The following is a 125882-nucleotide window of genomic DNA, read 5'->3' as shown; positions in this document are numbered from 1 at the left end:
GACCATGATTTAGAATTCTCACAAAATTGAAATCTCGAGGCTGATAGCAACACGAGCTCCAAAACCAGCCTTACTTCCTGTTAGACGTGGTGCAGAGAGAGGTGGGGATGTTGTGGTATCCCGCAAGGAGTTTGCCCCCAATGAAAACCTTTGTTGTTGGAAGATGAAGATTATAGGTTTGTTGAAGAACTCCCCTTGCTCTTCCCAAACCTTGTCTTCCAGTGAAAGGAAGATTTGACAACAATCTAATATTTGCAAAGGACAAACATAGTGTCCTTATGTCGCGGATCACTGTGGCGCTGGAGTCCATGTTTTAAAAATCTGGGAAAGAAAAACCATTGTAATGTCGACACTGGGGAGATTGTAATAATGGATTTGTAAGGCTTGGTCAGGCAGAGGGAGTGCCCAAAGGTGGGGAGAGCACTGAATCAGAGATGAAACAGGAGAAGAGGGAGGCTCTGATTAGTTCTTGAGTTTGAAAGAAGAACAAGATAGAATTAAATGATAATCACAAGATTCCAACTTCTTTTAGGTTACATTGAGATTACTTTTTAATGATAAATGAACCTCAATGACATAATTATCAACTATGACCATAAACTATAGGAGCATAATCAGGCCATTAGGCCCATCAACCCTGCTCTGCCATTTCATCATGGCTGATCCATTTCCCTCTCAGGCCCAATTTCTTCAAATTCCTTAATGCCATAATCAAGAATCATTCAAATTCTTCAATAAATATACATAAAGGCTTGGCTTCCACAGTTGCCTGTGGCAAAGAATTCTACAGATTCACTACTCCCTGGCTAAAGAAATTCCTCCTCATCTCCGCTCTAAAAGGATGCCCCTCTATTCCAAGGCAGTGCCCTCTGGTCTTATAACCATATAACAATTACAGCATGGAAACAGGCAATCTCGGCCATTCTAGTCCATGCCGAACGCTTACTCTCACCTAGTCCCACTGACCCACACTCAGCCCATAACCCTCCATTCCTTTCCTGTCCACATACCTACCCAATTTTACTTTAAATGACAATACTGAACCTGACTCTACCACTTCTACTGGAAGCTTGTTCCACAGAGCAACCACTCTCTGAATAAAGAAATTCCCTCTTGTGTTACCCTTAAACTTTTGCCCCCTAACTTTCAACTCATGTCCTCTTGTATGAATCTCCCCTACGCTCAGTGGAAAAAGCCTATCCACGTCAACTCTATCTATCCCCCTCATAATTTTAAATACCTCTATCAAGTCCCCCCTCAACCTTCTACACTCCAAAGAATAAAGACCTAACTTGTTCAACCTTTCCCTGTGGTGCACCATCTATAACTCTCCGAGACGTGAGGCAAAATATCGGCTTTTATTGACTGGAAGAAAGAACAAGCAGTAGTTGACCACCATACTACATCCTGGAGACTGAGGGCAGGGCTCAGGCCTCAATTGCCTTTATACTGGGGTCTGTGGGAGGAGCCACGGTCAGTGGTCAGCGGGGTGGGGGGGGGAGGCGTGTCCAGACAGGTATATGTAGTTCACCACACCCTGTAACTTAGGTGCTGAAACCCAGGTAACATTCTAGTAAATCTTCTCTGTACTCTCTCTATTTTGTTGACATATTTCCTATAATTCAGTGACCAGAACTGTACACAATACTCCAAATTCAGACTTACCAATGCCTTGTACAATTTTAACATTACATCCCAGTCTTAGACTCTCCCTCCACTGGAAACATCCTCTCTAATTCCGCTCTATCAAAGACTTTCACCATTCAATAGTTTTCAATGAGGTCACTCCTCATTTTTCTGAATTTTAGTGAATACAGGCACAAAGCCCTCAAACACTCTTCAAATGACAAGCCATTCAATCCTGAAATCATTTTTGTGAACCCCCTTTAAACTATCTCCAGTTTCAGCACATCCTTTCTAGATAAGGGGTCTAAATCTGCTCACAATTACTCCAAATGAGGCCTCTCCAGTGCTTTATAAAGTTTCAACATCACATCCTTGCTTTTATATTCTAGTCCTCTTGAAAGGAATGCTAACACTGCATTTGCCTTCCTCACCACTGACTCAACTTGCAAATTAACCTTTAGGGAATCCTGCACAATGACTCCCAAGTTCCTTTATACCACAGTTTTTTGAATATTTTCTCCATTTGGAAAGTCATCATCCCTTTCATTTTTCCTTCCAATGTACATGACTGTACAGTTTTATATCTATATTACATCTGCCATTTCTTTGCCCATTCTTCTAATCTGTCTAAATCCTTCTGTAGCCTCTCTACTTCCTCAAAACTACCTGTCCCTCCACCTATCTTCATATCATATGCAAACTTTGCAACCAAGCCATCAATTCCATCATTCAAATCATTGACATGTAATGTAAAAAGAATTAGTCCCAACACAGACCTCTGTGGAACACCACTAGTCACTGGGAGCCAATCAGAAAAGGCTCCCTTTATTCCCACTCTTTGCCTTTTACCAATCAGCCACTGCGTTATCTATGCTAGAATCTTTCCGGTAATACCACGGGCTCGTAGCTTGTTAAACAGTCTTGTGTGTGGCACCTTGTCAAAGGTCTGCTGAAAATCCAAATAAACAACATCAACTGAAACCACATCCTTAACAATCAACTCCAACATCTTCCCAACCACTAAGGTCAGCTTAACTGATCTATGGTTTCCTTTCTTTTGCCTGTCTCCCTTCTTGAAGAGTGAAGTGGTATTTGCAATTTTCCAGTCTTCAGGAACCATTCCAGAATCTAGTGAATCTTGAAAGTTCATTAGAAATGTCTCCACGATCTCTTCAGCCACCTCTTTCAGAACCCTGGGGTGTTCTAGGTGACTTACCTATCTTGAGACCTTTCAGTTTCCTAAGAGCCTTCTCTCTAGTAACAGTAACTTCACACACTTCATGCCACCTGACAGCTGAAATTTCCACCATACTGTTAGGGTCTTCAACAGTGAAGAATGATGCAGAATACTTATTCAGTTTGTCCATCATCTCATTGTCCCCCATTACTGCTGCTCCAGCATTGCTTTCCAGTGGTCTGGTATCCATTTAGACTTTGTGTATAGAAATACGGAAAACCTACAGCACAATACTGGCTCTTTGGCCCACAAAGCTGTGCCGAACACATCCCTACCTTAGAATCACCTAGGCTTACCCATAGCCCTCTATTTTTCTAAGCTCCATGTACCTATCCAAAAGTATTTAAAAAAACCCTATCATATCCGCCTCCACTACCTTTGCCAGCAGCCCATCTTATACACCTCTATCAGGTCACCTCTCATCCTCCATCGCTCCAAGGAAAAAAGGCCGAGTTTACTCAACCTATTCTCATAAGGCATGCTCCCCAATCCAGGCAACATCCTTGTAAATCTCCTGCACCCTTTCTATGGTTTCCCCATCCTTCCTGTAGTGAGGCAACCGGAACTGAGCACAGTATCTGAAGAAACTTTTGATATGCTCTTTAGTATTATTGACTAGCTTAATTTTACATTCCCTTTACTGTCTTAATGTCTTTTTTTAGTTGCCTTCTGTAATTTTTAAAGTCCTGTAATTTCTCACTGAGTTTTGCGATAACGTATGCCTTCTCTTTGGCTTTTTCTGTTAACTTCTCTTGTTAGCGACGGTTTTGTCATCATTCCTTGAGAATACTTCTTCCTCTTTGCAACGCATTGTTTCAAGAAATTCCAACTATTGCTACTGTCATCTCTGACAGTATTCTTTTCCAGTCAATTTTCACCAACTTTTCTCTCTCTCGTGCCTCTGCAATTCCCTGTAATACTGATACCTCTGACTTTAGCTTCCCTTTCTAAATTTAAGGGTGAATTTAATCATTTTATGATCACTTTCACCTCAGTGTTCTTTTACCTTAAGCAGTCTAATCAATTCTGATTCATTGCTCAACACCCAATCCAGAATAGCTGATCCCCAGGTGGGCTCAATGACAAGCTGCTCTAAAAAGCCATCTCATTGGCATCCTAGAAAATCCCCGCTCCTGTAATCCAGCACCAACATGATTTTCCCGATCTACCTGCATATTGAACATTGCCCTTTTGACTTGCATTGTAATTTGTATGCTACATCCTTACGACTTTGGGGGTCTGTATACAACTCTCATCAGGGTCTTTTTACCCTTGCAGTTCCTAAGCTCTATCCACAACGATTCAATACCTTCTGACCCTATGTCACCTCTTTCTAATGATTTGATATCATTTTTTTACCAACAGAGCCAAACCACCCTCTGCCTTCCTGCCTATTGATTCAATACAGTGGACATTAGAATCACTAGTGGACAGTATCCTTGGACATTTAGCTCCTAGCTATAATCTTTTGGCCATGATTCAGTGAAGCCCACAACATCATACCTGCCAATCTGTAACTGTGCTGCAAGTTCATCTGCTTTATTCCGTATACTGCTCACATTCAGATAGAATGCTTTCAGCCCTGTATTCACCCTTGCAATTTTGTCATACCAGGCTCAATCCGTTGATCTCTAACTTTGTCTGAGATCTTACCAACGTCTGCCTCCACAGCCTCTCCACTAACTTTTCTGGCACTCTGGTTCCCATCCCGCTGAAAGTCTAGTTTAAACCCCACCATGCAACATTAAGTAACATTCCTGTTAGGATTTTAGTCCCTCTCCAGTTCAGGTGCAAATTGCCCCTTCTGTACAGGTCCCACCTTCCCTGGAAGAGAGCCCAATAATCCAAAAATTTTATGCCCTCCCTCCCACACCTACTCCTTAGCCTCATATTAATCTGTATAGTCTTCATAGTTCTAGCCTCAGTTGCATGTGGCATTCTGTCTTTACAATACTTTTTCTTTGGATATACTGTATCTATCCTGCATCTTCTGAATTGCTCCCAGACACTCCAGCCATTGCTGCTGTCACCCCTGCTAATTAATTTAGCCAGCTCCTCCCTCAAGCCTTTACTCCACTGTAATACTGATACATCTGACTTTAACACAGAAACATAGGAAACCTACAGCACAATACAGGCCCTTTGGCCCACAACGCTGTGCCGAACATGTCCTTACCTGAGAAATTACCTAGGGTTACCCATAGCCCTCTATTTTTCTAAGCTCCTATCCAGGAGTATCTTAAAAGTCCCTATTGTTTCCGCCTCCACTACCGTCGCTGGCAGCCCATTCCATGCACTCACCACTCTCTGCATAAAAAACTTATACCTAACATCCCCTCTGTACCTACTTCCAAGCACCATAACACTGTGCCTTCTTGAGCTAGCCATTTCAGCCCTCGGAAAAAGCCTCTGACTATCCACACGATCAATGCCTCTCATCATCTTATACACCTCTGACAGGTCACCTCTCCTCCTCCATCACTCCAAGGAGAAAAGGCCAAGTTCACTCAACCTATTCTCATAAGGCATGCTCCGCAATCCAGGCAACATCCTTGTAAATCTCCCATGCACCCTTTCTATGCTTTCCACTTTAGCTCCTTCTTCTCAAATTGCAGGGTGAATTCTATCATATTATGATATCTTGTCCCTTAAGCTCTCTAATTAATTGCAATTCATTGCACAACACCCAATCCAGAATAACTGATCCCCTAGGAGGCTCAAGCACAAGCTGTTGTAAGAAGCCACCTTGTACGCATTCTACAAATTCCCCCCTTGGGATCCAGCACTGACCTGATTTTTGACCTTTTGATGTTGCTCCTTTAACATTTCAACTCATCGTGTTGACTGCAATTTTGCCCTATCATCATCACTCCGGTTCCTACCTCGGCCAGATGAGTTTAATCCCTCCTAAACAGCTCTTGCAAACCTCCCTGCAAGGTCCCCCACATCTTTCCTACCTATGACATTGGTGCCAAAATGTACCAAAACTTCTGGCTGACACCCTCCCCCATCCTCTCTTCCATCCTCTGCTGTCATTTCTTACTCTTTTGCTAAACCAGACAGCATAGTCAAAGACCCCACCCACCCCACACATCCTCTCTATTCTCACCCACCCCCACAATGGGCAGAAGGTACAAGAGCCAGAAAACATGTGCCAGGAGGCTCAAGGACAGCTTCTACCCCAGTGTTGTATGGCTATTAACTCTCAAACTCTCAACCCCATAATTTTTCCATCCTAGTGCCTTGCTCCTTATTGTCAACCTGCATGCAAAACATTATTCTGCATTCTGTCATTTTACCTTTTACTACCTCTATGCACTGCTGTTTGTCACTATACTTCAGTACATGTTACAATAATAAACCATCTTAAAAAAATCCCAGATGCCTAGGCTTCAGAACAGCTACTTCACCTCTGAGCCAATCAAATCATTCACTCCCCCTTCCCGGTTGTGCTGCCGAGTGTTATATTTTTAATTGCAGCTTTTAGTTATTCCGTTACTGTTGCTTTAGCATTTATTTTTGTGCTATCTCAGTAGCAGAATCTTTGCACATTTATTGCGCCAATCACTGTATTTATTGTTGCTATATTACCATTTACACTGTGAGCTTTGACCGCACAAGAAATGTCATTGCACCCTGGCATATATAATAATGAGCTAATCTAGTCTAATCAGTGAAACCTAAGATCCAAGTCCATACTTGCCTGAAGTGGCAACCCAGTTTGATAGGTGGTGAGAAAGGCACAAGGAACGCTTCATAAAAGTTGGAAGGTTATATCTCCACTTTACAAAATACTGGTCAGGCCACCCACTCAAAGCATTGCATGCTGCTCGGACACCCACACTACAGGAGAGTGCACAGGACATTGCTCGGATTGGACAGCTTTAGTTATAGGAATAGGTTGGATAGGTTGGGCTTGTTTTCCATCAAGCAAAAGAGTCTGAGAGGTAACTCAATGAAATTAATATCTGTTTCCATTTGACCTATCACTCATAATTTTGTATATCTTTATTAAATCACCGCTCATTCTCCAACACTCCAGAGGAGAAAAGATCCTCATCTGCTCAACCTTTCTATATAACTCACATCCTCAAGTACCAGCAACATCCTTGCACGACAAATGTTCTCTGTACTCTTTCACATTATTGATATCTTTTCTGCAAATAGGTGACCAGAAACACGCACAACTCTCTAAATTAGGCCTTACAAATTTCCTATCAATTTCAACATAACATCCCAACTGGTATATACAATACGAGTATTTATGAAGGTCAATGTGCCAAAGCTCCCTTTAGACCCTATCTCGCTGGGACACCATTTTCAAAGAATTACGTCTCTGTATTTCCAGACCCCTCTTTTCTACTGCACTCATCGGTGTCCTGTAATTGCACTGTGCTACTTCAGCCTGCCAAGTCTGTGTAAGATTTACTTCTCAAATTGCAAGACTTCACACTTGTCTGCACTAAATTACATCTGCCATTCTTCCAGCTGGTCCACTTTCCACTATAAGTTTTGATAGGCTTATCCACTGTCCACAAAACCTCCAACCTTTGTATCATCAGCAAATTTGCTGATCCAATTTACCACATTATCATCCAGATCATTGATACAGATGACAAACAACAATGGACCCAGCACCGATCCCTGCAGCACTCCACTAGTCACAGGCCTCCGGTCACCGAGGCAACCCATTTACTACCACTCTGGCATGTTGAATCTAGTTTACTACCTCATCCTGAATGCCAAATGACTGGATCATCTTGACCAGTCTCCCATGCTGGAATTTGTTAAATGCCTTGCTAAATTCCCTGTAGACAGCACCTACTGCTTTTCCTTCAACTTTGCTGGTAATCTCCTTGAAAACTCCATAAGATTGGCTAGACATAATCTACCATGCAACTCACCCATAGCTCAGGACATTTTAAGTGTCTCTGCCAGGGTCTCTGTAATTCTGCATTAGCCTCCCACGCGGTCCAAGGGGCCACCTTGTCAGGCCCTGGGGACTGATCCACCCTAATTTACCTCAAGAAAATAAGCATGTCCTCTTCTGTAATTTGTATATAGACCATGAACTCACAGCTGTTTTGCCTCAGATCTATAAACTCTACGGCTTTCTCCCATGTAAATACAGAAGCAAAAACTCCATTGAAGATCCCTCCCGCCCCATATCCCTTTTGGCTACCTACACAGATGATCGCACAGTCAGCCAATTTTGCCTATTGCTATCCTTTTCCTCTTAATAAATCTGTAGAGGTCCTTGGGATTCTCCTTTATACTGTCTAACCATGCCTTCTTTTAGCTTTCCTGATTTCCCTCTTAAGTGTTCTGATACTCCTCAAGTGCCTCATATTTTCCTCGCTGCCTATACCTGCTACACATCTTCTTCTTAACCAGAGCCTCAATATCTTTTCAAAACCAAGGTTCCCTAAACCTGTTCTCCTTTCCTATTACTCTGACGGGGACACATAAGCTCTGTATTCTCAAAATGTCACTCTTGGAGGCCTCCCATATACCAAGTATTCCTTTGCCAGAAAACAACCTATCCCAATCCACACCTTCCAGCTAATTTCCAATGCCATCAAACTGGGCTTTCTCTGAGGATGAGTCCTCATCTCCATAATTATCTTGAAAATAATAGAATGATGATAACCGGATCCAAAGTGTTCCCCTGCACACACATCAGTCAAATACCCCATCTTGATCCCTAATAGGAGATCCAATATCACACCCTTTTGAGTTGGGACCTCAATATATTGCTGAAGGAAACTTTCCTGAATACATGTGACAAACTCTATCCCATCAAGTCCTTTCACAGTATAGGAGTCCCAGTCACTATGTGGAAAACTCCAAGATGGTGCTGGTGAGACACAATGGCATTTTGCAGGCTTCAAACAAAGCTACTTACTATTCTATTAATTACACCCTTTCTGAAATACCATTGCTGTAATCTGTAGTCTATAATTTCCCTTTGGGAGTTGTGCTTTTTAGCTAGATGAACAATCTGGCGTTTTGAAGTACCCTGAAACATTTGGTGAACTGGGCCTTCAAGAATGCAGGTATGGCCACATCGGCCATTTATGGAGCGGACTTGGGTCTGGATTGAAACGTTGGGCTGGATTGATGCAGTGGGGCTCAGGCCCGAGAGCAAAAATGAACCAATGTTTAGCTGATTTGAGCACCAAGCCAGATTAAAAGGATCAAAGTGTTGAGGCCAAGGGTGAAGGACAAACCAGTGTCCAGTTCACTACTTTGTGAGGCTTCATTCACCTCAGTGCTGAACTGACTCTGCAGCTGTGGCCTGAAGCCATCGGGCTCCTGGACCAACTGCAGCACTGTACTTGCTTGTGTCTGTGGACTCTGGCTCATGTCCTGTGTGTTATTTGTTTACTTTTTTATTGTCTGCGCAATTTGTTCTCTTTGTTTTGCACATTGGGTGTTTGACAGTCTTTGTTGTGTGGGGTTTTCTTTAATGAATTCTGCCATGTTTCTTTGTTTTGTAGCTGTCTGCAAGAAGATGAATCTCAAGGTTGTATATTGTATGCATATTTGATAATAGGTGTACTTTGAATTTTGAAAATCATCTATCATTACTTTTCCTGCAACTGCATGCTATCTCTCTTTGCTCCCTAAATCCCACGGACTACTGGATGGTCTGTAATATAATCCCATTAATGTGGTCATCCCTTTCTTATTCATCTGTTTCACCCATATAGCCTCTATAAATGTGCTCTCCAATCTGTCCTGCCTGGGCACTGCCATAACATTTTCCCTGAGTAGTAATGTCACCCCTCCCACTCTATTCAGTCTGAAACAATGGAAAATCAGAACATTCAGCTGCCACTCCTGTAACCAAATATCACTAATTTCTACAATGTCATAATTGCATGTGCTCATCCGCCATATCTACAATACTCTATGCGTCGAAATTAACACAACAGAACATTATTCCCACAATATTCAACCTTTTGATTCCGGTCTCTGTATGTAGGCTTAACATCATCTTTCTTCATAGCCAAACCACTATCTGCCTTGGCACTCTGGTCTCCATCCCCTTGTAACTCTAGTTTAAAACTTTCCTCCGGTTCAGGTGCAAACCTACCCATCTGCATAGGTCCAACTTTCTTTGGAAGAGAGTGTAATAGCCCAAAAAACTGAAGCACTGCCTATTGCACCATCTCCTTGCCATGTGTTAGGCTACTTTATATTCCCATTTCTGGCCTCACTAACACAAGGCATAGGGAGCAGTCCTGAAATCATCTCACAGGAGGTCCTAGCCTTTAACTTAACTCTCTGAATTCACTTTGAAGGGCTTTGTCATCCTTCTTGCCTATGTCATTGGTCCTGATGTGGACCATGACCTCAGTCTGCTCATTCTCCCTTTAAGAATGCTATGGACTGGATCCAAGATGTCCCTGATCCTGGCAGATGGGAGCTAACATACTATTCAGCAATCAAATTCTCATGCACAAAACCTCTAACCTGATCCCATAACAAATGGTTGCCCTGTTGCTACAGCTTGCCTTTTCTCCCTCCTTCTCTTCTGAGTCACAAAGCCAAACTCAGTGCTGGAGGTCTAGCTGCTGTATCGTCCTCCCTCCCAAACAGTATCCATGCCAAAATGCTTGTTTTGTTGGGTATAACAATAGGGTACCTTGCACTGACTCCTTACCCTGTTTCCCTCTCCTGACAGTCCACCATTTACCTGTTACCTGCACCTTAGGTGTAACTACCTTCTTGTATCAATTGTCAAGCCTCCCAAATGATCTGGAGTTCATCCATCTCCATCTCCAGCTCCCTCTTGCACTCAGACACCACAAGCAATGGCTTGTGCAGTCTCAAGCCTGCTGATCATCCTGACTCACCCTACGTGGTTTTTAGATCGGTTAGGCTGTAGATGGAATACTGTGTGCACTTCTGGCCACCCCTTTACGGAGAGGACGTAGAGGCTTTGGAAAGAGTACAAAAGAATACACCAGGATGCTATCTGGACTCAATTAGAGTTTGGATAAAATTGTGTTGTTTTCTCTGAAGCATCAGAGATTGAATGAAGATTTGATTAAAAAAATATAAAATTATAAGAAGCAAAGACTGAGTAGATAATCAAAATCTTTTTCCCAGGGTAAAAATGTCATAGAGGACACGATGTTGAGAGGGGGAAAGGTTTTCCACACAGTGTCTTGGAGGTGCCTGGAATGGGCTATTGGGGCTAGTGGTGGAAGTATTGGAGGATGTGGATCATATACAGGTAGAAAAGATTTAGTTTGATTCAGCATGGTGTTTAGCACAGACATCATATTCTGAAGAAACTGTTCCTATGCTGTACTGTTCTATTTTTTGTGTTCTAAGATCAGGTGAGAGTAGATAATCAAAGTCATTTACCCAGGGTAGGGGTATTAAAAACAAGAAGGCATGGGTTTAAGGGGAGAGGAAGGAGTTTTCAGGTGGAACAAAGGGTAAATTCCACTCTTTCAAAGGAGGTGGTGGAATCAAATGCATTTACTGTGTGTAAGAGGCATTTAGGCAGATACTTGTAGGCAAGGCATACACTGCTTTTATGGGGCAAATAAGAATAGTGTAGAAGGGTTAAAAGGATGGTGGATGTGATGGAATGAAGGGTTTGTTTCTATGCTGTATTCTCATCATCATCCTCAGCGATCACTTGTAGTTGACTATGATTCTTCTCCTGGTGGTTGCTCTGGTCACTTGTGGGCCTTGAGATGACTGCAGAGGCTGATCCGTGACCCACAAGTCCTATTACAGTGTTGGCGGGGTAGGCCATTGAGATGGAGGTGGATGTAGCTGGTTCGGCCTTTCCCAGTCCCCCCTTACGTTGAAGATGTTCAGTCTCAGCAGCATGCTGGAGGCATTCTTTGAGCTGTGCAGTTCCCTCATACAGTGTCCTCCTCCAGCTTTTCCTATCCAGTGCTAATTTCTCCCATCTATACAGGTTCATGTGGCACTTCCTCAGGTGGGTCTTGATATTGTCTTTGAACCACTTTTTCTGCCTTCCAGGAGTGCACATTGCATTCCTGAGTTGGCCGAAGAGGAGTTGTTTTGGGTAATGGGAGTCAAGCATAGGGGTGATGTGGACAACCCATCGCCATTGGTATTGAGCCATGATTGTAGCTATGGAGTTAATGTTAGCTTCCTCCAGGATGGTGGAGTTAGTACACTTGTTCTTCCAGCCAATTCTCAAAATCTTTCACAGGCATCTTACATTGAAGTTCCTAGGGATTTTATGTGCCTGCTGTCCATGACTCTGTTCCATGTAGCAAGGAGGGGAGGAAAAATACCTTTATAGACCAGAAGTTTAGTGTCCGTCCTGATATCCCAATCTTCAGAAACCCTCTTTCTCAGCCTGGCAAAAGCTCCACTCACACGGCCTATTCTGCAACTTATTTCAAGGTCAATGTTGGCTCTTGAGAAAAGAAGGCTACCAAGATATGGGAAATGATCTGTGGTCTCCAGAGGGATGTTGTTAACTTGGATGGTTGGAGGTTTAGGAGCTTGATCTGGAGGAGGTTGGTGCAGGATTTGTTTTTTTTTAATGTTTAGATCAAGTCCCAGGAGCTTGTATGCTCTGGCAAAAGCATCCAGTATGCACTGCAGAACCTCCTCAGAGTGAGCTACGATGGTGTTGTCGTCTGCATACTGGAGCTCCATGATGGAAGTAGTTGACACCTCGCACTTTGCCTTGAAACTGTTAAGGTTAAAGAGCCCCCCCCCCCCAATCAGTCTGATAGAGAATCTGGACTCCTTGTGGGGGGTCTTGGCCTGTGTGATGAAGAATGGTTGCAATGAAAGCAGTTTGGGTAATGACGCACCCCTGTTTGACCCTGGTCTCAACTTTAAAAGATGCTGTTTCGAAGCTGCTGTTGCTAATGACCGCTTCACTCATATCATTGTGTAAGAGCTGCAGGATCTTGAGGTATTTCTGCAGGGACCTGGTTTGGACAATACCTGCCAAAGGCAGGACGATTTACAGAGTCAAATGCTTTTATAAGGTCTGTGAAGGCCATATAAAGTGGGAGATTTTGTGTCACCCCTTTTGAAGAGTGACAATCAAGGCATCCCTGAGTTCAGCTGGAATCTTCTACCGGTCCCGGATGCTGACAAGCAGATCACGAATATGATTTAAACATTCTGTTCCACTTTTCTTGAGGACTTCTGCTGGAATATCATCAGCTGAGTGTTGTTCCTCAATTTCTTGCAAGCCCTTGACACCTCTTTAATACTAGGAGGTTCACTCATGTCCTCCTTCATGGGTCATTGTGGGGGCTGGTTGATGACTTCAATGTAAACAGTGGTGTCACGATTTGTAGCTCCTGAAAGTGTAGATGGCATCATTGTCCAGTAGCAGCCTTTGTACATCTTTGGAGGGGATTTAAACATGGAAACATAGAAAACCTACAGCACAATACAGGCCCTTCGGCCCACAATGCACTGCCAAACATGTATTTACTTTAGAAATTACCTAGGGTTACCCATAGCCCTCTATTTTTCTAAACTCCTTGTAACTGTCCAGGCGTTTTTTGAAAGACCTTATTATTTCCGCCTCCACCACCCTCGCCGGCAGCCCATTCCACACACTCACCACTCTCTGCATAAAAAAACTTAACTCTGACATCCCCTATGTACCTGCTTCCAAGCACTTTAAACTGTGCCCTTTTAAGAAAACCATTTCAACCCTGGGAAAAAAGCATCTGACTATCCATACAATCAATGCCTCTCATCATCTTGTACACCTCGAACAGGTCACCTCTCATCCTCCATTGCTCCAAGGAGAAAAGGCCGAGTTTACTCAACCTATTCTCATAAGGCATGCTCCCCAATCCAGGCAACATCCTTGTAAATCTTCTGCACCCTTTCTATGGTTTCTACATCCTTCCTGTAGTGAGGCAACCAGAACTGAGCACAGTACTCCATGTGGGGTCTGACCATGGTCCTATATAGCTGTAACATTACCTCTCAGCTCCTAAACACAATCCCATGGTTGATGAAGGCCAATGTACCGGATGCCTTCTTAATCACAGATTCAACCTGCGCAGCAGCTTTGAGTGTCCTATGGACTAGGACCCCAAGATTCCTCTGATCTTCCACATTGCCAAGAGTCTTACCGTTAATACTATATTCTGCCATCATATTTGACTTATCAAAATGAACCAGCTCACACTTACCTGAGTTGAACTTCATCTGCCACTTCTCAGTCCAGTTTTGCATCCTATCGATGTCCCACTGTAACCTCTGACAGCCCTCCACACTATCCACAACACCCCCAACCATTGTGTCATCAGCAAATTTACTAACCTGTCCCTCCACTTTTTCATCCAGGTCATTTATAAAAATCACAAAGAGAAGGGGTCCCAGAACAGATCCCTGAGGCACACCACTGGTGACCGACCTCCATGCAGAATGTGACCCGTCAACAACCACTCTTTGCCTTCTGTGGGCAAGCCAGTTCTGGATCCACAAAGCAATGTCCCCTTGTATCCCATGCCTCCTTACTTTCTCAATAAGCCTTGAATGAGATACCTTATCAAATGCCTTGCTGAAATCCATATACACTACATCTACTGCTCTACCTTCATCAATATGTTTAGTCACATCCTCAAATAATTCAATCAAGCTCATAAGGCATGATCACAAAGCCATGCTGACTATTCCTAATCATATTATGCCTCTCCAAATGTTCATAAATTCTGGCTCTCAGGATCTTCTCCATCAACTTACCAACCACTGAAGTAAGACTCACTGGTCTATAATTTCCTGGGCTATCTCTACTCCCTTTATGAATAAAGGAACAACTTCGCAAACCTCCAATATTTCTGAACCTCTTCCATCCCCATTGATGATGCAAAGATCATTGCCAGAGGCTCAGCAATCTCCTCCTTTGCCTCCCACAGTAGCCTGGGGTACATCTCATCCGGTCCTGGAGACTTATCCAACTTGATGCTTTCCAAAAGCTCCAGCATGTCCTCTCTCTTAATATCTATGTGCTCAAGCTTTTCAGTCTGTTGCAGGTCATCCCTACAATTGCTAATATCCTGTTCTGTAGTGAATACTTAAGCAAAGTACTCATTAAGTACCTCTGCTATCTCCTTTGGTTCCATACACATCGTTCCACTGTCACACTTGATTGGTCCTATTCTCTCACATCTTATTCTCTTGCTCTTCACATACTTGTAGAATGCCTTGGGGTTTTCCTTAATCCTGTCCACCAAGGCCTTCTCATGGCCCCTTCTGGCTCTCCTAATTTCATTCTTAAACTCCTTCCTGCCAGCCTTATAATATTATAGATCTCTTTCATTACCTAGTTTTTTGAACCTTTTGTAAGCTTTTCTTGTCTTCTTGACCAGATTAACAACAGCCTTTGTACACCACAGTTCTTATACCCTACCATCCTTTCCCTGTCTCATTGGAATGTACCTATGCAAAACTCCACGCAAAAATTCCCTGAACGTTTGCCACATTTCTGCTGTACATTTCCCTGAGAATATCTGTTCCGAGCTTTTGCTTCCAAGTTCCTGCCTGATAGCCTCATATTTCCCCTTACTCCAATTAAACACTTTCCCAATTTGTCTGTTCCCATCCCTCTCCAATGATATGGTAAAGGAAATAGAAGTGTGATCACTATCTCTGAAATGCTCCCTCACTGAGAGATCTGACACCTGACCAGGTTCATTTCCCAATACATCATCAAGTACAGCCTCTCCTCTTGTAGGCTTATCTACATATTGTGTCAAGGAACCTTCCTGAACACACCTAACAAACTCCATCCCTTCTGAACCCCTTGCTCTTGGGAGATGCCAATCAATATTTGGGAAATTAAAATCTTCCACCACGACAACCCTGTTACTTACACCATGATGGTTTGGGCCTTACACTGCATTGGTGCCAATAAAGAAGCACCTGATGTCACCAGAGTCAGCAAGCTGCTGATTTTCTACGGCCCTCACTGAAAGACCACAAACTGTGATGATCGGAAACAAATCTCCACCTAGCTGACAATCAACACTGATGCACCTCAGGGATGTGTGCTTGGTTCACTGCTCTACTCTCTCTATACCCATAACTATGTGGCTAGACACAGCTCAAATGCCATCTATAAATTTGCTGATAACATAACCATCGTTGGAAGAACTTCAGATGGTGAAGAGATGGTGTCCAGGAGTGAGATATACCAGCTAGTTGAGTGGTGTCGCAGCAATGACCAACCTCAGAATGACCAAAAAACTGATTGTGGACTTTGTTAAGATAAGGAAACATACATCTGTCCTCATAGAGGGATCAGAAATGAAAAGAATGAGCAACTTCAAGTTGCTGGCTCTCAATATCTCCAAAGATTTTACCTGGACTCAACATATCAAAGCAGTTACAAAGAAAGTATGTCATCGATTAGGAGTTAATTTCATTAGGCGTTTGAGGAGATTTGGTTTGTCACCAAAAACACTCAAGAATTTCTACAGATGTACCACAGAGAGCATTCTAACTGGCTGTGTCATCACTGGTGGGGGTGGGGTGGGGGGGGGGGGTGTTGTTACTGCACAGGATCGAAGTAAACTCCATCAAAATCATAATCATAATCATAATCTCACTCCATGAGATTATCCAGGACATCTTCAGAGAGCAATCCCCCAAAAAGGTGACATCCATCATTAAGGACCCCCATCACCCAGGACATGCCTTGTTCTCATTGCTACCATCAGGAAGGAGGTATAGAAGCCTGATGCATACACTCAATGATTCAGAAACAGATCTTCCCCTTTACCATCTGATTTCTGAATGGACAGTGAACCCATGAACGCTACCTCATTTTTAAAATATATATTATTTCTGTATTTTGCACAATTTTGATCTATTCAGTATACATATACTGTAATTGATTTATTAATTATTATTATTATTGTATTTATTTATTTTCTTCTTCTATATTATGTATTGTATAGAACTGCTGTTGCTCAGTTAACAAATTACACGACACATGCCGGTGTTATTAAACTTGATTCTGATTCTGATTCTGATCCTGTCACAAGTGATGGGGTGAGAAGAGGTATTACTATACACCGTCAGGATAGATTTGTAGAGTCTCTCAAAAGCAGAATTGGAAGTGTATGCCTTATTATCAGCTCTTCTTGGTGCACGCATATATCAGTGCTGTCCCAATTCTGCTCACCAGACCTGGAATATCTAGCAGTTAAGTACCATCCTTTTTATTGTGGGAGATTTCCAGGATCATTTTGGTAACAGTACACGTTCCACCTTAGGCCTACATCAATACATTTTTATTGATTTTTTTGCACTATGTATTTTATATACATTTACTGTAATTCAGTGTTTTTTCTATTATTATGTGTTGCATTATACTGCTGCCACAAAGTCAACAAATTTCACAAGATATACCGGTGGTATTAAACCCGATTTGATTCTGATTGTGACGATGGGGAGGGCTGTGCCTATGATGGACTGGACTGTATCCAAAACATTTTGTAGAACTTTTTTTATTCCTGGGAATTGGAGTTTCCATACCAGGCTGTGATGCAACTAGTCAGGATACGCTCTGTGGTGCATCTATAGAAACTTGTCAAAGTTTTAGATGATGCGTTGAATCTATGCAAACTTTTAAGAAAGTAGAGGCACTATCATACCTTCTTTGTGATGGCATGTCCTAGGACAGACCCTCTGTTTTGATAATGCTCTGGAATTTAAAGTTACGGACCCTCTCCACCTCTGATCCCCTAATGAGGACTGGCTTGTGCATCTTTGGCTTCCCTGCTCTTTGGTTTTGCTGATATTGAGTGAGAAGTTGTTGTTGTGGCACCACTCAACCTGATTTTCAATCTCCCTCCTCTACGCCCTTCTGTCACTACTTTTGAATCAACCAACCACAATGGTGCCATCAGCAAACTTAAATATGGCATTGGAACTGTACTTAACCACAAAACTCCAATGCCATATTTAAGTTTGCAAATAATACCGTTGTTGTTAGCTGAATCAAAGATGGTGACCAAATCTGTGAGCTGAGGATTTCCACATGTCTTTCAAGCCACTTAAATGTGAGGTACTACATTTTGGGGTATCAAACCAGGGTAGAACATATAGTGAAAAGTAGGTTGTTGGTAAGTGTAATTAAACAGAGATCCCTTCAGTGCAAGTACATAACATAACACCATAAGACATAGGACCAGAATTAGGTCATTTGGCTCATTGAGTCTGCTCTGCCTTTCAATCATAGCTGATCTTTTATTCCCTTCCTCAGCCCCACTCCCCAGACTTCTTCCCGTAACCTGGATGCTGTGGCTAATCAAGAACCTATCAGTTTCTGCTTTAAATACTCCCAACGACGGCTTCCACAGCTGCCTGTGGTAACAAAAACCACAAATTCACTACCCTCTGGCTAAAGAAATTTCTCTGCATCTCAGTTTTAAATGGATACCCCCCTATCCTGCGGTGGTGCCCTCTTGTCCTAGACTCCCTCACCATGAGAAACATCCTTTCCACATCTACCCTGTCTAGGCATTTAAACATTCAAAAGGTTTCAATGAGATCCCCCCATCCTTCTAAACTCCAGTGAATACAGACCCACAGCCAAGACATGTTCCTTGTATAATAAACTTTTCATTCCCAGAATCATCCTTGTGAACCTCCTCTGAATCTTCTCCAATGCCTGCACATTTTTTCTTAGATGAGGAGCCCAAAACTGTTCACAATACTCAAGGCGAGGCCTCACCAGTGCCTTATAAAGCCTCAGCAACACATCCCTGCTCTTGTATTCTAGACCAGTGGTCCCCAACCACTGGGCCGCAAAGCATGTGCTACCGGGCCGTGAGGAAACAATATGATTTGGTGATATGAGTCAGCTGCACCTTTCCTCATTCCCTGTCACACCCACTGTTGAACTTGAACGCACACGAGGTCATCACCCATGTGAGGTCATCAGTCGCCTAAATGCAGTGATACCCTCACGCCAGGGATCACTGGTTGGCCTCGGGTAACCGGCTGCCTCATGCGGCTGGTGAGAAGTGCCGTTGGTACTGGTCTGGAGCGTAGACAGATGGGTGCTGCCTCTAAACCTGTTTACCACACCGAATGTACGTGGGGAACCCCGTGCTAAAATATTCACAGACGACCTAATTCAGGCTCAGGGTTTCATAAGTAGCAGAGCAGCTACCTCGCTGCGATCTACTGAAAGTCATCCCTCGAGACAAACTTTTGTCGGCTGATAGATCCTACAAGGGTGTGTGTCCTGTTGCACTTCCCCTCGCTCTCTGGACTGTGAGCACCCCGGCCCTGGTACGGGGACCTCCAGCCCTTACCTTGCCCTCTCACTGGTGTGTTGCAATGATTTTATATGTTCAAATGAGGAAAATACATGCTGCATGTTTAATATCCATATGTTACTTAAAATATTATGATGCTATTGACTTATAAGTGACTTATAATTGACTTATCACTATATTCATGCGAGAAAAATATGCGCTGTGTGTTTAATATTAAATTCGTTGGATAAACTTTTTTAGAAACGAAATTGAGTGTATTAGCCACTTATAAGTGACTTATAGTTGACTTATCACCTATATTCCGGTCGTGATTAACATCCCCTACCCCTGTCAGCCGGTCCACAAGAATATTGTCAATATTAAACCGGTTCGCGGAGCAAAAAAGGTTGGTGACCCCTGTTCTAGACCTTTTGAAATGACTGCTAACATGGCTTTTGCCATCCTCACCACTGACTCTACTTGCAAGTTCACCTTTAAGGGTGTTCTACGCAAGGATTCCCAAATCCCCTTGCATTTCAGAATTCTGGATTTTCTCCCCACTTAGAAAATAGTCTGCACATTTATTTCTGCTACTGAAGTGCATGACCATGCTCTTTCCAACATTATATTTCATTTACCATTTCCTTGCCCATTCACCTAATCTGTCAACACTGACCCCATGCGGACACCACCAACGAGAACTTTCCTATAGCCACTTTCCTATAATAGCATTTGGCAAGCACTTAGTCAAAGGCCTCAAGAAAGTCCAAATATACAATATCCACTACATCCCCTTTATCTATCCTACTTGTAATCTCCTCAAAGAATTCCAACAGGTTTGTCAGGTAGGATTTTCCCTCGAGGAAACCATGCTGACTTTGTCCTATCTTGTCCTGTGTTACCATATGCACCATAACCTCATCGTTAACAATTGACTCCAGCGTTTTCCCACCCACTGTGGTCAGGCTAAATGGTCTATAATTTCCTTTCTGCTGCCTTCCTTATTTCTTAAAGAGTGGAGTGACATTTGTAATTTTCCAGTCCTCTGGCACCATGCCCGAGTCCAATAATTTTTTGAAAGATCATTACTAATGTGCCACAACCTCTACTGCTACTTCTTTCAGAACCCTAGGGTGCAGTTCATCTCATCCAGGTGACTTATGTACCCTTAGGTCTTTCAGCTTTTTGAGCACCTTCTCCCTTGCCTCATCTTCTAACAGTCCTTTATCCACTCTCAGCTCTCTATTTTTTACATACTTGAACAAGCTTTCACTATTTACTTTGATATTGTTTGCTAGCATGTTTTCATATTTCAACTTTTTTCTCCTAATGATTCTTTTAGTTGCTCTCTGTAGGTTTTTAAAAGCTTCCCATTGTTCTGTTCTCCGCTCATTTTTGCTTTGTTGTATGCCCTCTATTTTGCTTTTACATTAGCTTTGACTTCCCTTGTCAGTCACATTTGTACTATTTTACCATTTGAGTATTTCTTTGTTTTTGAAATACGTCTGTCGTACACCTTCCTAATTTTTCCCAGAAACTCACACCATTGCTGATCTGCTGTCAACCCTGCCAGCATCTCCTTCCAATTTATTTTTGGCTAGCTCCTCTCACATACCACTATAATTTCCTTTACTCCACTGAAATACTGCCACGTCAGACCGTACTTTCTCCCCATCAAATTTCAAGTTGAACTCAATCATATTGTGATCACTGCCTCCTAAGGGTTCTTTACCTTAAGCTCCCTAATCACCTCCAGTTCATTACATAACACCCAATCCAGTATAGCTGATCCCCTAGTAGGTTCAATGACAAACTGCCCTAAAATGCCATTTCATAGGCATTCAACAAACTCACTCTCTTGAGATCCATTTCCAACTTTATTATCCTAATTGACCTGCATGTTGAAATCTCTCATGACTATCATACATCACTCTTTTGACATGCCTTTTCTAAATGCCATTGTAATCTGTGGTCCACATCCCAGCTACTGTTGGGAAGCCTGTATAGAGTATATCTTCCATCAGGGTGCTTTTACCCTTGCAGTTTCTTAACTCAACCCACAAGAATTCAACATCTTCTGATCCTATGTCACAGCTTTCTACTGATTTGATGCCATTCTTTACCAGCATGTCACACAAAGATAGGACAAAGTCAGCATGGTTTCCTTAAGGGAAAATCTTGCCTGGAGAACCTGTTGGAATTCTTTGAGGCGATTACAAGTAGGGTAGATAAAAGGGGGTGTAGTGGATTTTGTATATTTGGACTTCCAGAAGGCCTATGACAAGGTGCCACACATGGGCACTTCACTTGGTAAGCAGCCTCATGTGTGTCACCAGGTATTCCATAACCTTAGCCTTAACAATTTACTGCATCATCTTCTCAACCAGTGGGCTCAGGCTAATTGGGCTATAATTTCCTTTCTGCTGCCTTCCTCCTTTCTTACCAGCAGAGCCACGCTTAAAGAAAAGATGTTATTGAATTAGAAAGAGTACAAAAAAGATTTACCAGGATGTAGCAGGATTTAAGGGCCTGAATTACAAAGAAAGATTGCATAGTTCATTGAGCCCTTGGAGATAAATAAGATCATGAAGGGCCTAGACAGGATGTCTCTTTCCCAGGGAGATGGGGCTAAAAGCATGAGGGCATAAGTTTAAGATCTGAGATGAAGTTAAAAATGGACATCAAGAAAGCTTCTTCATGTAAAGGGTGATGTGTGTTTGAAATGAGCTGTCATAAATTGCAGTTGAGGAGAGCACAAATTGCTCTCCTCAACTGCCATCCCATCTGCTTGGCCCACTACATTCTAAAAGCCATCCAGGTAAGTACATGGCCGGGATATATTTAGAATGCAGTGGGTCGAGCAGATGGGGACCACAGTCAGCATGTTTGAGTTGAGCCAAAGAGTCTTTTTCAATGCTGTATGACTCTATGACAAGCTCACTAAAACTATTAATGTTGTCTTCAGCAGCCTGCATGATCTTAAGTGCATCCAGTTCCAGCTCCTTCAGGAGCTGCAGCTTGATATACTTCCCAAAGTTAGATCCTCGGGATCACTAAAGGTGTCTCTGGTCTCACACATCCTGCAGTCACTGAGTGTTCTGAGACTAAAAAGAAAATCTAAGGAGCCTTACCTTTCTTTTCCCAAAATGGAGCTGGTGGTATACAGTGATGTTTTGTGGGCATCTCACAGAACTACTTTATATTTTATCAGATATATTTTTTTCTGAATTACAGTCACTACAATGCACAGCCTTTAATAAATGTACTTTTGAACTGTTTCAACAAACTAGCTATTTTATGATCTCCGAATGACTTGGCGAACTGGACTTTTGGGAATTCAGGTATGGCACCTCGAAAAAGAAGGTCGGACATCTTTGGGATGGATTCAAGCTTAATTAAAGCATTGAGGGTCGAGAGCAGAAAATTAATCAATATTCAGCCCATTACTTTGTGCCATTTAAAGTGTTAAGCCAGATTAAAGTGTTGAGGCCTGAGAGGAGAAAATGAGCCAACATTCAGCCCCTCTACTCCATGCTAGCCAAATGCCCCATGCTGAGCCTGTCCTGTCCTGTCTGTCTGCATTCGACCTGTCTCCCTCTCTTCTCATTACTACCATCAGGCAAGACGTGCAGGAGTCCTGGGTCCCACTTCACCAGGTTTGGAAGTAGTTGTTGGCCTGCAACCATCAACAATGAGTGAAGCCTGGACTGGCTTCACTCGCCTCATCACGGAACTGACTCTGAGGCCTGTGGGCTCTCTTTTGGGGACTTGGCAGCTCATGTTCTGTATTACTCGTTCATCATTTGGACAGTTTGGCCATGTCTGCACATTGGATGTTGTCAGTCTTTGTTGTATGTAGTTTACCCTGAACTCTTCTGTGTTTGAAGGGTCTCAGCCCGAAACATCGACAGCGCTCCTCCCTGTAGATGCTGCTTGGCCTGCTGCATTTCACCAGTATTTTGTGTGTGTTGCTTGAATTTCCAGCATCTGCAGATTTCCTCGTGTTTTCTTTTGTGTTTTTTTTGTTTTGTGCCTGCCTGCAAGAAGATGCATCTCAAGGCTTTGATAATACTTTGATAATAAGTTCACTTGGAACTTTGAACCTCTGCTCACGGGAGCCAAAGCCTCTTTACTTAGCGCTCAAACGCAGGCCACTCCGATAGATCCTGCTTTCTTTTTGTTGGCTGATGTGTCTTTGAACACGTTGATTTGCTGCTGATAATTACGGTTTCTCATTCTGAGTTCAATTTAAATTAGAGTAAATGTCAGAAGCATTATGTAAAAATTAATAGTGTAAAGAATGTCCCAGATAGATTATAAAAATTGGAACAACTGAAACCTATTTAATGTAATTCTGAGTAAATTGGAACCTGAAGATATTTCTTGTATTCTGGGGAATCATGCGTATTTTGCAACCTTTTCTCAAGGTCAATGTTTTCAATATTGAGAGGTACTATGTGGTTTTTGGGAGTACTAAGGAGTTTGTGGGAGGCTAAGAGTTTCTGGGATGATACAGGATGTGGCTGCCCATAGGCAGAATGCCTTCAGGAGGCCAATGAATGACATTTAAAAAAAACTATAAGGGGGCAGGAAGCACATGAACCTTCAAGGTATGTGCCCCACTGAAAGTGGTAACTAGTGTTAGAGACTGCAGGAGTGACAGCATTTAGAAAGGAAAATCAACGTGTAGCAGAGCAATCATTATGGAAGGTTCCATAGTTAGAAGGGCAAACAGGTGTTTTTGTAACCAACATCATGAGCCCTATATGCAATCTTATTTCTCTGGTAAAGGATTCAGACTATTCCACAAGGGAAGAGGAGTGAGAAAGAAGAAATGGTACACAATGCCATTGTCACAAAGGATACACAAATTGAGGTACCTCAGAGAGAGTTTCATGAAATAGAGAGGAAGTTAAAAAGACAAAACTTCAATGCTCATGTTACTCCCAGTGCTGTGCGCCAGTGAAATAAATAAAATGGTTAAGATATGGCTGCAAGCACAGTGCAGAGGAACATCCTTGGTCAGTTCACTTTCACACCAGACAGGAAGGTGTTAAGTCTGGATCCAATAAAGGAAATGAAATTAATTTGTAAACCGAATAGGAATAAAAGTTGAGTATGATCATCATATCATAACTCTTAGATTCAATCTAGAGGACACCATGGTACAATCTAGAACATCTAAAGTGGAATTGGGCTAAGTTTAATGGAATGATAAGACTCACAAGCTCACCAGGGAATGTGTAACCTTCAGCACACTCTTTTGCACTATTTTGGGGTTGAGATTGACTTGCTTCAAGTTCATTTTAAAGAAATAGAAGGTCTCTATACTTTGCACATCAGAGCTTGCTAGGAGGAAGCTCGAGTGTAATGGCACAGTCCAAGATGATTGCAGATAGGCTTTGTTCCACAAACTTAGTGCCTGCATATGACTTGGTGCTGCACTTAATAAAAGCACAACCCCACCTCTTTTGCCCCTTTCTCAGGTCTCCCAACATAACACCTTCCTGCTGCAGTTCTTTGTGCTTTCTCTTGCCAACATTTGCACCCCCTCCCCCACTCCCAGCTCTCTACCCCTTCCTTTCCCTTCAAATCCCACCACTATGTTGGGCCACCTCCACCCACATGTGCATGAATCATAACAGGCATGATTTTTTTGGGGGGGTTCAGTGGCAAACCTAACAGATTACAAGATGGAGTTATGACAGGAGGGTATCACACAATGCCTCATGATATATCCCAATACATGATATAGATCAAGTGGGTGGGATTATCAGCATGAGTGTGCAGTTTTATGAATTACAGCTGTAGCATTCACACTGGTTTTAACACAGCAACCGAATGCTGTATGGAAGTTGTACTCACAGGAATTGGAAGAAGATAGCCAGTATTTGTAGGACAGGGAAAATATTGTGTAATTATTTATTCTGGCATGGAGGAAGGCAATGTTCTCTGAGCAATGGTACTCTGTGTAACATTCCTTCGAGCATACTGTTAAGAGGATATAGCTTTTAATGCTGAAAAAATTTGTCGATGAAAATTGAGACATATACAAAAATCAATTTTCCTACTTTATATCATCTTTAACCAAAGATTTAACAAAAAATTAAACAAGTACTGGGTTAGACCAGAGGTGTCACACCCTTTTGAAGCAGAAAAGTGAAAAAGCACAAGGCATGACCAGTACAAAGATTTGATTATATCAGATTAGAGGACAGAGGTACAAATGAAAGGATACATCCTTGAACAAGGGTTATATGCAATATATTTTTGATATTACAATTTATATTGGTATTTATCTTATCAATAAAGATGTATGTGCAGTGTAAAAGACAGATAATGGAAGTGTTCAAAGAACCAGCCAAGTATATAAGTTATTATATGTTACAAAATAAATTAATAGTGTAAGATGTAGATGGATAAGACCATAAGGTATAGGAGCTGAATTAGGCCATTTGGTCTACTAAGTCTGCTCCACCATTTCATCATGGCTAATCCATTTTCTTCTCAGCCACAATCTCCTGCCTTCTCCCCTATCCCTTCATGCCCTGACCAATCAAGAATCTATCAACCTCCACCTGAAATACACCCAATAATTTGGCCTCCACAGCTGCCTGTGGCAATGAATTCCACAGATTCACCACACTCTGGCTAAAAAAATTCCTCCTCGCCTCCACTCTGGAAGATGTCCCTCTATTCTGAGGCTGTGTCCTCTGGTCTTAGACTCCCCCACTATAGGAAACATCCTCTCTGCATCCACTCTATTTGATGGGTTTCAATGAAATCACTTTTCATTCTGCCACAATGTGTTGTCTGTTGGTGCACTGTCCTCCTCACATTAGATGTGATTAGTTAAACAATTTTATACACTAGTTATAGGTTTGTGGAGATAAAGACATTTAATGTAATCAAATGAAGGTAAAACAGCTTGCACTGATTTACAGATGACAGAAAAAGGACCTTGACTGGAATCATTGACTCCGTTACTCTCCCCACGGCTGTTGTTTGACCTGCTGAATGCTTCCAGTATTTTCTGCTTTTGTATTGAAAATCTTGTTTGGCATAAACTTTACCTAATAAGGCCTTCCAAAATTTCAAGACCCTCATTTTTCAGCAAAATAAAACGGAATGCAGATGGAAGAAAGAGTTCGTTCTTACTAGGCAATTGTTTTTTCTTGATTCATCTTTTAGTTTCAAATGGAAGCAATCTGAATAGTCTCAATATTGTGACTTGGAAAAGACTGGCATTTTACACAAGGTAGTTCAAGGCTGCAATAATGCCATGTCTCTTTTTGCAGTACTTAAGGTTATTGGGCAAAACACTCCTTGTTTGTCAATGTTTTTTATAGTTCCTTCCTAATAACAATGTATTAATTATGTCTGCAATTGTTTTTGGAATGGTATTTAATTATGATTTTTATTATCTTTCTGATAAAAACATGAGTTGCAAAGTTTGAACTAGAAGCAAGATATGTGTGCTGCCAGAACTGAATTGACACTTAACAATCAGACATTATATTTAGAAATAACATTTCTACCAACATGATCACTTATCCAATCGAAATAATGAGATACTTTTGTGTAAACACCGGGATGTCCGGCTTGACCACATTTTTCACCCCAGCTCACTACTCCCCACACATATGCTTCGTTTCTTTCATCAGTACAGACTAAAGGTCCTCCAGAATCTCCTTGGCAGGAATCAGCAGTTCCATCAAGTTTTCCTGGAAAAGAAGAATAACATTTATATATTTGTAATAAATTGAAATAAATACAAATGTTTGCCCATATTTAAATGATTCAAAACAACATTAACAATTTCATTTTAAGACTGAATTTTGAAATATCAATATCACTTTGAATGATTGAAAGTCTTGGTGTGATGAAAGCATTAAATCATTTGAAAAATATTCACAAAAACATATGTTTTGGGAAAAAGGACTAAGTAAAAATCTCTGAAAAAAATCAGTAATTGCTCAATTAGAAAAAATTGTCGCCTGCTTCTATTTTATAAAATTCCATGCCTCTGAAAGCTCTATATTTTCCATTTTCAATCCTGCTAATCAGAATCAGATTTACTATCACTGACATAACAAGTGTAATTTGATGTTTTGTAGCAATATAGTGCAGGGCATAAAAATTACTTAACAAAATAGTGAAAAAGACCAATAACAGGACAGATGGTGGAAGGGAAGGAGCTATTCTTAAAAATGGGTCTTGAAGTTCCTGTACTTTCTCCCTAGTGGGAGCTGATCCTATATGATGGATGCTGCATTCTTAAGGCAGTGCCTCTTGAAGATATTCTCAATGGAAAGGAGGATAGTGTCTATGATGGAACTGCTTGAGCCCACAATCCTCTGCACTGGAGGCTCCATAAGAGGCTGTGGTGCAGCCTGTCAGAACATTTCCACCATGAGCCTGTAGAAATCTGCATGACTTTGGTGATATACATATTTCTGCAAACTCCTAATGAAGTAGAGCCACTGGTGAGCTTTCTTTGTGATTGTATCACTTTCCTGGGCCTGGATAGATCCTCTGAGATGTTGACTAGGAACTTGAACCTGCTCACCCTTTCCACCAATGAATTCTCAGTGTGTGTTCTCCCTATTTTCCCTTCCTGAAGTCCATCATCATTCCTTGGTCTTTAGGATTCTAGCAATATTTGTTGCTTTCTTTTTACTGTCTCAGTGTTATGGTGAGAGGACAGGAAATATTGAATACTCCCAAAAGTTTGCACATTAATGATGTAGGTGAATGTGGCTAGAAGTTCATATGCTCCTCTTTCAGAATGTTTTGTAGCTTTGTAATGCTCCTAGGCTGCACCATAGCACCAGAACATTTCTGTCAGGAATCTCTTGCATGTGATTCAACCGGGAAGCAATCACCTGCTGACTGCAGTGCTTTAACTGCGAGGGACAGCCCTCACAGCAGCCTAATCCAAACACACGCTGCTTTTAAAGACATAACTTTGCAATAAACCACTATCTTCCCGCTTTATTTCAGTGAAAGCATATCAGTTGGTCATGGGAGAAGCAGAATCTCAAACTGAAGAGAGAACTGTTCTATCTGCGCACAACTACATGGTGATTAAATAAAAACACATGTGGCTTTAACTGGAGTAGTCACATTACAACGAGATTGAGAACAATGTGCATGTGCAGGGAACAGATCAATACATAGTGCTAAGGTGGGGGGAGGGGAAGGGGGAAGCTCTAAAAGAAATAGATCCATGCATTACAAGAACCTCTCTGGCAAGTATGTCTTGTGTTCTCTTCTTATCAAACAATCCTTTCTGAAACATCTAAAAAGTACACTTCCTCCTACATTTACCCTTTCCTCCAGAAGCACCCTGCACACTGCTCAGCCGTGAACATCTGTTGCGAGAAGAAACCATTTGCTCCCTAGAGCCCAACTAGCAGCACAGCAAGAGGAGCAAAAACAAGTTAATGATGCCAGGGACGACAATGATGTAGAACTCAACCAGAGGAGGATTACATCACCTTCCTGATTGCTGCCTCATACATAGTCGAAAAGCTTTGGTATGCAGCAGGTGAATGAAGCTAGAAGCCTTGAAAATAAAAATGATCATATCTGTTCCCCAAATACCAACACTCTGTGAGTTTCCTGTTTGCCTCAGCTACTCTTTGTGGAGATTACTTCTACATTCCAAACACTCTTTGAGTAAAGGCGATTCTGAACTCCCTATTTGGTTTCTTGGTGATTTTCCTGTCTGGAGGGAATCAATTATAAGATACTACTAACATCTGGAATCAGGAACTCAGGATGCACAAGCTTTCAGAGTCAACACTCCATAGGATGGAAGGCCTAGGGTTTTAAAAAAAAACTTTTTGCTCAGCATAACAAACTTCCAGATACATTTACATTTCTTCCCCTCACAGCTATCAGAACACTTCCATCAAAATATAGACACCACCACAACATCCTATACAAAAGCCTTTATTAGTATAGCAGACAAGTTGACATCTACATACTCCAGAAAAGGCTGCCAAGTTTTATGAAAACTATTTGTTTTTGAGTGTACCATACATGTCAAAAAGATCAAAGGAATGTATTCCATGATTAATTTACACCAACCAAAAAGTCCAGGGGCCTTATTGGATATCCAACAAAGTAAAATGTTTTCCCTCGCACAAAAAGTCAGAATGTTAAAAGGTTTTTTCTGATGTGCATTAATAATACGACTGCTGGGTAAGCCTAAGAGAAAAGACACTGGGTCCAGTTCAAGCTCCATCTTCAGAATCTTTTTCATTTCACCCAAAATATCAGTCCAGTATGCTTGAAGTTTGGGACAAGTCCAAAAACAGTGGGTGAAAGTTCCAGTATTTACTTTACATTTAGAACACATTGGAGAACCCCCCTCCCCCTGTCTTAAATTTCGAGAGACGATCTGGAGTCAGATGGGCTCTATGCAGAATTTTGGGTTGCAATGCTTTAGTTCTATTACAAACTGAAATCTTCTTTACATTCTCACAGATGTCTTCTCATGTTTCAGCTGTAATTTCTACTCCCAGCTCTTCCTCCCAGACCCTTCCCAGCTGCTCAGCCTCTCCACAAGAACATTCCCTCAGGATGCTGTAAAAAGTACTAATGGAGACTTAAATGGAGTACTAAAACACCCTCTTTTCTATGACAGAACTATAGAAATCAATTAGCAATGATGTTTTTTTCTGTATATAATCTTCTATCTGAAAGAAACAAAAAAGATCCTTGTGGGTATATTAAATTTCTGTACTTTTTGACTAAAAGACATCATCATTCCTTCATCCAACAAATCTCCTAGATGGAAAAAACCCTTAGAAATCCAGAGTTTAAATCCAGAATCCATTATGCCAGGCAGAAAATCTGGACTGCCGGTTATTGGAGGGAAGGGTGATACTTTCGTTACGTTGCCCTCAATTTGTCGCACCGCCCTCCAAGCCCCAACTGTAGTAATTGTTATTGGATTGCAACAATATTCCTTAACTAGTTTCATCTTATTGAGGAAAAGCCAATTAATAAGAGGGCATTTTGCTTGTGAAGCTTCAATGTCTAGCCAAATTGACTGCAAACCCAATCAACCACATAAGACAAAAAGGAACTTAATTGATATTTTTTGATGTCTGGAAAATCCAGACCCCCGACACTACTGGGAAGCTGTAACTTAGACATTTTAATACAGGGTCTTCTTTTGTTCCAGATGAAAGAAACAAACCATCTAGTGACTAGTGGATCTGTTCTGGGACCTCTACTTTTTGTGATTTTTATTAACGACCTGGATGTGGGGGTAGAAGAGTGGGTTGGCAAGTTTGCAGATGACACAAAGGTTAGTGGTGTTGTAGATAGTATAGAGGATTGTCAAAGATTGCAGAGAGACATTGATAGCATGCAGAAGTGGGCTGAGAAGTGGCAGATGGAGTTCAAACTGGAGAAGTGTGAGGTGGTACACTTTGGAAGGACAAACTCCAAGGCAGAGTACTAAGTAAATGGCAGGACACTTGGTAGTGTGGAGGAGCAGAGGGATCTGGGGGTACATGTCCACAGATCTCTGAAAGTTGCCTCACAGGTAGATAGGGTAGTTAAGAAAGCTTATGGGGTGTTAACTTTCATAAGTCGAGGGATAGAGTTTAAGAGATGCGATGTAATGACACAGCTCTATAAAACTCTAGTTAGGCCACACTTGGAGTACTGTGTCCAGTTCTGGTCGCCTCAGTATAGGAAGGATGTGGAAGCATTGTAAAGGGTACGGAGGAGATTTACCAGGATGCTGCCTAGTTATGGATTATGATCAGAGATTAAGGGAGCTAGGGCTTTACTCTTTGGAGAGAAGGAGGATGAAAGGAGACATGATAGAGGTATACAAGGTATTAAGAGGAATAGACAGAGTGGACAGCCAGTGCCTCTTCCCCAGGGCACCACTGCTCAATACAAGAGGAGTACTATTCTATGTTCTATCTATTTTTTAAAAGTATTTGTTGGGTAAAAATGACTGGAATCATTTGTATTGGGTAGAGCAGACGAGGAAGAATGTTCATTTTGAGCAACAATATTTGGCCAAGCCAAGAAATGGGAAGAGTGCTCCATCGCTTAAGATCCTGTTTGATTTTGTCAAATAACTGTGTAAAGTTAGCTTTGAACAATTGATCAAACGTAGGTGTGATGAATATGCCGAAGTAAACAAAACCTGTCTGTGACCATTTAAAGGGGAAAACACCCTGAGTGTCAGGTACCTGCTGCAGATTCCCCAGAGGCATAGCCTCTGATTTAGTAAAGTTGATTTTATAACCTGAAAAGGCGCTAAATGAATTGATGCATTATATAAGGTGGTGCACTGTTATAGCAGGGTTTGATAAGAAAATTAGAACATTATCCGCATACAGTGTAATTTTATGTGACTTTAGTCCTATGTCTGGAGCAGATATTTTGGGGTCTCGCTGAATAGCCTCAGCCAATGGCTCGATCACTAGTGTGAAAAGTAGTGGTGATAAAGGGCAGCCCTGCTGGCTGCCCCTCAGAATACTAAAATTATCCGACCTAATACCATTAGTGAGAATTGCAGCCAAAGGGTCGTTATAAAGAACCTTCACCCACTTAATAAAATTATTGCCCAAACTATATTGTTCTAAAGTGATAAAAAGATACAGCCATTCGACATGATCAAAGGCCTTTTCTGCATCTCAGGAAACCACCAAGCCATCCACTGCCTGTTGCTGACATACCTGAATCATGTTAAGTAATCTTCTGATATTGTTAGATGATCTACGGCCTTTTACAAAACCCATTTGATCCTCTTTTATGATAAAAGGTAACACAGTTTCTAATCGCAAAACTAAGATTTTGAATTCAACATTTAACAAAGAAATAAGCCTGTAGGAGGCACAATCTTCAGGGCTTTCCTTTCTTAGGAATTAGGAAGATATTAGCTTCTCTCAGTGATGGTGGGAGACCACAATTAAATGCATGATTGAACATGCTTAGCATGGGTTCTGATAATAACTGTGTGAACTCTTTATAGAATTCACTAGTGAGTCCATCAAGACCAGGGGCCTTCCCATTTTGGAGCTGTCTCACAGCTTCCTGTATCTCATGTATAGATAACGGAGCATTGATGAGGGACTCTTGTTCAGAAGAAATGCCTAGGAGATTGATGCACCATCAATAACTCTCGGAGATGTGAGTTAAGGTAGGCTTTTATTGGCTGGAAGAAAGAACAAGCAGCAAGTGACCATCACACCACATCCTGGAGGCTGAGGGAGGAGCAGTGCCTCCAATTGTCTTTATACTGGGGTCTGTGGGAGGAGCCACAGGAGCAATCAGCGGGGTGGGGGGTGTGTGTCCAGACAGGTATAAGTAGTTCACCACAGAGATCTAAATTCCTGAAAAAGGACTCCATCCTAGATTGTCCATCATTACGTTGCTCAGATTGATACAGTTTAGAATAAAAATTCTTAAACACAACATTAATCATTTTAGAATTACTAGTGAGGGCTCCTGTCCCATCACTAATTGAAGCAATACTCTGAGAGGCCTTTTTCTTTCTAGCTAAATAAGCCAAATACCTACCTGGTTTTTCACCATGTTCAAACAATCATTGTTTAGCAAATGTCAATTTTCTTTTGACTGCTCATGTAAGTGAAGAATTTAGTGTACAGCGTAGGTCTGTGATATTCTGTAACTTGGCTGCAGAATGCTTACCAATATAATCCTTTTCAGCAGCCACAAGCCTTGCTTCCACTAGGCACTGCTGTTCTGCAGCTTGTCTCTTCTTACTAGCAGAGTAGGAGATAATTAATCCCCTTGCATAGGCCTCAGCAGTTTGGCCTAGAATTTTTGAGTAACTGGAATTGGGCAAACTAGATGTGAGTAAGCCAACAATCTAGGATGATCATGCAGATTTTATTCTTTCTGCCACTTCAGCTCCTGCAGAATACAATCTCTAAATCAGAGTTATTGCCTGCAAATTAAGAAGTGCAGAAAACACATTTTGGGGAGGAAAGCATGTAATCATTTCAGGTTGGTTTTCTACCATTTATGGTATTACTTGAGAAGACTGAACTAATGTCAGGTCCAGTGAGACTTTCAACTATATAAGCCATATAAGTTTAGAATCTTTTGTTTCCTGAGAAATACATTTCTAATTTTTGATCGCAGTTAATTACTTTCCTGGTTCGAATCTTGTAACCAGCATGAAGCTTTCCCGTATGAAATGGAAGGTGCATCTCATTCATCTCCTTGTACTTGCTCTGCTGTTCAATAACATAATGGCTTATTAACCATAAAACCATAAGAGTTAGGAGCGGAATTAAGCCACTGTGGTGAACTATGTGCCTGTTGGGACACGCCCCTGCTGACTGCTCCTGTGGCTCCTCCCACAGGCCCCTGTATAAAGGAGATCTGCCGCCTGACGCTCGGCCTCAGTCTCCAAGACATTGTATGATAGACACTCACTCCTGGTTCCTTCTTCCAGTCAATAAAAGCCGATATCTCGCCTTTCGTCTCAGTGTGAGTTATTGATGGTGCATTAGCCACTCAACTCATCGAGTCTGTTCCACCATTTCATCATGGCTGATCCATTTCCTTCACAACCCCATTCTCCTGCATTCTCCCTTTAACCTTTCATGTCTTATCCAATCAAGAGGCTATCAACCTCCACCTTAAATATACCCAATGGCGGCTTTCACAGCTGTCTATGCAACGAAGTTCAAAACCCTCTGGCTAAAGAAATTCCTCCTCATTTCTGTTCTACATAGACACCCCTCTTTTCTGAGCAACACACGCAAAATGCTGGTGGAACACAGCAGGCCAGGCAGCATCTATAGGAGAAGACCTGTCAATGCTTCGGGCCGAGACCCTTCATCAGCCTGGCCTGCTGTGTTCCACCAGCATTTTGTGTGTGTTGCTTGAATTTTCAGCATCTGCAGATTTCCTCGTGTTTCCTTTTTTCTGAGGCTGTGATTCTCCCACCGTAGGAAACATCCTCTCCACATCCATTTTATTTAGGCCTTTCAACATTAGATAGGTTTCAATGAGATCCCCCCCACTATTCTTCTAAATTCCAGTGAGTTAAGGCCCAGATACCTCAATTACTCCTCATATGATAAGCCTTTCATTTGGATCTGCTCTGTTCTTTCTCCAATGGCAGCATATCATCCCAGAACTGCTCACAATACTCCATGAGGCCTCATCAGTAGCTTATAAAGCCTTAGCATTACATCCTTCCTTTTATATTTTAATCTTCTTGAAATGAATGACTACATCGCATTTGACTCCCTTACCACTGACTCAACCTACAAGTTAATCTTTAGGGAATTCTGTGCAAGGACTCCCAAGTCCCTTTGCACCTTGGATTTTTGATTTTTTTACCCCGTTTAGAAGATCTCTGCTTTTTATTCTTTCTACCAAAGTGCATGACCATACACTTCCCTACACTGTGTTCCAGTTGCCACTGCTTTGCCCATTCTCTGAATCTGTCTGGGTCCTTCTGTAGCCTTCCTGCTTCCTTAACGCTACCTTCCCCTCCACCTATCTTTGTATCATCAGCAAACTTGGCACAAAGCCGTCAGTTCTTTCATCTAAATCATTGGCATACAATGTATGTTAATGCACCTCAGCACCATTTTCCTAAAGTGACTTTATATTCCATAAGATCATAAGATATAGGAGCAGATTTAGGCTATTTGGCCCATCAAATAGTCTGCTCTGCTATTACATCATGACAGATCCATTTTCCCTCTCAGACCCAGTCTCCTGCCTTCTCTCCACATTTCTTCATGCTTTAACTAAGCAAAAATCTGTCAACTTCAGCCTTAAATATACCCAGTAATTAGGCTTCCATAGCAGCTTGTGGCAAAGAATTCCATAAATTCATGATTCTCTGGCTAAAGAAATTTTTCCTCATCTCCATTCTAAAAAGACGCCCCTCTATTCTGAGATTGTGTTTTCTGGTCTTAGACTTTCCCCTACCATCGGAAACATCCTCTCCACGTCCACTCTATTAAGGCCTTTCACCATTTGATAGGTTTTCCTTCATTCCAAAAAGAAATCTCACTTTTGAATATAGCCAGTGACTGAGTCTTCATAGTACTCATAAATAGGAAATTCCATTTTGCTCAGGGTAGAAATGAAGATCTAGAATTCTTTGTAGATAAGGCTATAAAGAGATGGTTTGGCACATTGGCCTTCATTAATCAAACCACTGAGTGCAGGAGTTGGGATGTTATATTGAAGTTGTATAAGACATTGGTGAGGCCTAATTTGGAGTGTTGCGTGCAGTTTTGGTCTCATACCTACAGGAAAGATATCAATAAAATTGAAAGAGTGCAGAGAAAATTTATAAGGATTTTGCCAGGATTTGAGGACCTGAATGTTAGGGAATGATTGAATAGGTTAGAACTTTACTTCCGAGAGCATAGGATAAGGAGAGGAGATTTGAAATAGGTATGCAAAATGATGAGGAGTGTAGCAGGCTTTTCCCACCAATGTTAGGTGAGACTACAACTAGAGGTCATGTGTTAAGGGGAACGTGTGAGGGAACTTCTTCACAGAGAGAGTTCAGAATGAATTGCCAGTTCAAGTGGTGGGTGTGGATTCAGTTTCAACATTTAAGAGAAATTTGGTACATGGATGGGAGTATATGTACATGTCAATAGTTTGACATGGACTAAATGGACCAAAGGCCTGTTTCTCTGCTGTAGTGTCCTATGACTCTACATAGAAGCTTTAGAAAGACTACAAGATACAGGTGCAGACATAGGCCATTCAAGTCTGCTCTGCCATTCAATCATGGCTGATCCAATTCTTCCAGTCATCCCCACTCCCCTGCCTTCTGTCCATACCCTTTGATGCCCTGGCTAATCAAGAACCTATCTGTCGCTGCCTTAAATACACCCAGTGATTTGGCCTCCACAGCTGCTCATGGCAACAAATTCCACAGATTTACCACCCTCTGACGAAAGACTTTAGATCTGTCTTCACTAGGGAAGACCAAGCAATCTCCCAGATGTCTGGATGGGCCAAGGACATAGGGTAACAGAGGAAATGAAACAGATTGACATTAGGAAGGAAACGGTGATGAATAGACTGTTGGGACTGAAAGCTGACAAATCCCCAGGTCCAGATGGTCTCCACCCTAGGGTACTAAAGGAGGTGGCTCTGGAAATTGCGGATGCATTGGTAATCATTTTCCAATGTTCCTTAGATTCAGGATCAGTTCCTGAGGATTGGAGAATGGCTAATGTTATCCCATTTTTTAAGAAAGGAGGGACGGAGAAAACAGAGAACTATCGTCCTGTCAGCCTAACATCGGTAGTGGGGAAGATGCTAGAGTCCATTATTAAAGATGAAATAGTGGCATATCTAGATAGCAGAGATAGGATTGGACCGAGCCAGCATGGATTTACCAAGGGCAAATCATGCTTGACTAATCTATTGGAGTTTTTCGAGGATGTAACCAGGAAGTTAGACAAGGGAGATCCAGTGGATGTAGTGTACCTTAATTTTCAGAAGGCATTTGATAAGGTCCCACATAGAAGACTGGTGGGTAAAATCAGAGCTCATGGCATTGGGGGGGGAGATATTGACACGGATAGAAAACTGGTTGGCAGATAGAAAGCAAAGGGTAACGGTGAATGGGTGTTTCTCGGAATGGCAGGTGGTGACCAGTGGGGTGCCACAGGGCTCGGTATTGGGACCACAGTTGTTTATGATTTATATCAACGATTTAGATGAAGGCATTGAAAATAACATCAGCAAGTTTGCTGATGATACTAAACTGGGTGGCAGTGTGACAAGTGATGAGGATGTTAGGAGAATTCAGGGTGACTTGGATAGGCTGCGTGAGTGGGCAGATACTTGGCAGATGATGTTTAATGTGAATAAGTGTGAGGTTATCCACTTTGGGAGTAAGAACAGGAAGGCAGATTATTATCTGACCAGTGTAAAGTTAGGTAAGGGAGTAATACAAAGAGTTCTAGGAGTCCTTGTTCATCAGTCACTGAAGGTGAATGAGCAAGTGCAGCAGGCAGTGAAGAAGGCTAATGAAATGTTGGCCTTTATTACAAAGGGAATTGAGTACAAGAGCAAGGAACTCCTTTTGCATTTGTACAGGGTCCCGGTGAGACCACACCTGGAGTATTGTGTACAGTTTTGGTCTCCAGGGTTAAGGAAGGACATGCTGGCTGTAGAGGAAGTGCAGCGTAGATTCACAAGGTTAATTCCTGGGATGTCTGGACTGTCTTATGCAGAGAGGTTAGAGAGACTGGGCTTGTACACGCTGGAATTAAGGAGATTGAGAGGGGATCTGATTGCAACATATAACATTTTTAAAGGATTGGACAAGATAGAGGCAGGAAGTATGTTCCAGATGCTGGGAGAGCCCAGTACCAGAGGGCATGATTTGAGAATAAGGGGTAGGTCATTTAGGACAGAGTTAAGGAAAAACTTCTCCTTGAGAGTTGTGGAGGTGTGGAATGCACTGCCTCGGAAGGCAGTGGAGGCCAATTCTCTGGATGCTTTCAAGAAGGAGCTGGATAGGTATCTTATGGATAGGGGAATCAAGGGATATGGGGACAAGGCAGGAACCGGGTATTGATAGTAGATGATCAGCCATGATCTCAGAATGGTGGTGCAGGCTCAATGGGCCGAATGGTCTACTTCTGCACCTATTGTCTATTGAAAGTAATTTCTCCACATCTCAGTTCTAAATGGACATCCTTCAATCCTACAGTCATGCCCTCTTGTCCTAGAATCCCCTACCATGGGAAATAACTTTGCTGTATCTGATCTGTTCAGGCCTTTTAACATTCAGAATGTTTCTGTGAGATCTCCTCTCATTCTCCTGAACTCCAGGGAATACAGCCCAAGAGCTGCCAGATGTTCCCCATATTGTAACTCTTTTACTCCTGCAATCATTCTTGTGAATCTTCTCTCTCTGATGTCAGTATATCCTTTATAAAATAAGGAGCCCAAAACTGCACACAATATTCCAAGTGTGGTCTCACAAGTGCCTTATAGAGCCTCAACATCACATCCCTACTCTTATATTCTATACCTCTAGAAATGAATGCCAACATTGCATTCACCTTCTTCACCACCAACTCAACCTGCAGGTTAACCTTTACAGTATCCTGCACAAGAACTTCCAAGTCCCTTTGCATCTTTGTATTTTGAATTCTCTCTCCATCTAAATAACAGTCTACCTATTTATTTCTTCCACTGAAGTGCAAACTTTCCAACATTGTATTTCATTTGCCACTTCTTTGCCCATTCTCTTAAACTATCTAAGTCTCTCTACAGGCTCTCTGTTTCCTCAACACTATCTGCTCCTCCACCTATCTTTGTACCATCAGCATATTATTCTGATATCAATTATCTATTAATTCCATAGTCCAAATCATTGACATACATCATAAAATGCAGGGGTCCCAACACCGACCCCTGTGGAAATCCACTGGTAGCCGGCAGCCAGCCAGGTAGGATGCCTTTACTCCCACTCTCTGTTTTCTGCCAATCGGCCAATGCCCCACCCATGCTAATAACTTCCCTGTAATTCCATGGGCTCTTATCTTGCTAAGCAGCCTCATATGCGGCACCTCGTCAAAGGCCTTCTGAAAATCCAAGTACACCACATACACTGCATCTCCTTTGTCTACCCTGCTTGTAATTTCCTCAAAAATTGCAGTAGGTTTGTCAAGCAGGATTTTCCTTTCAGGAAACCATGCTGGCTTTGCCCTATCTTGTCATGTTCCTCTAGGTACTCTGTAATCTCATCCTTAACTAGCAATTCCGACAACTTCCCAACCACTGATGTCAGGCTAACAGGTCTATAGTTTCTTTTCTGCTGCCTCCCACACTGCTTAAATAGCAGGGCAGAAGGGATTTATCAGGATACCACCCGAACTAGAGGGCATGTCATTTGATGTTAGGTTGAGCGAGCTGGAGCTTTTCTCTTTGGAGTGAAGGAAGATGATGAGGACTGGTGTGTGATCCCCTGACTTCCTGTTCCTGAAGTCCACCAACAATTCCTTTGTCTTACTGATGCTGAGTGCAAGGTTGTTACTAATATGAGATCAAGTATTGTAAACTCTCTCATTGGGTCCTCTAGGTACTAATTAAGGAAACTATCCCGCCCAGTCCTCTTACAGCATGGGAGTCCCAGTTAATAAGTGGAAAGTTAAAATCACTTACTATGGCATCTTTATGTTTCTTGCAACAGTCTGTGAACTCTCTACAAATTTACACCTTTAGATCCACCTGACTGTGGGTGGTCTATAATGTAATTCCATTAGCGTAGTCATCCTTTTCTTATTCCTCAGTTCCTTCCTATATGGAGGTGACCAGAACTGAACACAATACTCCAAGTGTGGTCTAACCGTGTTTTATAGGTCTTCAATGTTACCTTGTGATTAATGAACTTAATTCCCTTACTAATGAAGGCCCACACAGCATAGATCTTCTTAACAACCGAATCAACTTATGCACCAACTTTGAGAGATCTATGGACATAGACCCAAGATGCCTCTGTTCCTTTACATTGTCAAGAATCCTGCCATTAACCCTGTACTCTGCCTTCAAATCGCACATTGCATGCTTTTGTAGTTATCTAACCTACCACAACCAGCTTACATCGCATGCTTTTGTAGTTTGCATCACTTGGATTTAATACGCTAGTTTCAGATTCACTTTCAATCAGAATGTAATCTCATGATATCATTGTTTGTGAAAGGCTATAACTATAGATTAATAATTAGCCCTTTTCTTTATATGATTGCTTTGAAGTAACCTGTTTCCCAGTTGGTGGCATAAGATTTAAAGAGTTTAAAACTTGTTATATTTGTCACATATACAGTACATCAAAGCACACAGTGAATGTGTTGATTGTGTCAATGTCCAGCACAGTCCAAGTTGCGCTGTGGCAGTTTACAAGCATTAGACCAGCATAGCATGCCCAGAGCTTACCTACCCTAACCTGTACATCTTTAGAATGTGGGAGGAAACCAGAGCACTCTGAGGAAATCTACATGGTCATGGGCAGAACGTACTATGAGGTATTAATTCTTTAAATTTTGTACCCACAGTGGGAATTGAACCCCAGTCTTTTCTAACCGGCTATGCTACCATACTGCCCAATCTTGTATGCACTTCAGAAACTTGCTATCCATGCTGTTACTGATAAATTGGTTTCAGCAGCCCATATGTCGATTAGGTCCCCCATGATTACTTTATTATCTTTGGTATACATGCCTTGAATTTTCTGATTCATGTTACACTCTGAACTACCATCATTATTTAAAGGCCTACAGATAATCCCCCCACATTGTTTTGAGACCCTTATTGTCTTAGCCCTATCCAAACTGCTTTCACTTTGTAATTTTTCTCAGCTGAGATACTTTCACTCACCTGCCTTTCCCCTTTCTTTCCATTGCATTTTGTAAATTTCTCCTAAAATTTAAATATTGTGGAATATTTAGTTAACAACCTAGATAATTTTAACCAGATCTTTGGAATGAATATTTGATCATATCTATATATTTCTCTTTACAACATCAGTTTATCTATCTTAGAAGCTAGAACATGAAACAGTACAGCACAGGAACAACTTTCAGTCCTTTCTGTCTGCTTTGATAAATTAACAAATCCCTTCCTCCTGTACATGATCCATGTCACGTACACAGTATCCAGCACATGGCTAGCATAATGCTTTACAGTACCAGTGATCAGGGCTCAATTCCCACTGCTGCCTGTAAGGAGTTTGTACATTCTGTGACTGCGTGGGTTTCCTCCGGGTGCTCTGGACTCCTCCCACAGTTTAAAGATGTGACGGTTGATAGGTTGATCATCATAATAGATTGTCTCATGCTTAGGTGAGAGTTAAATTGGAGGGGGTTGCTGGGTGGTGAGGCTTGAAGGGCTGGAAGGGCCTTTTCTGCGCTGTATTTCAATAAATAATTTAAAAATTAAGAAAATATCCCTACTAGGCCAGATTGAAGAAGTGGCTGAACAACTAACATTAACATATCACTTGTGGAACCAACGGAGCCCACACACTTGACCACCGTTAAACGGCCATCAAGAACATTTACAGTGTCATCCCATGCCCACAGTTTGGGAGGTCCAGTCATTTGGCTGTACTCCTTGTCCCAGCATACAGACAAAGACTAAAGACTGCAACACCAGTGGTGAGGACCAAGAAGCTATGGTCAAGGGAGGTGGAGGAGCACTTGCAGGATTGCTTTGAGTCAGCGGACTGGATGATATTCAAAGATTCACTTTCAATTCAGAATGAAAATGCCACAGTTGTCACAGTATTCATCTGGAGCGGCTTGCAGGTCATCACTTCCTACAAAGCAAAACTAAAATCACGAATGGCTGTGATGCTTCAGTCCCAGATGAGCTCAATGCCTTTGAAAGGGAGAATAAAATGACATCTATGTGAATCCCTGCATGACCTGGTGACCTTGTGATCTCTGTCTGGGAGGCCGATGTCAGAACATCTCGTAAGGTGTCAGGTCCCATGGTGTACTTGGTGGGGCACTGAAAACCAGTACCAAACAACTAGTGGGAGTGTTGAAGGACATCTTCAGTCTCCTATTACTGCAGCCAGAGGTTCCCACCTGCATCAAAAGGGCGGCTATCATACCAGTGCCCAAGAAGAGAAGGGTGAGCTGCCTCAATGACTATCACCCAGTTGCACTCACATCTATAATGATGAAATGCTTTGAAAGGTTGACCATGGCTAGAATCAACTGCCTAAGTAAGGAACAAGACCTGCTGCAATTTCCCTAACGCCATAGTCTACAGCAGATGACATCTCACCAGCTCTCCACTCGGCCCTGGATCACCTGGACAGTAGTAATCTGGTGTTTATTGATTACAGCTCAACATTCAACACCATCATCCCCTCAGTACTAATCAACAAGCTCCAAAACCTGGGCCTCTGTACCTCCCTCTGCATCTGGATCTTTGTTTTCCTCAATGAGAGACCACAGTCTGTATGAATCAGAACTAACACCTCGCTGACAATCAACAATGGCACATGAGTTTTATATCTATGATAGGCACAGCTCAAACACCAACTATTGTTGGCAGAATTTCAGATGGAGACAAGGAGGCGTACAGGAGGAAGACAGATCAGCTGGTTGAGTGGTGTTGCAGCACTCAGCGTGTCTGACTGTGGGCTTCAGGAAGGGGGAGTCAAGGGAACACACACCAGTTCTCACGGGAAAGGATGAGCAATTTCAAGTTCCTGGGTGTCACATCTGTGAGGATCTATCATGGGCCCCACATACTGAAGGAATTACAAAGAAAGTATGACTGTGGCTATCTTTCATTAGGAGTGTGAGGAGAATTGGTATGTCACCAAAGACATTTGCAAATTTCTATATACTAGCCAGATGCATTACTCTCTGGTATGGGGGAGGGGCACTGCACAGGATTGAAATAAACTGCAGAAAGTTGTAAACACAGCCAGCTCCATCATGGGCACCCACATCCCCAGCATCAAAGATTTTCTTTCAAAGACTTCACATTCTTCCTGTAATGGGACAACCAGAATTGCACACAATATGTACTTCAAATATGGCCTGACCAAAGTTTTATATAGCTGCAACACGACTTCTTACTCCTATAATCAGTACCCTAATTAATGAAGGCAAGCATGCTTACATCATCTTTATATCTCAATCTACTGGTGTGGCCACTGTCAGGGTGCTATGGACTTGGGTCCCAAGGTTTCATATATTTGACCACCCAAAGTACAGTACTTCACACTTGTTGGATTTTTTTTTGTTCAGGGAGGGTGAGGGTTGAGCGTCAATGTTCTTTTGTGTTTTGTGTGGAGGAGGGGTTTAGGTGCTGATATCCTTGTTGGGTTTTTGTGCAGAGGGAGGGGCATTTGTGGGTTAATGATTGCGTTGCAGTGTTTTTTTTTGTGGAGGGTTGTGGGGTTTGCTGTTTCTCTTTGAACTTATTTCCATGGCTTTTCTTTGTTTTGTGGCTATCTGGAGAAGAATCTCAGAGTTCTGTATTGCATACATACTTTGATAATAAATACTCTGAATCTTTACACCTTGACTCATGTTCATTCATTCATTTTGTTATGAATAATGCATGCATTCAGATTTTGATTTTCCCTTATTTTAACTCAACCAACAGGTTTACCTTCATGTTTATAAACCGTCAGAGAGTCATAAAGTCATAGAAAAGTACAGGACAGATCTATCTAGTTCATGCTGAACCATTTAAACTGCCTATTTATTCCCTTTGACCTGCTGCAGGACCATAGCCCTCCATACCCTTGCCATCCATGTACCTATCCAAACTTCTCTTAAATGTTGAAGTTGAACTCACATGGATACTTGTGCTAGCACCTCATTTCACACTTTATGACCCTCTGAGTGAAGAAGTTTCCCCTCATGTTCCCCTTAAACTTTTCACTTTTCACCCTTAACCCCAACATCAGTGGAAAAATTCTGCTTGCATTTGCCTTATTTATACACCTCATAATTTTGTCTACCTCTATCAAATCTCCTCTCAATCTTCTATGTTGCAAGGAATAAAGTCCTAACCTATTCAATCTTTCCTTTATAACTCAGGCCCTCCAGATTTGGCAACATTCTTGTAAATTTTCTCTGTACTTTTTCAACCTTACTTACATCTTTCCTGTAGGTAGGTGACCAGATCTGCACACAATACTCCAAATTCAGCCTCACCAATGTCTTATACAACTTCAATATTACATTCAATCTTATTGAATTTTTTGAAGAGGTTATGAGGAAAGTTGACGATGGTAAAGCAGTGGATGTTGTCTATATGGACTTCAGTAAGGCCTTTGACAAGGTTCCGCACGGAAGGTTAGTTAGGAAGGTTCAATTGTTAGGTATTAATATTGAAGTAGTAAAATGGATTCAACAGTGGCTGGATGGGAGATGCCAGAGAGTAGTGGTGGATAACTGTCAGGTTGGAGGCCGGTGACTAGTGGTGTGCCTCAGGGATCTGTACTGGGTCCAATGTTGTTTGTCATATACATTAATGATCTGGATTTTGGGGTGATAAGTTGAATTAGTAAGTATGCAAATGATACTAAGATAGGTGGCGTTTTGGATAATGAAGTAGGTTTTCTATGCTTGTAGAGAGATTTAGGCCAGTTAGAAGAGTGGGCTGAAAGATGGCAGATGGAGTTTAATGCTGATAAGTGTGAGGTGCTACATTTTGGTAGGACTAATCAAAATAGGACTTACATGGTAAATGGTAGGGCATTGAAGAATGAAGTAGAACAGAGTGATCTAGGAATAATGGTGCATAGTTCCCTGAAGGTGGAATCTCATGTGGTGAAGAAAGCTTTTGGTATGCTGGCCTTTATAAATCAGTGCATTGAGTATAGGAGTTGGGATATAATGTTAAAATTGTACAAGGCATTGGTAAGGCCAAATTTGGAGTATTATGTACAGTTCTGTCACTGAATTATAGGAAAGATGTCAACAAAATAGAGAGAGTGCAGATAAGATTTACTGGAATGTCACCTGGGTTTCAGCACCTAAGTTACAGAGAAAGGTTGAACAAGTTAGGTCTTTATTCTTTGGTGCATAGAAGGTTGAGGGGGGACTTGATAGAGGTATTTAAAATGATGAGGGGGATAGATAGAATTGACATGGATGGACTTTTTCCATGGAGAGTAGGGGAGATTCAAACAAGAGGACATGAGTTGAGAATTAGGGGGCAAAAGTTTAGTGGTAACACAAGGGGGAACTTCTTTACTCAGAGAGTGGTAGCTGTGTGGGACAAGCTTCCAGTAGAAGTGGTAGAGGCAGGTTCGATATTGTCATTTAAAGTAAAATTGGATAGGTATATGGACAGGGAAGGAATGGAGGGTTATGGGCTGAGTGCAGGTAGGTGGGACTAGGTGAGAGTAAGCGTTTGGCATGGACTAGAAGGGCTGAGATGGCCTGTTTCCGTGCTGTAATTGTTATATGGTTATATATGGTTGTATGGATATCCCAACTCCTGTACTCAGTACTTTGACTTATGAAGGCCAATGTACCAAAAGCTCTCTTTATGACCCTATCTACCTGTGATGCTACTTTCAATGAATTATGGATCTGTATTCCCAGTGCCCTACTGTTCACTGTATAAGATCTACCCTGTTTGGTCCTACCGAAGTGTAATTCCTCCCACCCGGCTGTGTTAAATTCCATCTGCCATTTTTTAGCCCATTTTCCCAGCTGGTCCAGATCCTGCTGCAAGCCATGATAGTCTTCCTCACCATCCACTGCATCCAGTCTTGGTGTCATCCTCATGTCTGATGATACAGTTGACCAGATTATCATCCAGGTCATTGATATAGACGACAACCCTATTACTAAGGATGATTTAAATATCTCTGCTAGTACCTCAGCAATTTCTGCAGTTGCCTCCTGCAGGGTCCAAGGAAACTATGCTAGGCCCTGGGGGTTTATCTATCCTAATTCACCTCAGGACAGCAAACTTCTCCTCCTCTGTAATCTGGAGTCTCTATGGTTATCATTTCCCATTTTGCTACTCTGTATTGTTTATTCCTTAACTTCCTATATTTCCCCTTAAATGGACCTTCATCAATAAGATCAGTATTTATTTCCCATCCCTAATCCCTTCAACTGAGTTGTTTGCAGCCATTTCAGAGGGTAATTAAGTATAAAAAAATTGCTCTCAAAGGAATCAGCTGGATTAAGTGAGGCTGACACGTCATTTTATTCACCAGAAGTCATTTACTGTCTGACTCATTAGCAGCCCAGATCTGACAATAAAGACTCAAGTCTTCTGGGTCTGTACAGTAAAAGACCAACCCTGCTTTTCCTGAATGAGATCGAAGTTTTAATCTTACCTGCACATTCCATTCCTTCAAAAAATGCAGATTTGTAAATTGCCAAACAGTTTTCAATTATGTCAACCTCAGCCCAACGTAGAATGCTTACTCTGGTGTTTCCTATAATTGGAAATTGCAGCAAAATGACATCACAATTCAATCTTCCACAAGATGTTTAATATAATTTTGCAGATTGACAATTTAATACTTGAACAAAGCTAGTTAAATTGGCGTTAAAGGAATTTTAAAGAATTGTTCACTGGTTTACATAATTTAGTGTATAGTTCAGCGACCTTATAAATTTTTTGATAGGGATTGCAAATAATTACAGTCATCCAGGGTGAGTCCTGAAATCTTGTCCAAACTTTGGGCCTCTTAAAGCTTTTCTATATAAACTGGCATTGGAAGAATTTGAACAATGAGGCACGTTTTGATGACCACACAAGTTCATTGCAAGGGCACTCTCTGAGATTGGTTAAACTGTTCAGATCATGGCTGTCTCTGAGCTGATTATGTGACAGCTTATTTTCTTTGATACTGACACCCAGTTCTTCTCAGCTCATCAGCTGCCAAAAGTGACATTCATGCGTTTCGTAAGACCATAAGACATAGGAGCAGAATTTAGACACATGCTGAACCAATCTCCAAACTTCTACTCTTCGGTGAACCTGAGGACATCTAAACTTCTGTTGCCTGTATCTTAACTTCCTTTATTCCAGATATAACATTTTTGTCCTCGCTGCCCATTGTCTTACCCATCCTAACGCAGTAAACTCTTCCAGCCGTGCAAATCTCTAATACAGTGGATTCTGGTTAATTGGGACACATTAGGACCAATACATTTTTACTGAATTAAGCAGCTGCACCAATTAGCTGAAGTTTCATAGAACTGGGTAAAAAGATATAAAAAAACACAAACTACCAGTTAATTGAGTAACAAATTATGTATTTAAATAAAATACAAAACAAATTAGTACATTACCAATACTACTACAGTACTATAAAATTGTGTATTAGTTCCTAATTGTTATTGACAGAGAAATTCATCCAGTGTGCCTGTATGCTACCTCATTCCTTTGATTGACTGTAAATGAACAAACACATCGTAGCCAATGAACTGCCTTCACACAAAGCTGTGATTATTGCATCCTCCAAATCTTCATTTTCATTGGAACATTCAAGATAATTATTGATACCTTCAAATTCCTTGTAGTTTCTAACTTGTTGAAACATAGAAACCCTACAGCACAATACAGGCCCTTCGGCCCACAAAGTTGTGCCAAACATGACCCTACCTTAGAAATTACTAGACTTACCCACAGCCCTCTATTTTTCTAAGGTTCATGTACCTGTCCAAAAGTCTCTTAAAAGACCCTATCGTATCTGCCTCCACCACCATTGCTGGCAACCCATTCCACGCACTCACCACTCTCTGAGTAAAAAACTTACCCCTGACATCTCCTCTGTATCTACTCTCCAGCACCTTAAAACTGTGTCATCTTGTGGCAACCATTTCAGCCCTGGGAAAAAGCCTCTGACTATCCACACGATCAACGATTCTCATCATCTTATACACCTCTATCAGGTCACCTCTCATCCTCTTTTGCTCCAAGGAGAAAAGGACGAGTTCACTCAACCTGTTTTCATGAGGCACTGTTTGCCTTCTTAAGCACAGAGTCAACCTGCGCAGCTGCTTTGAGTGTCCTATGGACTCAGACCCCAAGATCCCTCTGATCCTCCACACAGTTAATAGTCTTACTATTAATACTATATTCTGCCATCATATTTGACTTACCAAAATGAACCATTTTACTGGGTTCAACTCCATCTGCCACTTCTCACAACACACACAAAATGCTGGTAGAACACAGCGGGCTAGGCAGCATCTATAGGGAGAAGCGCTGTCGACGTTTCAGGACGTTTTGGCGCGAAAAGTCGACAGCGCTTCTCCCTATAGATGCTGCCTAGCCTGCTGTGTTCTACCGGCATTTTGTGTGTGTTGTTTGAATTTCCAGCATCTGGAGATTTCCTCGTGTCTGCCACTTCTCAGCCCAGTTTTGCATCCTATCAATGTCTTGCTGTTACCTCTGACAGCCCTCCACACTATCCACAACACCTCCAACCTTTGTGTCATCAGCAAACTTACTAACCCATCCCTCCACTTCCTCATCCAGGTCATTTATAAAAATCACAAAGAGGAAGGGTCCCAGAACAGATCCCTGAGGCATACCACCGGTCACCAACCTCCATGCAGAATGTGACCCGTCTACAACCACTTTGCCTTCTGTGGACAAGCCAGTTCTGGATCCACAAAGCAAGGTCCCCTTGGATCCCATGCCTCCTTACTTTCTCAATAAGCCTTGCATGGGGTATCTTATCCAATGCCTTGCTGAAATCCATATACACTACATCTACTGCTTTTCCTTCATCAATGTGTTTAGTCACATCCTCAAAAATTCTATCAGGCTCATAAGGCAGGACCTGGCCTTGACAAAGACATATGACAATTCCTAATCATATTATACCTCTCCAAATGTTCATAAATCCTGCTTCTCAGGATCTTCTCCATCAACTTACCAACTACTAAAGTAAGACTCTCTGGTCTATAATTTCCTAGGCTATCTCTACTCCCTTTCTTGAACAAAGGAACAACATCCAGCAACCCTCCAATCCTCCAGAACCTCTCCCATCCCTAGTGATGATGCAGAGATCATTGTCAGAGGCTCAGCAATCTCCTCCCTCACCTCCCACGATAGCCTGGGGTACATCTCATGCGGTCCCAAAGGCTTATCCAACTTGATGCTTTCCAAAAGCTGCAGCACATTTGTGGTGAACTATGTGCCTGTCTGGACACGCCCCCTGCTGACTACTCCTGTGGCTCCTCCCACGGCCCCTGTATAAAGGTGATCTGAGGCCTGACGCTCGGCCTCAGTCTCCAGGACATAGTATGATGGACACTCCCTCCTGGTTCCTTCTTCCAGTCAATAAAAGCCGATATCTCGCCTTACGTCTCAGTGTGAGTTATTGATGGTGCATCAACATTCTCTTTCTTAATATCTACATGCTCAAGCTTGTCAGTCTGAAGTAGAGAAATAATTTTTTTATCACTCGTCGAAGAGATGGAGAGCAACAGAATCACAGGGGGTAGCTTATTTCTCACTATCAATTAGTGGCAAAATTCACTGCTTTTTGAGCACAAGCACACACATCTGACTCTATTTATTACTAATACATGCAAGGTGCTGCAGGGTGTCAGCAGGCCAGGCAGCGTCTATGGAAAACAGTAAACAGTCGATGTTTTGGACCAAGACCCTTCATCAGGACTGAAAGGGTCTCGGCCCAAAATGTCAACTGTTTATGCTTTTCCATAGATGCTGCCCGGCCTGCTGAGTTCCTCCAGCATTTTGTGTGCATTACTTTGATTTCCAGCATCTGCAGATATTCTTGTTTGCGATTTGACTATTTAGAAGCTGTTTGCTTTAAGCACGGTGTAGTGTTAACGGCCACACAAGTGCACCTGTCTGATGCTAGTTAAAAACTGTACGGAACCAGTCTTCTGCCCCAATTAAGTTGCACAGTATCTGAAATAAACAAACAATTATTTTCTCAGTTAGTGTTTGACCCTTAAGAGTTGTCCCAAATAGCTGGCTGCCCTAATTAACCAGAATCCACTGTAGAACAATCCTCTAATTGTTATCTCAAAACCATCTCTAAATTTAATCATCACAGCACCTTCACCCATACTTTTGCTTGCTTGGGACCTTAATCTGTGTGTCTTCTTGAACCCCACTCCTTCAGTTTCTCCCTTCCATCGTTTGAAACCTTTCCCTTTGCCCATACTTTTAACTCTCTGCCTTTGTACTTCCTGGAAGTATAGCACTTGACAATACTTTCTCACAAAGCACATAGCTTAATTACATTAAAAATGTCAGAGAATTCTGTTGTTGCAATGTTTCACCAAGCCATCCTACTAAGAATAAGTAGGGTTGGCTTCACCTTTCCCACCTCTGTTTAAACCAGAAGGTGCCAGCTTTGTGATAGGTTAGATTTGGATTTGTGATTTTCATAATTGCAGATGTCGATTTGTTTTATTTTGGGCTATTCTACAGCAAATTAAGACGTAAGACTGCTAAATCACTAAATCAGGTGGGCAGATGAGAAGGAGATAAAAGTGGGGGGAGTGTGGAGCAGAGAGAAAGACGGAAAGAGATGGGGTAGAGAAAGAAGAGGAGGGGGAAGGGAATGGGCAGCCAGTGCAGAGTACTCGTGTGGCCATTCCTCTCAATAATAAGTTTGCTACTTTGGATACTGTTGAGGGGGATGAGCGACTGGGGTGGAGCTGCAACAACTTGGGTCTCTGGCACTGAGTCTGGCGTTATGGCTCAGAAGGGAATGGGAGGATGGAGTACTGCAGTTGTGATAGGGGATTCCACTATTAGAGGAGTGGAAAAAGATACTGTGGACCTGAAAGAGAAACCAGGATGGTATGTGGCCTCCCCGCTGCCAGAGTTAGAGATGTCTAGGACTGGGTCCACCTCTTTCTAAAGGAGGAGGAGAGTGGCCAGAAGTTTTGGTGCTTATTGGCACCAATGGCATAGGTAGGAAAAGGGAGGAGGCCCTGAAGAGAGAATTAAGGAAGCTAGATAGAAAGCTGAAAAACATGGCCTCCAGAATAATAATCTCTTGATTGCTGCCTGTGCCACGTGCTGGTGAGGGTAAGAATTGGATGATGGGGCAGATGAATGCGTGGCTGAGGCACAGGTGCAGAGGGCTAGGATCTCTTCTGGGGAAAGTACCACCTGTACAAAAAGGATGGATTATAACTGAACCCGAGGGGGACCAATACCCTTACTGGCAGGTTTGCTAGAGCTTTTGGGGAGGGTTTAAACTAATTTGGCGGGGGGGGGCTGAAGACAGAACAGTTGATACACAACTAGGTGCAGTGTGTACTGAGCATGTCAGAAAGGACGGGCAGATGATAGGGCAAAACTATAATCAGTGGGATGAATTGCAGTGTAACATGGGGACAAAATCCAAAAGGATAATTAAATGAGGACTGAAGGTGTTATATTTGAATGTGCATGGTATGTGGAATAAGGTTAACAATCTTGTAGTGCAGTTAGGGATTAGTAGATATGACATTGTGGACATCACTGAATTGGCTGAAAGAAGAGTGGAGTTAGGAACTGAACATCTAAGGACACACATCCTTGGATGTTAAAGGATACACATGCTTGGATTGAAAGGCCGGGCAGGTAGGCAGAGGGGGACTCTTGGGAAAAAAAAATCAAATACTTAGAAAGAGGTGAAATAGACTGGAAGATGTAAAATCCTTGTGGGTAGAGTTAGGAAACTACAAGGGTGAAAAGACCCTGATGGGTGTTAAATCCAGGCCTCCGAACAGTAGCCAGGAAGCAAGTTACAAATTACAATGGGAAATAGAAAAGGTATATCAAAAGGACAATGTTGCGATAGTCATGGGGATTTCAATATACAGGTAGATTCAGAAAATCAGGTTAGTGCTGGATTCCAAGAGGGAAAATTTGTAGAATGCCTATGAGATAGCTTTTTAGAGCAACTTGTGGTTGAGCCCACAAGGGAAAATGCTATTCTGGATTAGGTGTTGTGTAATGAACTGGAATTGATTAGAGATCTTAAGGTAAAGGAATCCTTAGGAGCCAGTGAACATAATATGATAGATCTCACCCTGCAATTTGAGAGGGAGAAGCTAAAGTCAGATGTATTAGTATTATGAGTGGAGTAAAGGGAATTACAGAGTGAGAAAGGAGCTGGCCAAAATTGATTTTAAGGGAACACCAGCAGGGATGACAGTAAAATAACAATGGTTAAAGTTTCTGGGAGCAACTCAGAAGGCGAAGAAAAGTTATATCCCTAAGATAAAGAAGTATACTAAAGGGAGGGTGAGGCATCCATTGTTGACAAAGGAAGTCAAAGCATAAAAGCAAAAGAGAGGACATACTGTATAATAGAGCAAAGATAAGTAGGAAATTAGAGGATTGTGGAACTTTTAACAACCAACAGAGGGCAATTAAAAAAACCATAAGGAGGGAAAAGATGAAATATGAAGGTAAACTAGCCAATAATATCAAAGAGGATACAAAAGCTTTGTTCTTATCTATAAAGACTAAGAGAAAGGTGAGAGTAAAACCATAGGATCATAAGATATAGGAGCAGAAGTAGGCCATTCAGCCGATTGAGTCTGCTCCACCATTCAATCATGGGCTGATCTAATTCTTCCAGTCATCCCCACTCTCCTGCCTTCACTCTATACCTTTTGATGCTCTGGCTAATCAAGAACCTATCTATCTCTGCCTTAAATACACCCAATGTCTTGGACTCAACAACCACTTATGGCAACAAATTCCACAGATTTACCACCCTCTCACTGAAGTCCACATCTCTGTTTATCCACATCGCTGTTCTAAATGGATGTTCTTCATTCCTGAAGTCGTACCCTCTTGTCCTAGACTCCCCTACCATGAGAAATAACTTTGCTATATCTAATCTGGTCAGGTCTTTTAACACTTCTATGAGATCCCCCCTCATTTTCCTGAACTCCAGGGAACACAGCCCAAGAGCTGCTAGATGTTCCTCATATGTTAACCCTTTCATTTCTGGAATCATTCTTGTGCATCTTCTCTGAACCCTCTCCAATGTCAGTATATCCTTTCTAAAATAAGAAGCCCAGAACTACACACAATAGATATTGTGTAGATGTTGGACCGGTGGAAAATGAAGCAGGGGAAGTCTCAATAGGGAACAAGGAAATGGCAGACAAACTGAATAAATAGTTTGCATCAGTCTTCATGGTGGAAGACTCTAACAGTATGCTGGAAATTCGAGAGTGTCAGGGTCAGAAGTGAATACAATAACTATTACTAGGAAGAAGATGCTTGGGAAGCTGAAAGGTCTGAACCAGATGGACTACACCCCACAGTTCTGACAGAGGTGGCTGGGGAGATTGAGGAGACATTGGTAATGATCTTTCAAGAATCACTGGATTCTGGCATGGTTCCAGAAGAGTGGAAAAATGCAAATGTCACTCCACTCTTCAAGATGAGAGGGAGGGAAAAGAAAGGATATTATACAACAGTTAACCTGACCTCAGTGGTTAGGATGATGTTGGAGTGATTTCTTAAGGATGAGGTCTCAGGGTACTTGGAGTAACAGGATAAAATAGGCCAAAGTCAGCATGGTTTCTTTAAGGGAAAACCTTGCCAGACAAATCAATTGGAATTCTTTGAGGAAATAATGAGCAGGATGGATAAAGGAGAATCAATGGATACGGTATACTTGGATTTTCAGAAGGTCTTTGACAAGGTGGCGCACATGAAGCTGCTTAAAAAGATAAGAACCAGGGAAGATACAAGCATGAAAAAGAGATTGACTGATTAGCTGGACGCAAAGAGTGGGAGTAAGGGGAGTCTTTTCTGGTTGGCTGCCAGTGACTAGTGCTGTTCCACAAGGGTCTTTGTTGGACCCACTTCTTTTTACATTATTTGTCAGTAACTTGGATGGCAGAATTGATGGCTTTGTGGCTAGGTTTACACACAATATAAAAGTAGGTGGAGGGGCAGATAGTGGAGAGGCTACGGAAGGACTTAGACAGATTAGGAGAATGGGCAAAGAAACGGCAGATGGAATATAGTGTCGGGAACTGATTGGTCATGCACTTTGAAAAAAGGAATAAAAGCATAGACTATTTCTAAAGTGGGTGAGAAATTTCAAAAATCAGAGGTGCAAAGGGACTTGGGAGTCCTCATGCAGGATTCCCTAAAGGTTAGCTTGCAGGCTGAATCAGTGGTGAGGAAGGCAAATGCAACATTAACACTATTTTCAGAAGGACTAGAATGTAGTAGCAAGAATGCTGAGGTTATATAAGGCCCTGGTGAGGCCTCATGGTGAAGCATCATGAGCAGATTGGAACCCTTATCTAAGAAAGCATTTGCTGACATTGGAGGAGATTCAGAGCAGGTTCACAGGAATGATTTCAAGAATGAAAGGTTTATCGTATGAGGAGAGTTAGATGGCTCTCGGTCTGTACTCACTGGTATGCATGAGGATCTCATTGAAACTTATTGAATGTTGAAAAGCCTCAATAGAATGGATGTGTTTCCTATGGTAGGGGAGTCTAGGACCAGAGGGCATAGTTTCAGAATAGAGGGACATCCATTTAGAATGGAAGTAAGAAGGAATTTCTTTAGCCAGAGGATAATGAATGCTGCAGGCAGTTGTGTAGACCAGGTCACTGGGTGTCTGTGATTTCTACTGCTCTCTGGCTCTCCGGCCACATTTCTTATCAGAGCTTGTTAGCGTAATTCAGAGTTTTGACCTGAACTGTTAATACTTTGTTTCTTCCATAGATGATGCATAACCTGTTGAGTTGCTTCCACAGACTGCAACTATATTGTCCATAACTGAAATAGTGTATGTGTACTTTTAACAACGTGTGAATACACTTGTAAATATCAAACACAAAGTACACTGCAGATGCTGGGGTCAAAGCAGCATGTACAACACGCTGGAGGAACTCAGCAGGTCGGGCAGCATCTGTGGAAACGAACAGTCAATGTTTTGGGGCGAGACCCTTTGTCAGGACTGAAGAGGGAGGGGGCAGGGGCCCTATAAAGAAGGTGGGGGGAGGGTGGGAAGGAGAAGGCTGGTAGGTGTCTGGTGAAAAACCAGTAAGAGGAAAGATCAAGGGGTGGGGGAGGGGATAGGCAGACAGAAAGACGTACTTTATTGATCCTGAGGGAAATTGGGTTTCGTTACAGTCGCACCAACCAAAAATAGTGTAGAAATATAGCAATATAAACCATAAATAATTAAATAATGATAAGTAAATTATGCCAAGTGGAAATTAGCCCAGGACCAGCCTATTGGCTCAGGGTGTCTGACACTCCGAGGGAGGAGTTGTAAAGTTTGATGGCCACAGGCAGGAATGGCTTCTTCTGATGCCCAGTTTTGCATCTCAACACTGGATAGGCAGGAAAGGTGAAGAAGGAATGTAAGCGGAAAGCACTATGGGTAGCAGAAGAAGGCAGAATCATGAGAGAGGTGATAGGCAGCTAGAAGAGGAGACAGAGTGAAACTGGGATGGGGGAAGGGAGATGGAGGGAATTACCGGAAGTTGGAGAATTCAATGTTCATGCCAAGGGGCTGGAGACTACCCAGACGGTATATGAGGTGTTGCTCCTCCAACCTGAGTTTGGCCTCATCATGGCAGTAGAGGAGGCCACGTATGGACATATCCGAATGGGAACGTGAAGCAGAATTGAAGTGGGTGGCAACGGGAGATCCTGTCTGTTGTGGCGGACGGAGTGGAGGTGCTCGACGAAGCGGTCCCCCAATCTGCATCAGGTCTCGCCGATGTAGAGGAGGCCGCACCAGGAGCACCGGATGCAATAGTTGACCCCAACAGACTCACAAGTTAAGTCTTGCCTCACCTGGAAGGACTGTTTGGGGCCCTGAATAGTGGTAAGAGAGGAGGTGTAGGGACAGGTGTAGAACTTACGCGTTCAGGGATAAGTGCCAGGTGGGAGATCTGAGGGGAGGGACGTGTGAACCAGGCAGTCACGGAGGGAATGATCCCTGCGAAAAGCAGAGAGGGGTAGAGAGGGAAAGATGAGCTTAGTGGTGGGGTCCTGTTGAAGATGGCCGAAGTTGCGGAGGATAATATGCTGGATCCGGAGGCTGGTGGGGTGGTAGGTGAGGACAAGGGGAACTCAGTCCCTGTTGCGGTGATGGGAGGTTGGGGTGAGGGCTGAAGTGCGGGAAATGGAGGAGATGTGGGTGAGGGCACCATTGATGACGGCAAAAGGGAAACTATGGTTCTTAAAGAAAGAGGACATTTGGGATGTCCTGGAACGGAAAGCCTCATCCTTGGTACAGATGTGGTGGAGACGGAGGAACTGGGTGGAGGGATTAGCATTTTCTGCATTTGGCATGGCAGGAAGAGGTATAGTCAAGGTGCTTATGAGAATTAGTGGGTTTATAGAAGATGTCAGTGGACAGTCTGCCTTCAGAGATGGAGACCGAGAGATCGAGAAAGGGGAGAGAAGTGTCAGAGATGGACCAAGTGAATTTGAGGGCTGGGTGGAAGTTAGAGGTAAAGTTGATGAAATTGACGAGCTCAGCATGGGTGCAGGAAGCAGCACCAATGTAGTTGTCAATGTAGCGAAGGAAAAGTTGGGGAGCAGTACTGGTATAGATTTGGAGCATAGACAGTTCCACATAACCCACGAAGAGGCAGGGGCCCTTGCTAGTGCCGATAGCTATACCCTTGGTCTGAAGAAAGTAGGAAGAGCCAAAAGAGAAGTTTTTAAGTGTGAGTACCAGTTCTGCCAACCAGAGGAGTGTGGTGGTGTTGGAGAACTGGTGAGGTCTATTGTCAAGAAAGTAGCAGAGGCTTTGAGGCCTTCTTGATGGGGAATGGAAGTGTATAAGGATTGAAAATGAAGTGGTTGGGACCGGGGAACTGGAAGTTATTGAAGAGGTGGAAGGCATGGGATGTATCCCGGATGTAGGTGGGGAGGGACTGAACTATGGGTGACAAAATGGAGTCTAGGTAGGACTATTAATGTATATTTACAGACCTGAAAGATTTTAGGTGTGCGCTTTGTACGTGTTATTGTTCAAGCCTTCCTGTCTGTGTATAATTCTGGATGTGTTTTTGTATGTTACAATGTGAATATACACTTGCTTGTATGCTTGCATTTGTGCACATGCGTGTGTGAGCAAATATATTGGGAAGAGTTTAAAGAGGAAAGGGGAATCAGAGGAAAGTGCTATGGAACCAAAATATTTTGCCTACTTTTATCATTTATTGTCAGTAAGGGCCTTTTGTGACTTCTTTATGTAGATTTTTAGATTATAATTAGGAACAGTGATTTCTTGATTATGGACATATATTCTGAAGAATTTCAATTTATCTTGTTTGTTATTAGTTTGAGCAACATCAGACAACAGAAGTGAAAGTTAACCATAAAGTATTAAAGTCACTTTGGGCATATCTCAAAGTCAGTTGACAGTCTTAAAGGGAAAGAACCAGAAATCAGAAATATATAAGAAACAAAACTCTGAAACACTAATTACAGAATTAGAAACATAGAGAACCTACAGCCCAATACAGACCCTTCAGCCCACAACGCTGTGCCGAATATGTCCTCACCTTAGAAATTACCTAGGCTTACCCATAGCCCTCTATTTTTCTAAGCTTCATGTACCTATCCAGGAGTCTCTTAGAAGACCCTATCGTATCCACTTCCACCACTGTCACTGGCAGTCCATTCCACATTCTCACCAGTCTCTGCGTAAAAACTTACCCTGACATTTCCTCTGTACCTACTTGCAAGCACCTTAAAACTGTGCCCTCTCATACTAGCCATTTAAGCCTTGGGAAAAAGCCTCTGACTATCCACATGATCAGTGTTTCTCATTATCTTATACACCTCTATCAGGTCACCTCTCATCCTCCATTGCTCCAAGGAGAAAAGACCAAGTTCACTCAACCTATTCTCATAAGACATGCTCCCCAATCCAGGCAAAGTTAAATTTCTCTTTAAGTCATTCGTGACAATTTTGTCAGAAATACTTCTTTTTAAAGTAAAATCTTCAGGATATTTAGCATGTAGTAAAGTTACCTTTTGCTTGACCCCAGCCTGAAATGATACAAGTTTTGTTAGGTCGAAATAAGTACTCAGTCCAGGGAACACAGACTGGTAGAACATCTTCACTCAGTGGAATGCATTCTTCGTTTTTATAAACATGTTCTATTTTTAATAAGGCAATGTCATTCTCATATGTTTTGGAATTGTATTTATAGTGAACAATGATCTTCTCGATTGGTAAAATCTCTTCACTCTTCGAAATATTTCTTTTATTATACTTTCCAATCCTCACTACATAGTTCGTTATCTGGTGGGATCTAGAATAAGAAGGAAATGCAGCATAAAATATCTGTAATGCATCACAAATCTTGTCAAATACAGCATTATACTAATGAAATGGGACTGTAATGCTGGATAAATAGCATATTCTGCATATTCCCAGTCTCCAAGGTCTTTTAATGATTACTTTATTCTTTTTGGGCTGCTAACTATCCTAATTACTGGTATAAATTCCTCTCCAGTCCTGAAGAAGGGCTTTGGTCTCAAAACGTTGACTGTTAATTCATTTCCATAGATGCTGCCTGACCTGCTGAGTTCCTGAGTTGTGTGTGTTGCTTTGGATTTCCAGCATCTGCAGATTTTGTCTTATTTATAAAATCCATTTGTCCATCCACAGAATGGAAGCCATTGGAAAAATTGCCAATCACAAAAATGATGGTAAATTAATTATTTGAGCAAAGAGTGCATTTTAATGGAGGATGTCAACATATGGGCAGAGGAAATAATATATGAAAATATTTTTATATTGCCTCAGATTTTTTTAAATTAAAGGAAAACTGACACAAACCAAACAAAAACTGATTGGCCTTGAGTCATTTAGTAACTCTGTATGTATTTGGAATCTGGGTGAAGATAAGCTTGCATTTTAAGTATCAGATAAATCAGGCAACGTATTTTGCTGTTATAATTAGATTTCATTGCCCAAATGTGAATAGAAAAAAGGAGAATTTAACATTGACCTGTATCAAGTTTTGAACTAAGAATATTTTCAGTCAGAATATTCAGTTTGCATTCATTGTGGTCAGTTATACCAGACACCCATGGGGTTAGCATCTGCTGATGGATTCTTCCTGAAGCAGACATTGTAGGTATGGCAGAAGATTAGCTTCCTACACTCATGGAAACAGTTTTACTGGTTAAGTCCTTAAAAGAGCTTCTAATATCCACGTCAAAACATATTCATACATCAGTTTTAAAAAACGTTTCCGCCGGATTCTTCTCTTTCCCTTGTGTTCACTTCCTCAAATCCTATTGACACCTTATTTCACAGACAAGTTTCCAGAACTTGTTATTCTAAAATCAATGAGACTTGAAACCAGTTTTTGTCAGGCCTTGACAACAGATGTTCAGCATTAGAAATGCTTAATTTATGTTAAGGGGTAAAGATTCCTACATTCTGCACCGTAGTTGCTCCAGATTTTAGCATCTGTTGTCTCTTGTGACTACCAACTACCTTGTTGCTTTTACATCTTCCCATCATCTGCCTCTATATCTGTTTCTCTCTCTGTTGCTGGCTACTGGGATGGCTATTGTTTAGCCCTATCATAGTGATTGCACCTTTCCTATTTCTAATATTATAACCATATAACAATTACAGCACGGAAACAGGCCGAATGCTTACTCTCACCTAGACCCACTGGCCCGCACTCAGCCCATAACCCTCCATTCCTTTCCTGTCCATATACCTACCCAATTTTACTTCAAATGACAATACTGAACCTACCTCGACCACTTCTCCTGGAAGCTCATTCCACACAGCTACCACTCTCTGAGTAAAGAAATTCCCCCTCGTATTACCCTTAAACTCTTACCCTTAAACTTTTGTCCCTAACTCTCAACTCATATCCTCTTGTTTGAATCTCTCCTACTCTCAATGGAAAAAGCCTATCCACGTCAACTCTATCTATCCCCCTCATAATTTTAAATACCTCTATCAAATCCCCCCTCAACCTTCTATGCTCCGAAGAATAAAGACCTAACTTGTTCAATCTTTCCCTGTAACTTAGGTGCTGAAACCCAGGTAACATTCTAGTAAATCTTCTCTGTTTTGTTGACATCTTTCCTATAATTCAGTGACCAGAACTGTACACAATACTCCAAATTTGGCCTTACCAATGTCTTGTACAATTTTAACATTACATCCCAACTCTTATACTCAATGCTCTGATTTATAGAGGCCAGCATTCCAAAAGCTTTCTTCACCACCCTATCCACATGAAATTCCACCTTCAGGGAACTGCGCACCATTATTCCTAGATTCAGATTCAGATTCAATTTATTGTCATTTAGATTACTCTGTTCTACTGCATTCTTCAATGCTCTACCACTTACCATGTATGTCCTATTTGGATTATTCCTACCAAAATGTAGTACCTCACACTTATCAGCATTAAACTCCATCAGCCCACTCTTCTAACTGGCCTAAATCTCTCTGCAAGTCTGCATCTCTCTGCATCGACTGAGTCTTCCTGGATGTTCTCTATACATGCCATTGTGACATTCCCATTGATCAATAATACTATTCTCCCAGCTCTTTTACACCCCCCTCTATTGCATTGGAAACATCTAAACCCTAGAATGATGTCCTATGTCTCACTCAAACAAATACCTGAACTGGCTAGGACATCAAAGTTCAATGTACTAACTTAGACCCTAACTTCAGTTAACTTATCCATAATACTTGATTGAGATATGGAATCAGAAAGAGAGAGTTGTACTTAACAGATATTTTCTAATTTCAGCTTGTCTAATCAATGGAATATAATATTTTATATTAAAAAAATATGTGAGATATGAAAATTAAATGTGTTTATCAGAGGCAGTTATCAAATATTTCCAGGAAACAAGCTGCACTTTGAAAATCGTAAAATAAGGAGTGCAGGGTAATTAACATATTGTCATTGCGCCTATATTGATGCTTAAAATTCATTTGATAAAGTCCACAGTAAGAAAATTGCGACAATGCTAAGGCACATAAAATTAAATAAATTAAAATACATTTAGAGAACTGCAAAATGGATAAAATTAAAAATAAGTACAGTCAGTCAGAAGAAACAATCACAGGTGGTATCCACTGGACCTTTGTGTGTGTCTACCAGCATAGTTTGAACGGAGAATGCATTGATGAGGGTAGGGCAGTGGATGTGGTCTACATGGACATTAGCAAGGCATTTGACAAGGCCCCTCATGAGAGACTCATCCAGAAATTCATGAGGCATGGGATAAGTGGAACCTTGGCTGCTTGGATAAAAATTGGCTTAAAGGAAGAAAGCAGAGGGTAGTTGTGGAAGGAAAGTACTCTGCCTGGATGTCGGTGACTAGTGGAGTGCTGCAGGGATCTGTCCTGGGACCCCTGCTATTTGTGATTTTTATAAATGACCTGGATGTAGAGGCTGAAGGATGGGTGAGTAAGTTTGTGGATGACATGAAGATCAGAGGAGTTGTGGATAGAGCTGCAGGTTGTCGAAGGTTACAAGAGGATATAGACAGGCTGCAGAGTTGGGCAGAAAAATGGCAGATGGAGTTCAATCCGGACAAGTGTGAGGTGATGCATTTTGGAAGGACAAACCAGAAGACTGAGTACAGGACTAATGGTCAGTTACTTAAGAGTGTGGATGAACAAAGGGACCTCGGGGTTCAAATCCATACATCCCTCAAGGTCGCTGCACAGGTTGATAGAGTAGTTAAGAATGGCCTATGGGATGCTAGGCCTCATTAACGGAGGGATTGAGTTCAAGAGTAGAGAGGTCCTGTTGCAACTCTGCAAATCTCTGGTGAGACCGCATTTAGAGTATTGTGTTCAATTCTGGTCGCCTCATTATAGGAAGGATGTGGAAGCTATGGTGAGGGTGCAGAGGAGATTTATCAGGATGTTGCCTGGTTTGGAGAACAAGTCATATGAAGCAAGGTTAGCAGAGCTGGGACTTTTCTCTTTGGAGTGTAGAAGGATGAGAGCGGACTTGATAGAGGTCTACAAGATTATGAGAGGCATTGATAGGGTGGATAGTCAGTACCTGTTTCCCAGGGCACCAATAGCAAACACCAGAGGACGTATGTACAAAAGTAAGGGAGGGAAGTTTAGGGGAGACATCAGGGGTAATTTTTTTTTACACAGAGGGTTGTGAGTGCCTGGAATGACTTTCCAGGGATAGTGGTGGAGGTTAAAACATTAGGGGTATTTAAGAGCCTCTTGGACAGGCACATGGATGAAAGAAAAATAGAAGGTTATGGGGTAGTGTGGGTTTAGTACTTTTTTTAAAGGATTATACGGGTCCGCACAACATGGAGGGCTGAAGGGCCTGTACTGTGCTGTAGTGTTCTATGGTTCTATGGTAACAACTGTTCGTACTAGAATTTTTCAACCTAACAAGAGATGCAAACATTAATGTAAGCCAGTGTCAAGTTTAAAAAATGTTGGAAGTGATGGTTCAAGGATCAATATTAGCTATAGGCTTGTAGCCCATAAAGATAAGTACACCTCTCAAAGTCCAAGCCTGCATCCCCATCATGAGAGATGGAAACGGGTAAGACTGGATAAGCTCTGGTGAAGCTGTATCGGCCAATCAGTGGATACTATGAATTACATAAACATTGAGGAACTGCAACCATACCATTGACTTATGGAGACAGGAACTCATCGATGGCTTTTGTTCCACTTGGGTGTTAAGGACTCAAACCAAACCAAACAAACATGCCAGACACGCATACACCTGTGCAGACACAACCACACACACACAGGTATTAACAGAATTTGTTCTTACATACAGAGAGCATAACTTAAGATGATGTAGCAAAAGGTTGTAAATTTAATTTGTGTAAGTGTGAATGCAAAAAAATAAACTCATAAAAAGGCTAAATTGCAGTTTCAGTTTTATAAATGTGGTCGTAATCCAAGGTTTTAAAAAGTACAGATTAATTTGTATAAAGTATTAGACCATAGTGTCAATGTTTCGTAGGGTTTCATTGGGTTGAAAATGAGTGAAAATTTTTGCTAATTTGAAATTGATTGATAAAAAGGAGAGGTTTGGATATTCCTTTTTACGCAGATGATTTCTCGCACAATCACGCAGAATGATTTTAAGAGAATATTGAGAATATTTGAAAAAGAATATTTGAAACAGTAAGATACAAAAATTTAGCAAGACTAAAATTGTGAAATTAGATTAGCTTCCTTTGCTGCAAAATCTATCTTATTATAAACAGCAAGATAGAAGAAACAAAGAAGAAATAAAGAACTTTGCAATTTAGGCCCACTGGTCATTAAGGACACAAATAAGTATGACCATTAAAAAGGGGGAAATGAATCTCTAGATTTGCATCTGATGTGTAAAGGAAATAAAATTGAACTCACTTATATCACATTTGGAAAAGTACATGTAGAATTGCCTCCATATTAAACAAAATGTATAAAAGTAATGAAAAAAGTGTCATAAAGCTTATTTAGAATTAGAATTAGAGGTCCAGTGAGGACAGGATTCATACCTTAAACAATGTGCAGCTGTTAGAATCCAACAACCACCAATGAAGACTCCCCCACAGTTCAGAAAATCACCATCATAAACAGCTATTTGCCAAGGGAATTGACCCTGTGGAGACAAAATAACGTAATTTTGTTGTAAGAGTGCATCTGAGAAAAGAAAGGTGCAAAATCTATTATTTAAATTAAGCTGTTTCAAGCAGGGCAGAATATACATACAACATAGAGCATGAAAATTATCCCACTGGCACAACACCTCCAAATACCAACCAGCACATGCCCTCTTACTCTTAATATTACAGCAATTGCAGCATTTCCTCTTGTACCCTCAACTCCCCACAATTCTCCTGCCATCCATTCACTGCTAGAGACAACTCACAGTAGCTAACTAACCTCCCAACCAGGAAGTAAGTGGAGATCAGAGCACCTGGGGAAAACTGATATGGCCACTAAGAGAACATACAAAGCCTACAGTGATAGCACCTTAAGGTCAAGATCGAACCTGGGTTCTGGATCTGTGAGGCTGCGGTGCTAACTAGCATCATCCTGCTAAGACTCGTGCAAGATACAACGTTTCTGATCTAAATATCCAGGATGACCTTCTAATCTTCCTTTTATTTTAACTTCTAAATGACTGCCAACTTTACAGCCAGACAATAACTGGAGAATTCAACTGTAGAACTGTAGAAACTGTAGAACAATAACTGTAGAATTCAGCGCATTTTATCCAAAAGAGTTTTGGTTGTACAGAAAATGAATTTAAAAAATTAACTCATATCTATCTTGCACCCTGTTTCCCACAGTGGCTATTAATACCCCCTTTGAGGATCAACACTATCATTGATGAATGTCTGGATATGCCCTGCAAAAGTATCAGAACAATAAAACAGCTTGTCTTTAACAATAGCTTACTGCTGGCAAGATATTCCACATTTTGCTGCTTTTGTTCCCATACATCTTCTACTAGGGAGGAAAGTCTAAGGTCTGGCATGAGAGGCAGCAGTGCAGTGCATGTTGGCTCCAACCATTACTATTCTGCAGGGCATCATTAAGAGGCTGGCCTTAGGTGGTACTGAGATCCCTCAATCTCTGAGAGATCTCTATGTATTCCCCCAATGTCGTGAGCGATGTGCCTCCAATTCATCTTATAGATGCCAGTGTGTTCTGTTGAGGAAGACAAGGAAGACTAAGGAAAGTGTTCTAAGGAAGACAAAATTTCTCTGCCATTCCAAAAAAAAAGCATGATTTGGTTGTCTGAGATTAAAACCTGCATTTACATTTGATATTCTTTGAATGTCATACAGTACAAGTGAGAGGGCATGAATTCCATGATGTCAGTGTTGGGTGGCATTCTCCTCATCCTCAGCATGTGATATCTACTGTATTGTGTGGGTGTATCAATATTTTTGTGTCATCTGCTAACTTAATCATAATCTCTCTTACATTCACATCCAGATCATTAATATATGTATCAAACTCTGAGGGTCTCAGACCTCCCTTCCCCCCAATAGTCACAGCATTCTAATCACAAAAACGAACCTCCCCACAATGACCTTAGAACCCCTCCCACTATTTTTCCCACTAACTTCCTGGACACCAGTGTTAGACACATGTGCATATTCTTACCTGACTTATCCCTGCTGTCCTTGAATAAAGGTATCAGGTGGAGTCTGAAGGATGAGGTACAGTCAAAGCAGGACAAAATGGAAAATGGTGTGAAGAAGCCTTGTACAATGTCCCCCCAACATTGTCAATCATCACACCAGACTCACCCTGTATGTGAATGCCGGTAAACTTTTCCCATGGAGAAGTGTGAGGAGTGGCCACCTCTTGGAAAAGTCTTATATAAATTTCTTCTGGAAGTGAGGCAGCAATGTCCTTGTTAGGACTATAAAAAATATATTGTAATCCTATCATTGATACGTGATGCATATGATGCACGATGTAAGTAGGCGAGGGTATAATTATGTTCCAGAAGGAAGTGGAATTTTGCTGTGAATGTAGAAGAGTGCAGAGAAATGATGGATGAAGAGACACTGTAAAGGGATGTAAAATGATGCCAGTTTGATAGAATAAGAGGATTGAGTTTGTATCTTGACAGCACTGGTGATCTGATTGGGATTTCAGTATTACAGCCATCTTCTGGGAGCTAAGTTCCTACAGTTTGTTCTTCCCTGAGTTGACAAAGGAATTGGCTCGAGGGCAATCAAAGGAACAAAAAAAGGGTGATGTGCAGCAGGGTGACAACTAGGTTGAATTGAATTGAATTGGATTGAATGATCTTTATTGTCATTATACATAGGTACATTGAAACTCTGTTTAGCTTCCTCTCAGGCAATTAAATAAAGCGGTAGATTAAAAACAAGACAGTAATAAAAAAACAGTATTAAATAGATAAGCAGCAGAAAAAAAGTTGCAGCAGCACCAGAATATCATAGTAATGCACAAAGTGTCCTTAGATATTTACATAATAGTCAAGATCAACCTCGTTCTTAATTTCAAAAGGGAGAGAGAAAAGGGACATTTAAAGTAATGAGAATTCTAATTTTACCTGTGAAGCCTCTGTACCTCCTATAAGCCTCTTAGTTCTCCTGTTTGCCGTGCTTAGAGTAACATTTGTAATCCCACAAGATATTTTAGAAATTGATGACTTGAGTTGGCTTCTTTCTAAAGTACAGTAACATACTAATTATGAGCCAGGTAATACACGAAGATTAGGACCATTCATACCAACAACAATCTTGTACATTTGTGGCCCAGAAACAAGATAATTTTCTACATGTGGTATTTCTTACAGCTTTACTAATTTTTATTTAACTCCCATTGTGTTTATTTGCATCCTGATTAATCTGCACAAGGCATAATTGGTAATTAAAAATCAACTACCTATATGAGTGCAGGTAACAGCTTCCATATTTCCTATACTTGGTTTGAGAAAATAAGATTGGAGAGTTTTCTATTCAGTTGCTGCAGAGTTAAATTATTTCCTTTCCATTTCGGGTCCCTTATGCTTCAGTGAATTTCAATGTTTGCAAGATCTGTTACTGAACAGCTCTCCAAATAGTAAGATGTACTGTGAAACCCTGCAAAACATAGATTACATCTTGCACATTGGGAGCCAACTCCAGGAAAAGGCAAGCATTGATGAAGCCAATCAATCGTGTTTTCATATCTAATTACACTTTGTTTACTGTGTTGTTGGCATGTCTGTCATCAGACAATTTGCTCAGAGACCTGTCATGGGAATAGTGAGGAAAGGATATGCTTAAAGCCTCCATAAAGAACTATAATACTCCTGTTGACTCCTGGGTACTTTTGACCATGACTATTCAAGACAGGGACGGCCCTAACTATGTCAGTTCTGGTTGGGGAAAAGCGTTGTTTCACCAGCTATGATACAATTTTAATGAGTGAAATATTATCTGAGAGTTTGGACTATAGTGTTGTATGAATTGGAAACTTAGTTTATTTTCACACTATTTCTAGAAAGCAAATAATGTTTGCCTACCTGTTTCATAGTCTTTAGTTGTATTCACTTCTTCATGAAACAAAGATAATAAGAAAATACATTAATCATATGCATATTAGTACCCCTCTTTTCATGTAATTCATCTCACATTATTGCTTTAATGACTTACAATAGCCTCCAATACAGAAATATAACCACACAATGCCAACTCATAATCAATTTAGTATGGTGAATAGAAATTTCCAAGTATTTAATGAATTGTTAATATTCTTCGGAAGAAATAGGTTCATGCCCAGCTTTAAATAAAGTGTGTTAATATTAAACTGGAAGTGAACCTAACAGAGTTAAGATCAGACACGAGGAAATCTGCAGACACTGGAAATTCAAGCAACACATACAAAATGCTGGTGGAATGCAGCAGGCCAAGCAGCAACTATAGGGTTCTATAGCATCTGTAGGTACAGTTAATGGTTTGGACCGAGACCCTTCATCAGGACTAACTGAAAGAAAAGATAGTAAGAGGTTTAAAAGTGGTAGGGGGAGGGGGAGATCTGAAATGATAGGAGAAGACAGGAGGGGGAGGGGTGAAGGTAAGAGCTGAAAAGGTAATTGGCAAAAGGGATGCACAGCTGAAGAAGGGAAAGGATCATGGGACTGGAGGCCTAGGGAGAAAGAAAGGGGAAGGAGTGCACCAGAGAGAGATGGAGAGCAGTCAAGGAGTGATTGTGAGAGGGTCAGAGAGAGAAAAAGAGGGAGAGAAAAAAGAAAAAAGGGGGGGGGGGCAGAGAAAAATAAATAAATAAACAAACAAACAAATTAATAAATAAGGGATGGGGTAAGAAGGGGAGGAGGGGCATTAACAGAAGTTAGAGAAATCAATGTTCATGCCATCAGGTTGGAGGCTACCCAGACGGAATATAAGGTGTTGATCCTCCAACCTGAGTGTGGCTTCATCTTGACAGTAGAGGAGGCCATGGATAGACATATCAGAATGGGAATGGGACATGGAATTAAAATGTGTAGCCACTGGGAGATCCTGCTTTCTCTGGCAGACAGAGCATCCGTTCTGACAGAGGGTCCATTGGACCCAATGCAGACTGGGAGACCATTTCACTGAACACCTACTCTCTGTCCGCCAGAGAAAGTTAGTATTTTAAGTGTAGCATCCAATAAGGGTAACATTACAATAAGGGTAGCTAGTCAAATAGGGAAACTTCTTCATCAAGTGTAGCTAGTCCGAAAGGGCAGCAAGGCCAGTAACGTTTCAATAAGGGTAGCTATTCCATAAGGGTAGAGTTTCCAATAAGCATAGCTAGTCCAATGAAGGCTAGACTACTAATGGTAATGTTTCTAATAAAGGTAACATTTCCAATGAGGGTAGCTAGTCCAATATGAAGTAGGATAGCAAAACAATGGAAAGAAGATGAAATTAAAGCAATTATAAACCTGAGTGAAAACTGGGTATCTTTTGATGATTGGAACCTGATTCATTTGACAAAGTTAATCAACAAACTTATAGGTGAGGTCAAAAGAGCAAAGGTATTACGAAATGGGTCGCTATTAGTGATTTGTCGGGATAGTGCTCAGCAAGCCAAAGTGATAAGATTAAATAAAATAGAAGAAAAGTACAATGTTCAATACTCAACGATAGAAAGTGGACTTAGAGGAGTTATTTCGGGAATACCAACAAAATTTACTATGGATGAGATTAAACAAAAGATAAAAGGAGAAAAATTATTGAGGCCAAACGTTTGAAAGTTACAAGAAATCGAAAAAGATGTGATAGTTTACCAGTTATGATTAACTTTGATGAAGAAAGATTGCCGACTAAAGTTTATTTAGGATATATATGTTATGAGGTCAGAATATATGTACCACTGCCTTTAAGATGCTTTAAATGTCAGAAATTTGGGCGTATTGTGGCGGTCTGCAGAGGGAAGCAAAGATGTGGGAGATGCGCTGGAGAGCATGAATACGGGATATGTGAGGCGGGAGCTAGGCTGAAGTGCTGCAATTGTGGTGGGGAAGACAGTGCAGCTTATCGAGGGTGCATTAATAGCAAGAAAGCAGCTAGATACAATATTTTAAGGTAACTCAAGTGATTAGCTACGTAGAGTCAGTGAAAGGAATCGCTGAAAAGGAGAAGGCTATCAAGCGAACAAATTTAGGGAATAATAAACCAGTGAACTGTGAGGGCTGTAATATGATAAATAAGGATACACTAATAATGAGTAGAAAGGATTTCGTACTGTTTATGGTAGATGCAATTAACCGTCCAGCACAAACAGACAAGAGAACTGAGAAAATTAAAATTATAGTCAAGTCTGCAGAAAAATATCTTGGTATCACAGAGCTTAGGTGGGAAGTAGTTAAAGAAACGTTGAATGGAGGATCAAACAGTTCACAGGCAGGGGAGACGGGATCTTAATGGCAGTATATATTTTACAATGGAATGCAAGGAGTCTTATTGCAAATGGTCAAGAATTTAAGAAATATGTATCAGAACTTAAGGAAAAACCTCAGATTTTATGTATACAGGAAACATGGTTGAAAGCACAATTAGATTTTGTTTTACAAGTATATACAGCTATTAGAAAGGATAGAAGTGATGGCAATGGTGGAGGAGTAGCAATATTTATAACCAGTGGGATGAGGTATAATCAACAGAGGGCAGAAATATGAATCAATAATAATCAAAATTTGGATAGGCAGAGAAAGCCTGGTAATAATAAATTACTATAATCCATGTAGAAGATTAAGCAAAGATACATTAAACATAGTGGGTGGTGGGATGAAAGAGAAAATAATATGGTGTGGGGATTCCAATGGACATAGTACACTATGGGGATGTAAAAATACTGATAAAAATGGATTAGTGATAAAATAATTTATAGATGATGAAAAATTGGTATGTATAAATAATGAAGAAGGTATGAGATATAATTTTTCCCAAAACACAGGAACTGCAATAGACTTAACATTTATAAGTAGAGAATTAGCAGGGATCAGTACTTGGAATGTTATGGTCCTGGCTGGCATTTCCCACCTTTTCCCTTTCCTCCCTAATTGGTCCTTAATCCCCACACTTGATTCCCAATTCCTCTCAATCACCAGCACCTGGTTTCCATTAGCCACCAGAGGATAAGACCCCAACAGCTCTGGTCAGCCCTTGCCAGATTGTTGGTGGACTCTCAGAAAGAGAGGAGCCTGTTCCAAGTCTTCAACCCCGTATCTCTTCGTGAATCAAGCCTCCCTAGTCCAGACTCAGCCTGGTCTCGATTCTGCGCTCGCTACGGAGATTCTGCCTCCTGATCCTGCCTCCATGTCAGAGTCCTGCACTTGGGTTCGTTCTTCCTGCCACGTCTGTGTAACATGGAACGTATTAAAACAAGCTACAGTAGGAAGTGATCACTATCCCATAATCACAAAGATTCAGATTAAAATAGAACAAAATAAAGGACCTAGAGTGTCCAGGTGGAAACTAAATAAGGCAGATTGGGAGATATTTCAAAGAAGAAGTGAAGCAAGATTCATAAAGATTTTAGATGAAAATATATTGGATTTAGAAGAAATGAATGATAAATTGGTCACAGCAATTATAAATTCAGCAGAAGAAACAATTCTGATAAGTAAAGGAAAGAGGAAAAGTATTCCATGGTGGAATTGTGAATGTAGTAGAAGTATAAAAGTAAGAAATAAAGCATTTAAAATGTTAAAAAGACAACATTCTGTAGAAACAATAATACAATATAAAAGTGCACGAGCAGTAGTTCAGAAAATAATCAGACAAGCAAAACGAGCATATTGGAGACAATATTGTAACAAAATTGGAAGAGAAACTCAACAGTCTGAAATATGGGGCATGATAAGGAAAATGAATGACATAAGGAGTAGCAAGGAGATTCCTATGCTAAAAAGCAAGGACATAATGGCAATTAACAATGTAGAAAAAGCAGAAGTATTGGCAAAACTTTTGTTAACATACATAGCTCGGAAAATTTGACAGTTGAGGCTAGATGGCAAAGGGAGGAGAGGCTTAAGCAAAATCCAGGAATTACGGACAAAAGAGCAACATCAGAAGTGCTGGATACTCCTATTAGTATAACAGAAATAAAAAGAGCCATTATGAATGTGTGGCTAACTTCTCCTGGGAAGGATCAAGTATGGAGTAGAATGCTGAAGCAATTATCAGGAAGTTCACTTCTAGTTTTACACAGACTCTTTAATAAAATATGGGGAATAGGTAAAATACCATCTGCGTGGAAACATTCTGTTATTGTTCCAATATTAAACCCTAGTAAAGATTCATCAGATCCAACAAGCTATAGACCAATTGCATTAACTTCACAGCTAGGTAAACTTATGGAATGAATAATAACTGATAGGCTTACATACTTTCTAGAAAAAAAGTCTTATTTCTCCCTACCAAAGTGGTTTTCGCAAAGGAAGAAGTACAGTAGATTCAATACTTAGCTTGGAATCTGAAGTTAGGAAGGCTCAAACAAAAAAAGAAATGGTCCTGGCGGTATTCTTCGACATAGAAAAGGCATGATATGCTCTGGAAAGAGGGAGTGTTAATTAAATTGAAAGAATTAGGGGTGGAAGAAAAATTATATAACTGGGTTCTAGACTTTCTTTTTGATCGAACAATTCAAGTCAAGGTGGAAGAAGAGTACTCCAGGACATACTTGGTTGAAAACAGAACACTAACAAGGTAGTGTCTGCAGTCTGTTACTATTTGCCATAATGATAAATGACATATTTGCGCAAGTTGAACATGGTGTGAGGAAATCCTTAAATGCAGATGATGGGGCTTTATGGGTGAGGGGAAGAAATCTATTATATTCAAAGGAAAAAGCAAGATGCAATTAATAAAGTGGAGGAGTGGGCAAATAAATGGGGTTTCAAATAGTCTCTAAGTAAGTCGCAAGTGATGTGTTTCTCAAGAAATCACAAACCAGTTTCCGTGAAATTATATGAACAAAAATTAGAGCAGGTAAAGGTAATTCAGTTCCTTGGTTTGTTATTTGATGAGAAACTTATATGGAGAAAGCAAATTGAGAAAATTACAAACAAATGTAAAAAAATAAACAACTTATTGAGGTGTCTTGCTGGACAGGATTGGGGTGCGAGCAGGTTATCGCTATTAAGTATTTATCAAGCTTTAATAAGGGCTACCTTGGAGTATGGATGTGTACCATACATGTCAGCTGCAGAAAGTAATTTAAAAATGCTGGATGTTGAGCAAGTTCAGGCCCTCAGGATATGTACCGGTGCATTCAGAACATCACCTGTATCAGCTCCAAGTCAAAATGCCATTAAGACTTAGAAGAATAAAGCTAATGCTACACTACTGGGTTAACACCATGGGGCATAACTACTCACATCCAGCTAAAGCTATATTAAAAGATTGCTGGGAACATAATAATTCAAATTATAATAGCTTTAGATGGATCTGGGATGTAGAAGCACAAAAATATGTTCTACACGAGCTGGAATATAGCCCCACAGTTCCATTATCTGATGTTCCCCCATGGCTCTTTACAATACATACAGTGGATATAAACCTGCAAAAACTTTTTAAAAATAAGTCTAACTGTGGTATCAAACTGATAGTACAAGAATATATAGACCTGCATTTTAGAAACAAATTAGTGATATTTATGGATGGATCAAAAGACCCTAGGTCTGGCTGTACAGGTATTGCAGTCTACATTCCTCATTGACAAAACTAGCATCAGGAAAAGAACATCAAATCATTTATCGGTGTATACAACAGAATTAATGGCAATACTGAGTGCATTATCTTGGATAGAAGAAAATAATGTCAGAAAGGCTGTAATTTGTTTAGACAGTTTGTCTGCATCAACCTCTATCAAATCAAGAAAATCAGAAAGTAGACAGGATATTTTATTGGAGATAAGTTGTATACACTGACCAACAATAGGGTAGAAGTAAGCTTCCTTTGGGTTCCTGCTCATTGTGGTGTGGAGGGTAATGAAAAAATTGACATTACAGCTAAACAATCACTCAAATTGTCTATAATAGAGGTCCAGATCCTTCTAAGCAAAGCGGAAGTCAAAAGCATTATAAAAACACATTGAGGAGACATGGCAGAAGCACTGGGATGGGAGTGAAACAGGGAGACAACTGTACAAAATACAAAGGCAAGTTAGATACCAAAGAATATCAGGTGGGCATAGAAAGACAGAAGTGATCATCAGTCATTTAAGAATTGGTCACACAAGTCTTAATTACATATTATACAAAATAGGGATACATCCAGCTGGGTTGTGTGAATACTGTAATCAACCAGAAACAGTTGAATGTGTATTGTTAAAATGTAAGAAGTATGAAAGAGAAAGAGTGAAGATGATAGGAGCGCTTCAGATAAACAAAAAAAAAAACTGCTGTGGGTATAGAAAACATTTTAGGTGGGAGTTCAAGAGAAATACAGACCTATATCATGAAGTATCTGAAAGACTCTGGTTTATCATATAGAATTTAGAGAATGCAATTCTTTTCCTTCCTCCTGTTTATCAAACGATGCACACTCCAGTCTCGTAGGTGGCGGTAATGCACCTTAAAGCTGGTTTGCCAACCACCATAAAACAACAGAAGAAGAAGAATCAGTGTATCCAGTCCTATTAGGGTAGCCAGTCGAATAAGTGTAGCTAGTGCAATATGGGTAATGTTTCTTATGAGGGCAGCTAGTCCAATTAGGGTAGGTAATCCATAAGGGTAGCGTTTCCAACAAGGGTAGGTAGGACAATAAGTGTTGCTAGCTCAATAGAGGTAACATTTCCAATAAGGGTAGTGTTTCCAGTAAGAGAAGCTAGTCTATTTGGCGTAATGTTTCCAATAAGGATAGCTAGTCCAATAAGCACATTTAGTGCAATAACAGTAGTTAGCCTGATTAGGATAGCTATTCCAATAAAGGTAGTTAGTCCAATAAGGGTAGCTTGGCCAAGAATGGTAGCTAGGCCATAAGGGAACCATCTACAATAATAGTAGTCAGGCCAATAAGGTCAACTAGTCCAATGATGGTAGTTAGTGAAATGAGGGTAGCTAGTGCATTAAGGGCAGCTCATGGAGTAAGGGTGGCTAGTCAAATATGGGCAGCTAGTCCAATCAGGGCTGTTAGTCTAATGAGGTTAGTGAGTCCAATTAGGGCAGCTAGTCCAACAAGGGCATTTAGTTCAATAAAGGCAGTTAGTGCAATGAGGGTAACGTTACAATAAGGCTAACATTTCCAATAAGGGTAGGTCATAAGGGTACCGGTTCCAATATGGGTAGCTATTCCAATAAGGGCAGCTAGTCCAATTGGGGTAGGTGGTGTATTGAGGGCAGCTAGTCAATAAGAGTAACGAGTCCAGTAAGGGTAGTTACTCCAATAAAGGTAGCTAATCCAATAGGGGTAAGCGTTTCAATAAAGATAGCTAGGCCAATAAGGGAAGCATTTCCAATTAGGACAGCTAATCTAATGTGGGCGGCTAGTCCATAATGATAATGTTTCTGATAAGGGTAGTTAGTCCCAATAACAGCAACTAGACCAATAAGGGCAGCTAGTCCACTTGGTGTAGCTTGTTCAATAAGAGTAGCTAGTCCTATAAGGGTAGCATTTACCATAAGGGTAGTTAGTTCAATAAGGGAAGCTAGTCCTTTAAGGGCAGCTAGGCCAATAAGGACAGCTGGTCCACTAGGTGTGGCTAGTTCAATAAGGGTTGCAAGTCACAATAAAGGTTGCATTTCCAGTAAGGGTAGTTAGTCCAATAGGAGTAACATTTTCAATAAAGGTAGTTAGGCCAACAAGGGTAGCTAGTCTAATATGGGTAGCTAATCTAATAAGGGTAACATTGCAATCAGGTTTGTGTTTGCAATAAGGGTAGCTAGTCCAAAAAGGGAAGATAGTCCAATGAGTGTAGCTAGTCCAATAAGGGTAACTTTTTCAAGAAGGGGAACTATTCCAATAACCATATAACCATTTAACAATTACAGCACAGAAACAGGCCATCTCGGCTCTTCTAGTCCGTGCCGAACGCTTACTCTCACCTAGTCCCACTGGCCTGCACTCAGCCCATAACCCTCCTTTCCTGTCCATATACTTATCCAATTTTACTTTAAATGACAATACCGAACCTGCCTCTACCACTTCTGCTGGAAGCTTGTTCCACACAGCTACCACTCTCTGAGTAAAGAAATTCCCCCTCGTGTTACCCTTAAACTCTTACCCTTAAAATTTTGCCCCCTAACTCTCAACTCATGTCCTCTTGTTTGAATCTCCCCTACTCTCAATGGAAAAAGCCTATCCACGTCAACTCTCTCTATCCCCCTCATAATCTTAAATACCTCTATCAAGTCCCCCCTCAACCTTCTACGCTCTGAAGAATAAAGACCTAACTTGTTCAACCTTTCCTTGTAACTTAACTGCTGAAACCCAGGTAACATTCTAGTAAATATTCTCTGTACTCTCTCTATTTTGTTGACATCTTTCCTATAATTCGGTGACCAGAACTGAACACAATGCTCCAAATTCGGCCTTACCAATGCCTTGTACAATTTTAACATTACATCCCAACTCCTATACTCAATGCTCTGATTTATAAAGGCCAACATACCAAAAGCTTTCTTCACCACCCTATCCACATGACATTCCACCTTCAGGGAACTATGCACCATTATTCCTAGATCACTCTGTTCTACTGCATTCTTCAATGCCCTACCATTTACCATGTATGTCCTATTTGGATTATTCCTACCAAAATGTAGCACCTCACACTTATCAGTGTTAAATTCCATCTGCAATCGTTCAGCTCACTCTTCTAACTGGCCTAAATCTCTCTGCAAGCTTTGGAAACCTACTTCATTATCCACAATGCCACCCACCTTAGTATCTTCTGCATACTTACTAATCCAATTTACCACCCCATCATCCAGATCATTAATGTATATGACAAACAACATTGGACCCAGTACAATAAGGGTAGCTAGTCCAATAAGGGTAGCGTTTCCAATAATACTGGATAAGCCAATATGGGTAGCTAGGTCAATGAGAGTAGCTAGTCCATAATAGTAGTGTTTCCAATTAGGGTAGTTAGTCCAATGTGGGGAGCTAGGCCAATAAAGGCAGCTAAGCCAATAGGGGTAGTGAGTCCAATGATGGTAGTTAGTGCAATGAGGGTAGCTACTCCAACAGGAGTGTATTATAGGCCACCTAATGGGGCGCATGAGTTGGAAGAGCAAATGTGTAAGGAGATAGCAGATATTTGTAGTAAACACAAGGTGGTGATTGTGGGAGATTTTAATTTTCCACATGTAGACTGGGAAGCTCATTCTGTAAAAGGGCTGGATGGTTTAGAGTTTGTGAAATGTGTGCAGGATAGTTTTTTGCAATAATACATAGAAGTACCGACTAGAGATGGGGCAGTGTTGGATCTCCTGTTAGGGAATGCGATAGGTCAGCTGACAGATGTATGTGTTGGGGAGCACTTCGGGTCCAGTGATCACAATAGCATTAGCTTCAATATAATTATGGAGAAGGACAGGACTGGACCTAGAGTTGAGATTTTTGATTGGAGAAAGGCTAACTTTGAGGGGATGCGAAGGGATTTAGAGAGAGTGGATTGGGTCAAGTTGTTTTATGGGAAGGATGTAATAGAGAAATGGAGGTAATTTAAGGGTGAAATTATGAGGGTACAGAATCTTTATGTTCCTGTTAGGGTGAAAGGAAAGGTTAAAGGTTTGAGAGCACCATGGTTTTCGAGGGATATTAGAAATTTGGTTCAGAAAAAGAGGGATGTCTACAATAGATATAGGCAGCATGGAGTAAAGGAATTGCTCGAGGAATATAAAGAATGTAAAAGGAATCTTAAGAAAGAGATTAGAAAAGCTAAAAGAAGATACGAGGTTGGTTTGGCAAATAAGGTGAAAGTAAATCCGAAAGGTTTCTACAGTTATATTAAAAGCAAGAGGATAGTGAGGGATAAAATTGGCCCCTTAGAGAAACAGAGTGGCCAGCTATGTGTGGAACCGAAGGAGATGGGAGAGATTTTGAATGATTTCTTCTCTTCGGTATTCACTAAGGAGAAGGATATTGAATTGTCTAAGTTGTGGGAAATAAGTAAGGAAGTTATGGAACCTATGACAATTAAAGAGGTGGAGGTACTGGCGCTTTTAAGAAATTTAAAAGTGGATAAATCTCCGGGTCCTGACAGGATATTCCCCAGGACCTTGAGGGAAGTTTGTGTCGAAATAGCAGGAGCTCTGACGGAGATCTTTAATATGTCATTAGAAACGGGGATTGTGCCGGAGGATTGGCGTATTGCTAATGCAGTTCCATTGTTTAAAAAGGGTTCTAGAAGGAAGCCTAGCAATTATAGACCTGTCAGTTAGACATCAGTGGTGGGTAAATTAATGGAAAGTATTCTTAGAGATAGTATTTATAATTATCTGGATAGACGGGATCTGATTAGAAGTAGCCAGCATGGATTTGTGCGTGGAAGGTCATGTTTGACAAACCTTATTGAATTTTTTGAAGAAGTTACGAGGAATGTTGACGAGGGTAAGGCAGTGGATGTAGTCTATATGGACTTCAGCAAAACCTTTGACAAAGTTCCACATGGAAGGTTAGTTAAGAAGGTTCAGTCGTTAGGTATTAATGCTGGAATAATAAAATGGATTCAACAGTGGCTAGATGGGAGATGCCAGAGAGTAGTGGTGGATAATTGTTTATCGGGATGGAGGCCGGTGACTAGCGGGGTGCCTCAGGGATCTGTTTTGGGCCCAATGTTGTTTGTAATATACATAAATGATCTGGATGATGGGGTGGTAAATTGGATTAGTAAGTATGCCGATGATACTAAGATAGGAGGTGTTGTAGATAATGAGGTGGATTTTCAAAGCTTGCAGGGAGATTTATGCCGGTTAGAAGAATGGGCTGAACATTGGCGGATGGAGTTTAATGCTGAGAAGTGTGAGGTTCTACATTTTGGCAGGAATAATCCAAATAGAACATACAGAGTAAATGGTAGGGCATTGAGGAATGCAGTGGAACAGAGAGATCTAGGAATAACTGTGCATAGTTCCCTGAAAGTGGAGTCTCATGTAGATAGGGTGGTGAAGAGGGCTTTTGGAACGCTGGCCTTTATAAATCAAAGCATTGAGTACAGAAGTTGGGATGTAATGCTAAAGTTGTACAAGGCATTGGTAAGGCCAAATTTGGAATATTGTGTGCAGTTCTGGTCACCGAATTATAGGAAAGATATCAATAAATTAGAGAGAGTGCAGAGACGATTTACTAGGATGTTACCTGGGTTTCAGCAATTAAGTTACAGAGAAAGATTGAACAAGTTAGGTCTCTATTCATTGGAGCGTAGAAGGTTGAGGGGGGATTTGATCGAGGTATTTAAAATTTTGAGAGGGATAGATAGAGTTGACGTGAACAGGCTGTTTCCATTGAGAGTAGGGGAGATTCAAACTAGAGGACATGATTTGAGAGTTAGGGGGCAGAAGTTTAAGGGAAACACGAGGGGGTATTTCTTTACTCAAAGAGTGATAGCTGTGTGGAATGAGCTTCCTGTAGAAGTAGTAGAGGCCAGTTCAGTTGTGTCATTTAAGGTAAAATTGGATAGGTATATGGACAGGAAAGGAGAGGAGGGTTATGGGCTGAGTGCGGGTAGGTGGGACTAGGTGAGATTAAGGGTTCGGCATGGACTAGGAGGGCCAAGATGGCCTGTTTCCGTGCTGTGATTGTTATATGGTTATATGGTTATATAATAGAGGTAAGGCTTTCAATAAGAATAGCTAGTCCAATAATGGTAGCGAGTCCAATAGGGGTAAGGTTTTCAATAAGTGTAACTAGTCTAGTAAGGGTAGTTAGTCGAATAAGGGTACCTATTCCAATAATGGTAGCTTCCACATCCTTCCTATAATGAGGTGACCAGAACTGAACACAGTACTCTAAGTGAGGTCTCACCAGAGACTTGTAGAGTTGCAAAATGACTTCCCTACTCTTGAATTCAATCCCCCCTATTAATGAAGCCTAGCATCCCGTAGGCCTTGTTAACTATCCTATCAACCTGTGCAGCGACCTTGAGGAATGTATGGATTGGAACCCCAAGGTCCTTCTGTTCATCTATACTCTCAAGTAACTGACCATTAACCCTGTACTCAGCCTTCTGGTTTGTCTTTCCAAAATGCATCACCTCACATTTATCTAGATTGAACTCCATCTGCCATTTTTCTGCCCAACTCTGCATCCTGTCTATATCCTCTTGTAACCTTTGACAATCTACAGCTCCATCCACAACTCATCCAGTCTTCATGTCATCCGCAAACCTACTCACTCATCCCTCAGCCTCTACATCCAGGTCATTTATAAAAATCACAAATAGCAGGGGTCCCAGGACAGATCCCTGCGGCACTCCACTAGTCACCGACCTCCAGGCAGAATACTTTCCTTCCACTACTACCCTCTGGTTTCTTCCTGTAAGTTAAATTTTTACCAAACAGCCAAGGTTCCACTGATCCCATGCCTCATGACTTTCTGGGTGAGTCTCTCATGGGGGATATTGTCAAATGCTTTGCTAAGGTCCATGTAGACCACATCCACTGCCCTACCCTCATCAATTTCTTTTGTTACCTCTTCAAAAAACTCAATTAGGCTTGTGAGGCACAACCTTCCTTTCACAAAACCATGTTGACTATCCTTGAGTAGACTGTACTTCTCCAAATGCTCACAAATCCTATCCTTAAAAATCCTTTCCAATAGTTTGCAGACCACCGACGTAAGACTCACCTGTCTATAGTTCCCAGGATTCGCCCTATTATCTTTTTTTAAACAAGGGAATTACACTTGTCATTTTCCAATCCTCTGGCACCTCCCCTGCAGCCAAAGAGGTTTCAAAGATCAGAGCCACTTCTCCAGCAATCTCTTCCCTCACTTCCCACAGCAACCTGCGGTATATCAAGTCCAGCCCTGTGGACTTATCAATCGTGATGTTTTTAAGAAGATCCAACACTTCTTCATTAATCTCTATCTTGTCCAGCACACAGGCCTGTTCTATTTCAGCCTCACCCTGAACAAGGTCCTTTTCACTTGTGAAGCAAAGTATTCATTTAGGACCTCCTCAACCTCCTCCACCTCCAGGCACACGTTGCCTTCTTTATCCTTTATCCTTACCTTCATTCTTGTCATCCTTCTTCACGTACACATAGAAAGCCTTGGGGATCTCCTTCATCCTACATGCCAAGGCCTTCTCATGCCCCCCTTCAAGTTCTCCTAAGTCCTTTCTTAAGCTCCTTCCTGGCTACCCTATATTTCTCATAAGCCTTTCCTGCTTCCTACTTCTTACATCTAACATATGCTTCCTTCTTCCTCTTGACGATTTGCGTCATGTGTTTTGTCAACCGTGATTCCCTTTTCCTACCATTTTTTCCTTGTTTCATTGGGACAAACCTATCCTGGACACAGCATGAGTGGTCCCTAAACTTCCTCCACATTACTTCTGTGCTTTCACCCTTGAACATCTGTTTTCAATTTATTCTCGCTTGTTTCTGCCTCATCCCTTCATAGTTGGCCCTTCCCCAGTTAAACACTTTTCCATTTTGTCTGATTTTATCCCTTACCATAGCTGTGCTGAAGCTAAGGGAGTTGTGGTCACTCTCACCAAAATGCTCCCCCACCAAGAGGTCTGTCACCTGACCAGGTTCATTACCCAGAACTAGATCCAGTATGGCCTCTCCTCTCATCAGCCGGTCCACATACTGTGTCAGGAATCCATCTTGAACACACCTGACAAATTCAGCCCCATCTATCCCCCTTGCACTCAGGAGGTGCCAGTCAATATGAGGGAAGTTGAAATCACCCAAAACTACAACACTGTATTTCCTGCACCTTTCTAAAATCTGCCTGCTTATCTGCTGTTCGGTGTCCCAAAGGCTATTTAGGGGCCTATAGACTACTCCCAGCACAATGATTGATCCCTTCCTATTTCTGACTTCCACCCAGACTGACTCCGTGGACACTCCTTCTGCAGCGTCCTCCCTTTCTATAGCTGTGATACTATCCCTGACCAGCAATGCTACTCACCTCCCACCTTTTCTACCTCCCATCCTATTCCTTTTAAAACCCTAAACCCCGGTACCTGCATCAGCCAATCCTGCCCTTCCTCCAACCAAGTTTCAGTAATGGCTACAACATCGTAGTTCTACGTACTGGCTGTATTTATGTTTTGTCCCCTGCCTGTCCCTCCTCACCAACTCCAAACACATAGCATCATGCCCTTGTCCTTCTACCCTAATCTCTGCACTCACATTCTGATTCCCATCCCCCGGCCAAACTAGTTTAAACCCTCCCCAACAGCTCTAGCAAACCTGCCCGCCAGGATATTGGTCCCTTTCCAGTTCAGCTGCAGCTCATCCTTTTTGTACAGGTCAGACCTTCCCCAAAAGAGATCCCAATGATCCAGAAATCTGAACCCAGGCCTCCTGTACCAACACTTCAGCCACGTATTCATCTGCCATGACTTCCTGGTCCTACCCTGTCTCGTGGCACAGACAGCAATCCTGAGATTACCACCCCTAAGGTCCTGCTTTTTAACTTCTTTCCTAACTCCCTATATTCCTTCTTCAGGACCTCATCCCTACTCCTATCTATGTCATTGGTCCCCATGTGGACCACGACATCTGGCTGCTCACCCTCTCTCCTGAGAATACTGAGAACCCGATCCGAGATATTGCGGACCTTGGCACCAGGGAGGCAACAGACCAACCGGAATTCTCGATCTCTCTCACTGAACCTCTTATCTGTTCCCCTAACTATCGAATCCCCTATCACTACTGCTCTCCTATTTTCCCTCCTTTCTTTCTGAGCCAGAAAGGTCCAGTGTCGGTGCCAGAGACACGACCACTACAACTTGTCCCCACTAACAGTATCCAAAACAGTAAACTTATTGTTGGTGGGAATGGCCACAGCAGTGCTTTGCTCTTTCTGTCTATTCCCCTTCCCTCTCCTGACAGTCACCCAGTTTGTCCAATAATGGCAGCTAGTCCAATAAGCACTGCTAGTCCAATTCAGGGTAGCTAGTCCATAATCGTAGCATTTTCAATAATGGTAGTTAGTCCAATAAGGGTAGCAAGGCCAATAAGGGTAGCTGGACCATAACAGTAGCATTTCCAATAAGGGTAGTTAGTCCAGTAAGGATAGATAGTCCAGTAAGGGTTGCTAGTTCAATAAGGGTAGGGTTTTCAATAAGGGGAGCTAGGCCAATGAGGGCAGCCAGTATAATCAGGGTAGTTATTGCCATCAGGATAGTTATTCAATTAGGATAGCTAGTCCAATAAGGGTAGCTAGTATAATAACAGTAGATTTTTAATAAGCATAGTAAGGTTTTCAATTAGGGTAGCTAGTCTATAACGGTAGCAATTCCAATAAGGGTAGGTCGGCCAATAAGTGTAGCTAGTCCAATAAGGGGAGGTACTGCAATAATGGTAGTTAGTCTGATTAGAGTAGCTAATCCAATAAAGGTAGTTAGTCCAATAAGGGCAGCTTGGCCAATAATGGTAGCTTGGCCATAAGGGTACCATCTACAATAATGATAGTTAAGCCAATATGGGTGGCTAGTGCAATATGAGTAGTTAGTGCAATGAGACTAGCTAGTGCATTGAGGGCAGCTCTTTCAATAAGGGTAGGTAGTCCAATTCAGGGTAGGTAGCATGTAATGGTAGTGTTTCCAATAGTAGGAGTTAGACCAACAAGGGTAGCTAGCCCAATAAGGGAAGTTAGTTGGATTAGGGTTGCTAATCCAATAAAGGTAGTTAGTCCAATCAGGTCAGCTAGTCCAACAAGGGCAGTTAATCCAATAAGGGAAGCTAGTCCAATGAGGTTAGTTAATGCAATTAAGGTAGCTAGTCCAGTAAAGGCAGCTGGTCCAATAACAGTAGCAAGGCCAATAATGGTAGAAAGTCCAATAAGGGTAACATTTCAATCAGGGTAGCCAGTCCAATAAATGTAGCTGGTCCAATAGCAGTAAAGTATCCAATGAGGGGAGCCAGCCCAATGTGGGTAGAAAGTGCAATAAGGGCAGCTAGTCCAATAAAGGATCTAATCCAATAAGGGTAGGTATTCCATAACAGTAGTGTTTCAGATACGGATAGCAAAGCCAATAACGGCATCTAGGCCAATAAGAGTAGCATTTCCAATTAGTGTAGCTAGTCCAATAGGGGTCGCTAATCCAATAAGCGTAGCAAGCCTAATACGGGTAGCTAGTTAAATCTTTTTTCCTATGGTAGAGGTATCAAAAACAAGAGGGTATAGACTTGAGATGAGAGGTACAATTTTTAAAGGGGATCTGAGGGTAAAGTGATATTTATATTTGATATCTATAACACAAATCTATTGGGAGAGGTGGTGAAATCAGATCAAATTACTATTTTGAAGAAGCATTTAGACAAATATTTGAAAAGGCAAGAATTTGAAGATCCTAACATGGGCAAATATCATTAGATTGATGGGCAAAGCTATCAGCAGAGAAGGGCCCATGCCTATTTTGCATGGCTAATCCTCTATAAATCTCATTCTCTACTTCCGCTCACTCTTTGATCAGATAACCTTGTTTACAATTTATCCCTATGATCATCCAGGTTTTACACTATCAAATGTCTCCCCCATCCCCCACCCTCCCTATTGCTTAACTGACTTCTTTTCTAACTTTCCCAATCCTGTCAAAGGGTCTTTGATCACACAAACTTACATCTACAATGTTTCTGAGTCCAGAGCCAGGGACATTTCCCCTATGTTATATGGGGAAAAATTATAATTCCGATTTCCTTGAAAGTCTGGTCACAAGCTAACCACTCAGAGCCAGAATTAAACTGTAAATGCCGGAAATACCCTTGAATCTTGCAGCATTATGCAGGGAGAAAGAGAATAATCTAAAATATTATTTCTTACCAATACAGTTACTTTCATCACTTCCATCCAAGCAATCAACTTCACCATCACATAATGAAAAATATGGAATACATACGCCGGACTTGCAGGAGTAAGAATTGTGGCAATCTATTTTAACAAGAGAAAGAGATAGCAAGCTTGAGGAAATGCCATTGGCTCATTTGGTTACATTTTAATTGCACTGATGATATTCCCTGGCACAGAGGAACAGTAGCTTGATATGAACAATGTTGCTGTCTATTATGGTGATGGTGTGGAATTCTCTTAGGTGCACAGCTTTCCCTCTGATGCACCATCAATAACTCTAGGAGACTGGAAGTGAACGATAGGCTTTTATTAACAGTGAAAAAGGGACCACGACCATGTCGAGACTGAGGGAGGAGCAGTGCCCCTGATCGCCTTTATACAGGAGCAGTCAATGGGGGGGGGGGGAAGGGTGTGTCCAGACAGGTATACACAGTTTACCACACCCTCCACATGTCAAAAATGTGTCTATTGGTAGGTTAAATCAGCCGTTATATATTGCTCCTGGTGTGTGGGGGAGAGTTGATGGGAAATGTGCAGAAAGTAAGAAACATTAATTGAAGGAATAGGATTGCTTGGTGTGTTGCCATGGATTCAATGGGATGAACTTCTTCTATATCACAGGGGCAATACAAAATCAAATAAAGCTTGTTTATCCGGTATCATACATCTGGAATTCTTGTGCAACCAGTAACATTATTTATTTCATAATAACAAGCCCGAGCAGCACATTTTATTTTAAGCATTATTTAAAATATGTGTGAGAACACACATGTAATGGCAGTGCAGCTGCAGGCTGATTAGAAAGAGCATCTCTTTAAAGATTTGGCAACCTCACATGGCGGTGAGAACAATCAATTATTTGGAAGTCAGCCACATCCTTGGAATATGGACTTGCAGCTTAAAACACTGCTTTTTAGTGGGTAAGGATATGACATATAATGCATGAGGTTGATTCAAGGTTTATGCATAGAAAATTAATGTATGATGTACAGTAATTATTTTTGATTAATTCTCATGTAAATAGCACATGATTCAGCCAGCACCTCCCATTCCCTGTGACTACTAGATGGCTGAGAGTATAATGTATACAAAAGAGTATAAAGTATATGAATTTACAGAACATTAGCTAATATAAAACCCAAGTGACATGAGTACATAGAACATAGAACAATACAGCACAGTACAGGTCCTTCGGCCCACAATGTTGTGCCGGCCCTTAAACCCTGCCTCCCATATAACCTTCCACCTTAAATTCCTCCATATACCTGTAGAAGAGATCAGGTTTGTGTACTTATACCTGTACAGCACAGCTCATCACTTAAGTCAGCACAGTCATCAATGCCATTGCAAACTTCCATCAGTGGGATACATTTGCCATTTACACATTTAAATTCATTATTACTGCAATTCTTATCTGGTAACAAAAGAAAGGAACAATTTTAGGAAAAGCAAAGTATTAAGTCATACTAAAAGTAGTGACAGCATGATTTAATATCTCAGTTGCCAGACTGGGAACTGGTGAATGACTGTCACAGGTAAATTCTGAGTGAAATTCAAATTATACTTATAACTTGATTGGATCATTGTAACCTGGCATAACTCATTCCGTTTCATTGCCTTCTGTGTATAACTGAGCACTGTCTGGGTGTCACAAATCCACCACAAATATTTTCTGCTTTTCCTCTTTTCTTTGGATCTTCTGAGGAAACGGTGACTCTTTTGCTTGCATCTTCAGAAACAGCTCTATTTCCATCTTTAATATCTTTATTTTTCCCTTTCAGGGTTCTTTTGTTTTTTGTAATTTATTTTTTATTGAAGTTTATCATCAAACAAACATTTCCATAAGATGTATTTCAGATACTATACATATATATCATATAATCATATTTGTCACAGATCTCCACATAATAATTATCTGAGGTATTCACTTACAGAAAGGAGAGGAGAGAAAGAACAGTCAAAATAAGAAAACTATGTACAAAATAGGGAGTGATCTTTTTACAACATATTCATTGACTTGTGAGAGTAAAATCAGGCCTATGAGATGTTATGTAGTTAAACCATTTTCCCAGTATGAATCAGATTGTTCCAACTTATGATTAACAGATGCTGTTACCTTCTCCATTTTGTAAATGTCCATTATAATTTCCATCCGTACATTTAAAGTTGGGCTCTCCTGTGATAACCATTTTTTGGTAAGGGCCTTTTTACCAGCCACCAGCCATATATTCATTAAATATTTATCTCTTTTCAACTATTTTTGAGGTATATACCCAAAACATTTGGCATTACTCTCTAAGAGTATTTAACATTTAAAGATATCTTGTAGGGCATTGTCTATCCACTCCAATAGTCTTTGATAATAGGGCATTCCCAGAAAATATGATAATAGTTTGCATTTTGATTTCCACAACTTCTCCAACAAACAGAGATGTTACTATCATAACGGGATTTCTGAGAGGGTGTAATAAAATATCTTATCAAGATTTTCCACCCGAACTCCCTCCATTTCTGTGAACTGGTACACTTTCATTGATATCTCCATATTGTTGTCCATTCTTCCTCAGATATTATTATCCCTCCTTCCTTCTCCCATTTTGTTTTAATGCATGAAGTCGAATCTGTTTTAAGATTTGACAAACCCTTATACATGCTTGAAATGCTTCTACAGCCATTGTCTGAATTATATGCTTTTCTAAATAGCTCTATCAGACTTGTACTTGCCTCGGTTACATTTTTAACTGTCCTATTAACATACTGTCGCATCTGTAAATACCGATAAAAGTCTTGTTTTTCTAATAAGTGTTTCCCTTTGAGCATTTCAAAACTGAACAGTGTTGCTTCTTTCATTATGTTGCAAAGAACTGTTGTTCCTTTAGCTGTCCAGTCCTTAAATCTAGCATCCAATTTATTTGGTGTAAAATCAGAGTCATATGCACACCATTTAAGAATTGCAATGTTACTAGACAGTAGACAATAGACAGTAGGTGCAGGAGTAGGCCATTCGGCCCTTCTAGTCAGCACCACCATTCACTGTGATCATGGCTGATCATCCACAATCAGTACCCCGTTCCTGCTCTCTCCCCATATCCCTTGACCCCGCTATCTATAAGAGCTCTAGTCTCTCTCTAGTTTATATTCTTTTATAATAGTTCTCCATATTTTAAGAATCCATTTCACCCACAGATTATCAGTAGTATTTATGTAACTTTGTATGTTGTTATCAGCCAAAATTGCCTGTATGGGGATGGAAAGTATCCTCTCCTCAATGTTTTTCCATTGAGCGTCATATGATGGGTTACACCAGCATATCACAGCTCTCAACTGTGCTGCAAAATAATAATCTCTAAGAGAAGGTAGGCCTCATCCCCCCTTTTCCTTGGCTAATTGCAAAGTTTTGAGACAAACCCTAGGGCTTTTACCTTGCCAAATATACCCTGATAGTACCTTGTTCCATTCATTAAATTGATTTTGGTTAATGTCTATTGGTAGGGTCTGAAAGAGATATAGTAGTCTGGGCAGTATATTCATTTTAATAGATTCAATCCTTGAACTGAGGCCAAGAAAAGGAATTAGGTTCCATATTGTTATATCTTCTTTAATTTTTTTTATATATAGGCTGATAATTGCATTCTGATAATTTTGCCAAATCTTTTGGCATAATGATGCCCAAAATATTTGACAGACTCTGTTTGCCATGCCCAAGGATATCTACTTTCAATTTCTCTTGGTGGGCAATAGTTATATGAAAGTATTTGGGTTTTATCTAAGTTGATCTTGTATCCTGATAATTGGCCATATTAGACAATAGACAATAGGTGCAGAAGTAGACCATTCGGCCCTTCGAGCCGGCTCCGCCATTTTGAGATCATGGCTGATCAACTACTATCTATACCCGGTTGATGCAAAAGGATTGCATCAATTTAGGTTAAGAGTATGTTGGTTGCCCTAGATAGATCAAAATGTCATCCACGTAACAGGCCAATTTATGCTCTGTCACCTTTAATAGTAATCCCCCTGATATCTTCATTTTGTCTGATGAATTGAGCTAATGGTTCCAGATATAATGTGAAGTGTAGTGGTGACCATGCACAACCCTATCTCGTGCCTCTTTCTAGGGTAAAACTACTTGATAAATATCTATTGATTTTAATCCTAGCAGTAGGATTGTCATATAGTGCCTGTATTGTATAGTGTCATGTAGACCAAATCTATGTAAAACTCTGTAAAGAAAATTCCAATTAACCAAATCAAATGCCTTTTCAGCATCCACGTTTATCACTATTGCTTCAATTTCATTTTTTTAATATGATCCATAATGTGAAGTGTCACTTCGTATATTGTCTTGTGTTTGGCGTTGTCGTATAAAACCTGTCTGATCATTATGTATCAGTGTGGGTAGAAACTCCTCTAGAGTTTGGCCATGATGGAGGTAAATATTCTATAATCTACATTAAGAACGGATATTGGTCTAAATGACCCAGATTCCATTTTATCCTTGCCTTCTTTTGGTTTAGCTGAGATTATCACCTCCTTCCAGCTGGGTGGCATTGGCGCCTTTCTTAGAGCCCAGTTCAGTGTGGGGAGTAAAACAGGAATTAACTCATTTTTAAATTCTTTATACCACTCTGCTGTATACCCATCTGATCCTGGTGACTTGCTTAATTTAAGCCTACTAATTGCAGTTTTTAGTTCAGCTTCAGTTATGTCAGCAGTTATCGTTCTATTTTGTTCTTTGCTTAAAGTGGGTAACTCTAGAGAATTCAGGAAGGTGTCAATCTGGGTTATGCTTATAACCATATAACCATATAACAATCACAGCATGGAAACAGGCCATCTCGGCCCTCCTAGTCCGTGCCGAACTCTTAATCTCACCTAGTCCCACCTACCGGCACTCAGCCCATAACCCTCCACTCCTTTCTTGTCCATATATCTATCCAATTTTACCTTAAATGACACAACTGAACTGGCCTCTACTACTTCTACAGGAAGCTCATTCCACACAGCTATCACTTTCTGAGTAAAGAAATACCCCCTCGTGTTTCCCTTAAACGTCTGCCCCCTAACTCTCAAATCATGTCCTCTCATTTGAATCTCCCCTACTCTCAATGGAAACAGCCTATTAACGTCAACTCTATCTATCCCTCTCAAAATTTTAAATACCTCGATCAAATCCCCCCTCAACCTTCTACGCTCCAATGAATAGAGACCTAACTTGTTCAACCTTTCTCTATAACTTAAGTGCTGAAACCCAGGTAACATCCTAGTAAATCGTCTCTGCACTCTCTCTAATTTATTGATATCTTTCCTATAATTCGGTGACCAGAACTGTACACAATATTCTAAATTTGGCCTTATCAATGCCTTGCACAATTTTAACATTACATCCCAACTTCTGTACTCAATGCTCTGATTTATAAAGGCCAGCGTTCCAAAAGCCTTCTTCACCACCCTATCTACATGAGACTCCACCTTCAGGGAACTATGCTCTGTTATTCCTAGATCTCTCTGTTCCACTGCATTCCTCAATGCCCTACCATTTACCCTGTATGTTCTATATGGATTATTCCTGCCAAAATGTAGAACCTCACACTTCTCAGCATTAATCTCCATCTGCCAATGTTCAGCCCATTCTTCTAAACTGCATAAATCTCCCTGCAAGCTTTGAAAACCCACCTCATTATCTACAACACCTCCTACCTTAGTATCATCGGCATACTTACTAATCCAATTTACCACCCCATCATCCAGATCATTTATGTATATTACAAACAACATTGGGCCCAAAACAGATCCCTGAGGCACCCCGCTAGTCACCGGCCTCCATCCCGATAAACAATTATCCACCACTACTCTCTGGCATCTCCCATCTAGCCACTGTTGAATCCATTTTATTACTCCAGCATTAATACCTAACAACTGAACCTTCTTAACTAACCTTCCATGTGGAACTTTGTCAAAGGCCTTGCTGAAGTCCATATAGACTACATCCACTGCCTTACCCTCGTCAACATTCCTCGTAACTTCTTCCCCTGGAACTTTGGAACATAGAATTTTGTAAAACACTTCAAACGTTTCTTGAATTTCACTTGGCTTTTTTTTTATCACTTTTGTTCTTGGATCCCTAATTCTATGAATTGTATTTTCTGCTTTTTTTTTTCAGTTTTCATACCAGTACTTTCATAGATTTAGATCCACTTTCACAGTGTCTCTGTTTCAGAAACATTAAATTCATTCTAATTTCTTGTGTAGCCAAACTATTCATTTCATTCCTATTTTTTAAAATTCCCTCTAGTGTATACTGTGCCAAACTCCACTTGTGTTTTTTTTCTATTCCTTCAGTTAATTTTGTAATTCCTCTAATATTTTATTCCTTATTTTTTTCTTACATGAAGATACTGCTATAATTTTCCCTCTTAAGACAGCCTTCAGAGTATCCTATAGAATGGGAGGTGAAACCTCAGCATTATCATTAAATTCTAAGTAAAGACCAATTTCATTTTTAATTTGTTCCTTAAATTACGGATCATTGAGTAGACTTGAATTTAGTTTCCACATAGTATTCTTTGGTTGTAGGTCATAATCAACAGATAAATATATAGGTGCATGGTTCAGGGTTCTTTTGAAGACCCTGACCGGGAGTTACACATTACAATGGTTCTTTGTGGGAATGGGACCCATTCTCCGGGTTTCACGACTGGCCGTCATTTGGCACGCCAAGAACACAGCCTAAGAGCTCAGCCTGTCTTCAGAGGGCCGAGATCTCGTGGCTCTGGAGATGGGTGGATCAAAGGTCGGTGTCCTGGCAGGAGATCAATGATTCGTGGGAGACGGAAGATCTCTGGCTGTGTGCCCAGAGACTTGAGATCTTTGGGCACAGAGCTCGGAAAAGGCAATACAACAGACTTTTAACATCATAAACCAATGACTTGTTTGTTATGTCTCCCCTCTCGCTGCGAAACAGGGAAACCTCTTTCCCCCTATTAGGGAGAGAGCGAGTCTGCGGTGTGTCGACTGCCGGGTGAACAATGTGGTCTTTGGTGGACTGCAGGTCTGTGCCTTTGCTGTTGCTTTGCTCACGCTTGAGTACTTGGTGGCGGGTGCTGGTGCTTTTATTTTTGCTAGTGGGGGGAGGGAGATCATTGCTTGCTGCCGTTTATACGTGGGAGTGAGGGGAGCTGGGGGGGGGGGACTTTGGTGTTCTAACATTTAACTGTTGTTCATTATTCGGGGGCACTCCTCTGTTTTTCGTGGACGTTTGCAAAGACAAAACACTCAGGATGTATATTGTATACATTTCTCTGATATTAACTGTACCTTTGAAACCTTTGAAAGATAAGCAAGAAAGCATCTCGACTTGAGGGTTTCCTAATGGTCTCCTAGCAATTCAAGTACCGTGGCGCAAAGTTCTCTTATCAATGGCATATAATGAAAAACAATCAAACACCTGGAGGATGATTGTAACATTCAACTGTGGCAATATGCATTCCCTCACAGCCATCCTGTGGTCTTCCAATGTCCTTCAGTTGGAAACATTCTGATAAGCTTGTCTCAAAGCCTCTGCAGCGTGTCCTATCAGACCAGATGACCATTGTGCTGTCCTTCCATTTGTGCCAAACTTCTTTATTTTTTAAGAGATTCTTTGCTCCCCTGCAAAATGAGAAAGACTTTAATAACAGAGACACAGAATTTTTGCCCACTGAGTCTGTGCTAACCATTGTATATTTGTTTGCACTGATGTCTTCTATTTTCTCATATACCTATCACTCATCCATGATTCTAGCATGCACTGACACGCTGTGGTGAACTACATATACCTGTCTGGACACGCCCCCTGCTGACTGCTCCTGTGGCTCCTCCCACAGACCCCGGTATAAAGGTGATTGAGGCCTGAGCCCGGCCCTCATTCTCCAGGATGTAGTATGGTGGTCAACTACTGCTTGTTCTTTCTTCCAGTCAATAAAAGCCGATATCTCGACTTCACGTCTCAGAGAGAGTTATTGATGGTGCATCACACGCTAGAGGCAATTTACAGTGGTCAATAAACATAACAATCTCAGGTGTGGGAGCAACCTGGTGAACATGGAGAAAATGCATTGATCACAGGGAGAATGTGCAAACCGGGTCAGGTCACACATCTGTCAGTGGGTGAGCATCTGGGGGACAGTGATCACTGCTCCCTGACCTTTAGTATTATCATGGAAAAGGATAGAATCAGAGAAGAAAGGAAAAGTTTTAATTGGGGAAGGGCAAATTATGAGGCTATAAGGCTAGAACTTGTGGGTGTGAATCGGGATGATGCTTTTGCAGGGAAATGTACTATGGACATCTGGTCGATGTTAAAGGATCTCTTGCAGGATGTTAGGGGTAAATTTGTCCCGGTGAGGAAGATAAAGAATGGTAGGGTGAAGGAACCATGGGTGACAAGTGAGGTGGAAAATCTAGTCAGATGGAAGAAGGCAGCATACACGAGGTTTAGAAAGCAAGGATCAGATGGGTCTATTGAGGAATATAGGGTAGCAAGAAAGGAGCTTAAGACGGGGCTGAGAAGAGCAAGGGGGCATGAGAAGGCCTTGGCGAGTAGGGTAAAGGAAAACCCCAAGGCATTCTTCAATTATGTGAAGAACAAAAGGATGACAGGAGTGAAGGTAGAACCGATTAGAGATAAAAGTGGGAAGATGTGCCTGGAGGCTGTGGAAGTGAGCAAGGTCCTCAATGAATACTTCTCTTCAGTATTCACCAATGAGAGGGAACTTGATGATGGTGAGGACAATACGAGTGAGGTTGATGTTCTGGAGCATGTTGATACTAAGGGAGAGGAGGTGTTGGAGTTGTTAAAATACATTAGGATGGATAAGTCCCCAGGGCCTGACGGAATATTTCCCAGGCTGCTCCACAAGGCAAGAGAAGAGATTGCTGAGCCTCTGGCTAGGATCTTTATGTCCTCGTTGTCCACGGGAATGGTACCGGAGGATTGGAGGGAGGCGAATGTTGTCCCCTTGTTCAAAAAAGGTAGTAGGGATAGTCCAGGTGATTATAGACCTGTGAGCCTTACGTCTGTAGTGGGAAAGTTGTTGGAAAAGATTCTTAGAGATAGGATCTATGGGCATTTAGAGAATCATGGTCTGATCAGGGACAGTCAGCATGGCTTTGTGAAGGGCAGGTCATGCCTAACAAGCATGATAGAGTTCTTTGAGGAGGTGACTAGGCATATAGATGAGGGTAGTGCAGTGGATGTGATCTACATGGATTTTAGTAAAGCATTTGACAAGGTTCCACATGGTAGGCTTATTCAGAAAGTCAGAAGGCATGGGATCCAGGGAAGTGTGGCCAGGTGGATTCAGAATTGGCTTGCCTGCAGAAGGCAGAGGGTTGTGGTGGAGGGAGTACATTCAGATTGGAGGGTTGTGACTAGTGGTGTCCCACAAGGATCTGTTCTAGGACCTCTACTTTTTGTGATTTTTATTAATGACCTGGATGTGGGGGTAGAAGGGTGGGTTGGTAAGTTTGCAGATGACACAAAGGTTGGTGGTGTTGTAGATAGTGTAGAGGATTGTTAAAGATTGCAGAGAGACATTGATAGGATGCAGAAGTGGGCTGAGAAGTGGCAGATGAAGTTCAACCCAGAGAAGTGTGAGGTGGTACACTTTGGAAGGACAAAGTCCAAGGCAGAGTACAAAGTAAATGGCAGGACACTTGGTAGTGTGGAGGAGCAGAGGGATCCGGGGGTACAGATCCCTGGAAGTTGCCTCACAAGTAGATAGGGTAGTTAAGAAAGCTTATGGGGTATTAGCTTTCATAAGTCGAGGGATAGAGTTTAAGAGATGCAATGTAATGATGCAGCTCTATAAAACTCTAGTTAGGAGTACTGTTTCCAGTTAGGGCTAGTTAGAGCTAGGGCTTTACTCTTTGGAGAGAAGAAGGACGAGAAGAGACATGATAGAGGTATACAAGATATTAAGAGGAATAGACAGAGTGGATAGCCAGCGCCTCTTCCCCATGGCACCACTGCTCAGTACAAGAGGACATGGCTTTAAGGTAAGGGGAGGGAAGTTCAAGGGGGATATTAGAGGAAGGTTTTTGACTCAGAGAGTGGTTAGTGCGTAGAATGCACTGCCTGAGTCAGTGGTGGAGGCAGATAGACTAGTGAAGTTTAAGAGACTACTAGACAGGTATATGGAGGAATTTAAGGTGGAGGGTTATATGGGAGGCAGGGTTTAGGGGTCGGCACAACATTGTGGGCTGAAGGGCCTGTAATATGCTGTACTATTCTATGCTCTATGTTCTAAACTCCACTCAGACAGAGTTGGAGATCATTGGTGAGAATGTGGAAAGTGCATATCATCAAAGAAAGTATTGAAACTCTAATCAGACAGCATTGGAGGTCTTTGGGGAGAATGTGCAAACCCCACTGAGACAGTGATGGAGGTAATTGGGGGGAATGTGTAAATTCTATTCAGATAGTGTTCAAGGTCATCAGGGGAATGTGAAAACTCCACTCAGACAACATTGGAGGTCATCAGGGAGAATGTGCAATCTCCTCTCAAAAAGCACTGGAAGAGTGTGCAAACTCCATTCAGGCAGTGTTGCAGATCAATTTGTAGAATGTCTGCAATTCATACAGCAATTTGAGAGGGAGAAGTATAACTCACATGTATCAATATCACAATGGAATAAAGGAAATTGCAGAGGCATGAGAGGAGCTTGCCCAGGTGAATTAGGGGAGGATACTGGTGGGGATGACAGCAGAAAAGAGATGGCTGAAGTTTCTTGCAATAGTTCACAAGGCGCAGGATAGACATGTCCCATAGAAGAAGTTCTTAAATGGCCAGGATAGACAGCTGTGGCTGACGAGGGAGGAGTTGAGGACTGCATAAAAACTATAAAAACGAATCGCCTTTTGTTGGATTTTAAAAGCTTCCCAATCATCCAACTTCCCACTCACCTTTGCTACCTTGAAATCCAACAAAAAGGCAACTAGAAAATCTATAAGAAGGGAAAAGATGAAATGTGGGGGGCAAACTAGCCAATAATATAAAAAGGTTACTAGAAGTTTTTTCAGATATAAAGAGTAAAATGGAGGTGAGAGTTGATATTGGAACACTGGAAAATGATGCTGGTGAGGTAGTAAAGGGGAATAAAGAAATGGCAGATGAACTTAATGAGTTCTTTATGTCTGTTTTCACTGTGGAGGACAATAGCAGTTTGCCAGAGGTCTGAGTGTCAGGGAGCAGGAGTGAGTGCCATTGATATTACAAAAGAAAAAGTGCTAGGCAAACTCAAAGGTCTTAGGGTGGATAAGTGACCTGGACCAGGTGGACTACATCCTGGGGTCATGAGAGAGGTTGCTGAAGAGATAATGGATGCACTGGTTGTGATCTTTCAAGAATCACTTGATTCTGGCATAATCCCAGAGGACTGGAAGATTACAAATGTCCAATCTTTAAGGGAAGAAGGCAAAAGAAAGGAAATTATAGCCATTTAGCCTAACTTCAGTGGTTGGGAAAGTGTTGGAGTCCATTATTAAGGATGAAGTTTCAAGGTACTTGGAGACTAATGATAAAGTAAGTCAAAGTCAGCATGGTTTCTGTAAGGGGAAATCTTGCCTGACAAATCTGTTAGAGTTCTTCAAGGAAATAACCAGCAGGGTGGACAAAGGAGAGGCAGCGGATGTCATTTACTTGAATTTTCAGAAAGCTTTTGATAAGGTGCCACACATGAGGCTGCTTAACAAGGTAACAAGAGGTGTATAAGATGATGAGAGACATTGATCATGTGGATAGTCAGAGGCTTTTTCCCATGACTGAAATGGTTGCCACAAGAGGACACAGGTTTAAGGTGCTGGGGAGTAGGTATAGGAGATGTCAGGGATAAGTTTTTACTCAGAGAGTGGTGACTATGTGGAATGGGTTGCCGGCAACGGTGGTGAAAGTGGATATGATAGGGTCTTTAAAGAGGCTTTTAGATAGGTACATGGAGATTAGAAAAATAGAGGGCTATAGGTAAGTCTAGTAATTTCTAAGGTAGGGACATGTTCGACACATCTTTGTGTGCTGTAGGTTTTCTATGTTTCTATAAATTCCTATGGCACTACAGGAAAGATACTGGCATGGATAGAGGAATGGCTGAGAGGCAGGAAGCAATGAGTGGGAATAAAGGGGCCTTTTCTGGTTGGCTGCTGGTAACTAATTGTGTTCCTCGGGGTCAGTATTGGGACCGCTACTTTTCACATTGTTTGTCAATGATTTAGATAATGGAATTGATGGCTTTGTGGCAACATTTGTGGATGATATAAAGATAGGTGGAGGGGCAGGTACTGCTGAGGAAACAATGCAATTACAGCAGATCTTAGACAAATTCGAAGAGTGGGCAAAAAAATGGTAGATGGAATATAGTGTTGGGAAATGTATATGTATTTTGGTAAAAGGAACAATAGTGCAGACTGTTATCTAAGTGGGGAGAAAATTCAAACATTAGAGGTGCAGAGGGACTGAGGAGCCCTCATGCAAGACTCCCAGAAGATTAATTTATAGGTTGAGTCTGTGGTAAGGAAGGCAAATGTAATGTTGGCATTTATTTCAAAGGGAGTCAATTATAAAAAGCAAGGAGATAATGCAGAGACTTTATCAGACTCTTGTCAGGCTACACTTGAAATATTGTCAACAGTTTTGGGCCCCATATCTCAGAAAGGATCTGTTGTATTTGGAGAGTCCAGAGGAGGTTCATAAGGATGATTCCAGGAACGAGAGGGTCAACATATGAGGAGCATTTCAGGCAGCATCTAAGGAAAAAAGTACAGTCGATGTTTCGTGCTGAAACCCTTCGGCAGGACTGGAGAAAAAAAGCTGATGAGTAGATTTAAAAGGCTGTACTGTCCTCTTTTCCACAGATGCTACCTGGCGTGCTGAGTTCCTCCAGCATTTTGGTGGTGTTGCTTGGATTTACAGCATCTGCAGATTTTCTCTTGTTTGAAGAGCATTTGGCGGCTTTGGGCTTGTACTCACTGGAATGTAAAGGAATGCAGGGGGATCTCATTGAAAACTACTGAATGTTGAAAGAACTAGATAGGGTGGATGTGCAGAGGATTTTTCCTTTCATGGGGGTATCAAGATCTAGAGAGCACAGCCTCAAAATTGAGGGGTAACCATTTAGAAACGAGGTAAGGAGGAGTGTTGTTAGACAGAGTAGTGAATCTGTGGAATTGTCTGTAAAATACTGCAGTGGAGGTCAGGTCCGTGGGTACATGTGAGGAGAAAATTGATTGTTTCCTGATCAGTCAAGGCATTAAAGGATACAGGGAGAAGACAAGTGCAAGGGCTTGAGTGGGATCCGGCAGCAACCATGATGGAATGGCAGGGCAGTATCGATGGGCTGAATGGGCTATTTGTGCTCCTACGTCTTATAGTCATCAGGGAGAACACACAAACTCCAGTCAGACGGGATTGCATGTCATCTGGGAGAACATGCAAACTCCACTCAGTTGCTGCCGGAGGTCTTCAGGGAGAAAGTGCAAACTCCACTGACACAGTTTTGAAAGTCGTTGGGGAGAAAGTGTGAACTCCACTCAGAGGGTGTCGGAGGGCCTCGGGGAGAAGGTGGGAACTCCACTCCGAGGGTGTCGGAGGGCCTCGGGGAGAAGGTGGGAACTCCACTCCGAGGGTGTCGGAGGGCCTCGGGGAGAAGATGGGAACTCTGATCGGAGGGTGTCGGAGGGCCTCGGGGAGAAGGTGGGAACTCTGATTGGAGGGTGTCGGAGGGCCTCGGGGAGAAGGTGGGAACTCTGATCGGAGGGTGTTGGAGGGACTCGGGGAGAAGCTGGGAACTCTGATTGGATGGTGTCGGAGGGCCTCGGGGAGAAGGTGGGAACTCCACTCCGAGGGTGTCGGAGGGCCTCGGGGAGAAGGTGGGAACTCCACTCAGAGGGTGTCGGAGGGACTCGGGGAGAAGGTGGGAACTCTGATTGGAGGGTGTCGGAGGGCCTCGGGGAGAAGGAGGGAACTCTGATCGGAGGGTATCGGAGGGCCTCGGGGAGAAGGTGGGAACTCTGATTGGAGTGTGTCGGAGGGCCTCGGGGAGAAGGAGGGAACTCTGATCGGAGGGCCTCGGGGAGAAGGAGGGAACTCTGATCGGAGGGTGTTGGAGGGCCTCGGGGAGAAGGTGGGAACTCTGATTGGAGGGTGTCGGAGGGCCTCGGGGAGAAGGTGGGAACTCTGATCGGAGGGTGTCGGAGGGCCTCCCGGAGAAGGGAGGAACTCCACTCAGAGGGTGTCGGAGGGCCTCGGGGAGGAGTTGGGAACTCTGATTGGAGGGTATCGGAGGGCCTTGGGGAGAAGGTGGGAACTCCACTCAGAGGGTGTCGGAGGGACTCGGGGAGAAGTTGGGAACTGATTGGAGGGTGTTGGAGGGCCTCGGGGTGTAGGTGGGAACTCTGATTGGAGGGTGTCGGAGGGACTCGGGGAGAAGTTGGGAACTGATTGGAGGGTGTTGGAGGGCCTCGGGGTGTAGGTGGGAACTCTGATTGGAGGGTGTCGGAGGGCCTCGGGGAGAAGGAGGGAACTCTGATCGGAGGGTCTCGGGGAGAAGGTGGGAACTCTGATCGGAGGGTGTCGGAGGGCCTCCCGGAGAAGGGAGGAACTCCACTCAGAGGGTATCGGAGGGTCTCGGGGAGAAGGTGGGAACTCCACTCAGAGGGTGTCGGAGGGCCTCGGGGTGTAGGTGGGAACTCTGATTGGAGGGTGTCGGAGGGCCTCGGGGAGAAGGAGGGAACTCTGATCGGAGGGTCTCGGGGAGAAGGTGGGAACTCTGATCGGAGGGTGTCGGAGGGCCTCCCGGAGAAGGGAGGAACTCCACTCAGAGGGTATCGGAGGGTCTCGGGGAGAAGGTGGGAACTCCACTCAGAGGGTGTCGGAGGGCCTCGGGGTGTAGGTGGGAACTCTGATCAGAGGGTGTCAGAGGGCCTCGGGGAGAAGGTAGGAACTCCACTCAGAAGGTGTCGGAGGGACTCGGGGAGAAGGTGGGAACTCTGATTGGAGGGTATCGGAGGGCCTCCTGGAGAAGGTGGGAACTCCCCTCAGAGGGTGTCGTTGGTCCTCGGGGAGAAGGTTCCAACTCTGATTGGAGGGTCAGGCTTACTTGAGCTGCAAGTCTGCCGCACCATTGTACTGCCCTCATGTGCAACTTATGATCTCCAAGTATCCTCTAACAGACATTCGTAAGCAGAGATTTAAATTATTTCAAACCCAGAAATCTTTTTGTAATTTCTTACAGTCTAAAGTTGAGTTGTTTGCAGACTACATTTGCCTCATGCATTGTCCAATTCTTCTCCTTTAGGCAGACAGGTAATCCTGCTAATGTACGATTGAATGTGAATAAAACAACTCCTGAAGAATTTGAAGCATCCAAGTGGACTTCAGCATGTCCTAAAATGAAAATTGTGAATTTAATTTACATGTTTGCAAATACAATTATTCACATGACAACTTATTACTGTTGATGGAACCATTCAATCTTGAATATTGTTTGCATTATAAATTATATTAAGAAGAAATTTACCATTTCAATTGGACAGGACTGGCTGAAGAAAACAAGGTACCTGTAGTTCATTAGCAGCAGAAATTCCTGAGAGTTTGGGAGAAGGTAGTCTGAGATGGGTGAAAATGAAATATGGGAGAACAATTGAGAACAATGCTCTGGGGAGAGAGTACTGGTGTGAGATAAAGAACACAATAGTTAATCAAGATCCCACAGGTGTGAGGAAGGATGAGTGATGAGTGAGGGAAGATAAGGTGTTGGAGATGGAGAAGGGAAGTGATACTACTGAGAAGGAGTGGGGAGAGTGAGGATAAAGAGTGGAAAAGGGAGAGACGAAAGGAGGTTATGAAGCAGGAGCAGGATGGTGGGAGGTGAGGATAGAGGATCAGAGGTGAAATGAAGATAAAGAGTAGGAGCATGGAGTGGAGGAATAGAAAGCAGGAGGGTAAGGGATCAACTACTCCTGGAGTGCTGTTGACCTAAAGGGATTGAGAATGAAAAGGCAACTGTTGATAAAGAGCATCAGATCAAGGCAGTAGGTGAAGGATTCGAAAGCATAAAGTGTGTGAAATGAAAGGCGATAAAGGCGATGGTGAGACATAGTAGAATGAGGGAGTGGGTAAAAATAAGGAACATGTGAGTGAGAGGGCAGGTGGGCATTAGAAGAGGTTAGTTCAAAGTGGCTGAGAGAAAGGTGAAAGTCAAAACCAGATAAAGCAAAAGTGAAAGTGTAAATATTTAAAGTGGAGAAAAGGAGTGGTAATGAAGGGTTGATGATGAGTGGTCTAGATAAAATAAAATAATCAAAAGAGGATGTGAAGATCAAGAATGCAGTGGCAAGGAAAGTGAAGATAAACAGTGGGAGATTCAGTGAGAAAAGATATGTGACATTGAGAAGGTAACGAGAGTAAGGAGGATGTAAATGAATAGAATTCAAAGGCTGCTAACGGGAATGAATGTGTGAAGGAACGGTATAACTGGGCAGAGTGAGTGAGGAATAAGAGCAGAAGGAAGAAGTCTGTAAAAGGAAAGGGATTTGTGAGGATAACGGTCCACAATGGCAATTGGGTGAGTGCGTCTGATGACTAGGAGCTGTGAGCAGCAAAAGAGAGAAAAGAGGCTTGAGAAATGAGTATAAAGAGCAGAAAAAGATAAAGGTTGTGTAGCAGTTAGCATGATGCTATTACAGCACAGGGTATTCCAGAGCTTGGAGTTCAATTCCTTTGCCTTTCTGCAAGGACTCTGTGTATCACCCCCATGGAATGCACGGGCTTTTCCCTGGTGCTCTGGTTTCTTCCCGCACTCCAAAGACATAGTGGGTAGGTTATTTGGACAGTATAATTTGTCCCATGATTTGGTTAACATTAATCAGGGTTGTGGGTTTACTGGAGTGGGATGGGCCTACTGTACGCTTTATCACTAAAATAAAAACAAATTTAAAAAATAAAATATGAGAGGGCAAGTGAGGAGTGAGATCAGGAAGTCAGAAAGGATTGGGGGACAGTGAGGAGAGGGAGCAGGATGTTGGAAAGGATTGGGGAAGTTAGTGAGAGCAGGATGTCAGAAAGGATTGGGGGACAGTGAGGAGAGGGAGCAGGACGTTGGAAAGGATTGGGGAAGTTAGTGAGAGCAGGATGTCAGAAAGGATTGGGGGACAGTGAGGAGAGGGAGCAGGATGTTGGAAAGGATTGGGGAAGTTAGTGAGAGCAGGATGTCGGAAAGGATTGGGGGACATTGAGGAGGAGAGAGAATAGGATGAGAAAAAGGCAGAATGAGGATAAGAGTGGGAACAGTAAAAGGGTGAGTAAGGATGGACTGTATAAACTATACAGAGTAAGGGGGTTAAGTTAGGAAGGATAGCTGAATGAGAATTAAGGAGTGTGAATTTTGGGTCAAAAATACAAAAGAATGGGTGAGGTCTAAATGTGGAAAGATTGAGTGGAATAAGAGGAGAGTAACAGCAAGAAGAGCAAGAGAGTTACTTGATGAGTAAAGATGACACTGTCAGCCATGGCAGAATGGAAACTGCATGCAAATGAGATGCAGATAAACTTTAACATGGGGAAATACGAGGTAATACATCTAGCTAGGAAGAATGGGGCGAGGCAATATTGAATAAAGGATATTGTACCAAAAAAAGGAGTGGAAGCAGAGGGATCGTTGAAAACAGGTTTAGAAGAAGGCAGCAGACAAAATTCTCTTGCTTTATCAACAGAGGCATAAAATCTAAGAGAAGGGAAAATATGATAAACCTCTATAAAAATGTATTTTAGCCAGCTAGAGTTTGGACTTCAATTCACAATGCCTCATTATAGTAAAGATGTATAGGCATTAAGGAGGATACAGCAAAGAATTACAAGAGTGATTTCTAGGATGAGGGATTACATATGAGGGTCAACAGTTTTGGGCGAATGGCTCTCTGTACGAAAGGCTGTTCATTTCTATTCTAATGTTGGCAAGTTACAAGTTATCTATTACATTTATTTTTAAATCCTCACCTAATGAACACACTCCGGAGTGAGAGAACCTTTCCAATCCTTTCAGACATTCATAACTTTTCAGCTGGCAGTATGACCTATAACGCTTATCTTTGGTCGAGCAGACATTTTTCCCATTCTTTGGACACTGATAAGGCAGCTTGCATGTGCAGCGACCACGAGCACATTTTTCCCAGGGTTGGCAGAAGACTTTATGACAGGATTTGTGGGTGTACGTTTTATTTAAACATTCCCGTGACAGTCTTTGATCATCTTTGAGCTGTGATTTTGGAATCTGTGTTACATTAAGATAGAAAATTATTAAGAACAATGTTTTAATTGTCAAATTTTCCCACCTGTACCCACAAGAGGACACTGATTAAATGACTATATGGCATGGCTCAGTGTTTGAATCCCTACATCAGTTTACTCTTTTAGGGAGGATCTCCTTTATAAAAAACTATTTATCATACAATCAGGGCAGTGGTTAATTATACCCCTCATAATTTTCTATACTTCTATCAAATAAATACAGTCCTAATCTTTCCTTATAACTCAGGTCCTCCAGACCTAATTAATTCCTTATAAATTTTCTCTGTACTCTTGAAGTTATTTACGTCTTTCCTGTAGGTAGGTGTAAAACTGCACACAGTACTCCAAATTAGACCTCACCAACAGAAACATAGAAAACCTACAGCACAATACAGGCCCTATGGTGCCAACCATGTCCCTACCTTAGAAATTACTAGGCTTACCCATAGCCCTCTATTTTACGAAGCTCCATGTACCTAACTAAAGGTCTCTTAAAAGACCCTATCGTATCCACCTCCACCACCATTGCCGGCAGTCCATTCCACACACTCACCACTCTGAGTAAAAAACTTACCCCTGACATCTCCTCTGTACCTACTTCCCAGCACCTTAAACCTGTGTCCTCTTGTGCATTTCAGCCCTGGGAAAAAGCCTCTGACTATCCACACGATCATCTTATACACCTCTATCAGGTCACCTCTCATCCTCCATCACTCCAAGGAGAAAAGGCTGAGTTTACTCAACGTATTCTCATAAGGCATGCTCCCCAACCCAGGCAACATCCTTGTAAATCTCCTCTGTACACTTTCAATAGCTTCCACATCTTATACAACTTCAACATAACATCCCAACTCCTGTACTCATTACTTAGATTTATGAAGGCCAGTGTGTCAAAGGCTTTATGATCCTATCTACCTGTGACATCATTCTCAATGAATTATGGACCTGTATTCCTTTGCACTCCTCAGTGCCCTATCACTCTCTGTGTAATACCTACCCTGGTTGGTCCTACTGAAGTGTAAAACCTTGCACTTGTCCATTTGCCATGTGGGATGAACAAAGTCTGTTATTTGATAGACATGGGCATGATGGGATTAAGAGTCTGTTTTCATGTTCCATGACTCTATTAAGTTCATGGATGAATATTTGCATGAATTATTAAGGACGCAGGAAGTCTCAGAGTAGCACATCATGGAAATAGGTAATTTGACCCACATAATCTATGCCAACCAAACCCATCCTATTATGTTGATTTTTTTTAAGTGTTGTTACTGTAGTTGCCCCAGTCATTTCCTCTACATGTAAAACTTGTCCCTCAGGTTCCTCTGAAATCTTTCACATCACACCTACCTATATCCTCTAGATTTTTGTTCCCCTTCCCTGAGGAGAAGACTATGTCTGTTCACACTATGTATTGATAATTTTATATCACAGGGGTTTCCAACCTTTTTTTGACATGGACCAATACCATTAAGCAAGGGGTCCTTGGACCCACATTGGGAACGCCTGCTCTATAAGGTCACCCCTCAATACCCTACATAGCAAGAAATACTCAATCCTGCGTAATCTCTTCCTATTTCTCATCCTCTGACTTATCTGGAGGCAGTTATATTTACTGCTTTTCACAAGCCCTTGTCCAACTGTTTGCAAGTGCTATAGAATCATATACTGCAATATTGTCTTTAAGGAAAATGTTAGGATATGATCATTTAAATAAAAATCAAATTTTAAAACATTGACTTACCACTGAGGGTCAGAGAGTCAAGTAACATTTAGTGAGAGAATAGACCTTTTGGTGAGTCTCAACTCTTCATACCCTTCCCGCCCATAGAGACTTCATGCCATGCTGAGTTCCTCCACTGGCACCAGTTTCCAGCATTTGCAGTTTCTTGGCTCTGACTATTGTTGACATTGCTTTTTTGCTGATGGGACAAAATCTTGAAGCTACCTGGAAGTAACTTCTGTACAAGCCTTGTCAAGGATTGTTGCCAATTGTAAATCCTGTCATCTTGCCACATCTTAAAATTTAATGAGGAAATTTACATCTCACTAGGCCTTTGTAAGTCTGGTCAACCAATCTTTCTCTCCCTCTCTATACTCCATAGCATCCTGAGAGCCGCCACACAAGTTTATACAGTGGTAAAGGCAGCTTATGCCAAGCTTGCTTCATTTGGCGAGGCAAGAAACCATGTTGCAGCTATATAAAACTTGGGTTAGGCTGCACTTGGAGCATGTTGTGCAATTCTGATCATTACATTGAAGGAAGTGGCGCTTTGGAAAGGATAAAGAAGTTTAAAAGGATACTGTCTTGATTAGAGGACATGAGCTATAAAGAGAGGTTGGACAAACTTGGTTTGCTTTCTTTAGAGCATTGGAGGTGAGTGAAGACTTGATAGAAAGGTATGAAATTATGAGAAAGAATAGGTAAGGTAGACAATCTGAATCTTTTTCCCTGAGATAGAAATATCAAGAACTAGAGAACAGGTACTTAAGGGGAGAAGGGGAAGAGTTAAAAGAGCAAGCTTTATTCCCTCCCAGAGAGTGGAGAGTGGCTAGAATACTGGCGAGTGCCTGGGATAATGGTGGAACAGGTTATGATAATGTCCTTTAAGAAACTATTAGATGCATAGACAGATGAGCCCTGAGCTGGACGTCCTGCTCACTTAAGGAAGGTGAAACATTTTCCATAGCCTCTCCTTTCCAGGTGTAGTGGTCGCCTCAGGACCACTGTTTGGCTTGTCTGTTGTCATGTTCTATATTCAACTTTGGTGCAAGAAACACATTTCTTCTTGCTTTGTCAAGTTGTCCATCACTGTTATTTATTGTTTCTCCTCTTGGCCCCTCATGGCTCATCGTGTGGCAATCTTGCCACTTCTTTAGCAGTTTTCTATTTTTACGAGGCCGAGTCACTAGCTTGACACTCAACCCAGCACAAATGGAAAGTGTGTAAGGAGCTGGCCAAATTTGAACCCAGTACCACTCGCCTCAAAGTCTGGTGCTGATGCCACTACACCAACTGGTAGTTGGTACTGCTCAATAATACTTATTTCCTCTCAAAATACATCGTTTCCATAAGTGAGAAACCTGCCCATATGAAGACAAATGACAGTAAACTGTAACACATCTGCGGAATCATTTATAACCATCTTAGGATATAATTATTTAAATAAGAAATAAATCTTAAAACAGAGATTTACTGCTGAGGTGGCTTTGTCATCTATTGCTTTGTGATATGTTGACAGATCCTGATTAAAAAAAACATTTTTACATGAAAATTAAACATTTTTCCTATAAACAGATTAGCCATGAGGTATCATTTCAACTCTGACACAAGTTAATCAGAAATATGTACAAAATTATATTTTTACAGCTCTAGGAATCCACTCATATTGTTAGATTAACACAAGTGAATGGCATTTATTCCTTCTAAAATGCACACTTTTTAGCCAATATTCACATTTCATTCCCACTTACATTTGGCCTTAAGCACATCAGAGAGCCAACTTATTTCTGAAGGTTTAAGCAATGTATTGTATCCAAGCCATGAAGGCAGTTTATCACCCCCTAATGAACATATAGAATTTATTGTGTCATTTTCAAGCCATTAAGAGGTTATTCAAGCATGTTGCCTTTCTGATTTCATGGCCTTTCCTCTGGCTTATGAGTTTTATTTCAAATGCACTGGAAAGAAGGAAATGGAACTTTGCAGAACTATAAAGACAGAGGAAACATGCAAGGCATTATTAATAGTGATAGAAAATTAATGGTAACAGTTTGTTTTATATTCCACTGGGACTACCTTAGGGCCCATTGATTCATCCTGCCAGTTTTTAAAAAGATGCAACAGGAAGAGAATGAGGAGGGATGATTTGCTATTGCACAGAACACAATGAATACCATTGCTGCCTTCTCAGTCTGGTAAAGTTCTGCAAGTGAGAATAGAATGGATCACTGAAGGCTTACAAAGTACACAGCAACTCACTTGGAGAAGTACCATTGAAATAAGATACCATAGAGACATTGAAGAGTACAGCGCAGAAACAGGTCCTTTGGTCCATCTAGTCCATTCCAAAAAATGTAAACTGCCTACTCCCAGTGACCTGCACCTGGAGCATAGCCATCCATCCCAATCATCAATGTGCTTATCCAAACTTCTCAGCACTTATGCTGGCAGCTCATTCCATACTCTTACTCCAGTCTGAGTTTCCCCTTATGTTCCCACTAAAATGTTCACCTTTCACCCTTAACCCCTGACCTCTGGTTGAAGTCCCATGAGTCTCAATGGAAAAAGTCTGCTTGCATTTACCCTATCTATACCCCTGATAATTTTGTATACCTTTGTCAAATCTCCTCTCGATCTTCTAAGTTCAAGGAATGAAGTCCTAACCTTTTCAATCTTTCCTTATAACTCAGGTCTTCCAGACCTGGCAACATCCTTGTAAATTTTCTCTGTACTCTTTCAACCTTATTTATATCTTTCCTGTGGGTAGGTGACCAAAACTGCATACAATACTCCAAACGAGGTTTCACCAATATCTTATACAACTTCAACAACCCATCTCCTGTACTCAATAATTTGATTTATGGCTGATGTGTCAAAGCCTTTCTTTATGACCCTACCAACCTGTGATGACACTTTTTTTTGTAATTTTTTTTAATTGAAGTTCATCATCAAACGTTTCCATAAGATGTATTTCAGACATTGTACATATATATCCTATACATCACAAATCTCCACATAGTATTTATCTGAGGTACATACTTATAGAAAAGAGTGGAAAGATAAAAACAAGCAAAAGGAAAAAAGAACTATGTACAAGTAGACAATAGACAATAGTTGCAGAGGTAGACCATTTGTCCCTTCGAGCCTGCATCACCATTTTGAGACCATAGCTGATCAACTACTATCAATACCCGGTTCCTGCCTTGTCCCCATATCCCTTGATTCCCCTATCCATAAGATACCTATCTAGCTCCTTCTTGAAAGCATCCAGAGAATTGGCCTCCACTACCTTCCGAGGCAGTGCATTCCAGACCCCCACAACTCTCTGGGAGAAGAAGTTTTTCCTTAACTCTCTCCTAAATGACCTACCCCTTATTCTCAAACCATGCCCTCTGGTACTGGACTCTCCCAGCATCTGGAACATATTTCCTGCCTCTATCTAGTCCAATCCCTTAATAATCTTATATGTTGCAATCAGATCCCCTCTCAATCTCCTTAATTCTAGTGTGTACAAGCCCAGTCTCTCTAACCTCTCTGCGTAAGACAGTCCAGACATCCCAGGAATTAACATCATGAATCTATGCTGCACTTCCTCTACAGCCAGGATGTCCTTCCTTAACCCTGGAGACCAAAACTGTACACAATACTTCAGGTGTGGTCTCACCAGGGCTTTGTACAAATGCGAGAGGATTTCCTTGCTCTTGTACTCAATTCCCTTTGTAATAAAGGCCAACATTCCATTAGCCTTCTTCACTGCCTGCTGCATTTGCTCATTCACCTTCAGTGACTGATGAACAAGGACTCCTAGATTTCTTTGTATTACTCCCTTACCTAACTTTACACTGGTCAGATAATAATCTGTCTTCCTGTTCTTACTCCCAAAGTGCATAACCTCACACTTATTCACATTAAACGTCATCTGCCAAGTATCTGCCCCCTCACCCAGCCTATCCAAGTCACCCTGAATTCTCCTAACATCCTCATCACATGTCACACTGCCACCCAGCTTAGTATCATCAGCAAATTTTTTTTACAACATATTCATTGATTTGTGAGAATAAAATCAGCCCTATGAGACATTATGTAGTTAAACCATTTTTCCCCAGTATGAATCATATTGTTCCAGCTTAAGATAACAGCATAAGCTGTTATCTTCTCCATTTTGTAAATGTCCATTGTAATTTCCATCCATGCATGCCGAACTCTTACTCTCACCTAGTCCCACTGACCTAAACTCAGCCCATAAACCTCCATTCCTTTCCTGTCCATATACCTAACCAATTTTACTTTAAATAACAATACTGAACCTGCCTCTACCACTTCTACTGGAAGTAAAGGAATAAAGAAGTTTCCCCTCGTGTTACCCCTAAACTTTTGCCCCTTAACTCTCAACTCATGTCCTCTTGTTTGAATCTCCCCTACTCTCCATGGAAAAAGCCTATCCACATCAACTCTATGTATCCCCCTCATAATTTTAATTACCTCTATCAAGTCCCCCCTCAACCTTCTATGCTCCAAAGAATAAAGACCTAACTTGTTCAATCTTTCCCTGTAACTTAGGTGCTGAAACCCAGGTAACATTTGAGTAAATCTCCTCTGTACTCTCTCTATTTTGTTGACATCTTTTCTACAATTCGGTAATCAGAACTCCAAATTTGGCCTCACCAATGCCTTGTACAATTTTAACATTACATCCCAACTCCTATACTCAATACTCTGATTTACAAAAGGCCAGCATACCAAAAGCTCTCTTCACCATCCTATCCACATGAAATTTCACCTTCAGGCTATGCACCATTATTCCTAGATCACTTTGTTCTACTGCATTGCTCAGTGCCCTACCATTTACCATGTCTGTCCTATTTTGATTATTCCTACCAAAATGTAGCACCTCACACTTATCAGCATTAAATTCCATCTGCCATCATTCACCCCACTCATCTAACTGGCCTAAATCTCTCTGCAAGCTTTGAAAACCTTAGTATCATCTGCAAACTTACTAATCCAATTTACCATTCCATCATCCAGATCATTAAAGTTTATGACAAACAACATTGGACCCAGTACAGATCCCTGAGGCATACCACTAGTCACCGGCCTCCAATCTGACAAACAGTTATCCACCACTACTCTCTGGCATCTCCCATCCTGCCACTGTTGAATCCATTTTACTACTTCAATATTAATACCTAACGATTGAACCTTCCTGACTAACCTTCCATGTGGAACCTTGTCAAAGGCCTTTCTGAAGTCCATATAGACAACATCCACTGCTTTACCCTCGGCAACTTTCCTCGTAACCTCTTCAAAAAATTCAATGAGATTTAACAAACATGACCTTCCACGCACATATCCATGTTGTCTGTGCCTAATCAGACCCTGTCTATTCAGATAATTATATATGCCATCTCTAAGAATACTTTCCATTAATTTACCCACCACTGACATCAATCTTACAGGCCAATAATTGCTAGGTTTACTCTTAGAACCCTTTTTAAACAATGGAACCACATGAACAATATGCCAATCCTCCGGCACCATCCCCGTTTCTAATGACATTTGAAATATTTCTGTCAGAGCTCCTGCTATTTCTACACTAATTTCCCTCAAAGTCCTAGGGAATATCATATCAGGACCCGGAGACTTACTTGTTTCCCTTACCTTACACAATTCAATATCCTTCTCCTTAGTGAATACCGAAGAAAAGAAATTGTTCAAAATCTCCCCCATCTCTTTCGGCTCCACATATAGCTGTCCACTCTGATTCTCTAAGGGACCAATTTTATCCCTCACTATCCTTTTGCTATTAATATCACTATAGAAACCCTTCGGATTTATTTTCACCTTACTTGCCAAAGCCATCTCGTATCTTCTTTTAGCTTTTCTAATTTCTTTCTTAAGATTCTTCTTACATTCTTTCTATTCCTCGAGCACCCCATTTACTCCATGCTGCCTATATTTATTGTAGATCTCTCTCTTTTTCTGAACCAAGTTTCCAATATCCCTTGAAAACCATGGCTCTCTCAAACTTTTAACCTTTCCTTTCAACCTAACAGGAACATAAAGATTCTGTTCCTTCAAAATTTCACCTTTAAATGACCTCCATTTCTCTATTACATCCTTCCCATAAAACAAATTGTCCCAATCCACTCCTTCCAAATCCTTTCACATCTCCTCAAAGTAAGCCTTTCTCCAATCAAAAATCTCAACTCTGGGTCCTGTCCTATCCTTCTTCACAACTATATTGAAACTAATGGCATTGTGATCAAAGTGCTCCCCAACACATACCTCTGTCACCTGACCTATTTCATTCCCTAACAGGAGATCCAACACTGTCCCTTCTCTAGTATGCTCTATGTATTGCTGCAAAAAACTATCCTGCACACATTTTACAAACTCCAAACCATCCAGCCCTTTTACAGATGTTATGTCCGCAGCCCCCTCCTTTGTGAGAATCGCAAGAGCACTAGTTGGGGGGGGGGGGTCAGTAGACCCAGGAAATGGGAGAGAGACGTGCCGGATGCCTCGTTCCCCAGCGATGCAAAATAACGCGACATTGACCATTGTGTCCTGGAGACCACATTTGTGGATTGGGGCCTATGCTACGTGGAAGCCCTCGGGCAAAGTGGGCTGGTTGAGAGAGAAATTGCATCATCCCAACCTGATTGACATCGGAGACCCCATGAGGAAGTATAAAAGAAGGTCTGGGGGAACAACCCCTTTAGACACACCAGAAGAAATGCTAACGATCCCATAGTAGCGGGAAGCCATTTGAAGGAAGCAACATGCGTTTGATTCCATGGCTGGAATTGATGGCTGGAACCACGGAAACCAGCTTTTAGCTAACAACGGGAAAGCCCACTCCCCTGATTCAACGGATTCGCTTCATAAAAGACCCGGGCAAGTTTCTTTTCTCACCAATCTCTCTCTCTCTCCAACAAGTGAAAACCCAGCGGTCCCCAAAGGCCTGCAGGAACTGAGTGACTTTTATATTTCCATCGGACAATATATTATCCCCTAGACAAACAATCGAGCTGTTTCTTATTGATGGTTATTATTAGACCTGTGCTTTTAGATTAAGTAGTGACGATGTATATTATCTAAATGTTTGTATTAATCTTATTTTTGTGCCCCTTTGTAAATAAAGACTTTTAAAAATAGTACCATCAGACTTCAACGGACCTCTCTATCTTTGCTGGTAAGTGACCTAGTTACGGGGTATGTAACACAGAATGGGCTTCCCAGTCTATGTGTGGAAAATTAAAATCTCCCATAATCACAACCCTGTGCTTACTACAAATATCTGCTATCTCCTTGCAAATTTTCTCCTCCAATTCACTCTGCATTAGGTGATCTATAATGCACCCCTATAAGTGTTACTATACCTTTTCCATTCCTCAATTCAAGAGCTGACAGGACAACACCCCAACTACACTCAATCGCAGACCCCCTTATATTCACAGCCAACAGATGGACATCAGGTGCAAAGTCTTGAGTCCAAGCTGAAACGAGGGACAGTTGGAGGACCTGCAGACCGGAGTCCGCGGACCAGACCGTGAACCGGAATCCGGGCTTCGGACCTGACCATGACATTCTAATCTATCCTGCCAAAGCACCGCTATAATATTTTCTCTGACAAGCAACGCAACACCTCCTCCTCTTGCCCCTCCGATTCTATCAAACCTGAAGCAACGAAATCCAGGAATATTTAGTTGCAAATCACACCCCTCCTGCAACCATGTTTCACTAATAGCTACAACATCATATTTACAGGTATCAAACCATGCTCTAAGCTCATCCACCTTTCTTACAATGCTCCTAGCATTAAAATAGATGCATTTAAGAAATGTATTTATGGACCTGTATTCCCCAATCCCTGTGTTCTACCACACTCCTCAGTACACTACCATTCACTGTGTAAGACCTACCCTGCTTGGTACTACTGAAGTGCAACACCTCACACTTGCCTGCATTAAATTCCATCTGCTATTTTCCAGTTGGTCCAAATCCTTCCTCGCTGTCTGCTGTCGATATTCATTCCACCGAGATGCAACACTGAGTGTCATAGGAAGCCATTCCTGCCTGTGGTAATCAAACTTTACAACTCCTCCCTCGGAATGTCAGACACTCTGAGCCAATAGGCTGGTCCTGGACTTATTTGCACTTGGCATAATTTACTTATTATTATTTAATTATTCTGGTTTTATTTTGTTATATTTCTACACTATTCTTGGTTGGTGCAACTGTAATGAAACCCAATTTCCTTCAGGATCAATAAAGTCTGTCTGTCTGTCTACACCCCAATCTCGGTGTCATCCGCAAATTTGCTGATCAGCTTAACCACATTATCATCCAGATCATTGATATAAATGACAATCAATAACTGACCCAACACTAACCCCTGCAGCACTCCACTAGTCACAGACCTCCAGTCAGAGAGGCAATCTTCTACTATCGCTCTCTGTCTAATCCAATTTACGACCTCATTTTACGAACCTTCCTGACCAACCTCCCATGCAAGACTTTGTCAAATGCTTTGCTAATGTTGATGTACACAATATCCACTGCCTTTATCACTTTCCTGGTAACTTCCACGAAAAACTATAAGATTGGTTGGACACGTTTTACCACACACAAATCTATGCTGACTATCGTTAATCATTCTGTATCTATCTAAGTACTAATATATCCAGTCCCTTAGAATACCTTCCAATAATTTTCCCACGTTATAGGCTCACTGCCCTATAATTTCCTGGTTTATTCTTAGAACCTTTCTTAAACAGCAAAACAGCATTAGCTATCCTCCAGTCCTCTGGTAATTCACCTGTCACTAAGGATGATTTGAATATCTCTGCTGGGGCATCTGCAATTTCTGCACTTCTCTTCTACAGGAACCGAGAGAACACCTTGTCAAGCACGGGAGACTTATCCACCCTAATTTGCCTCAAGACAGGAAACACTTCCTCTCGTAATCTGTATAGGGTCTGATAACCTTGCTGCTGCTTTGCTTCCATATTCTAAAGACTCTGTGTCTGTCTCTGAGGAAATACAGATGCATGAAATTCATTGACGATCTCCCATACCTCTTTTGGCTCCACAGATGGATTACCATTCTGATGTTCCACTGGACCAATTTTGCAATCCTTTTGCTCTTAACATATCTATAGAATCCCTTAGGATTCTCCTTCACCTTGTCTGCCAGGGCAACTTCATGCCTTCTTTTAGCCCCCTGATTTCTTTCTTAAAAATTCTCTTTCATTTCTTATACTCCATGACTACCTACCTGCCAATACCTGCTAGGTGCCTTCTTTTTTTCTCTTAACCAGGGCCTCAATATCTTTTGGAAACCAAGGCTCCCTAAACCTGTTATCTTTACCTTTTATTCTGACAGGCACTTACAAGCTTTATGCTCTCAAAATTTCACTTACCAAGCCTTCCACTTACCAAGTACACTTTTGCCAGAAAACAGCCTGTCCCAATCCACACTTGCTAGATTCTTTCTGATATCATCAAAACTAGCCTTTCTCCAACTTAGAATCTCATCCTGTGGACCAGACCTATCCATTTCCATAATAGATGGCGGCGCGACGCAGCTTGCAGTGGCCACTCCGGAACTGATTATCTGTTATTTGTGAAGTGGGGTGCCGTGTGCAATCATAATCGATTGAAAATGGATATGGAAGCACGGAGAAACATCGGGAAATCTCCAGGAAGACCTCCTTCGTTGCTGTTGCTGCTGTGAGGTCCGGGACTCTGCTGGGAAGAACAGGCCCCTAGTCCTCGGGGTCGCGTTGCTGATGGCCGTTGGCAGGGCTGTCTTAATACGCTTGGCAGAGGATGGTGCTCGGAGAAGCTGTGCCGGAGGGGATGGTTGTCAGCTTGGACGTTTGACGGACTCAGGTTGCTTTTGGTGTGCTGCATCTGCGAGGCTGGTTTCAATGGAGCATCCATTGTATGCTGCGTCTGTGAGTTTGAGTTGGGCAGTGCCGTGGAAGTCCAAAGTGGGGATATTCCCTTCTGCCGCTGGCGTGGGATGGCAAGTCTGTCAGGACCCTGGGAACTTGTGGAAACTGTGGTGATTTCTTTTGAACTTACAGTCCTTTAACACCTTTACTGTGCCCATAGTCTGTTTTTTTTATCAATTATGCTATTGTTTGCACTGTTGTAACTATATGTTGTAATTATGTGGTTTTGTGCAGGTCTGTAGCTTTAGTTTTTGTCTGGTGGATTTGGAGCTCCTTTCCGGGGAACGCGCTAGATGGTAGCGCGATATTAATATGCAGCAGCCTCTCCGGACTACTGATTGGGGATTGCCAAACATTATGTGGATTTTCTGGTGTAGTCTGTTTTGTCATATGCTTTTGTGATATCATTCTGGGGGAACATTGTCTCATTTTTTAACTGCATTGCATTTGTGGTTTCTAAATGACAATAAACTGAATCTGAATCTGAATTACTTTGAAACTAGTGACATTATGATCACCAGATGCAAAGTGTACCCCCACAACTGGATAATGTGTTCACTGAGATCTTAATCCCTCACCTTAGGCAGGCTTCAATCATACCGAAGCCAAAAAGAATGTGGTGACCTGCCTCAACGATTATCAGCCATTAGCACTTAAATCCATGGAGGTGAAGTGATTTATGAGGTTGCTGTTGAAACATATCAACTCCTGCCTGAGAGGCATATATCACGATGCTCTTTATTAATTACAGCTTAGCATTTAATACCATCAACCCCTCAAAACTAATCAAGACTTTGGCCTCAATATCTCCTTATACAACTGGATCCTGGATTTCCCCACTTGCAAACTCCAGTTAATTTGGGTTGACGATAACATGATCTCCATCAGCATAGGTGCACCATAATTGCTGTGTGCTTAGTTCCCTGCTCTCCTTGCTTTCCGCCTATGACTGTGAGACTAAGCACAACTCCAATGTCATCATCAAGTTTACTGATGACACCATTGTCACAGGCAAAATGAAGTGTGGTGATGAATCAACATATAGGAGGGATATTGGAAATCTGGCTGATTGGTGTCACAACAACAACTTCTTAGTGTCAGCAAGACCAAGGAGATGACTATAAAATCTGGAAAAGAAAACCAGAGGTCCATGAGCCAGTCCTCATCAGAGGATCAGAGCTGGAGAGGGTCAGCAGCTTTAAGTTCCTAGGTGATATTGGAGGACCTGTCCTAGCCCCGGCACATGTGCAATTATGAATAAAGCACAGCAGCGTTTCTACTTCCAAAGGAGTTTGTGGAGATTTATCATGACAAAACTTGGACAAACTTCTGTAGATGAGTAGTGGAGAGTACATTGACTGGTTGTATCACAGTCTGGTATGGAAACACTGATACCCTTAAATGGAAAATCCCACAAAAAGTAATGGACATAGCCCAGTCCATCATGGATAAAGCCGTCCCAACCATTGAGCACATCTTTATGAAACGCTATTGTAGGAAATTAGCACCCATCATCAGGGACCCCCGCTATCCAGGACATGTTCTCTCGTCACTGCTGTTATCAGGAAGAAGGTACAGGAGCCTCAAGGTCACATCACCAGGTCCAGGAACAGTTATTACACCTCAACCATCAGGCTCTTGAACCTAAGGGGATAACTTAATTCAACTTCACTTAACCCAACATTGAAACTTTCCTACAACCCATGGACTCACTTTGAAGGACATTTCAATTCATGTTCTCAATATTTATTGCTTATTTATTTGTTATTATTTTTACGTACCCCGTAACTGGGTCACTTACCAGCAAAGATAGAGAGGTCCGTTGAAGTCTGATGGTACTATTTTTAACAGTATTTATTGACAAAATACACAAAAATAATATCAATGCAAACATACAGATAATATAAGTCATCAATACTAAATCTAAAAGCGCGGTTATAATAATAATCAATAAGAAATAGCTCTATCGTTGTCTAGAGGTTAATGTATTGTCCGAAGGAAATTTAAAAGTCACTCAAGTTCATTCAAGCTGCAGCTTTTGGTTGGAGAGAGAGACGGATTAAAACTTGCCCATTCCTTTTATGATGTCAATCCTTCGAGAGTCGTTGGGGGGCTGATTTCCCCTTTGTTGTTAGCTAAAGCTGTTCTTCTGTGGCAAGGCCCACTAATTCCAAGGCAAATGGAAAAGGACGCACGTGGCTTTCCACCGGCTTTCGCTATTACGCTGTTACAGGATCTTGAGCATTTCTTCTGGTGCGCCTGAGGGGCTGTTCCCACAGACCCGCTTTTATCCCCACTCACGGGGTCTCAGATGTCAATCAGGGTGGAATGATGCCTCCCCTCAACCAGCCCACTTTTGGTCACTCCCTGAGGGCTTCGAATAAATAGCACCGTACTCAATATGCAATTCCGTCTCCAAGAGACAATGGCCATTTCCCGTAGCTTTGTATCGCCGAGGGGCCAGGACATTCTCATCTCCTGGGTCTCCTGACCTGAATTAATAGTGATTCTCAAAAAGGAGCGGGCCATGGGCGTAACACTATTATTTCTTCTTTTAATATTTGCAGTTCGTTGACTTCTGCATTCTGGTTGAATGTCCTAATTGGACACCTCCCATTGGTTCTGTTATGGTAATTATTCTATAGTTTTCATGAGAATGGCTGCAAAAATTGAATCTCAGGATTGTTCATGGTGATATATATGGACTTCAATAATAAATTTACTTTGAACTTTACTTATAACAAACCTCTGTCACCTAGTCTGTCTCATTCCCTAATAGCAGATCTCTCTTGCACGCTCTCTCTTTGGGACTTCTATGTACTGATAAAGAAAACTCTCCAGAACAAATCTGACAAACTCTATCCCATCTAGTCCTTTTACACTATGGGAGTTCCAGTCGATTTGCGGAATGTTAAAATCTCCTACTCCAACAACCTTATGTACTTGTGCATATGACAAGCAACTCAATTTTGACTTTGACTGTTTTCCTAAGCTTAGGAATACCTAGGGATACCACGGCCTTTTTGCAAAGCAACACCCATCAGTCTCTGCAATTTAAAAGTTATCTCTGAAGTGACAACACCTCCTCAGAGTTCATATTACAATTTGTTTTAATCATCAGCAAACATAGGTATACAGTTCTGCATCTTTATCATCCAAATAACTCACGGGAATTGAAACCTGTTTATTAGCACGTTCTGTTTTCTGTGCATTAACCAGTCTTCAGTCCAGATCAGTATATAGCTACAATAGTTCATTTAGCTTTTTCTTGAGCTTTAAGTTAAAGGTCTTCTGAAATTCTAAGTATACCACATCCCTCCTATTTGTTATAATAGAATTAAACAGCATGGCAACAGGCCTTTAAACCCAACGCACACATGCTGATCAGTGGGCACCCATTTTATTAATCTGATCTTCCAGCTTTTGCCCAGTAACTTTCTCTGCCAAGGTAATGCTTGGTTACATATTCAATAAAACACAGTCCTCCATATGATAATAGATGTTATAGAGGAATTGAATTTAAATTTGCAAAGAACTTTCTATACATCACTCTTAAAAGGGACCGTGAGCAGCCAAAGTTCAATGTCCATTAGGTACCAATGACATAGGTAAGAAGGGTGATGAGGTTCTGCAAAGTGAGTTCAGGAAAACAGGTGCTAAGTTAAAGGGCAGGACCTCCAGGGTACTGATGGCTGGATTGCTACCCATGCCACTTGCTCATGAGGCCAGAGATAGGAAGATCATCCAATTTAAAATGTGGCTAAGGAGTTGGTGTAGGAGGGAGGAAGTAAGAGTTTTGGATCATTGGGCTTTCTTCCAGGGAAGGTGCCAGAGGTAATGGTGAAACCAGAGATGATGGTGGCATTTAAGGGTCTATTAGATACACACAAGAACATTCACAGATGGGAGTACATGGACCATAGACAGGAAGAATTTTAGTTTAATTTTTCATTGCGTTGTGGCGTTGCTGTACTGTTCTTGGTTCAACCAAAATCAAGATTTCTTCTTGCTTTGCCAAATTGTTCATCACTCTGATACTATTCAATCGATACTTATTTTCCCTCAACACATATTGTTTTCATAAGTGGAAATTCTGCCCATATAAGGACAAATAACAGTAAACTGTAACATGTCTGCAGAATCATAACTGCTATAATGTCTTCAATGAACATTTCAAGATATGATTATTTAAATAAAAAATAAATCTTAAAACAGAGACTTACTGCTGAGGTGGCATTATTGTCCAGTGCGTTCTGATTTGTTGACAGTTTCTGATAAAAAATAGATATTATTTTCCCATAAGCAGATTAGCCATGAGAAGGTCTTTGCTAACTCTGGCATAAGTTAATCAAGAACATACACACCATAATATTTTTACAACTCCAGCAATCCCCTCATGCTGATAGAGTAACATAAGTTCTACTTATACATAAGTATAAGTATATAATTATATATATAAGTTCTACTCATAAGTTCTTCTTAGAGTAACAGAAGTTTTACTTCTTCTATGATTCACTTTTTGCAGCCAATGTTCACATTTCATTCCCATTTCTAATTGGTCTTAAACAAACCAGACGGCAGTTAAGAGTCAATCTAATTTCTGTAGGTAAACCATGTATTGATGAGACTTAATTTTTTGTCCTAATAAAATTATAAAATGTATTTATAAAGGGAATTTTGTTGTCTTTCTGATTACGTGGCCTTTCCTCTGGTAGATGAGTTTTATTTGAAATGCACTGGAGAAAAGAAGTAGAACGTTGTGGGGCTGTAATGACACTATGTCATTGGACAGGGTAAATATGCAAGGCATTATTAATAATGATGGTAAAATTTGTTTTATATTCCACCAGGACTACCTTAGGGCCCATTGATTCATCCTGCCAGCTTTTAAAAAGAGCAACAAATGCAACAGGAAGAGAATGAGGAGGGACGATTTGCTATTTTACAGAACACAAAGAATACCATTTCTGCCTTTGATAGAGGCTTTCTCAGTACAGTAATGATCTGCAAGTGAGAATAGAGTGTATCACTGAAGGCTCACAAGGTGCACAGCCACTATCTGGTGAAATAACAATGAAATTGAATGTCCTTTTGACTGCATACAGTAAACGTTGGAACATCCCTCTCTTTTGGTCCCAGTTTCATTCCATCAAATTTCTTGTCCTTTTTCAACGCATAGAGGTAGATCATCCAACCAGTGAGGTGTCAGTATTTGACCTAAGCTTAGGGAATACCAGCGGAAGAGCACTTTGAAGAGACTGACCCTGTTGCAAGACAGCGACAGAAATTGATACTGATGGTGTGCACAGTGACACTGCTACCTCCCAGCAGCAGAGTCTTGGGTTCAATTCTCACCAAAAGCTTGTAAGATTGAAGTGACAGAAATGGCTTCTGATGGGCGACACAGTGCAGAGTGAGTAGGGCTGCTACCTTACACCAACAGAGAGTGGGTTTCATTCTGACCTCGGCTTTTTTCTGAGTGGAGTTTGCATGTACTTCCTGTGACAGTGTGGGCTTCACATTTCCTCCTACATCCCAAAGATCTGTGGGTTGGTATGTTAACTGGCCACTGTAAATTTCCCCTAGTGCGTGTAAGTGAATGTGGGGAACGTGTGGATCTCTGCAGGTCTGACCTGCAGAGGACTATTTCAAGAGCAAAGAAACAATTCCGAGCGAGGTTGGAGGTGACATCAGACACACATTAACTCTGGCAGTCTATTACTTCCTACAAAGCAAAACCCAACTTCATAAATGCTTCACTTCCAGACAAGTTTCACGCCTTTTATGCTCACTTAAAAAATAAGAATATAACTACAGCTGTGAGGATCCCTGCTGTGCCCGGTAACCCTGTGATCACTACCTGAAGCCCAATGTCAGGCTGTCTTTCAGAAAGGTGCACACTCACAAGGTGGAGTACCTGGTCAGGCTCTGAAAACTTGTGCCAACCAACTGGTGGGTGTATTCAAAGACATTTTCAACCTCTCATTGCTATGGTCAGAAGTTCCCACCTGCTTCAAAAGGGCAACAAGTATATCAGTGCTCAAGAAGAGTATTGTGAGCTGCCTTAATAACTATTGCCCAGTAGCAATGACATCTACAGTGATGAAATGCTTTGAGAAGTTGGTTATGGCTGGAATTAACTCCTGCTTCAGCAAGGACCTGCACCCACTGCAATTTGCCTATCACAATAGGTCTACGGCAGATGTAATCTCAATGGCTCTTCACACGGCCTTAGATTACCTGGACAATACAAACACCTACATCAGGATGCATCGACTAAAGCTCAGCATTTAATGCCATCATTCTCACAATCCTGATAAATAAGTTGTAGAACCTGGTCCTCTGTACCTCCCTCTGCAATTGGATCCTCGACTTCCTAACCAGAAGACCACTGTCTGTGTGGATTGGTGATAACATCTCCTCCTCGCTGATGATCAACACTGGCGAACCTCAGGGGTGTGTGCTTAGCCCACTGCTCTACTCTCTCTATACTCATGACTGTGCGGCTATGTACAGCTCAAATACCTAAGAGCTGGAAAGTTGAATGGCAAAAGGGATACAGAGCTGGAGAAGGGAAAGAATCATGGGACGGGAGGCCTGGGGAGAAAGAAAGCACCAGAGGGAGATGGAGAGCAGGCAAGGAGTGATTGTGAGAGGGGCAGAGAGAGGGAAAAAAGGAGAGTAAAAAGGGAGGAGGAAATAATAAATAGGGGATGGGTAAGAAGGGGAGGAGGGGCATTAACGGAAGTTAGAGAAATCAATGTTCATGCCATCAGGTTGGAGGCTACCCAGACAGAATATAAGGTGTTGCTCCTCCAACCTGAGTGTGGCTTCAACTTGACAGTAAAGGAAGCCATGGATAGACACATCAGAATGGGAATGGGACGTGGAATTAAAATGTGTGGAATTAAAAGTTTTGGGGAATGCTGTCTGGATTAGAGGGTTTGAGCTATAATGAGAAGTTGGACAAACTTGGGTTGTTTTCTCTGCAGCATTGAAGGCTGACTGATGATCTGATAGAAAGTTATAAAGTTAGAAGACCCATGGGAAGGTAGACTGTCAGAAACTATTTTCCTGGTATAGAAACATTAAATACTTGAGCCCATGTATTTAAGGTGAGAAGGAGAAAGTTTAAAGGAGTTAAAAGGGCAAGTAGGGGTAATAGTGGAGCCAGATGATAGCATTTAAGAAGCTGGATGCACACATAAATGTTCAGAGAATAAGGGGAAATTGGCTGTATTTTATTGTAGGCATCGCAGGCTAAAGGCCCATGCCTGTGCCTGTGATGCACTGCTCCATGTTCAACTCAAAGCAAGACCCACATTTCCTCTGTTTGATCAAGCTTTCCATTGCTCTGGTAGTTTGTACCACACAACTAATGCTTATTCTTTCTCAAAAATGAATGAGAAATGAGCTGTAATTTTTCTTTCTAGTGGAAGTTCTAAAAGGCAAGATAGAATTTCTCACACTAAATTCTTTTACTTGAAGATATAAATTTTATTCCCCAAGGGGTTATGTTGGGATCACACAATCCAAGAAGACAAACTGAAAGAGCTGTGTGCCAAGTCATTCTGCATTTGTGAAGCATGATGCAGCAGGTAATGGGAACAACAATGGCAGGGTTGGACAAACATGCACAGGTCACATTTAATAAGAATTATATCTTAGAATATTTATTTCAAATCAAATTTTGTCACCTTTCTGCTTTGAAAATTATAGATCAGAGTCAGTAACTTGGGAGATGTTGATAACATTTAATGAGAGTTTGATTTTTCAACAATTGGAACTTCCATTGTGCGTTTAACATCGGAAGACATCTTGAGACACTGATGGTTTTAGACGAAAGTTCCCAACAAGATATACAAAGTGCTATTTAGGTAGGTAGTTTATGAGCTGGGCCAAAGTGATGAAACACCTGAAAAAGAGGGAAAGATACTAAGCTTCTGTAGTAAGAATTTGAGTGATTAAGCTGTGTGAGCAAAAGATCAAAACTGAGGAATGCAGATATCTATAATGTAAGCAAGATGTTGCTGACTCGGCATCCTCTGTTAAGTGTCGAGATAAGCAGCAGTTGTGCAAGTCTGAAACACGTGAAACAGATTTGGGTAATCTCAGGTTAATGGATGATAGAACATGGGAAACAGGCCAGAAGAGTTTTGGAAAAGAGTCAAGTCTAGAGGTAGCAATGCGTAGATGAAAGTTTCAACAACAGATAAACTGGGGAAGAAGTTCTTCAGCTGTGCATCTTTTTTGTGAAAACTGAGCAAAGGGAGGTAACCAAGTAGATGGTGCTGGAAAATAAACATAATATTGCTGGGAGAAGACCAAATTGAACAATTGCAGAAAGTGGATTAATAGATTAAATAGTCCTTGAATCTTAGATAATTAACATGGTGACAGACATGACAAGGCTGACATCTGTAAGATGAGCCAAAGTTATAAAAGACAAACGTGTGCTCAAATAATGGAGGGAAGAAAAGAAGCCACGTGCATGGTTCACAAGTATAAACAAACAGAGAAATTAATAAAAACAACTAACAGAAAATAACTAAAATTGAAACTGTATAGAGCCAAGGGTTTGACTTGTAAATGCTAATGGGAAAACTTTGTAACTGAGACTCATTGAAGAAGTTAGAACCTCCTACCTGCCAACAAGACAGGGACCTTGGACAAAGTTACAAACCTTGCAGATCCGTTACGCTCAACATCGCAGCATTCAATGCACATTCTTGGGATCACTAAAGCCACTAGCTATCACAGAGAAATCAACTGAATTCATCATAATTATTATCAGTTAAAGTTTGTTTTACCTTTTGTTCATCTGCAGTGACAAAGAAGCACATCAGAAGGAGTACAGGCACAGGGAGAATCATGGTAACATCCACTACAACAAAACCTTCTTGCTCTACTGACAAACAGCAAATTTCATCCCCAAATCAATGTTGACTGATTAATTTTCAACCAACCATTGTGTAAGTGCAGTCAGCTATCAGACTAGTCCAACACTGATACCATTGAAAGCAGTTTTGTTAGAACATTAGAAAGTTTTTGATAAGAACAGGCCTTTCGGTCCAACAAAGCTTGCCAAATTCCTATTCCCATTATGTGTTGAAGTAACTATCGAGTTTAGATTTGAAAGTCTCTAAAGTACTACTCTCAACTGCACACTAGGTAGTTTGTTCCATGTGTCCACAACTCACTGGGTAAAGAAATGCTTACTGATGTTCATCTGAAATCTCTCCTTAATCAGTCCCTATGGCCCTGTGGCCCTGTGTCCTTAATTTTGAAGTAGCAGCTGGCATCCACCTTACTTAATGATTTTGAACACTCCCATTATGTCTTCTCTCATTCTACATCTACTTAGGCTAAGAAAATTTAATTTGTCTTCATAGCTCATAGCCTGCAGACCTGGACTGAGTCCAGTTGCCTTTCTCTGAACTCTCTCACACAATATGGTGACTAAAATTGTATACAGTTCTCAAGGCGTGGCCTCACAAGTGCATTATACAGCTTAAAGAGAACGTCTCTAGACTTGAAATTCCACTGAGTGCATTATATAGTCCAACATTTTATTAGCTTTTCTAATTGGTCCTGTGCATTGACTTCTCCCTTTGCGGATACGATAGGGTCTTTTAAAATGCTTTTGATAGGTACATGGAGCTCAGTAAAATAGAGGGCTATAGGTAAGCATAGTAATTTCTGAGGTAGGGACATGCTTGGCACAGCTTTGTGGGCTGAAGGGCCTGTATTGCGCTGTAGGTTTTCTATGTTTCTATTGTCTAGAGGTTGATAGTAAATGATTCTGCCAGGATGCCCAAATCCCTCTCGTACAGTGCAGTTTTTTTTAACTCAAGAGCCCCCCATTTTATATTTATATCTAATATTTCTATTTCCTATATGTAATACTTCATATTTACTTGCATTAAATTTCATCTGCCATTTATCTGCCCACATTTGTTCAGAGGCCTATAGCTTCCATCAAGGTCTTTTTATCCTTGCAGTTTCTTAAATCTACCCACAAGGATTTCCAATCCTATGTTATCTCTTTCTAAGTATTTGATTTCATTTTTAACAGCAGAGCCACCCTACCCCAACTGTCTACCTGTCTCGCCTTTCGAGACAGAGTGTATTCTTGGATGTTAAGCTTCCAACTATGATCTTCTTTCAGCCACAACTCAGTGATGCCCACAAAGTCACGCCTGTCAATCTCTAACTGCACTACAATATCAAAACAATTTCACCCATTCAATCTTGATGCCATGGCAGAACAAAAATTAAACCTGGCAATATTGTGGGTTTTCTTTATTAGGATGATGAATTGGAGTTTTCGGAGGACAAATGTTCAAGAAAACCCACCCCACGAGGCAGTGCTGTCCACCAATACTGAGTGACTCGGCTGACCCCCTCAGAAAGGAATCATGCTTCTGAGAAACACTGGGTCAGTCATAAGTTGGACGTTTAGTGAGTTGGAACCAGTGCTGCTGCTGTAAGTGAATTAAGATAACTGTTTCTTTCTGTTCTCATTCACTAAGTCAAAATAAGCCAATTCTTGGTTGAATGGAAGCATACTCACTGAAGAGAAATGCTCTGGAACAAGAAATAATGGTATTACAGAGGGATTAACACAAACCGGAAGAGGACCATTAGATCATAAGACATAGGAGCAGATTTAGGCTACTTGTCCCATTGAATCTGCTTCACCATTCAATCATGGCTGATTTATTACCCCTCTCAACCCCATTCTCCTGCTTTCTTCTTCCTTCTTATTGATACCCTAACTAACTGAGAACCTATCAATCTCTGCTTTAAATATACTCAATGAATTGGCCTCAACAGCTGTACATGGCAATGAATTTCAGATTCGCCACCTTCTGGCTAAAGAAATTCCTTCTCATCTCTGTCCCTCTATTCTGAGGCTGCCCCTCCTGGTTCTAGAGTCATCCACTAGAGGAAATATCCTCACCGTACCCACTCTATATAGTCCTTTCAATATCTGATGGGTTTCAATAAGATACCCCATCATTCATTTAAAGTACCAATGAGCACCAACTCCTTGGTAATAGCAACGATACTCAGTTCTGACATCCGACACTCTTGAATTTCTGGCATACTGCTAGCATCTTCCACAGTGAAGACTCACACAAAATTTCTTCCGTTACTACCTGCACAGTGTCATTTTCCAGGGGTCTTACCTCTCTTTGAATCTTTATATAGTATATGTGGAAAAAACATACGGATTCCTCTTTCAAAAACAAGAGGAAAATCTGCAGATGCTGGAATCCAAAGCAACACCCACAAAATACTGGAGGAACAAAGCAAGCTAGGTAACATCGAAAAAAAAGGAGACAGTCGATATTTTGGGCCAAGACCATTCATCAGATGAAGGTTCTGATGAAGGATCCCGGCCCAAAATGTCGACTACTCTTTTCCACCACATTTTGCATGTGTTGCTTGGTATCCTCTTTGATATTATTGGCTAGTTTGCCTTCATATTTCATCTTTTCTCTCCTTATGTTTTTTCTGCTGATTTTTAAAAGCTTCCTAATCCTCTACCTTCCTACGAATTTTTGCTGTATTATATGCCTTCTTTTTGCTTTTTTTTGCAGTCCTTGACTTCCCCTACAGATAAAATTGTCAAGAGAAAAGGAAAAAAGTAATACATACAAACTGAGTTCTGTTTAATTTCTGTACACAACATTTCTCCTTTACCTTTCTACTCCTGTTGACTGAAGAATAACCGCAAAATGATGCCATCATCAGGGTAAAGATCTCATTAATCAATACTGTAATAGCTTTGTTGTTACTTCGTCCTCTATAACACCTGAAGCTTCTGTGCCCAGGAACACTAGGTTGTCAGTCATGTGCTTGCAAAACTTATGTTCCCACTTGATTATCAATTTTTCAACTTCATCTACTTGATTACTTGGGTTAATTTCCTTAAATTAGCCCATTTATCCCTCCAATCCTCCTTTTCCTAATGTCTGTTTTACCTGCTGGACTGCCTTGGTCTTGGCCTGTTCAGTCGCAACACAGAAAATTGCTGGAGGAACTCAGCAAATTCAGGCAGCATCTATGGAAGTGAAGAAACAGTTGACACTTCTTCAGGAACGGAAAGGAAGGTGGAAGATGTCCAAGTAAGGTGCGGGGAGGGTTAGGAAGAGAGCTAGAAATTCAGATTCAGATTCAGTTTATTGTCATTTAGAAACCACAAGTGCAATGTAGTTAAAAAATGAGACAACGTTCCCCCAGAATGATATCACAAAAACACATGACAAAACAGACTACACCAGAAAATCCACATAATGTTTG

General features: G+C 41.5%; 1 protein-coding gene across 1 annotated transcript; it reads right to left on the bottom strand.

Moving 5' to 3' along the window:
* Positions 1-25886: 25886 nt before the first annotated feature.
* cfi (complement factor I) lies at positions 25887-122473 on the bottom strand. Its single transcript, XM_059963344.1, has 13 exons — positions 122384-122473; positions 117797-117844; positions 101595-101868; positions 98831-98984; positions 91013-91215; positions 84863-84979; positions 83539-83646; positions 66627-66656; positions 65670-65785; positions 63124-63227; positions 57616-57899; positions 45971-46072; positions 25887-26843 (listed from the first exon to the last, which is right to left on the bottom strand). The coding sequence occupies exons 1-13, from the start codon at positions 122444-122446 to the stop codon at positions 26626-26628; spliced, it is 1821 nt and encodes a 606-aa protein (XP_059819327.1). The 5' UTR covers positions 122447-122473; the 3' UTR covers positions 25887-26625.
* Positions 122474-125882: the final 3409 nt, after the last annotated feature.

Source organism: Hypanus sabinus, chromosome 3 (genome assembly GCF_030144855.1).
Source record: "Hypanus sabinus isolate sHypSab1 chromosome 3, sHypSab1.hap1, whole genome shotgun sequence".
Classification (NCBI taxonomy): domain Eukaryota; kingdom Metazoa; phylum Chordata; class Chondrichthyes; order Myliobatiformes; family Dasyatidae; genus Hypanus; species Hypanus sabinus.
The sequence above is the reverse complement of the archived record's forward strand: the minus strand, read 5'-3'. Positions and strand labels throughout refer to the sequence as shown.

Excerpts from the sequence above, each read along its gene's own strand:
- cfi (XM_059963344.1), bottom strand. The coding sequence starts at position 122,446 with ATGATTCTCCCTGTGCCTGTACTCCTTCTGATGTGCTTCTTTGTCACT. Across the intron at positions 101,869-117,796 it reads ACAATAATGCCACCTCAGCA|ATTCCAAAATCACAGCTCAA; the intron begins GTAAGTCTCTGT and ends AATGTAACACAG. Across the intron at positions 26,844-45,970 it reads TGAAGGAATGGAATGTGCAG|GAAAACTTGATGGAACTGCT; the intron begins GTAAGATTAAAA and ends CTTCTTTTCCAG.